Raw genomic sequence first — 144,179 nt, forward strand, 5'->3', positions numbered from 1 at the left:
ACAACCAGAATGCTCCTTAGAATCAAGGATGGACATGTTGTCAGGAAGGATCAGTTGCTGGAGAAAGACATCATGCCTGGCAGAGTACAGGGTCAGCGGAAAGAGGAAGACCCTCAAGGAGGTGGATTGACACAGTGGCTGCAACAATAAGCTCAAGCATAACAAGGATTGTAAGGGTGGCTCAGGACAGGGCAGTGTTTCGTTCTGTTGTGCATAGGGTCGCTATGAATTGGAACCAACGGGACGGCACCTAACAACAACAACTCAGGCTCCCTGTCCTGTGCTGCCTGGTATCTATCTAAAAACTATTGTTTTATAAACTTTGTTCAGTTTTTTAGTTGTTTCTGATCTCTTTTACTCTATCTTGGCCAACGTTGAAAGTCCGTACTTAATTTTAAAAAATCTTTTACTTGATTTAGGAATACAGATTTTATAAACTGTATTAGAATTAAGTTCATAAAACATCCCTGATGAAACGATTAATTTTTGTACAAATTAGAGTGAGTTACTAAAATTGGTTTATAACCAGCTTTGTGTCCTCACTCTATTTTTATAAAAATACTCTCTTTTGTATGTGATTAAGCTTTTTTTTCTCGTGGTTTAAATTCTCTAAATGTCCTACACTGGTTCTATGAATCAAGTATTGATCTCCAGAGTTTTTTTAAAAGTTACAGAATATAAGATGGGGTTTACTAAATGAGATTTAATAATTACGGCTTTCCAGCTCATGCTGCAAAGTCAGAATGATTAAACTGTTAGGCTGTCATTTATGCCTAATCTGTTTTCCATTTCCCAGAATAGCCAGCAGGTAACATGGACTTATTCCTTCACTTTATAAAAGGGAGAAAGTCGTAGAAATTTCTTCCACCTTTCAATCTTATGGAGAAGGAATATTTTCTCCTTAACAGTGAGGCCTCTTTTTCTCTTAGCTTTGAATACACAGTCCTCCACACATACATACTTTATACTTGTCCTCACTGAAGCTAACCTGACACTGAAAAATATGGCCTATAATTATCTATGTGGGCTGAGTTCAAATGCTTTGGACGTATATGCCACTTGGGCAGTCACTTTATTCCTCTGAGTCTAATTTCTCATCTGTAAACTGGGAATAATACTAATACCGCTTGTACATGGAGCGCATGGGGTGTTTCACCATCTACATGGGACCAGATAGTTATAGTAGCATAACTTGTAAAATGATTCTCAGTGGCCTTGGTTGTGAGGATTACATGGGATAATGAAAAGTGCTCAGAGCAGTGCTGGCACTTAATAACGCAGTACCGTCGAGTCGATTTCGACTCATAGCGACCCTATAAGACAAAGTAGAACTGCCCCAATAAATGCTAGCTGCTACTAGGGATACAGTACACAATGCAAAAAGTGGCAAAAGATGACAGTCTTTGTAAACCATGTTAACAAGTTTGGAATTCACCCCAAGTCTTCCCTCAGTATCCACAGAGGATTGGTTCCAGGTCTCCCAGGATACCCAAATCCTCAGATGCTCAAGTCCCTTATATAAAATGCCATATTTGCATATATAACCTACACGCATCCTTCCGTATACCTTAAATCCTCTCTAGATTACTTATAATACCTAATGCAATGTAAATGCCACGCAAACAGTCATTGTGCTGCAATTTTTAGGGAAGAGGCCAGGAGGTGAGCAATGCTCAAACAGTGAGTGCTGGAAAGAGACCGAGGCTCTGTTAAATGGCCGAGGCCTACAGCAGGGCGTGCCTACACATCCTTCATTTTGAGTGGATTCAGCATAGAGCTCAGCGCATGACAAATTCAAGTTTTGCTTTTGGAAATTTCTTTTTCCTGAGTATTTTTGATCTGCAATTGGTTGAATCCATGGATATGGAACCTGCAGATACGGAGGGACAACTGTAATCAGATTTTAGTTTAAGAAAGGTTTCTCTGGCTGCGGAAAGGAAAGGAGAAAGGTTAAATAAGGCTGATTGAGGTTAAGTAACTGTTGCCGTAGTTTAGAAGAGATTATGGTGGCCTGAACAAATGTGGAAGCGATGGAAACGGAAAGCATACAGACTGAACCCAAGCAGGAGGTTAAAAAAAAAAAAAAAAACCGCGAACTTATCGCCTCTTTTATTTAGCCACCTTCCTTAATTCATTCACTATAAACTTATAGTTTGTCCTCTAATCATATTTTTCTATAATCAAGAGGGAAGAGGGGGCTTTTTTTGTTTCTACAATTTCAGTATTTGGTGAACAAACTCAATGGTCATTCTAAGTATATCCTGTCTCATCTTTCCAGACCAAAGAGCAAATGTTTTCAGTCTATACTCAATGCAATTCTCTGTATCTCCATGATCATTCTAGCTTTCCCTGAAAACTCAACAATGTAATTTTTTTTTCTTGAGGTAAACAAGCCAGAATTAAGAAAAAATAAATAAATAAGTCCAGCTATTTACAACCATGTTTAATACAAGGGTAAATTTGTTGTTACTGTTTGTACTGTTTGTGCTTCTTTTTTTTCCTATCTGGATATTTGGAGCCAGAGAGGTGCCATGGGGTAGGGTGTTGAATGGTGGCTGTAAATATATGCCCATGTGCTAATCTCCAGAATCTGTGAATATTATCATTTAGGGTAAAAGATGTGATTAAGTTAGGGACCTTGAGGAGTTTACCCTGGATAACGTGGGTCCTAAATACTATCATACATATCCTTCTAAGAGAAAACCGGAGGGGGTTTTGAGACACACACACAGAAGCAGATATAAAGAGGGAGGCAGAGGTGGGAGGGATGCAACCACAAGCCAAGGAACACTAGGGAGCTGGATAGTCACAAGAAGCTGGAAAAGGCTAAGGAACAGGTTCTTCCCTAGAGCCTCCAGAGGGAGTGTGGCCTGCTGACGTCTTGATTTTGGCTCAGTGAAAATGACTTCAGACTTCTGGCTTCCAGAACTGAGGCAATAAATTTGTCATTTTAAGCCACCAAGTTTGTGGTGGTAATTTGTTACAGCAACTACAGAAACTAACACACACGGGTAGGAATAAAGTCTTCCGTCAAGTCTAATGTTCTACAAGTAGACCATACTAAACCTGTTTTGTTTTGTAATGCGATGTAGGGCAGCTCATTCTCTAAGACTAACTTCTCTTTCAGAACACGCTATTTTACATTTACCTATATAAAGCATTTTTTTTTGCTTTGATAGCTATTTGTTCAGAATATACTCTTATGAGAAAATACTGGAATTGTGATCTGGTTCTTCCAACAACCTGTTCTATAAATAATTTTCAAGACTGGATAAATGTTTATTTCAGAAAAATCTTAAGTACGAGAGTATTTGCCTATCTAATATTAGCTTTGGAGCCCTGGTGGCATAGTGGTTGAGAGCTCAGCTGCTAACCAAAAGGTAAGCAGTTCAAATCCACCAGCCACTCCTTGGATATCCTATGGGGCAGTTCTACTCTGTCCTACAGAGTCGCTGTGAGTTGAAATTGATTCGACGCCACCTAACAACCACCACCGTAACATCAGCTCTAACTTTAACACCGTGTTTATTTACTTTTGCCTAGGTATCATTCAAGGCATGTTCTACTAGAATGTAAGCTACACGAAAGCAGGGACTCTGAATATTGCTGTTTCCAACATCTACAATAGTGCCTGGTATGGTTAAAAAATATTTTTTGAACCAATGTGCTATACATCTATCCGTTCCTCTCTGTGATTTTCAAACTTTTTTAATAGCAGAACACTTTTGCTGAAAGAATACTTAAATAGAAACCACTATGTAAAAGTAGATCTGCTCTACAAAGGATTAGAGTCTGGAGCCCTGTTGGCCTGTGACATATTACATATTTTAATATTGTAGCACATTATAACATTCATCGGGGGGGGAGGGGGACCCTAAATTTGGAATTCAGAAAACACTACTCCTATAGTCCTTTTGGAAATATGAAATTTGTATGGGTAAAAAGCCATTCAGTTTGGAAGGTTTGGGGGCTTTTGTTTGTTAAATTAGTAAAAGCAGAATACCACAGTAACAGAATTAACAGTATCTAATTTAGGGAATTTTTTAAGAATACAATAGGAACGAAGGTTATTAAGGAAGCTGTATTCAAAATCTGTTTCCAGGCCTATCAACTAAGTAGTGGGAGGCAAAAACTAGCAGCTTTGGAGTCTGGCAGGTAGATGAGTTCAAATACTGGACTGCTACTTAATCACTGTATAACCATGAATGAATTACCTAACCTCACCTATAAAATGCTGATAATTCTAGTATCTATTTAAAAGATTGTGAGGATTAAATAATTACTGTGCATGAGGTAAGTTACACCGTAAATACTCAATAATAGTAGTTATTAAGACTAGATGTCAAAAGTTCTCTGATGACCTACTTTCCAACTTCCCTACGGTCTTAGTGTTTAAATTGCTCTTTTGTATTAAGGTCTTCACTTTAGTCTATTACACTGGCAGCGGAGCACATAGAAAAACAGCAGATTTAGAGGCTGACAACTTAGTTTTGAGCAATTTCCTTATTTTAAAGTGTACATGAAACTAGTTTGTATTTTCTCTACATGTCAGAATTGGCGTGGTCAAATAAGAGAATAAATGCTGCATGGATGTTAATTGTTACTTGTCCTTTGCCACCTTCTCAGCCCCAATGCAAGTCACATTTCCAATTCACGACTGGGTGTGCTTTATGAGGACTCATTTTCTTTTCCACAATCCATTTATAAATCTGCCTGTGGAACTAGGCCTCATTCTATCCACTGGGTTTATTCTAGAAATTTTAATCTTAATTATTCTTTTACATTTCAACTAGCTATTTTTAGTCACACAGATTAGCCACTGCAACTGAAAGGTGGTTTTATATCTTAAAAAATACAGAATGTAGAACAGGATGAAGAATGTAGCACAGAATACACAAAAGTAGTTATCCAAATTGGAAGCCTATTCTTTCGAGACAGGGAATTCTCTTAAATATAAGGATTACTAAAACATCCAATCACTGATTACACTGAGATTTAATCCCACTCTCTTGATCTCGTCCAGAGTCATGGCTTTAATCCATGAAGATGACGATTCTCCTTCAAACTCCAGGCTTTCGCATGCAACTGTCTATTCGACATCTCTCGTTGGATGTCTAACGGGTATCTCAAACTAACAGTCAAAAACTGAGCTTCTGGTCTTCCCCCAAACCCACTCCTCCCACAGTGTTCTCCAACTTTGGCCCGTTGTTCAGGCCAAATACCTTAGTCATCCTTAAATCTTCTCTTTCTTGTGTACCTCACATCTATTCAGTGAGCAAATTTTAGCTGGCCAACCTTTTAAATATAAACAGAATCTAACCACTTCTACCAGCCTTGCCACTACTCTCATCTCTTACTTGGATTATTGCAATTAGGTGTCTAATTTGGCTCCCCATCTGCTCTATTCCCAACACAAAAGCCAGAGTGATCCTGTTTAGATCACACCACTCTGCTCAAAATTCCTTTCTTGAGTAAAAGCCAGTCATTAAAACCACCTACCAGCCCTCCACAATCTGGCTCCCCATTACTCTCCAACCTCATCTTCTAGTGCTCCTTCCCTCCTTCACTCTGCTCCAGCCACTGCTGCTCCTTTAACGTACCTCAGGATCTCCGTGCTTGGCTTGTCTGCCTGGAATTCTTCCACCCCAACTTCCAGTCTCTGATCAAATATCACCACCTCTACGAGGCCATCCTACTTAGAATTGCAAAATCCACATCAACCTGGCACTGCTTTTCCCTCTTCCTCACTTTTCTCCTTAATTGTTAAATACAGTTTATAGTTTCCTTGTTTATTTAGTTTTTCTCCCTTAACAGGATTATTAAGCTCCATGAAGGTAGGGATGTTTTCCACAGTCATACCACCTAAAACAGTCCCGGGCATAGCAGGCATTCAATAAAAAATTGTGGAAAAAAAAGGAATTAAAAAAGTTGCCACTCCCCATTCCCATCCCCTCTTTTACTGAATGATTTTAATTAATGTCACACAGAAGTTCCTGAAGTGAAAATAAAAGCACAAGACCACTACACGTGAGTTTGTCAACATGTAATGCCCTGGGTTTATTTTGTGAGAATTCTATCACAATATTTCCAGGTGGGATTAAAAACCTTAAGGATAATGTATGCCATTGGACTGGGCATTCAGACTTCGGTACTGACAAAGCACTAGTAGTAGTCTGTAAAGTACCATTCTCTTCACAGAAGAGAGGTCAAATATTTCCAAAGGAAGGCACCCGATATTTGTGGTTCTGGCCTTGCAGCCTTCTGGAGAATCTTAAAAGGAAAAAAGCTGGCTGGCTGTTTTTAGAAACTGGAATGATGATACACGTACAGCAATTACTGCATTCTTCTCCCTTAATATCCTTTTTGTAAGAACAAGTAAAGAATGAAGTCTTTTAAACAATTCGACAATAAAAAAAGTACAATTTTTTTTTTCTTTGTGCTAAAAAAAGGGCAAGACAACATAAACTCCAGTTGTAAGGACTCCATTTGCATACTTGATTTAACACTTTTTGGTGTGGAAGGAAATGGGACTACTGGGCTGTTTGTAGAGCAGCAACGTAACATTAGTGCTTTAAGTACCAGAAACCACCCACTGTTCTGTGGGCAAGTGGGGATGGGAGGATTCAAGAGACTTCATTTTTACCTTGTTACTTGTCCTAATGAGAGTGGACCAGGAAGATCCCCATTTAACAGTACATTCCCCATTTTTTTTAACTGATGCCTTTTTTTTTTTTTTTTTTTGTAAAATTCTGTATGTATGTCACCATTTTTTTTTTTTTTTTTTTTTCACATGATACACAGAAAACTCAGGGACCCAGAGGGGAACCAAGTTATGTTATACCATTTACAAAATACCAAGGAGTCCACGGCTACCTAACACATTTACTACAGCACAGGAACCAATGAAGGTACAGTGTACAAAAAACTGTAAACACGGCACAATAAATAGATAAAACAGCAGGTTCCGCACCATGCACATGATGACACTTCATCTCTATACAATCTCACATCTCACACTCTTTGTTGCAATTTATTTCCCTCCCACCCCCCACCCCCAAGTGCAAAGCATCACAAATGAACATTTCTGTATTCAAGTAACATATATACAAGGGTATTACAAATATGCAGTACTGTACAGATAATTGCTGTATTCTTAATTTACAGATGTTGATTTTTTCCTATTAACAGTAAGAAAAGAAAAATCGAAGCATGAGAGATGAGCATTGCTGTCAAGTCCCCACAGCTGCCACGGAAACGCATGTGCTGCATTCCATCATCCCTTGCATTCAAATGCTACTGACGCACAGCACCTGATCAAGTCCCCAGGCCGCAGCTCGCCCGCCCCGAGGGAGCTACGTCACCTCCATCGCTACTGTGTTGTCTGCTATGTTGTTCAGTGCTGGCTTTTCCGATTCATGATTTTCCCTGTCGAAATAAAGTTCAATTAGTTATCTGAAACACACAAATTTAAGGGACTAAGACTATCTTTCCAATAAAAAGCATAATTAATTTTAATAACAGGAATAAATTTGCATGTTTTGGGAGTAAGGTCCCAAGTAAAGAAACATGAACCTTTATAGTATATTATCAGGAGTACACAACCAGAAATCAGGCTTGTATCTGATATAAATTCCACAGTCAACTACATTACCAACAAAACTCTGGTAGCACTTACGCAGCCTTGACGTTAAAAACAAAGAATTACCAAGTTTTCCTCCCTGTATTAAATTTATAAGAATTTTTAAAAAGAAACAAATGTGACCGAGGTTCATGTCAGAACTTCAAATCAGGGTTCATTAAGTGGGGCTGAGCAGGACAGCTACTGGAACTAGTAGTACACAGAAGACTAGAGTTTTTGTTGTGCTATCACCTAGATTGCTGAGTGTCCTTGGAGAAGTCAGTTAACTTCCCTGGATCTCAGTTTCCTCATCTTTAAAACAAAGGAACTAAAATAAGTGATTTCTAAAGTCCCATCCACTGCTAGTGTTCCATGGCTATACAATTTTATCACAATGAAAATTGTGCTACTCTACAGCTACCACCTGCTGCTACAAACCCTGCTCCTCCCTCTGGGTCACTTCTGGCTGCAGAACTCTAAGTCTCAGTCTCTCATTCAAGGTGCTCCATGGGCTGGCCTCCTCCTGTCACTCCAACTTCAACTGTAACCTTCCAAACCTCTAGACAAACGATGTTCCTCGTTAATCTCTGAATACACTTATATTTTCCCAACTTTCTATTTTTACTTAGTCTACTCCACCTGCCTGAAATGCCCTCTTTCCTTCTCTTCTCTGTCCAACCAAACCCAACCTCCGATTGAATCTGATCTCATTTTGATGGACACTCCCAGAATATACCTGGTGTGAAAAGATTTCTCCTTTTACTGAAATTACAGTCATCATCTATACAATTAACAAACATATGATGCTTTGTGATACCTTCAGAATGGTTTTCAGCTACGCAGAGTTAACATTATTTAACTTCCCACACCTTTATGCTTATCTTCTAACTGAAGTGAAAACTCGTCTTTCTCTTTTTATTTCTCCCATAGCACCTTGCAAACAGCAGGATTTTAATTATCATTAATATTTAAAACAATATAGAACCTGAACAAACATTCTATATGGTTTACTGAGACCCAAGAAGACAAGTTAGCATAGAAAATCACGGTCTAATTAAAAGTTCAACTGGCAGGAGTACTGTAAGCCTTTATAGTAATTTACATTATTAAGAGCAACTTAGCATACTAGGCATGATTCTATCAATTCTAACTCCCTACACTGTAAGCTGTGAAGGAAATTATACATAAAAGAAATACTCTGAAGAGAGCTCCTAGCTTAAAGGCTGAAAATCAAAGGTGGAAGAAAAATGAAAGCATTATAAGCTATTATTGTATTAAGAAATGGATAGCCAAAACATGTAAGCAAATATTTTACTGTATCATCTGGTTCAAATTCTCAACTAACACTGAATTATAATATCCATCTGTTTAGTTCTTGAATAAATAAGGAATCAATTCTCATTTATACTTCTTTAAATGGATAAAAGGGGAAAAAATGGAAAACACAAAGAATTGGCTAAGAGCAATGTCAGAGAATTTAAGTTAGATCTCTGCATTTTCAAACATTTTATCCTTAAAATAACTACTCACCTTGGGACTGAATCTACAGAGGATGACGATGGAACCTTGGAAACTTGACAGTTTGCTGCGGCAGCCAGCTTTAAGGCAGATGATGGAACAGCACTTAAAGTCCTAGGTATATGTCGTGCATTCAGGGGGGCAATAGAGTTTACAGTGGCAACTGATGAAGGTACAGTTAATCGAATGTTGTTCCCAATCAGAACCTGAGTTGTTGCAGCATTGGCAGCAGTTACTTGATGACTCAGTGCACTGTGGGAACTTGAAGTCTGTGTTATATTTGAAGGCTGTAACAAAGTCGAACCTACTGTTGATGGACTTGTATGTACAAGTGCTGTTGGTGTAGTACTACTGAGGTGTAAGCCCTTGTACACTCCTGGAGAGACAAAGGAAGAAATATCTAAGCAATGTGCAACTTTGCTGTTTGTATTACAGATATGCTATAAATACAATCGAAACAATTTAAGGATCCTTCTCCTTACCTGAGGCTGGAAGGACACCGTTCACCCCAATTCCAAGCACCACATCATCCTTCATCCTGAATCCCATCAGTTGCTCTGATGTCACCAAAGCAGAAGCAGCAAATTGAGCGCTAGCAGAATCCAAAGTCTTGGAAACAAAACCCTAAAAACAAAACGCAAAACAAATCTAATCAGGACCACTTAGTCTCAGTTAATATTAAAGCTACACGGGTATACGAAATCAATTTACATCTGAAACACAGTGGCCAATCACTAAAATCTCTACAGCTCTTTAGGCAGTCAGATATTTGAGGAACAGTAAGTGACTTTATGGAGCGCTGGTGGTGCAGTGGTTAAGAGCCTGGCTGCCAACCAAAAGGTCGGCAGTTCAAATTCACCGGTCGCTCCTTGCAAACTCTGCAAGGCAGCTCTACTCCATTCTATAGGATCTTTATGAGTGAGAACCAACTCAACAACAAGTGACTTTATAGCACAAGGGTTGTGACTTTACAACACAAGGATTATAAACTCTGATCTTCATTATGACAATATATAACATGTACATGTCAATTACCAAATAAATCTATCATGTAGAAACTGCCAACCTCTAATACAAAGTGTTGGACAAAAACTATGTTGGTAAAATATTTCAGTGTTTTGCAAACATGCATAATAATAAATATATAGATTTTTTTTCACCGTATATATATATACACATACAACCAAAAGCACCATTGGGGTAATAAAGTAGTTATCTTTTCAGAAATGGAAGTAATAAGAAATATCATAACTTGGCCTAGAATTTGAGAGGCCCCTTGAATTTTTTAAAATTAATTTTTGCTGTAAGATGCTTAGACTCAAACCTCAGTCTTTAAGCCATAAATATGTTTAAATGGCAAACATTTATCATGCTTGAGGTTTACAGGTGATTTTTCTTTTATGAGTAAAAAAAGGTTATTTTCGCATTATAATAATAAAAAAATCAATAATAATGAAAATACCCAAGATTATGACCCGGGTAGGTACATTAACGAACTTCTGATCAAATGGGGTCTCTACCTCATTTAACTACGCTTTTAAGTTTTACTTTCTAAAGTAGGGAGCAGAGTCAACAGCTTCCATACTCACCTGAAATGTTCTTTCTAAACCCTGTATAGAGTGGCTATGATGTAGATTCAGGCGAAAGCCACTTTTCTGCTGGTTAGATGCAAGGTTCTATGACAACAGTTGATAATTAGAGATGAACTCTGGTGGGAAACAATGAGGGATAATCATAAGACAGACAAATCCCTCACCTGTGAAGTGTTGGTGGAGGAATTACTATTTGCTTGCTGTTGATGAATTTGTGCAAGCTGCTGTTTCTGCATTAGTGCCAGCTGCTGTTGATGTTGCTGGTATTGTTCGGCTGTAAATGCTGAACATAAAACGAGGAAAAACACTTTTATAAAAATGCATAGATATCAAATACATCTTACAATACCAAAACACATTTTAGCATTAAAAAGATTTGCTCTGAATTAAAGCACTTGACAATGGCTCATAACCTGCTAAAGATCATTCCCAAATTTCGGCATTTCTACTACCACATTTTAGAAGAGTGGCTTGAGTTTAAAAGAAAAAGAAAAATAAGCTTCCTAGTTAACCACACAGCAAGGAGAACTGCTCACGCCTGAGTTTCAACACCACTATAAAGCTGTGACACTTGTGTGAGACAGTGTAGACAGGTAACACCAGCCTTTTTTAATCCACAGGTCTGGAATTCAACTTTAGACTGTGCTGGAGAACAAATCTGATAATTGCCATTTAGTCTGCATTTTATCCATATTATTGTCCCAATGCATTCAGATGATCCCTAACACTTCTGTGTATAAATAGCAACTGTTGTACATATTTAAAAATTTTAGTCATTACAAAAATTTTCCTTATATTATGAAAGATAGGTTGTTGGTTTATTATCCTTTTTTTTTTTTTTTTTAAGAACCCATCCTTTAACAGGAAGGAAAGAGGCTCCAAATGTTAAGGTTAATTACTAATTTTCCCCACCCAATTAACCCACCTGGAAAAAATCCAGTCAATAAGAACGGAGTTGTTTATGTTGATTTACTGTACAGAATGATGACTGAGGAAAGACACTGTGTTATGCTACTTATGTTTGTCTATGGAGAGCTCAGTTCTAAAAAAAACAAACAAAAAAATGTTCATTTATTACCCTCCAAAAAGGTGTGTGCAGTTTTTAAAAAGGAAACCTTTGTTTTTTGCCAATTAAAAAAAGGTGGGGGGGAAGCACATACAATCACAATACATCTGACTTAAGGGCTTCCTTAAGAAGCCTATAATGTCTGGCTAAGAATTATTTTAAAACAAAAAAGGGGTAATTCATGCATCCCTGGGTACCAGGGAATCTATAAGTCATACAAATTTCCTCAATCTAAAGTTTAATGTTTTCAAAATACTGTCATCTTATTCGTTGCTACTATTGTTAATTGCATTTTGATAAATTCGTTAAAAATATCATTTCATTAAGTTTTACACTTTTCATTCCTAACTAATGAAGAATCTTTCTCTGTCCCCCAGGATATTGCTACTGCCTAAGTACAACTAGAAAATGTTTAGGTATAAATCCTAACATATTTTGAGTGGATCAGAAAACTATGAAATAATGTAGAAGTAAATCTTAGAAGTTATTAGTGTCTACATAGGCTGTTACACTTGAGCTGAACTCAACTCTTGAGCAACAAAGGCAAAAAAAGTGATTTCTCACTGGAAAAATTCTGATTTTCTCTTTTTTTAATATTACAAACACGTTCAGTTGGTATCTGTATTTTGATGATTTTCTTTCCCTATTACGTTTGTGGTTCTCAAATCTTAAATCTCCAGGGAATACGTCTATTGATAAGAAGCTGATCCCTAAATACCGTCATAGAAGTAACTTTCTGTTCAACGTGAATATTTCCATATCACAGAAATGTGATCTATCAAAACGTCAAGACTCTACAAAAACTAATGGTACCCTGAAAAATGTTCATTATTTAAAACAATGCTTACTCTTAGGTTTAAAAAAAAAAAAGTAAAAAAAATTGTTTAAACCTGAGAATTCCTAATTTATTAGATATTATTGCCAGATAATTAGATATTATTAGGTACTACTGAGGTTTACTCTTAAATAACATTAATTTGAGTGAGTTGCCTAAGTCTTGAATTGCCTAGTAGCATCTCCTAGATCCTCAGTAAATTTTTTTTAAAAACACATCCTTTTATCTAGAAAAACAATAACTTAGCATTTCCTGAAGACATATATACATGCAAAACAATTTACATGAATAAAAGTATCCCTTTATAGAACTTTGCTGATATTTGCGTACATTTTAATTTAAAATTTAGTGATAAAAAACTGGAAATCAATTTGAATAAAGGTTCCAAATATTTTTGCCCTAGTTAAATCAGTATCTTAATCCTGAGTTTCTGAGGGTTCTGTGAATCTCACTTTTTAACAACTGTTAATTTCTTCCTAACATAGATTTAAGCCTGTTAGTTAGCTATCTCTATACTCCATAGTCTAGTCAGGAAATTTTCTCTGGAGCATTTTTGGTAAATGATCAAGAAGAAACACACAGGACAACTTAGAAGCTCAAAGTGATGGTAATAAAAACCTCAGGCCCAGGAGCCAGGAGACTCTTTTAGTCCTCAGCTCCAGCGTAACTAGCTGAGTATTTAAACTTTGGGGGTTCAGTATCTAAATATGAAAGAGATTAAATTAGGTGATCACTAAGGTTTTTTTCAGCTATAAAATGTAAGATTTTGTAATTCCAGCGAATAAAATTCCAACCCAACAAAGAGGCTGTGTGAATAATCGAAAAGCTTGGGCAAAAGTAAGCTAGTAAATGTGGGCAAATATAAGCTGAATTGAGTTTTAATTATTATATATACAGAAAACTGAGATCTCAGATCAAGATGCTGTTAAAACTCAGAAGTCTAGCCAAATGCTAAATAATGGAAATAAAACAAAGATGGCCAAACCTTTCTAAATCTCTAGGAACGGACTGAAGTAGCAAGGTAGAAGGTTTTAGGTTATGAGTCTATCTTGAGATATGGTGTGGTAGTCAAGTCTGCGATTCACACAAAGACGGGCAAGATGGTTATTTTGACAGATGACCAAATCCGGAACCAAAGTCGTTTCACAGAACCAAACATTTTTAGATCAGGATGAACTCTTGGTGATTTTCTCTTATAATAACCTCCTTCTAGAGACAAAGAAACTTTGGTCTGAGGTCACAAAAGTATTTAGTAGTGTAAGGAAAAAAGCCCCCAGAAACAAATGATATTTTAAATTTAAGAAGAAATAAAAATTTAAGGTTTAATATTTACAAGAAATATTCAAAGTTTTAATTTATGACTCAAGTGCTTAAGAATAAATCTCATATACAGAGCACCTGACAAACAAGAATCTACGTAGGGAGAATGGTCACGTGAGGAACATGATTAAAAGCTCAGCATTTTTCAATTAGAACTGGACGAGGGAAGAAGGAAGCATAACAGGATTTCAAGTATCTGAAGGACACTGATGTTGAAAAGCAAGAAAACGTACTCAGTATGCTTCCCAGGGCAAAATGCGAACGTGCAGGTTTAAAGAGCCGGCTCTGGGTGGAATGTAAGGACCAACTGTCTAACCAAGTTTTCCAACCGCAGAAGAACCTGATCTGGAAAGTTGTGGAATTTGCCCTTAATAAAAATGTTTAGCAACAATGGACTCCAACATTAACAATGATCGTGAAGATGACACAGGACCAGGAAATATTTTGTTCTGTTGTACGGAAGGTTTCTATGAGTCAGAGGCAGCTCAGTGGCAACAAACGATTTTAGACAGGGGTCAAAAACTATGTTTGGTAGCTTCTAACCAATTCTTCTGGGTAGGAATTTAGATGAAATAACCCAAAACTTTATGAGTCCACTTCTTATCCCGGGAAACCATGGTGCACCAGTACCGGGTCAGGCTGCTGCACTGTGAGCAGCACTCACTCCTATAGCCTGAGAAGATCAACTGACACGATCAAAGGAGTGGGGGCGGGGGCAGGTGGGACAAGAGCTTAGGAAAAAAAATGATTTGAAAATACAGGTTGGGAAGATGGACTGTAAACTACCAAAATATATACTTTGTAAAACACACAAACCCCACCAAAAAAAAAAAAGGCCCAAACCCAAAACAGTTATTTTAAAAGACACTCCTGAATCAGAAATTTCTTTGAGCAGTACACAGGCAAAACATTTTTTAATACAGGAAAAAGTAACTTTAAAGAAATATATAATGAAATGATTTGTCAGATACTTATTAAAGTATGATCTATGCAGGAAGCTTGAATTGATAGGTTTGAGGTTCATAAGTAATCTGAAAACCAAAGTTTACTGTAACTCATTTGGTGGCAAAACCTGTGCAGACCTCAACTCCCTGGGTGGCAAATCACTGGAACATGAGATCATCTGTAGTTTATTTATCCCACTTGGCATGGATATTCCTGCATGTCACTGCACAATTGAAGAACTATTCATGTATTTTACTAGGTGTCACCCCAGACTCTGCTGGGGATATTATGTGATAAACCTACTTTCTATTAAAGTTAAAAAGGAATTCTGAATTTTGATGCACATCAAGGATTAAAGTCCTGCAGATTTACAAAATCTAATGATTAAAATATTCAGTGCTTATCTCTGGATTTTCTTTTCCACAGTAAGACTCAAATTTTATGTTGCAGACTAAGTAAACTGGATTAAATTAAGTAAGCTACTGCTATTGAGACTCAGCACCGTATCATTCTAGCTATGTATCTCCTATTCGCTTCTGAAAATAAACCGAGTCTATAGTGCAGATACGTGAGTTGAGAAAAATGACCTCGAATGTTGATGAGGACCCCTGGTGGTGTAGTGGTTAAGAGCTCAGCTGCTAACCCAAAGGTCAACAGTTCAAATCCACCAGCCGCTCCCTGGAAACCCTATGGGGCAGTTCTACTCTGTCCTATAGGGTCGCTATGAGTCGGAATAGACTCCACGGTAATGGGTTAATGTTGATGAAGTTTCACTGGGAACTAGAAATTCAGATCTTAAATATATAACTGTGGTTTTAAAATCACTGTTCCACTGCTTCCAGTCTTTCTGAATTATATACCAGAGTCCTAATTATTAAAATAGATATTCTAATATCAGATATTCCTCAAACTCAAACACATGGAAATACTTAGTCACTCATAAAACTAAGTTTTTGAAAGCGGTTTTATGGATAACACTAGAAAAGTGTATTTGGAAACTGTCCAGATCGTATATCAACTAAAGATTATTAAAAACACATGATTTCTCCTTGAATACTAAAACTTAGTCCTAGAATTTCTGAATACACATAAGTCTTCCCCACTTCCTCCACACTGTGTTATTCTGCTGTAAAGTACCCAGAAGACGAGGCACTCTAACATCTGACTACCCCTTCAGCCATTCAACCATGCAAGACTGGCCAAGACTGGGAAGCAAGCAAAAAGCTGCTGAGCAGTTGAAACAGAAGCTACAAAAGTTGATGTGCTAAATGAATGGACCCCTCATGCTCTCATTTAGAACATTCTATTTATAAGTGAGAGTAAACAGGCCCTTTTAGATGATTATTTAGAAAAGGGAAAAACAGACCAGAGGGCATCACTATGTCATACCGTTAAGTATAAATATCAGTATTTATCACAATGATCAAATAATCCAAACTGGTCTAAATTATAAAAATTATAACCCACATATTTGGCTTAAGCAGCAGGGAAGTATATCTACTGGACTTGTATCTGACACAATGGTTAAGTTCTAAAGTCAGCATGGTCAAAATTAAACCTTGAATATTCCTTTAGAGAGACCCATCTCTTTCAATAAGCCCAACACAGCCAGTTTTCCTACAGGCCATCAGACTAAATCAAATTTTCTTTGGTTGAGTACCAGATGCAGTGGTTGGGTTTGTACTTGTGGGCCATGCTGTAGAGGAAAAAATTTATCTTTAAAACTACAATTATACTGAGCCAGGTGAGGTGCTTACACTATTAATGAAGTGGTAACAGAGGGAGTGGCACTGAGGGAGGGAACAGTAGATTCACTGCTCCCATTTCAGACCCATTGGAGAGAATACGTTCTTTTAATGGAATGGTATTTAGAATCTTGTATACCATTTAAACTGCTAAATTTTTCTTTTTTTCCCCAGGGGGTATAGTTAAATTCACTTAAGCTGAATGCACATACGATACGACTCTACTGTAATATACTTTATGAAGCGTATAGAGGTTAAGTTTTAGGCTTCTGGAATATTCACAAATATGAAGGAATAAATAAAGTGCTACCACATTAATAGCCTATAGGTATTTACTCACTATGTAAACAGGAAGATCCAGCAAAATTTAGGGAAATTTATTGAGAGCTAAAAATGGAAACAATTAAGAGCAAAGGAAAAAGATTTTTTTGACAAACCTATTTTAGTTTTATCACATATATAAAGGAAGGAAATGATTAAAAAGAAATACTAATACAAGGTTTCTAAAGTTTTTTTTTTTTTTTTTTCCCAGCAAAATTTTTTGTAAAGTAACACTGCTCAATGTCCATCTTTTAATGTTCTTTGGCAAACGGGAAGGAATTTTCAAATTTTTACAATATTGATGCTTACTTAAGTAGTATAGCAAAACAATTTAAATAGAAAAGAACATTTTAAGATCCTAAGTTTGGTAATACATTTCAAAATTTCCCTATTTTAAGGGGTGAAGGAAATGGAACACGCCTATTTTGTACGATGTCTCAAAGAATTTTATACAGCTTAAAAAGGAACACATTTTCCAAGTTTACATTTCAAAATCTCTACACTCACACTGTATGTAAGCCTTCATATTGAAAAGTTCTTCTTCCCGATTTTTAAGACTAAAAATGCATAACCAGGCTCTTTGTGACATAAACTCTAAAATTTAACAGGATTATAAACAATCTGCCAGACCTTGAGAGCAGTGGCCAAATATCTGTTCTAAGCAGAATAACTTCAATTGACTTCTGATTGCTGAAGTGTGATTATATTTCTTATGAGCTGAAACATTTGCATTTCATAGACATATTATTTTTTAACCATGAAATAAATCAGTTTATACAACATTTCTTGAAGTTCTTTAAGAATAAAGCAACTGTTCATATTTATGAGAAGGTTTCAACGTAACCCTACCAGTGACTAGAGGTACAAAATAAATGTAGTCCTTTCAAAATCTATATTTAAATCACTTCAACAAAAATCTGTAGTAACAATTTTTACAGTGAATTTCTGTTTCAAATAACACAGGTTTATTTAGCTTTAAAATAGGAAGCTAAGATTATATGAATATTTTAAATGGATAGCATTTATTTTAGACATTTCACAATGTAGCCACAATGGTAAAGTAGGTATCTGAAAATGTTTCCAAAAATATTAAAATAACATTTAACTTAAATATTCTTTTCTGAAAAATTAGTTTCTTATAATTTACTCTGAATTACTGCCTCAGCAGATAAGGCTATGCCCATCTACCACCTTTCTGATTTCTACTTTTAAGCAGACCAGGTAAAAGACTAAAGACGTGTCTAAGCATAAAACAGTAAAAACTTAGGGCCTCTTGTTTCTCATATTATTTGAAAATATAATTGATAAATCTTGTCATTCACGGAGTGCGTCCAGGACAAACGTCATACATTTGACCATAAACCCCCTTTTGAATACACATACACTCAAAACCCCTATAGTGACACGATTCAAATAAATATTTAGACCTAGGTTTTTCTTCTTTTCTGTTTCAAGGCTGGGGGGGGGGGGGCGGGGAACTACTCTTAGTGATAAATGTGACAGGCCACAAAAGGTGACATTTGTATAGAAATGTACACAGTAACAAACGTACCAAAGTGTGCTGAACCACTGCTACTTTTACTCTGCGTAGAGGTACTGCATGTCTGGGTCCCAAGTCGTGCTGCTCCTGTTCGATTTACACTCCTATGTAATTTCCTACAGGAGAGTTCATCACTGTCACTGTCATGTAAAGATGGTGTCCGAGGCCTAAAATGCCGCCACCTACATGACTTGATATTGACTAGTATCTGACTGAGGTCTTTAGAGAAAGATGTGTCCGAGGTATTTGTTTCTGAGGTATTGGCAAACTGATTGACTGGAGAATGTTGTGGAGAAGAAAGCATTTCCAAATCCAGATGGCGAAACATACTGTCATAGTCTGAATGAGCTCTGTCCAGTAAGACCCTATTAAAGACAGGCAAGAAATGTACATTTAAAATAGTTATTCAAAGATTATGTAAGAAAGGTTTTTCTTTCTCTCCATCTCCTCTCCAAAACCAACCCATACTGAATATTTAAAAACTATAAAGTTGCCTATTTCAATATTTGGCTCTACAGGCTAAAATGTCAATTTCTGATACAGGTTCTTCCTTTTGCTTTATAATGATCCTATTAAATTAAGGTAACCCAATACCAGTCACCTTAAAGAACAAGGTACACTGTTCATTTTATAACAGGAAGAGTCTTTCAAAAGCTCTATGTTGATCTGCCAATAAGTTACTGATATTACATGAGAGTATTCTTTCCCAAATGTGTTTTAACTAAAGATTTTTACTTCCATTACAAAGCACCAAAACAAACACTTAAAAAAAAAAATGTTGCTGACACACTTGTTCTCTATTTAAGCAGGTTTCACTTTTTTTGGTGGGGGCGGGGGGGGGGGAAGAGTGGGAAGAGAAGAAAAGCAGTAAAAACGTATGTGATCTTTGAGGTATTTTATATCATTAAAATTATCTATAGACAAAATATTAGCGATCCACTATGCTAGGGGATATACATAACGTGTATAAATTACTCTATCTCAAAATTCTAACACTAATTAACACTAATAGAATAAAACACAGCCAATGTAGAGAATTGTCCCTGCTACTGATGCCAACATGATAATAGAAGAAAAAGGGCTAAATGATATTAGTGCCCAAATAATCCTAATATTTCAGTGATGAAAAATTGCAATTATGAATTAAAAACAAAAGCAGCATATCTAAGCTTTTAATTTATTCCACATTAGACATTTAATAGCATTCCTCTCTTTGATTCTACGTGCTCTGCAATTCCTCCCATCTCCCCATACAAACAACTTCTCACATAAAAAGGCACATAGACTAGGAAGGACTTCTATCAGGTCTACACACAGGAAGAAGGGCAACTACGTTTTGACAAACTGGGGTGTCAAGACCAGGTGATGCTTGGACCCTGAAGGCTTCTCATTGACAAGTTAATAGCTCAGTATACTGGGCTGTCTATTTCACATGACACTTCTTGGCCTATTTAATTCTTTTTTCAATTTCTCCCAGGACTCCTAAAACAGCTTTTTGCAGTTTAACTTAATACAATTTGTTCAATCATGATTTATACTTATCTTTACCTACTACATTTGCTCAGAATTCTACCCTTTGATAATTTATCTGAGGTTTTCAATCTTAAACAGAAAAGCAGATCCATTAGGGTCCAATAGAGTTATGCATTAAAAGCTGTGGTTGTATAAGAACCAGGTGGCAAAGTGGCAAAAATATTTCAGCCAACGTATCAGTTAAGAACAGAAAATGGAAACTAAATGAGCTGTTTAGAAAGATGACTTCAACTGAAACTTCAGATATGATTATCCTACTCTCTAAGATATCCCTACACAAAATAAAGGCAGAAAGAGCTTACCTTCCACCGCGCCCAACCCGTCTCCGTGCAAATCCAATACACCTCTGGGGTACAGTGAGGGTAGTTAAGCAGTATCTATATCGCACATCCCCTAGTCCTCCATCTTCAGGACTAGTCCAAGGCCAGTTGCCAGTTTGGTCTAAGTGAGGCTTTAAAAAAAAAAATCTAAATTATCTCATTTTGTCAGTTAAAGGTAGTTTGTTACTTACAGAGGGAACCTGAAACTTACAGCATAGTACTGACAGCCTGCTTTCCTACGGAAAGCAAAGGGACCATCAGGATCATTCTCTTCCTCAGCTTCTGAAGAGCCAGACAAAACCTGTAAATAAGATAAATGAAGTGGGTCAAAACATGTGATTTACTATATCCCATCTTTACAGTCAGAGAACAATGCCTATATTTCACCTGGGACAGAGGTTCTTCATCCGAGCTGGGAAAGTCATACTGGTTTAAATCTTTAGCATTGAAGACTGGCAGTGCAGCAGGACTCGTCTGTTGAGGAGTAGCAGCAGCAGACGATGGTAAGACTTTGGGCTTCTTTTCATATTTACGTTTCGGTCGGATAAGATCAGCTTTATCTTGCTATAATAAAGTCATGAATTAAAGAAACACGAGAAACCACATTCAATAAACCTGCAGTTTTGGGGGGAGGGTTTAAAAAGAAGTTTATTGCTATAACTAAAGGCATTCATATTCCTAAGAGACCCAAAGACTCTCATATTTGGCCTTTCCATATTGTAACATCTTAGAGAGGCTGTCTTCTGTGAATGCACAAATATGTTCCCACAATCTAAACATAATCCCATAAACTATTTTGTTTCAATTAAAGTACAACAAGGGAACCGAAGTTCTCCAGTTTATTAAATCCTGTAACTGCAATAGGTATTTACTGCTGGTTGCTCTGTCTGCTGGAAACCCTGGTGGTGTAGTGGTTAAGTGCTACGGCTGCTAACCAAAGAGGTCGGCAGATCAAATCCGCCAGGAGCTCCTTGGAAACTCTATGGGGCAGTTCTACTCTGTCCTACAGGGTCACTATGGGTCGGAATCGGCTCAACAGCTGTGAGTGTGGTTGTGGTACTCTGTCTGCTTCTTAATTTTCTATAAAAATTCTAATATAGAATTTAAAAAAAAAAAAAAAAGGAGAGTTTAGTCCTTACTCTCCAGAAATAACAAACCAGTATGGGGAAATACGAATGGGGAAATACCAATGAAAATGATTTTACATATACACAAACTATAAATAACTGTCAACACAGTGAAAAACAAAGCCTTAATGCCAAGGAGTTATAAAAATAGAGTGACAAGGATTTGCTAACTGAACAATGAAAGCCTTCCAGAGCAGGCTTTTATATTGAGTAGTTTTAGAGGATAAAGACAAGAAATCATTAAATATGGGAAGCACAATAATAAAATACAGAGATGCAAGGGTGAATGAGTTGATGGAACAAAAACTATGTTAGACGCGTGTGCGGCTGATCACAACAAAGGCTAGGAGAAGCATGAAATTGGTATGTAGGAAACAGGCAAGCGAGACCAGAGACAATTTGCTGGGAAGGAAAGGATCATGGCAAACACCATAGTTATGTAAATATGCTAAATATTTATATCAAATTTTATGTAGTTTATGGCATTATGCTTTTTTTATTATCAATGGTCAGCTAGGACAGTAATTTAAGGCTGCATTATTACCTACTAATTTTCTTGTAACTCAAAATCTTATTCAATGAAGTCTGGGACTCAGTTACTTAAACTACAATCAAAATTACCAAGATAACTGAACAACCCCATTAAAGACTTTGTTTTAATTTGGAGGAACTCAAAGTAAAGCACTTTCAAGTATGATACCACAATTTCTGGAATGTATAGAAGAAACTACAGAACAGGACAATTAAGAGTTTAGTATTTTTTTTATCAAAATATAAAGGCTGAGGGATAGGACTGAAATAATTTAAAAGTCACATAGGGTGCAGACAGGAGACCACAGACTTAAATATGAAGTAGGAAAAACCCCAGTAAATTTTAAAGGCATACTTAAAAACCAAACCCATTGCCGTCGAGTCGATTCTGACTCACAGCAACCCTATAGGACAGAGTAGAACCGCCCCAGAGTTTCCAAGGAGTGCCTGGTAGATTTGAACTGCTGACTTTTTGGTTAACAGCAGTAGCACTTAACCACTACGCTACCAAAGGCATACTTATGACTAATAAGTTATAAACATGGAACACAAAAACTACATAAATTTAAATGTGTTAATGGATGATATATCTCTATAGGTTAAAAAAAAAAAAAAAAAGCAATATTTTGGAGCATAATTCCAACTTTCTGCATTGTCTAGGGAATACTGCCTTAATTCTCCGTAATGGATTTTTTTTTTTTTAAAAACAAAAGCGTCCATGTTTCCTCACAAAATGTTCCCTGGCTTTACTCTAAATGACAGGAACATCAGGCTGGGGAAATCATTACTATAACTGGTATAGCAATTTGTACATTTGGGTTTGAAGGTTCGTGTCATCACATTAAAACAAATGACAGGACCACGACATTAAACAACATAGGAGAAATAACAGAGACCGATGGCAAAACGACCCAACTCCTTACATTGAACTGGTATGGGGAATTTTTAAGTTTCATGATAAAAACTTTATATGAAAAATATATTACTCTTTCTCCAGATGCACATTTTCCAGAAAGTGCTACTGAATTTGTTGCCCTCTCTTATTTCCCTCAGTTTTCCTTAACTCATTTTATTTCCCTTCGCTGATTTTATTCTTCACAAATTGCTAAGTATTTGGTTAAGTATTAACCTGCCAAGTTATTTTCCACTTCTAAATCATTATCTACATCATAAAATATTAGAGAGAGACATCTTAATTTCCTCTTATACTGCCTTCTTCCACTCCAACACTGGTGTGTCCACAAAACACAGCTCATCATATATCAGGAGGGATTTCATATCCCTGCCCCCAAGTTTCCATATTTTGTCTGAATTATTTCAACACTTCATAATCTTACAACTAAGAAGATATTCCTTTTATTAGGTGCAGTAATAATATCCTCCCTTCATAAGATAAGCAAAGAACAGGACCAAAACAAAATTTTAATTACTGCTTTTTTTCATAATGTGCTACGATTAAAATTTTTGCAGCATATTTTTGGTTAAAGTTTACGTGTGTTTTCCTTTTTCACTCTCACTTTAATGAGAAAGTATCATCCAATACGACTTCCATCAAATACAACTATCACAGAAGTTTGGGTCACCTTATTAACTTTAAACTCCTTCACATCCAATGCTTCCTGATGTCTAAATTGATTGCTATTAGTAATAGGAATGATGGGAATGGCATAAGTAGGTTTCACTGGCTGTCTCTGTGCCATAACCTCAGACACAATCTCTCCATTGTAGTCACCCAAATTATACCTGAAATTATAAAAAAGAAAGTTTTACAAAGTTAGTTTGGTAAGTACTTATGATTATTAATAACAGACTAACTGTAAACACTGGTTAATCTTAAAGATAAAATTACACCTAGATCTTGACTATTTGTTGAATGCTGATTAAAATTAAAAACTATATAATTCTGTTTGCTTCTTCCTTCTACTTTTTGGTTTATGTCTTTATCTTAACACCACAAATAGATGACTGTGACAAAAAACAAAGGTTTGAATTTTAACTTAGCAATTTTGGTTAAAGACTTGGTGGGGTAGTTGAAACTAACATCTAAAATGGTACTAAGGAACTTTTTGTTAATATAAATTGCCTGTGCTATAAAACTAATCTTTCTGAAAGGAATTACAAGAAATTTAACAGTAGTTTTCTTATGAATAGACATTAGGGAATAGGGCAGTGAGGCTTCCGTCCAGCTTTCACCGTGTATCACAATGAATGGTTATTTGAATGGTAAGACTAAAGGCCTTCCCACAACCATTTCGTTACACTTCTCTATTAGAAAAAGGCAGTTATGTTTAAAAAAAAAAAAAAAAGATCAGTTATTATCAAGTGAATAAAACAAAAACCTTAGAATTGACAAATGTTCTTTCCCTTCACCCTCACAACACTGCACACAACTCAAATAAGGGCAAAAAAGATAAGATTCAAGATGAAAATACCTGGTATATCTTAATTTTACCGAACAGTCACTTTTAAAGAAAATAAGAGGAACACATGTAAATTATACAAAGCACAGCATCACGTCACACGTATAAGCAGTCTCTAACTCTTATTAAAAGAAGCTATTCCTGGAGTACAGATAATTGCTTAGGAGATAACTCAATGTACAAAATGTTAATGGACCGTACTTCCCAATGCTATTAAAACGTACTTTACCTCTTCTCCATAATTTCCAGTGTCAAGTGCAAGAGCTCCCTCTTACTCTTTTCTCTTCTCTTTATCATTTCTAGAATAGTAACAGCCCGACTTAGATCTCGACGCAACTTAAGCATTTTTTCATAAGAGGCTTCATCATTTTTGCGATTCTGCAAATACGAAGTTGCTTGTTTAGTGTCATTAAGCTTTTCCAACTAGTGGTATTCTGAGCATAGTTACTGCTATACCTTAAGGCTGACTTATTTTAAAGTAATATAACTGTATAGGAAGTTGTATTTAAACAAATTAGTCTTCAGGTATTAAGAAGTCTTAACTGTAAACAATTTCTCCTACATTAAAGAGAACAGCATTAACCCCCAAATTCACTTACTTTTCGAGTCTGCATTTTTTCAGTGCGTCTTCTAAAAGCTACATAAGGATCATTTGTGCTGGAACCATCACGCTTCTCTTGTTTTACTGATGGGATAAGAGATGGTCCTCGACAGTTTTTTCTCTTTTTAATCCAGTATTCATAAACTTCTCTAATTAATTCATCATCTTCTTTTAGCAGCAGCTTGGCTTCCTGCAGACTGACTGGCTAAATGTAAAATCATTATGTCATTTTCACATAATACATACATAAGCTTCAAAAGATCGTATTTCTAAATTGAAATGACAATCAAAATAACCGTATAAACAACAGCAAGCTTATGTGAAGTATCTTATACGTGTCAGTCACTGAGCTGAGTGTTTCATATATATTGTCTTCACAACAATCTTATCATGTTTATCATCTTTATTTTACAGATAGGGAAACTGAGGGATATAAAAGTTTAAATATGTTGCTCAAGATTATACAAGTTAGTACTTGGCAGAAAGGATCTGAACTCATGCTTGTCAACTCCAGAGCCTGCTTGCTTAACCCTTTCCCAACATGCTGTTTCCATATAGTTATATTTATATAAATACATGTATACACACATGTTATGTATACAATGAAGCTGTACCTGCTGACCACTGCCTTTTTCTAGGCGATCAATCATCTCTTCAAACTGCAATGGGCAGATGTCCATTTTCTTTTTCAGTTTATTCACAAACACTTCATCTTCAGAATCCAAATCATAATCAGGCTGTTCAGCATCCAAACTAAAAGCTGACAGAAGGAACCATAAGCAATCATTCACCATGTGAATTCACTGACAAAAACAGATGTCTGAATAAAAGCAAGACCTAGATTTTCTAAAGAAATAAGTTTTTTTTTTTTTTTTTTGGTTTTCAGAATCACAAATAATCTGAGTTTACAGATAGGTTTTCCACATTTAGACTTTAAGAAAGGAGACAGCCCTTCACCAGTGGTGTAGTTGTTAAGTGCTCAGCTGCTAACTGAAAGGCTAGTGGTTTCGAGGGGAGCCACTCGAGGGGAGAAAGATGTGACGTGCTGCTTCTGCAAAGATTACAGCCTTGGAAACCTACAGGCAGTTCGACTCTGTCCTGTAGGGTAACTAACTCAGAACAGACTTGATGCAATGGGTTTGGGTTTATATTAACACAGATAAGTGTGATGAAAGACAACAGATGTTATGCTCCTGCTGCCCATTCCCAAAAGCAAAAAAACTAGACGACCATTATAGATTATTAAATGTACTGGGCTGAACCACATTTCTGTAGTTCAAAAGTGATCAAATATCAGCAATTACGCATGTTTTGATATAAAATAAAATGAGAAGGTCTTTAAATAAGACTGCTTCCAGAATACTTCTAGTTTATGGATTATCTGACTACTTTACCAAAAAAGTGATATTTAAAGCTGAAGTGTCAGAAGCCATTGTTAATAACAGTAACAGCTACCACTCTGTGAGGACATTCCTGCCACAGAAACTTATTCATCCATGAGAACCACTGTCATGTGATAGAAACGAAAGGTATTTCTTAGATTTGTCAGATTAGGGGAACAAAGGCAAGAACCACCGTTCTATACCAAATACCATTCAATTACATATCAAAATTACACTAGATTGGTATTAATATGAGAAGAAATGTTATTAAATAGCTTGATATCAAAATTTGTCCCCTCTCTCTTAATTTCTTCTATCTACTAGCTTCCAATCACTTTAAAGTCAAAATCCTTAGAGTGGAATAAGGCCCTTTTGAACCTAGTCAACCCAGTCTAATCAATAATGTATGATCCAGCAATATTGAATTTCATATAGTTTATGCAGCATGCTATTTCACGACTTCAGGCCTTTACATTAGCTATTTTTTGTCTGCTCACATAACAAATGCTTGATTAATTTTTCTAAAATCCATCCTGACAGCAATTCTTCTGGAATCCTTTGACTACTCCCCACCAAATAAATGGTTCCTAATGAATTCTATATTTTTCAGATGCTATGAACCCTTTCCACCACTTGTCTGTCAGTTCATCTTACTGTGGTGGCTTGCATGTTGCTGTGATGCTGGAAGCTATGCCACCAGTATTTCAAATACCAGCAGGGTGATCCATGGTGGAGAGGTTTCTAGACTGAGGAAGACTAGGAAGAAGGGCCTGGCAATCTACTTCTTAAAAAAACTTGTCAATGAAAACCTTATAGACAGCTGTGGAACACTGTCTGATATAGTGCCAGGAGATGAGACCCTCAGGTTGGAAGGCACTCAAAATACAACTGGGGAAGAGCTGCTTCATCGAAGTAGAGAAGACCATAATGACATAGGCAGAGTGATGCTTTTGGAACCGTCATCTGCTGATGTGGCATGACTCAAAACGAGAAGAAACGGCTATAAACATCCGTTACAATTAGGAAGGTGGAATGTACAAAGTATGAATCAAGGAAAACCATAAGCTGTCAAAAATGAAATGGAATGCTTTAAGATCGATATCCTAGGCATCAGTGAGCTGAAATGGACTGGTATGGGTCATTCTGAATTGGACAGTCATATGGTCTGCTAGGCCAGGAATGACAAATTGAAGAGGAACGGTGTCAAATTTGTTGTCAAGAAGAACAACTCAAGACCTATCCTGAAGTACAACACTGTCAGGAACAGGATAATATCTATATGCCCACAAGGAAGACCAGTTAATATGACTATTATTCAAATTTATGCACCAAGCATTAATGATGCCAAAGATGAAGAAATTGAAGATTTTTACCAACTTCTGCAGTCTGATATTGATCAAACATGCATTCAAGATGCATTGATAATCACTGGGGATTGGGATGCAAAAGCTAGAAACAGAAGAAGGATCAGCAGTTGGAAAATATGGCCTTGGTGCTGGAAACTACACCAGAGAAAGCATGAACGGATTCTGCAAGACCAACAGCTTCTTCGTTGCAAATGCCTTTTTTCAGCAACATGAACAGAGGCTATACACATGGACCTCTGCAGATGGAATACACAGGAATCAAATTGACTACATCTGCAGACAGAGACAATGAAAAAGCTCACTATCATCAGTGGCAACAAGGCCAGGGCCAACTGCAGAACTGACCATCAATTGCTCATATGCAAGTTCAAGTTGAAGCTGAAGAAAATTAAAACAAATCCATGAGAGTCAAAGTACGACCTTGGGCATATCCCACCTGAATTTAGAGACCACCTCAAGAATAGATTTGATGTACTAAACACTAATGACCAAAGACCAGATGAGCTCTGGGGTGACATCAAGGACACCATACACGAAGAAAGCAAGAGCTTGTTAAAAAGACAGAAAGAAAGAAGAGACCAAAACAGATGTTAGAAGAGGCTCTGAGACTTGATCTCGAACACAGCGTAGCTAAAGTGAAAGGAAGAACTGATGAAACAAAAAAGCTGAATGGGAGATTTCAAAGGGCGTCTTGAGAAGACAAAAGTATAATGAAATGTGCAAAAGCCTGGAGTTAGAAAACCAAAAGAGAAGAACATGCTTGGCATTTCTCAAGCTGAAAGAACTGAACAATAAATTCAAGCATCAAATTGCAATACGGAAGGGCTGAAGGATTCTGTGGGCAAAATGTGGAACTATGCAGGAAGCATCTAGGAAGATAGAAGGAATACACATAGTTACTATACCAAAAAGAATTGGTTGATGTTCAACCATCTCAGGAGGTAACATACGATCAAGAATTGATGGTACTTAGGGAAGAAGTCTAAGCTGCACTGAAGGCAATGACAAAAAAAAAAAAAGCTCTAAGAATTGATGGAATATCAATTGTGATACTTAAACAAATGGATGCAAGGCTGGAAGTGTTCACTCGTCTGTGTCAAGATATTTGGAAGACTAAACTGAAAGAGTAACAAATGGTGCTGGCATAACTGGATATCCATCTGCAAAAAAATGAAACACGACCCATACGCCACACCATGCACAAAAACTAACTCAAAATGGATCAAAGACCTAAATATAAAACAATAGAGATCATGGAAGAAAATATAGGGACAATGCTGGGGGCCCTAAAACATGACATAAACAGAACACAAAACATTACTAACAATGCGCAAACACCAGAAGAGAAACTAGATGACTGGGCACTCCTAAAAATCCAACACTTATGCCCACCCGAAGACTTCACCAAAAGAGTAAAAAGACAACTACAGGCTGGGGAGAAAAATTCTGGCTATGACATATCCAATCAGCATCTAATCTCTAAAATCTGCAAGATACTGCAAAACCTCAACAACAATAAAAACAAATAACTCAATTAAAAAATGGGCACAGAATATGGAAAGTCACTTCACCAAAGAAGACATTCAGGTAGCTAACAGATCCATGAGGAAATGCTCACAATCATTAGCCATTAGAGAAATGCAAATCAGAACTACAATGAGATTCCATCTCACTCCAACAAGGCTGGCATTAATCCAAAAAACACAAAATAATAAATGTTGCAGAGGTTGTGGAGAGACTGAACACTACTGGTGGGAATGTAAAATGGTAATAATCACTTTGGAAATCAATTTGGCACTTCCTTAGAAAGCTAAAAACAGAAGTACCATATGATTCAGCAATCCCACTCCTTGGAATATAGCCTAGAGAAATAAGAGCCGTCACATGAATAGATATATGTGCACCCCATGTTCACTGTAGCACCGTTCACAACAGCAAAAAGACGGAAACAACCTAGGTGTCCATCAACAGATGAACAGATAAACAAATTATGGTATATTCACACAATGGAATACTACGCAACAATAAAGAACAAGGATGAATCTGTGAAACATCTCAACGAGGATAAATGAGGAAGGCTTATACTGAATGAAATTAGTCGCAAAAGGACAAACATTGTATGAGACCATTATTATAAGAACTCAAGAAAAGGTTTAAACACAGAAGAAAACACTCTATGACAGTTATGAGGGTGAGGAGTATTCACTAAGTAGATAAAAAAAGTAGTAGTAGACAAGAATTATCTTAGGTGAAGGGAAGGACAACACACAATACAGGGGAGGTCAGCACAACTAGACTAAACCAAATGCTAATAAGAAGTTTCCTGAATACAACCAAACACTTCGAGGGACAGAGTAGCAGGGGTGGGAGTCTGGGGACCATGGTTTCAGGTGACATCTAGGTCAAATGGCATAACAAAGTTTATTAAGAAAATGTTCCGCATCCCACTTTGGTGAGTGGTGTCTGGGGTCTTAAGAGCTAGCAAGTGGCCATCTAAGACACAGCAATTGGTCCCAAACCACCTGGAGCAAATGAGAATGAGGAACACCAAAGACACAAGGAAAATATACGCCCAAGAGACAGAAAGGGCCACATAAACCAGACTCCCTTAGCCTGAGACCAGAAGAACTAGTTGGTGCCTGGCTACCACCAATGACTGCCCCGACAGGGAACACAACAGAGAGCCCTGATGGAGCAGGAGAAAAGTGGGGTACAGAACCCCAATTCCAGTAAAAAGACCAGACTTAATGGTCTGAGACTGGAGGGACCCCAGAAGACATGGCCCCTGGACTCTCTGTTAGCCTGAAACTAAAACCATTCCCGAAGCCAACTCTTCAAAGACTGGACTGGACTGTAAGATATAAAATGATACTTGTTAAGAGGGTGCTTCTTAGCTCAAGTAGATACATGAGACTAAATGGGCAGCTCCTGTCTGGAGGCGAGATGAGAAGGAACGAAGGGGCAGGAGCTGATTGAATGGACACGGGAAATACAGGGTGCAAAGAAGGAGTGTGCTGTCACATTACAGGGAAAGCAACGAGGGTCACATAACAATGTGTATAAAAATTTTTATATGAGAAACTAACTTGAACTATAAACTCACTTACAGAACAATTAAAAGAAAAAAAAAAAGATATTTGGGAGACAGCTACCTGGCCAATCGACTAGAAGAGATCCATATTTGTGCACATTCCAAAGAAACTTGATTCAATGGAATGCAGAAATTATTGAACAATATTATTAATATCACGCACAAGTAAAATGTTGCTGAAGACCATTCAAAAGTGGTTGCAGCAGTATATCAATAGGGAACTGCCAGAAATTCAAGCCGAATTTTGAAGAGGACATGGAATGAGGGATAATCATCACTGATATCAGATGGGTCTTGGCTGAAAGCAGAGAACACCAGGAAGATGTTTACCTGTGTTTTACTGATTATGCAAAAGCACTTGATGGTGTGGATCATAACAAATTATGGATAACACTGTGAAGAATGGGAATTCTTCATAAGGAACCTGTACATAGACCAAGAGGCAGCCGTTTGAACAGAACAAGGGGATACTTTGTAGTTTAAAATCAGGTGTGTGTCAGGGTTGTATCCTTTCACCATGCTTATTCAATCTGTATGCTGAGCAAATAATCTGAGAACCTGATTATATGAAGAAGAATGTCGCATCAGGATTGGAGGAAAGCTCATTAACAACCTGTGATATGCAGAAGACACAACTTTGCTGAACGTGAAGAGGACTTGAAGTACTTACTGATGAAGATCAAAGACTACAGCCTTCAGGATGGATTACACCTCAGCATAAAGAAAACAAAAACCCTCATTACTCGACCAACAAGCAATATCATGACAAAGGGAGAAACACTGAAGTTGTCAAGGATTTCATTTTAATTGGATCCATATCCAATGCTCATGGAAGTAGCAGCCAAGAAACGAAAAGACGTATTGAATCAGGCAAATCTTTAGCAAAAGACCTCTTTAAAGTGTTACAAAGCAAAGATGCCACTTTGAGGACTAAGGTGCGAATGACCTAAGCTGTGGTTATTTTCAATTGCCTCACAGGCATGTGAAAGCTGGACAACGAATAAGGAAGACTGAAGGATAGATGCCTTTGAATTACGGTGCTGGGAAAGAATACTGAATATACCATGAACTGCTAGAAGTATGAACAAATACATGTTGGAAGTTCAGCCAGAATACTCCTTAGAAGCAAGGATGGCGAGAATTGGTCTCACATGCAAGGATGGCGAGAATTGGTCTCACATACTTTGCACGTCACCAGGAGGGTCCAGTTCTTGGGAAAAACTGTCATGCTTGGTAAAGAGAAGGGTCATCAAAAAAGAGGAAGACCTTCAATGAGATGAACTGACACAGTGGCTGTAAACTGGGCTCGACCACAGCACTGATTGTAAGGATGGTGCAGGAATGGACAGTGTCTTGCTCTGTTGTACAGAGGGTCGCTATGAGTTCAGATTCCACTTGATGGCACCCGTCAACAACATGAACCCTTTCCCAGGAAAGATGGACTGTCCATATAAACATTCTGCATAAACTACAGGCAATTCAAACATGGACCCTAAAGGCTTATGTCGCCAAGGATAAAAATTTCTGTTGTATATCACTCCTTTCTTTACACTATTTCTGTACATACTTTAGAATCTGCTTGCTAAAACATCAATGCCCTCTGTTAGAATGTGACTGGCCTCAAGTGTGGGCATTGTGTCTTCTTATTTATCTTTATACCTCTAGTGCAGAGATGGCAAACATGTTTAATCTTGTAGGACAACTCTGGTAGTGACTACTTACAGTGCTCTGTTGAAAAGCATTCTGATGTTGCATCTACTCAGAGGGAAAAAATTAAGGAAACCTCTTCCCGTAACAGCCATCCATTAGTGATATCTGTGATAGATACACGAGGAGACCATCTACCTGCCAAACACCTGCCATCCCTCCCCCCTCAAGCTTAACACAGTATCTGGCAGAGATATCCAAATAAGTATTTGCAGAAACGAACGTACTATTTTACCAAATGTCTTAAAAATGGAATGTTTTATTTTCCATTCATATGTATATCAGTTCTATGACATTCATAATTAAAATAAAGGAATATTCCTACCACTTAATAAAAATCTCTAGATGTCAACATCCCTGCGCTCATGTTACTTGCAACCATAGGCCCTCCACTGACCTTCCATGACCTAATTCTGTTATTGTTATGTAGACAGGGCTTTTGGAGACCTCAGAGTAGATGAAAACTGACTGCTGTATTAAGATTTTTTTTTTTTTTAAATACCTAACCAAAATAATCCGGGCCTGTGATGTCCGGTATGTGAACCAGTAGCCACATGCAGCTAATTTAGATTAATTCAAATTAAATAAAATTTAAAATTCAGTTCCTCAGTCACACTAGCCACATTTCAAGTGCTAAATAGCCACGCCAGGCTTTTTTGTACTGTACCAGACAGCACAAATGATAGACCATTTCCATATTACTGTATTAAAGGGTGCCAATCTAGATAATTCAGAAAGCCAAACTGATAGGGACTGACTGGCAATGCTCTGCTGCCTTCTTACAAGTGTAATTTATATATTTTTAGGATTTTATTTATGTATTATTTTGGTGTCCCTCCACTATCAATTTTGTTTTTTTCCTTTAGATAAAATCACATGCCAAATCACAATTACAAAGCTTAGTTATTCATAAAAATGAGAGAAGCTCCCCTAACAGAGTCCAGACTGCAAGGGAAGACTCCTACCATGTGAATCAGAGAGCTCAGTGTTCTTCCCAGAAAAGTTATCAAGTGTCTGAGGGTTAGTTTCCTCTGGCCTCTGCAAAGATTTTTTTTTTTTTTAAGTTCATGCAAAAAAATCTAAAATTCTAAATATGAGGAGAGCCAAATCTTGTTCAGATATAAAAGACAGTAACCCTTGAGAAAAGCTAACATGTTAAGAATCTACTTCAGGATTTCATTTGACCAAGTTCCAAAAAAGGCTGTTAGTCATTGGTAGGCACATTCTAAGGAACCCGCCAGGTCTGTAATAATAACATTCAGGGCCAATGACCCTAACACAATTTACTTTCAGACAAACCTGCAGCTTCCAACTGAACAACTCAGCCAGAGCTGGTAAAGATGTTAACAGGTTTATCATGGTATTACAAATGGGAGTCTCTTTTGGGTCATGTTATTGAATATGTTCAAAGCAGAAAGCAAGGTCTAAAGGAAAGCAGGCAAATGGGTCATCTCCCCTAAGTAAATTCTGCCAATTAAAATAAGACCTAGCCAACCAGTAATTATTAAATATAGGGATCATAGAAGCCAGCTCCTTTTAAAATATTCTGACAGGGAAAAATCCAGATACATGTGTAGTCAAACAAAATACAGTATAAAATGTTATATACAGATATAGACAAAAGTGTAATATAAAATAAATCTAAGTGAAAAGAACACAATAGTACATGTAACTAGATTATCTTAAAGGTAATACAGAGTGGTACAAACCATAACACTTGCCCTTGTACTCAGGGTCTGCCCTCGTACTCAGGGTCTAGTAATAGAGGTGAAACACATATATAAATGTGTATGTAACAAGTACCACATTACGGCTCAAACTAAGTGTGCATGTCCGTAACTTTATACAGCATTTTAAAAATAAATGAAGCGAATAGTGAAAGGATATTTGGGACCACATATATGGTCCAATGCATTAACTGTGGCTGGGACGCAGAGTACAATCCTCGATCAAAAGGAAGGAACCACGTGAAGCTGAAGAGGAACGCCTCACAACAGGAATGGCAAAAAGGTTTCAACTCAAGCACTAACTCTAAACGACTGGCAATATCTATTTGAGAAGCTGCTGAAATAAATTCTGAGCACCAGAATAGACTGCTATAATAGATTAGTGATGTCTACCATGGGGTAGTATTTGACATCCTTACCGAAGACCTTAGAAGACAAAAACGTATCAGTGGCTGGCTAGGTCATGAAATTCTCCAACCTCTTTATATTTAAGTCACTTCTAGAATGTACATAGGGACAGCAAATGGGAAATCCCAGGTGTGAAAGGCAAATGTTCTTTGTAGATAAAGTTCTGTAGTGGATGCCATAGAAAGTAGTAAGACAGAGAACAGATTAGTGGTTTCCAGGGTTATGGATGGAGGATGGGATGGGTGTAGCTATAAAGGAGTAATAAAGTCTTGTGGTGATGGTACGTACAGTTGAGTATCTTGACTGTGGTGGCTAACAACCTTGTGATAAAACTGCATAGAGCTAAACACACACACAAGAACTTGCAAATAATTAGTGAAATGTGAATAAACTCTAAAGATTGCACCAATGTCAATTTCTTGGTTTTGATATCGTACTACAGTTGTGTAAGAGGTTAACACTGGAGGAGCCTGAGGGGAGCGTACGTGGGACTTCTCTGTATATTTCTTTGCAATCTTTTGTGAATCGGGAATTATTTTTTTAAAAATAGGTTAAAAAATTCAATGCTAACAGACACTAATTTAGCAGCACTGTCTTTGTTAATATTCCAAATGTATACATGTTTTCAACCGCTGCTGGAAAATCAGAAACAAACGAACGCTCAAACCCATTGCCATTGAATTGATTTCAACTCACAGCGAACCTACAACACAGAGTAGAACTGTCCCAGAGCATTTCCAAGGAACGGCTGGTGGATTCAAATTGCTGACCTTTTGGTTAACAGCTGAACTCTTAACCACTATGCCACCAGGGCTCCTGCTGGAAAGATACCTCAGATTTGTAGTGAATAAATTTCCACCCCTCCAAGTAAGTTACAATTCTGCTGCCATTTTATTTAATTATAATGTTGAACTACTTGTTTCAATGAATTACTATTATTTATTATTATTATTTGATTACAATGTCAGCAAACTCAATTCAATATAGTACCTTTTGACTTTTCTTACAATCTGATTCACCCATTACTAGTAAAGTGTGTTTTGTGAATTCTTATAATCAGTAAGTAGTCCATGTGTAAAGCACACATTCAATTTTTTTCTGAGAGGAATGACAGTGTAAACTGATTACTGTAATTTTACCATAATCTTGCTTTAACCTAAAAGCACACAGCCTGTGACTATGGAATAGATGTGGTCTAGCTTATATACTTTTCAGATCCACACTGACATGATTTTTCAGAACTACTTTTTGGATTCTATTATCTATAAAATTTGTTTAGAATGTTTATGTCTGTGTCTTATATATAATTAAACACATGAGTGGGAAAATCTGCACATGCCACTTAATTGGTTCACTTAAAAGTAAATAAGAGAATTATTCTAAAAGAAATTAATAAGGTTATATGCAAGTTAAAGATAAAAAAAGTCACAAATCAGAATATCACAATGGTAATACAGTAAGGATAAGGCCTAATATGAATACTAAGTCTACTTTTTCTTTCTAAAATCTTTAAGAAATAATAAAGTAAGTATTTGGAATCCAGGACTGATAAATGTGGATCATATGTTAAGAGAGTTCAATGTGAGTTTAAAAAGAGACTTAGAACCAGTTTCCTAGTGTCCTTAGAAAGACCAATAAAAATGAATAGGTTTACATCACCCTGAAAAATTTTAGACAGTTCCCTAGAGAAATCTCTTGATCATAAAGGTCAACAAGAGAACAATCAAGGCTGTATAAATTTTATCTTACCAATCTTTGAAATATTTGTTTCAAAGTTGTCAACTACTTGGAAATTGGCGAATGAAATGAATAGATTATCTAAATTCTACAAGTTCTCAGCTATTCACCAAATGTGAGAGTGATCAAAAGATTATTTCTAATAAGAAACTATCACTATCAACAGAAGTTCCCAATTGGAACATTAAAATTTTAAAAATTAGCAACATTCTCCTAGTAGGAACACAGTTTTTTTAGAGTTGGCAACCTATGGGCTATGTACCAAATCTGTCCTGTCATCTGTTTTTGTCAATAAAGTTTTACTGGAACACAGCCATGCCGTTTATATACTGTGTATGGCTGCGTTCACATCACAATAGCAGAACTCAACAGCTGTAACAGAGACTTAATTAACTGCAAAGCCTAAAATATTTACTATCTGACCCTTTACAGAAAAAGTCTGCTGACCCCCGATATGAAGAAATTCTTTAGGACTATTACTATATTACTACTTCTGAACAGAAAAACAAAAACCCACCATTTCTTCATCTGAGACGTAGCGTTTAGCCTACTTGTCTAGCGCACCATGAAGATCCTATGCGGGGATTCAACTGAAAATCTAGGATGATAAATGCTATCTTTTTTGCCAGACAAAAATCTCAAACAAGTATTTTAAAAGTTGAAAAAAAAGGGGGGGGGGCCTTCATAACTCTCAAGCTGGTCAATGAAATAGGTACTGAAAATAGCCATGAAAAGAGAAAAATCTGTCAAGAGTTTTATGTAAGACAATAAACACAGAAACATAGTCATTAAATCAGTAATTACTTACGCTGTATGTGAATGAGCTGCTTTGGCATCTTAAATTCCCCAGGATATATAGATTCATAGTAAGCAATGTTACTTTCTGCCTCTGGAACTGGTATAACCATATTATCCCTCTTCTCGCCATACACCTGCTGTGCTGAAATAGCCCGCTGAAGATGATGCTCCTAAAAGGGGGGGAAACAGGTAACTTCGTATAATAAAGAGAAAGAAACACAACATCCAGACTTATAAAGAAGTTTTTTGTTTACCTGTTTATTAAATAGAGTGATTTTAGTAGGTCTTGAAATGATGCTAACAACACAGCCAGGTGTAAAACATTTTAAGTAGATAGAAGATTTTGTTAGAAATACTGAATATTTACTCAACTTAAGAAAAGGTACACACCAAAATTGACAAATTATATTGCACAGAGATTCAAAAAAGTTGACTAAAGCTGTTAAAGTTCACATTTTATAAATGAGATTCCAAGAAAGAGGGTTAAAACATTTGCACTTACTGTATGAAAAGGTCATTCAGACTATGGATAGAAAATATTTTATTCTATTCATACAGTGCTTTGTAAGTTTAGAACTAATATGATCTTTCCAAAGAAGGGTAAATATTATCTCCATTTGTACTTCAACCTCACAGATTCAAACTCTGGTCTTTTGTTTCAAGTAACGGCCTTTCTCACGAATTTCCGGAACCCTTTCTGAACAGTACTACAATACTCAGGCGGCCTGGATTGGGACGCAACTCCAACCCAGTGATGTGACTTCTGGCATGATGCTTCACTCTTCTAAATCTGTTCCCTCCACTGAGGGAAAAACAGAATCTGCCTTGTAGAATTGGCCAGAGAGTTAAGATAAATGTTTAGTATAATGCCTGGCAGGTACTCAAAATTAACTTCGGTTTAGGCACCACCCTGGAAGGTTTCACCAGTTTGTGATACCACCAGTTCCCACCCAGCCTTAGCAACACTGTATTTTGATACACAGTTTACCAAACTTAAGCTAATTTTAAAAATATATATATAAATTCACGACTTAAAAAAAAAAAACAGTATGAAAATGAAAAAGTTCCAGTCCTCACAGGTAGCCTGTTAAAATGTATATATTTTTCCAAAAATTTTCATATGTAAACATATACACAAGTTTTTATGTGATTCACAGATAGGAGACAACGTGCAGCGCTTCACTCCTAGCTTTGGTTCACTTGATATATCCTGGAGATCTTTCCATAATGTTACTTCTACTAAACTCTAATAGCTGCATTGTATTTCACAACAGAGATTTTACAGATACTAACTGATAGGGGAAAAAAACTTGGAAGCCTAAAAGCCTAGCCCCTTCTCAAATGCTGCAAAAACCACCCTCACACTGTGTACGTACACAGACGTCTCTATATACTTGTGAAAATATCTGTAGGACAGCTACAAACGGAAGTGCTCAAAGGCTGAAGAAGAGAATGCAACAACATATATTCCCATCATTTCTGGGGTTACCTTCTCAACGTAATCTTTTGAATTTTAAAATCTTCACCCACCTTGTTATTTTAAGGTGAATTTTTTACACAATGAAGATTAAGTTTTCTTCCTCCCAAATGCTGCTGCTTTCTTGTTCATTTTCCAAAGTGTTTTTTTTTTCTCATTAATGTTTAAGTACTTGGATTATTTCCTTTTTAACATTAAAGAAATTGACCTCTTGTAATAAATTTTATAAATATTTTCTGCAGCTTAAAAAAAACACTATTTTACAGCATTTCTTTTTCAATGCAGGAAAATCCTATTAGCCAAATTTATCAATCCTTCCCTTCATGGTTCTGTTATGCTTAACACAGGTATGGAGACCCTGGTGGCGTAGTGGTTAAGTGCTACGGCTGCAAACCAAATGGTCAGCGGTTCGAATGTGCCAGGCGCTCCTCGGAAACCCTATGGTGTAGTTCTACTCTGTCCTATAGGGTCGCTATGAGTCAGAATTGACTTGACGGCACTGGGTTTGGATTTTTGGTAACACAGGTATAAATTGTATAGTCACAACTACAATACGTTAAAAAAAAAAAAACCTTCTTTTTTAAAACTCAATTTGATCTTTGATTCTAAGCCCTCGGGCTGCCTAATGGCTCCTGGGAGCTGGTAGAAACTAAGCGTGTGTATGCGGAGAGGGGGAAACATGGGGAAGGGAAAGAATGGAATGACTGACGGCTAGCTGAATTCTTTCATACATACGTATACCCTGTTGTCATATCCACTGGCCCTTAATGTTCACTTACACAGGGGGCTTTTTTAAGTCTCCCCTTCAGAATACCCTCCAACCTCAACAGACCTACCCCTCTCTATCCCCAAGGCATATTACTCCTAGTTTGCATTTAGTTCCCAGCTCAGAGCCCTTAATCTATCATTTTTATGTATGGCTGAACACGTGAGAGTAATGGTTTATCTTTCTATATCCTCTTGCAAATCTGTCCTGTGTCACACTTAGTGATGCCTCTATCCTATAGGGTCGCTATGAGTTGAAATCGACTCGACGGCACTGGGTGGCACTGGGTTGGAACACATCATTCAAGAATTTGTTAATTAGTTTTGTTCTACTAGTTCTGTCACCTGGTCTAAATGAGAGGTGGTTATTGATGTGAAAAGAACATGCCAACATCTGAGATTATTAGTCTGACAAAAAAAGAATACTTCATTTATTACGCCATCACTCCCTCAAGATGATGGGGAAAAAAAAATCACTTTTGTTTTTTCCTACTCTTAGTTTTTTTATTATAGTTTTAACATCTGAAATTTACTTTTGGGGTACATTTGACAAATGACAAGCCACCTGTCCTAAAGCCATGTATAAAATTATTCGCCCCCACAATGATTAAAAATGCCCCCTTTATTCTATAGTAAAATTCTCTCTGCACTCGGACGTAATTCCATGCTTTTCTTTTTTTCCTGTGCCAGTATTTAATGTGCTTTAAACCGGTTATTATGAAGGCAATTCTCCCTTCATAATAATTCTTTTTCAGAATTTTCCAGCTATCGTTTATTTTTCTAAATTAAGTATAATGAAAATTAATTTTACAGCTGTGAAACAGACCCCTAAGGAGTTTTTATTTTTATAGGCAATATATCAGAAGTACAGTGGTTAAGACCATGAAATTTGTAATTGAGAGTGCCCTGGACCTGAATATTGGTTGGCTCACAATTTACAAGCTTTATGACTTGGGACAAGTTATTTATTCTCTCTCAGCAATAGTTTTATTATCTATAAATGGGCACTATATATCTCCCATATGAGATTGGTATTAAGATAAAATGCCTAGGACGTATTAAAAAAACAAAAAAAGAAACCTGTTGCCATCGAGTTGCTTCCAATTCATAGCGACCCTACAGGACAGAGTAGAACTGCCCCATATGATTTCCTCGGAGCGGCTGGTGGATTCCAACTGCTGACCTTTTGGTTAGCAGCTGAGCTCTGAACCACTGCGCCACCAGGGCTCCTGGGACATATTAAGTACCCAATATACAGTAGCCAGTGTGTACCTTTGATATTAGAGAAGGTGAAGAGTTTTCCACATGCTTAATTACCTTTATATTCTTTCGTGTGACCTTATTTTATATCCATTTTTTCAAAAGTATGAAATCAAATTTTTGTTTATCAATTTTATACTGAATACTGCTTTAAAACAATCTTATTTGTTGTTTTTGTTGGACAAAATATTTCAATTTCCTCATAGCTTCAACAGTCAAAAAAATTATCTCCCCCGAATACACAAGCACCTACTTTTACCATATTTATTCAATCTCCATGCTGAGCAAATAACCTTGAAAAGCTGGACTATATGAAGAAGAATGGTGCATCAGGATTGGAGGAAGGCTCATTAACAACCTGCAATAGGCAGATGACTTGACCTTGCTTGCTGAAAGTGGAGAGGACTTAAAGCACTTACTGAAAATTAAAGACCACTGCCTTCAATACAGGGTACAACTCAACATGAAGAAAACAAAAATCCTCACAAGTGGACCAACAAGCAACATCATGAGAAATGGAGAAAATATTGAAGTTGTCAAGGATTTTATTAACTTGGACCCACAATCAACACCCATGGACGCAGTTGTCAAGAAATCAAAAAGACTTATTACAGCGGGCAAATCTGCTGCAAAAGACCTCCTTGAAGTGTTAAAAAGCAAACATGTCACTTTGAGGACTAAGCTGCATCTGACCCAAGCCATGGTATTCTCAACTGCCTCACATGAAGGTGAAAGCTGGACAATGAATAAGGAAGACCGAGGAAGAACTTATGCATTTGAGTTATGGTGTTGGAGAGTATTGAGTATACAACGGACTGTCAGAAGAATGAACAAATCTGTCTTAGAAGAAGTACAGCCAGAATGCTACTTAGAAGCAAGGATGGTGCGACGACTTCTCATGTACTTTGGACATGTTATCAGGAGGGACCAGTCTCTGGAGAATGACATCATGCTTGGTGAAGTAGAGGGCCAGTGAAAAGACAGAAGCCCCTCAATGAGATGGATTGACACAGTGGCTGCAAAATGGGCTCAAACATGACTGTGAGGATGGTGCAGGAGTGGGCAATATTTTGTTCTGTTGTACACAGGATAGCTATGAGTTGGAACCAACTCAATGGCACCTAACAACAACAAAGGGGTGAAGTAGGAGCCCTAGTGGCTCAGCAGTTAAAGCACTGAGCTGCTAACCGAAAGGTTGATGGTTCGAACCTACCAGCGGCTCTGTGAAAGATGTGGCAGTCCGCTTCTGTAAAGATCATAGGCTTGGAAACCCTATGGGGCAGTTCTACTCTGTATTACAGAGTTGCCGTGAGTTGGAATTGACTTGGCGGCAATGGCTTTGGTTTGGAGGGATGAAGTATCATGATGTGTGCAACATACTTCCAATCGGTATGTAACTTCAATAGAAAATACAGGATTTAGAGAAGAAAATATTGCAAAATAATAATTGCTGAATCTAGATTTGGTATACGGATGTTCATTGTACTATTTCCATTTTTCTGTAAGTCTGAAAATTTTTATAATAAAAAATTGGATAAAGAATAAATACTAAGTGCTCAAGATGTATCTCATACACAGCAAATAAGGTTAGTTCTTCAAAGTCTTAAAAAAATCATTCTTCAACAACTAGGATAACTATACCCTTAGAGTGTTCCTATCTACTTCCTCCCCATGTATGTACAAGGACCCTTTGACAGGAAGGAGACCAAACAGAGAAGGCCACTGTGACTGGAGCACAGTGAGGGGAAGACTGATGCATCTGCAGAGGGGATTAACAACAGATCATGCAGAATCCTATGGGTCATGTTAGACTTGTCCTTTTTCTAAGAGCAATAGTGGGTGTGTAGGAAATGGACCATATTCTATAAATTGGAGTGTGTGTAACCATTAAATGATTGAGAATGATATTTAACAATACAGAAAAGCCATCAATTTTTTTACTAAGTAAAAAAGTCTGAAAACTGTATGTTCAGGATACTTGTGTTTAATTTTTGTAAAAGAAAAAGACACAATTGAGCGTCCCTATACATAAAAAGGAAGCCTAGTGGTGCAGTAGTTTAGAGCTCAGCCTGCTAACCAAAAGGTCGGCAGTTGGAATCTACCAACTGGTCCCCTGCAACCCTATGAGGCAGTTCTACTCTGTCCTATAGGGTTGCTGTGAGTCAGAATCGACTTGATTGCAATGGATTTTTGGTTTGGTTTACATAAAAAAGTCAAACACACACACACACATATATAACTTTAGAACAGCAATCCTTCTCCCTGTACTTCTTCACCCCTTCCCTGCTTTACTTCTTCATAGCACTTACCACCATATGATATGCCCTATAGTTCGGGTGGGTATAGTTTATTATTGCCTCCTCCTTACATCCTACCCCCCTAACCCACAGTCTAAGCATCCAAGGGCAGAATTTTTTTTTTTTCCTATTTTGTTCACTGCTATATTCCTACCCTAAAACAGAGCTGGGCACAAAGCATGGTGTTCAAATATTTGTTGAATGAATATGTATATATTTGTGTATGCATACTTATACATAGAAGTTTCAAAGTATATACACCAAAAGTTAACAAGACTAAAACTCTGGATGGTACAATTTTGAAACTCTCTCTGTACTTTCTTTTCTAAAATGTACTTATATTTTTTAACAAAAAATTCAGCACATTTCACTAAGTAATTAGCTAAAACAGTATTTTCTAAAAGACAATCATTTATTTGGTTCAGTAAACCTTTTTCTACTTAAGTCAGTTTAGTTCAAGAGTAAAACATTCATTATACTTGTATAAAATATTTTTAAAATCCCAAACTATATGTACCTATTTCCATGAAGTAACATTAAATAAGTGAAAACGAGGTTTTTACTTTGAGTAGGAAGAAGACACAGAATGATAAAGCCGAGCTACATAGGAAATAAATTAGAATGAGTCAACTATTCCATAAAAATTTACTAAATGCTCTGAATTAATGCTTAAGACGATGCAACTGTCAATTACACTTATATAAAAAGTGTTCACAAGTCCCCTGAAGACAGGGTCTACTAATGACATTTTGAAGAAATCCACTTGCAGCATCAAGTAGTGATGAGCGTTCCCAGACTGTGTTCACTGGAATCCTAATTTCAAATTGCTATCAATGGGTAGAACAACAAAGAGTTCAATAAAACAAATACATAAAGAACAGAGCCTGCTGGGTTCTAAGCTTAGGTTTTCTTATTTCTGGGCTTCTGAGAGCCTTTAACATATTCATGTAAAGTGTGGCTCTGCACAAGGGAGGATAAGGCTATTCCAAGCCTAGGACCACAGAATCCCTTTTTCAGGGACTATCTATAAATAGCTCACGAAGAATTCTTGCAACCCGGTTTGGAAAATGGTGGTACAGAACATCTGGGTTTAAGTTTGTTTATTAATTATTTTGGTCCACTTTTACTGAGTGCCAGCTACGTGCCTGGCACTGGGAACAGAACGGTAAATAAAACAGACAGGGTCTCTGACACCGTGGAGCTTTACAGTCCGATGGGGGGAGGGAGGGAGCAGACACTAACAAAATAGTCCTAAAAATGAAGTGAAAGTGTGATAAGTGCAATAAAGGAAAAGTACAATGTGCTACGGGAAATAGCAAAGAGATTTCAGGGACTGTAACACTCACTAATGAAGGAAGTGATATTTAAGCTAAAATCTGCAAGAATAGTTGTTACATGGAAGACTATTTTAAGAACAGGGACTAGCTAGCTATGTTTGAAGACCTCTTACTAGCTTTACGACACTGGGTGGGTAAAGCTTCCTTATATTATACATAAGAATATAGATTTCCTTGGATGCAATTTCAGGGTTAGTCATTATTAACACCAAGAACAATTAAATTTTCCATAAAATAACAGAGGTATAAATTCTCAAATCAGCCTGTTCTTACAGGGAACAAAGTAAATAAAATGAAATAATCTAAAGAATTCTTAAATAGTCAATCTTACAGCAAATGAAATCAGATGAACTATAATTTATGACTAAGCAAATAACTTTACAAAAAGCCTCTGTTTACTATAAATATTAACTATAGATATACACGTTTTCCATACACAACCATACGAACAAAAGAGGTGGCTCAGGAAAGCCTAAAGGATGATCTTTAGAAAGTGCAGAGGCACACTTCCACGGCTCCTGGAACCCTGTCTCACAGTGCTGCGTTCCACAAGTATTCACTTCTGTCACTTCCGTCTGCCTAGTGTGACGCACAAGCACAGGCTTTAGAGGCGGATACCCAAGCAGAATCTTAGCTTCATCACCTGACACTCAAATTCAGAAAGCTACCCTATCTATTTTTATTATTTGTATAACATATACTTTTTTTCTTACCCATCTTTCCCCCTCTTCTCTCCAAAAGGAAATGCTTTTTCTTTTACTCTTGTTACTTTTGCTTACTCCATAAAATTTTTTTGTTGCTTTTTCAGGTTGATTTTTACATTCTCTTTGTTAAAAACATTGGTAATAAATGCAAAAGGGTTAACTGGCTCTAAACAAGACATAGCACTAATATTTGAGAAGTCAGAAAATACCATTTTTATTGATTAAACAAGAGTGACATTAGCTCTCTGTAGAGAAAATCTATTTGAAGGAACAGTATGTAAAAGTGTCATAAACACCTGTCCAACGATGAACACGAATAGGTTTTAAATTTGTTCTATGACTTTACTCACATAGATGGATACCTCTATTGATATTTCCATTCCCCCCATCCATCATGGGAAATATCCACTTGTTCTTCAAAGCCTACTTTAAAATTGTGTTTTTTCTGCTTCCCCTAAGTAGAATGACTTCCTGAATTGTGTTCTACAGTACCACATTCTATACTTAGGACGTGGTGCTGTAATGACTCGTTTACATTTGATCTCCCCACTGTGCACTCCAGAAAATTAGAGACCACGTCTAATTTACCTTTGTATCTTTTCGTTCAAAAGATGTATTATTCTCTTGTAGTATTTGGGACTGTAAATCACTTTAAGGACAAGGACTAAATAAGATTATTTTTGTAACCTACTCAGCATCTAGAACAATATTTTATGATATCCATGTCCCTAAACAAAGATTAAATTATATTCACTTATCCATTATATTTTTAAGCAAATAATGATCCTAACATTTAGCCATAACAACAATTAAGACCACATTTATAGCCTTTTGGATTCTGAATTAAAAACAGTTTTACAAGGCAGCAATAATGGTTAAAATTCCTTCTGGGGAAATAAGTGATAACTAATTCTGTAAAAAGCTACTGAAGAAGTTTAAACTATGGTTATTTATGCTAGACTCTGCTGCTACTTGAACAAAAGGGCTGGGCAGGGTCACTTTCCTATTTTCCAATGGCATTTCTAAGAATTAAATTATTAATGCCTATTCAGGAACAATGCTCCAGCAAGTATTCCCTAGTTTTTCTGCATCCAAACACCCAAATCTTACCAGGTTCATTATAACAGCCTTCTAACTGGTTTCTCTGCTTCTACCTTTGTCTATTCTTCACAGAATACTCTTTTTAAAACAAAAGCCAGATCATGCCACCCTTCTATTCCCATCTTGCTCAGAATAAATGTCAAAGCCCTTATTATTGCTTTCAAGGCCCAACACGATTTGTATTCCCCTTTCCTCATTACCTCTCTGGCATCATTTACGATTCTCCTCCCACACACTGTGCTCTAGTCGTACAAGATTGCTTGCTCTCTGTCAAACTTGTAAGGAATAGCTTCTCCCTCATCTCCTTTAAGTCTTCATTCTGAAGTCACCTTCCCAGGCAGACCTTTCCTTACCAGCTCTCCTACTACATACCTACCAAACCCACTGCCTTAGCATCAATTCTGACCCATAGCGGCCCCGTAGGACAGAGCAGAACTCCCCCAGAGAGTTTCCAAGGCTGTAATCATTATGGAAGCAGACTGCCACACCTTTCTCCTGCGGAGCTGCTGGTGGGTTCAAACTGCTATTCTTTTGGTTAGCAGCAGAGCACTTTAACCACTGTGCCACCACGACTGGCCGCCAACACCAAATAATGGGGAGGTTGTGGGAATAACTAGAATTCTCATACAACGTTAATGAGAAAAAAGTCTAACTGATTCTTTTTTCTGTTTTTACACTGAGGGGAAGCCATGTAATATTTAACCATTTTAAAGTTTACAGCTCATTGGCATTTAGCACACTCACAATGCAACTATAACCTCTGCCCAGTTCCAAATCAGTTTCCTCACCTCAGTAGGCAATCCAGTAAACACTAAAAGCAGTCACTTCCCACTCCCCTCCAGCGCCTGGCAACCACCAATCTGCATTCCTGTCTATGGATTTACCTCTTCTGGATATTTCATATAAACAGAATACAATATGCTGAATAATAATCCAGTGTATATATACACTACATACATACACCACAATTTGTTTATCCATCCTTCTGTTGATGGACATTTGGGCTGTTTATTTGGCCACTGTGAATACTGCTGTGATGAACATGCACGCACATGCATTTGTCTGAGTACCCGTTTTCGTTTAAGCATTTGTTGCTAACCAAAAGGTCAGCGGTTCGAACCCACCAGCTGCTCCCTGGAAAGCCTACGGGGCAGTTCTGTCCTGTAGGGTTGTATGCATGGGAACCACCCTGACAGCAGTGTGTTTTGGGGATTTTAACTAGGGATGGAATTGCTGGATCATGTGATATTTCTAAGTTTAACACTCTGAGGAGTTGCTAAACTGCTCTGCCAGCAGCTGAACCACCAGCAACGTACAAGGGCTTCAATTTCTCCAAACCTTACTAACACTTGTGGCTTTGAGGTCTGGCAAATTCTTATAAAACTAAACATACATATCCTATATGGCCCAGCAATTTCATTCTTAGTATTTACCTAAGAGGAATGAAAACATAACCCCATAAAAATACCTGAATAAGAATGTTTATACAGCTTTATTATTAACAGCCCAAAACCAGAAACCACCCAAATCTCCATCAAAAGGGGAACAGATGAACAAACCGGCACAGGCGCACAGGGGTTTACTACTGAAAATTAAAAGGCACAAACTACTTATTCACACAACATAGCTAAATAACTGCAAAAACATTATGCTGTGTAAAAACGGTTTTAGACGAAAAGAATACATACTTGTTGACTCTATTTATGTGAAGTTTTAAAACAGGTCAAACTAATCTATGGTGGGAAAAAAGTGAAAACAGGAGCTGCCTCTGGGCAGGGACTGATAGGTGAGCAGCGTGAAGGAATTTTCTGGGATGATGGTGTTAGCATCATCCTTCATGCTGCTCCCCTATCATCTGATGGGGTGGCTGGGTTGCACAAGTATACGAATTCATCAAAAATAAAGTTAATACATACTTAATAAAGGTGAATTTCATTGTATACGAATTTTATCTCAAAAGAAAAACAGCAAACACTGAGCTCTAATTAATGATACACATACTGGAATATTTAGGGAGAAATGTACTGATATCTGCAATTTACTCGGAAACGCATCAAAAGAATCAGATGAATTGATGAATAGAGAGATAGAAAGAAGTGTGATAAAATAAGTACCGTAATATGTTAATGGTAGAATATATCTGGTGAGTATATGGGTGGTCGCCGTAAAATTTTTGAGTTTGCTGTACATTTGAAAATTTTCTTAGAATGTCATGAAAAAGGAAACCCTGGTGGCGTAGCGGTTAAGTGCTACAGCTGCTAACCAAAGGGTCGGCAGTTCAAATCCACGAGGCGCTCCTCGGAAACTCTATGGGGCAGTTCTACTCTGTCCTATAGGGTTGCTATGAGTCGGGATCGACTCAATGGCACTGGGTTTGGTTTTTTTTCTTTTTGTCATGAAAAAACTGAACCTCTCCTCCTCACTTCAGAATACTCTAATTCCCATACCCTGTTTTATTTCTCTCTATAGTTCTTCCCCCAGGCGTCTGTCAGTCTGTTGTACTGTGGGGGCTTGCGTGTTGCTTTGGTGCTGGAAGCTAAGCCACTGGTATTCGAATACCAGCAGGGTCACCCACGGCGGACAGGTTTCACCTGAACTTTCAGACTAAGAAAAACTAGGAAGAAGGACACGGTGGTCTATTTCTGAAAAGAATTAGTCAGTGAAAACCTTATGAATAGCGGTGGAAAATAAGGAAGACTTGAAGCACTTACTGATGAAGATCAAAACCACAGCCTTCAGTACGGATTACAACTCAACATAAAGAAAATGAAAATCCTCACCAGTGGACCAATAAACAACATCATGATAAATGGAGAAAAGATCGAAGTTGTCAAGGATTTCATTTTACTTGGATCCACAATCAATACTCATGTAAGCAGCAGTCTAGAAATCAAAAGACACATTAAATTGGGCAAATCTGCTGCAAAAGACCTCTTTAAAGTGTTAAAAACCAAAGATGTCACCTTGAAGACTAAGTCTCCTGACCCAAGCCATGGTATTTTCAATCGCCTCATATGCATGCAAAAGCTGGACAACGAATAAGGAAGACTGAAGAATTGATGCCTTTGAACTGGGGTGTTGGCAAAGAATACTGAATATACCATGGACTGCCAAAAAAACAAACAAATCTGTCTTGGAAGAAGTACAACCAGAATGCTCCTCAGAAGCAAGGATGGCAAGACTACGTCTCACATACTTCAGACACGTTATCAGGAGTGATCAGTCCCTGGAGAAGGACACCATGCTTGGCAAAGCAGAGGGTCAGCAAAAAAAAAAAAAAAAGGAAGACCCTCAAAGAGACGGACTGACACAGTGGTTGCAACAATGAGCTCAAGCATTAACAACAATTGTGTGGATGGCGCAGGACCAAGCAGTGTTTCGTTCTGTTGTACACGGAGGCCCTTGAGCCGACTCAATTGCACCCAACAACTACAGTACTTACCACTTTATAAGCTATATGATTTACTAGTGTTTTATTATTGTCTATCTCCTTTTAGCAAACTATAAGATCCACAAAGGTCGCAATTTGCTTTTTGCTTTGATTCACCCCGGGGTCTAAAATCCTGTTTAACACTCGCGAGTACACAATACATATCAAGTGAATAAATGATCAGTGAACTGTACCAGTTGCTTAAGGTCCACAAACTGCTATGCTTTGGAAAAGACTTAAAAAAACAAAGATTAAATTTCATAAAATCAAAGGAAAAAGTTTAAGCTTGTACACATATTGCTTTGCTATTTAAAGTACTCAGGTGACTAGTTAAAAATAGTTCAGGAAGGATACCAAAACTTAAATCCGTTGCTGTCATATCAATTCCGACTCATAGCGACCCTACAGAGGTAATATTTAGCAAGAAAAATGGCAATTTGATATAATTTTTCACAAGAAATAAATGGTAAAAGGTCCTAAGACTATTACTTTTATTTTGAGAGTGTAAAACAATAATTCTCTGCTAAGTTCTTGTTAAAAGAGTCCAGTCCTGTTATTTCTCTTCAGAGTGAAGTATTTCCAAATTTTCTATCTTACTAACAAACTAATGAAGGCTTAATGTATAGTTGCTAAGTAGTATAGTCAAAAGCAGCTCTAGGCAAGAAAATGTTTCGTTTTGATCCTTGCCTTCTCATGTCCCTTATTTGTATCCCTTAAGACTTAGAAGAGGCTCACAGAGCTCTTATTTTTGGTTATCTTTATGCTGATGATTTCTATACCCCCTTTTTAACTGTATCTCTAAGAGCTGGTCTTATTTCGAACTGTCACTTTAACTGAAGCAGTCAAATAAAACACAAACGATGTTTTTTCTCGTTTTTGGTGGTAAATCGTCCTAAAGCAGCGGCACTGAATAAACTAAACATCTAACTTGTCTAAAATTAAATGTGTTTATATACTCCAGTAAAACAAAAGCTATACGTATCAAGGCTTAGTCCTTAGCCCTTGTATATACTCACCTTTGCAATTTCATCTATCATGACTTCAACTACCATGTGTAGGCTGATGACATGATTCTAAATCTTAATTTCTAGCCCAGAACTCTGCTGAACTCCAGATACATATATAAACACCTCTTACTATATGCTCTGCAGATATCGCTCAGAAAACATAACCATTCCTCATCCGTGAACACTACACATGTTCCCTCTCCTGTATTAACTATTTTAAAGAACTGTACCATCGCCTATCCAGTAACCCAAGCCAGAAGTCTTGCATTTTCCAGTCCCCTCCAGCTTCCTCCTCTATTTCCAAATCAGGTACCAGACCAGATCCTATAGATTCCTCATTCTTTTTAGATCTAGAAATAATTCAGTGTTTTTTCACATTGGGTATATGGCATGAACTGGTCTTACCTCATATCACATTACTCTCCAATCCCCTTCTACTGTTACTGCCAGAGGTCGTTCTAAAAGTCTGATCATACCACTCTGGTACGTAATCCTTGGCTCTCTATTGCCTTCATGATGAAATTCAAACTTGTTGGCATGGCAGACGTGGCCCTTAACAATCTAAAGCTCTAGGTAATTCTTCCAGCCCAACACCTTCCTACTCTCTACCCTGAATTTCACACTGTAGCCACAGTGAGTATTTGGAACTTTCTATATGTGATGTTCCCCAGCTTCTAAGTCCTTCTACACCCCTTCCCATTCTTTACGATTCTAGGAGGTTATCTATCCTTCTTTTAGGAAGTCTTCCCCAAATGCTCACCCCCTGCCCCGATGCGTCAGCTTATCTTTTTAATGTATTGTAACACTCAACTATAGAGCAGGAACAGCATCTTCACTGTGTCAATAGTTCTGGCGGGATATCACGTACACAAAAAAGATATTAAAAACTATTTGCTGAATGAATGAATGAGTTTATGCTATGCTATACTATGCATCGTCAAAGAAAACAGGAGAGAGAATTATGGGCTGAAATAGAGAGGGATTCTGGGAGAAGCTAGGGTCGGATTGGAACAAGGAAGGAAAATAAGATGTTTAGAAAAAGAAAAGGGAGACGATGTGAAAAAGTACGTAGTTTAAAATATCCTTTATACATTTATGCATGAGACTAACAAGAGCAACACCATTTTAGAGTCAGAAATAAGCACGATGAATATGGAAAAAAGAGCCAAACCTGAGAAGGCAGAGAAAGGTTGGCGATTACAGAGTTGAATAAATATGGTGGCTGGAAAGCCTTGACTATAAGCTTGAGAGCTGGTACTAGGTCACATAAGTTTACCAGCTGGATATCATAAAACAATGCTTCAGGAAGATCAGCATCAACGGTATTTACAGAGTTGAGAGTGGGGTGGGAAAGGCACAACCTGGGACTGACAGACTATGTATGTCAGAGGGAAAGGAAACAGGTGCTACCACAGTTTATTTTTTGAGAAAAGGAGAACAGGGCAATCAAGAAAATGGAGACACTATTTGTTAAGATCAGAATTTTGACAGAGTGGGAGAAACAGTATTTCTTACGTGGCGGTACGGGGATACGAAGAGGGTAAGGTTAAGAGGAGGAAAGGAAGAAATGCTCTATTTGGGTTTAAGCAATGATCGGTTTGAGTTAGACCCATAAGCATTGTCTTTCTGTGTCTTTTCTTTGAGTGGATATCTAGGAAGTAAAGGGAGAAGAATCAATTAATTGTACTCGACTGAGCGAAGCTGTTGTGAAGTCAGCAGAAACCACATGGCACAGCAGAGAGTGTAGGTAGAAGGCAGAAGGCTCTCCAAAACACTGGCTCCCAGCATGACACGACCCACCCGATGCCACTGCAGTACCTGCTATTGCATCAGATAGCTGAGTCTGAATCACACTTTTACACTTCTTTTGTTTTTTGGTTTTTAAGCCTCTCACTTCAGGAGATTCAGGTTCAGGAGATAAAAGAAATTTACTTTTTAAAAGCTTCTCAAATAATTATGTGAACAACCAGGGTGGAGTACAACTAGTGTAAGAGTATCAGATGGTCAAGGACAGAACCACTGGGGACCCTAGACAGTTAGAGAAAAGAAAAGAAAAGGTCCAGTCTGAGAGAACTGAGATCAACAAGGAAGGTGCTGTCTCAAAGTTAGATGTTTTTCTTCCTTCTTAGGATTGGTCAACTATATCAAAATAAGCGCAATTAAAACCTGGAGAAAGTGGTGAAGCTTACTGGTGGATGCAACTACTACAGACGGTAAGCTAGGCTGCACGGACTTTCACTGATGCCGTAAGAGTACTTGCTTAAAGACTTTACTTCACATCCTGACCGATTAGACTTTATATAACATTATCGCAACGGTAGGGTCCCTGGATGGTGCAAACAGATAATGCGCTTGGCTGCAAATCGAAATGTTGGAGGACGAGTCCCCCCACAGGCACCTCAGGAGAAAGGCCTGGTGATCTCCTTCTGAAAAACCAGTCACTGAAAACCCTGTGGACCAGAGTTTTACTGTGACACACACGGCGGCACCATGAGTCGAAGCTGACTCAGTGGCAACTGATTTATCACAATGGTAACACAGAAAACAAGTAGAGGTCATTTTAAAAATGTATTTTCATAAAGATTCAATTGACATCTTCATGAAGCTGAAAAATGAGCAAGTCAGAACTCAGAAAAAATTTCCTGAGAAGAATTCCACATTCCCCTAATATACCAGCCTCATACATGCCAGCAGGGACATGGCAAGACAGGGAAGGAAGAAAGAAAGACTACGAACAAGTTCAGGAACGCTTCTTTTTTTAAAAAAGGCATTCATCTTGGATAAAATATTAACCTACCTGGAAGAAAGGACTTCATGAAATCCTTTTCAGTTCTGAGTTACGGCCTTAGGCTTTATTAACATGCCCATTATTCATCTTCTCAGAACTAAAATAATAGCTAACGTGCACTGAGCATTACATTTAAGGCCCGAGCTTCACATTTGTTTCATTAAATGCTCAGAACAACCTTAGAAGGTAGCAACTATTACCTCCATTTCACAGACCAGTAAGCTTGTCCAGGTTTATTCAGTTAGCCGCATTCACACAGCATGTACTCTTTAACACCTTCATTACACTGACTTCTCAAAAGGATGTAGATGCCCCCAAAAAACAAAGAACCAAACCCGTTGCCATCCAGTCGATTCTGACTCATAGCGACCCTATACAGACTGTTTATTAGTTGCGAGAGAAAAACAGTAACTATACTGTGGAGATCCTGGAGCACATGCTGACTGGGTGGTCTAATTAAAATTAACATCTCCAGTGAGAGGCAGATGAATGTGCGCCCCCAGATGTGATGCCCTGAGAATGACACAATATTCTTCATGTGATATTCTAGCCGGGAATGCAAAACTTGACTCCAACCACAAGGCGACATCAGACAAACTCATAATGGGATCATGTATTGTATTCTTCAAAAATGTCTACATCGTAAAAGATAAAGGCTAAAGAAATGATGAAAGGAGACTAAAGAAACATGGCAATTAAATGCAGTAATTGATTTTAGATACGATCTTGTGCTGGGTCATTTTTGGGTCAAACCACAAAAATAGAATACAAACAGTAGATATTTACAAATGTTGAATTTGCTAATGTTTACAAGTGGACTGTGATTATGTAAGACAATATCCTCATGCTTAAGAAATACCCATTGGAATATTGAGGCAAAAGGCCATGATGGATGTAACTTACACTCAAATGGTTTAGAAAAAAACATGCATGTGTCCATATGTGACAAGCAAGAAAACAAAAAGCAAATGGGGCAAAATGTTAATAACAGGTGTATCTGGGTAAACAGTATATGATATTCTGTGTACTACTCTTATTCTTGCAAGTATAAGTTTAAAATTATTTTCAAGTAAGTTTTTTTTTTTTTTCCTAAGCTACAAGTGAGAGTAAATTAAAAACAGAAAAAAAGGATGCAGACCCTTTAGATGTAAGAGGAGGAGATGCAAGTACTTCTTACAGAACTGCTGTCAAGGAAATGTATAATTGCCCAAGTCAGTGAAGGACTCTGACCCTTGTAATTTCTTTATATGTAAGAGTGAATATGGACAAAACTAGACAGTCTCAGAACACTGTTTTCTGAAAAGTAGTTCCAGGGATATTATCAGCTGTTATGTGAGGAGTTCTGTGATTAAATTAAAATAAAATTCTAATGTTAAGTTGTGGTATGCAAACACCATTCTGTTCTAAAATAACAAACTATCAATTTTTGGAAACGTAATCTTGTGATCCCTTTTACTGTTCAACTCATACTGAGGTATTTCTCACTAAGTTTATTTTTTTACAACAGCTGTATTTTTACGATAAAACTCCCTTTTATAGATAATGATATAGATCTGAGGTGGACAAACTACAGTCTGGGGGCCAAATATGGCCTACCACCTGTTTTTGCAATAGTTTTATTGGAACATAATCACCCTCATTTGTTTACAGACTGTCTATGGCTGTTTTTGCCCTACAATGGCATTACTGAGTAGTTGTGACAGAAACAATACAGGCTGCAAAGTCAAAATTATTTACTAATCTGTTTACAGAAAAAGTGTGCCAACCTTAATACAGATAGAGCTATTCATACTCTGTCTAATTTTTGAGATTCAGCAGTCTAGCTGTGATGAGATGAAGTCCGCTCTACTGTTTACATGTGGAAAATGACAGAGAAGTTGTTTACCGAGCACAATTTTCATCACAATGCTCACAGCCTGTACTAGGTACTCAGTCCTCACTCTCATGATACATCAGATGCCCATTCTACAGGGAAAGTGCAGCTCCGTAAGATTAAATCACTTTCCCGGAGTGGCGGAAGTAGGATTTGGATTGAGGTCTGACTCCAGAACCCCACAGTCTTTCTACTGTAGCTTAATTCCTCCTTTTTGTCTTCTTTTGCTTTCCCCATCTACGGTTGAGATCTGGTTGGTACACAGCGGAAGACTCAGAATACTAAGAGAGAAGCAGAAAGGATCTTAAACAGCTGAAGAGATGAGCAGTGGCACCATGGCTACAAGACCACTGGGAAGCAGCCAGTCAATATAGAGAACTACCAGATTTCCTGACTTCACCTACAGGATTCTTTTTAGAGTACTTCTACTACATAAAGCCTAGCTGCCTGGTTAATGCCAAGATACAACTGTATCTAATCTTCATGCCAATACTATAAAGGCATCTACAGTATTTTATAAAGTACTATTAAAAAATGAGAAAACCGGGGCCCAGAATGGTTAGATTAATTTGACCAGCAGATTTCCTAACTTCACCTAGATGATTTGCTTTACAGCGTTTCTAACAGGTTAGAGCTCCTAAGGCTCAACTGCCAGTAACGCCCTGGCATTCTGTACATGAAGAATGGAACGAGGAAGATAAGTCATGAGAGAGCCAAGGCCGGGTACGTATGCTCTCTGTGTAGCCGCTAATGTCATCATCCCTCCTGTACATAAACCCGGAAAACCCGCTGCCATCGAGTCGATTCCGGCTCATAACGACCCTACAGGACAGAGTAGAACAGCCCCCCAGAGTTTCCAAGCACTGCCTGATGGATTCGAACTGCCGACCTTTCGGTTAGCAGATGTAGCTCTTAAGCACTACGCCACCACACGTACACAGGTTTACAATAAAAGGTAACGTACATTTTTCTATAGTTAGTATTGTTTTAGGAGCCCTGGTTGCACAATGGTTAAAGTGCTCAGCTGCTAACCGAAAGGTCAGTAGTTTGAACCCACCGGCCGCTCTGAAGGAGGAAGATGTGGCAGCATGCCTCTGTAAACATTTACGGCCTTCGAAACCCTATGGGGCAGTCCTACTTTGTCCTACTGGCTCGCTGTCAGTCAGAATCAATTCAACAGCAACGGGTTTTTTGTTTAGTGTTATCTTGTGGAATGTATATAAAAATAGAAAAACATTAACCATTTTTTACTCATTCCCCTGAATTTATAACACTTTGCTTATATCTCTCACATGGTTATTTACCACAGGAGAAACAAAATAATATAAGCTTTCTTTTCCCAGAACATAATCAGAAATAAGAGTTTTCCTTTAAGAAGGGAACAGACTTTTACAGGGACTGGCTTAGCCCCAGAAGTCCTTCATTTAGTTAGTGACTATTATGTATCTTCCTTAAAGACAGAGAATACTAAATTACTTCATTCCCCAAGAGATACAGGACCTATGGTGATGACCTGAACAGACTGAAACAAAGTCTCAAATTAGACATCTGACCATGCCCTGTTCTTCCCTGGAAAATAACAGATGTAGCTATTGTGTTTTCCTGCTGGTCAATGCAGCAATCAGAGCTTTCTTGTTGGTACACTGTTTTAATTGCATATTGTTTTATCCATCTGAAATACAAACCTTGAGGGTTTGTATGAGTGCTAAAATTTTGTGTATGTTTAAGATAACCATGGAAAACACTACAACATGACTCGTATAATAAGGATAGCTCATACATTGTAGTTATTATTCACTTCAGACAACTAAAAAAATCTTACAGAATCTTCTCCCTTTTCTTAACATGAAGTCCCTTGCTTTCACCAAAATTATAAAACAATATACAATTTCTGATATTTGACACAGAAGTTGTCTATCTTCCCTCTGTAGTGGTTAAGAAATAGAGATCTGACAGGCACAATATTTTGTTGCTTAATTATTTATCTGTTTCCCTAATTTATTCAAAACTTACCCTACCTATTTTTAAAGTAGCTAACAGTGGTAGATGAAAATAAACCATATTTCATAATTTCAAAATTATTTAATACTATTTGGTGTCAAATTCTTTACTGATTCACTGTAAAGTGTATGGTGGATGCAAAGTTTCGGACTTTAATAGAATATGCTTTATCAGTAGGAAGATATACACTATATTCCTTTTGATAAAGTAGGTATTGACTTTGATATATTAAGATATACTATTTAACAGCACATACATTGATGTCAGAAATCATGATTGGAATCTCAATTCTGCCATTTAGTAATTGTGACTTAACTTGTCTAAACCTGTTTCCATATTAGTAAAATCTGGTAAAGGATAAAATGAGATTAAAAAAAAAAAAAAAAAGGATGTAAACCTCTTAGCACCATGCCTGGCATACACTTAGCTTTTTGTAATAAAATCAATTTAACCTCTGTGAGTGTTAAGTTTCCTTTTTGGTAAAGGAAAGAAAATGCTACTTTTCCCTCTAATGTTTCTATAAATTAAGGAAGATGAATAAGCCTAGAAAAAAAAAAAAATTTTTTTAGGAGGGTTCAAATCATGGGTATGACCAGCATACTCACTGTGAAAACATGTGAATGGATTAAAGAGCCCCAGAGCAGGGAACCAATTAAAATTCTGACACCCAGTAAATGCTTTCGGTTGAACAAAAATGCTCAGAGGAAAAAAAAAAAAAAAAAAAAAGACTAAGGATTTAGCTCTTCCTCCAGTAAGTTTCGGCATTTAGGAAACAGACATCTGGTAAAAGGACTCTGAGAACAGGCTATTGGCACACTGAGCTGAATAGAAATAAACACATTAGAAGCCTATAAAGTCGTGCTGCCAACAAACAAAACTCAAGAGCCAGATTAGAAATCTGCCTGATTAAAAGAACCCGTAGGTCTCTATCCTACAGGCAGGAAGCAAGCTGTAAAGCTCTTTAGCCCCCAAACCCACTGCCGCTGAGTTGATTTTGACTCACTGCAACCCTATAGGACAGAGGAGAACTGCCCCATAGGGTTTCCAAGGCCATAATCTTTATGGAAGCAGAGGGCTGCAGCTAGTGGGTTTCCACTATGGGTCTGAACCACCGACCTTTCAGTTAGCAGCAGAGTTTAATCACTATGCCACCAGGGCTCCTTCTTTAGCCTCCAAAGGGGGCATATTCTCCAATGCCTACTTTAGATATGGCTAAATAAGATGGTGGAAAAGGAAGAATCTCCCAGATATCAATATGAAGTGCTACAAAAACAATGGACTGTGAGCCCCTCCAGTGGAGGACACTCAGTGCCTAATCATTTTTTCCCATGTCCAGGCAAAAGGGCACTTGTAAAGTCAGCCCATCAAGATTTTTGAATTGTTATGGATCAAGGACTGCTGCATTTCTCTCAGTCTTCTGCTAGACAAATTGGAGCGTTTATTGTAGTTATTCTATCCCTGTTCTACCACTGTATATTGGATGTGTGCGCAGTTACCATTTTTTTCACTTCATTCAAGAGAACCACATCCATACCTGATGTTGAGACTAATGTGCATTACCTGGAAATCCTAAGGCTTCAAGCTTGATGCTGTAATTAGATGAAGCTTTGGGGCTGGCTTCACTGCAGAGGATATGAGTATATTTTGCTTTCAAGTAGGAAAGCGATCCAAACCTTTGGTTAACCGGAACGGCAGATCTGTCACTGCGCTGTTTGCCAAATATTCTTCCTCTCTGCCTTCTGGTTATACAGTAAGATTGCACCTCCTGGTGCCCTTCAAGTTAGGCGGAGCCATCTCACCTATTCTGGCCAATGTGCTGTGAGCCAAAGTGACATGTAAGTTCTGGGCCGGCGCAGATTAACAGCTAATGTAAGATACAAGATTTTCCAGAGTTCGCTCTCCTCCGCCACAGAGTCCAGCAACGTTCAGGATAGAGACCGCTGTCAGCCTAGACCCTGGCCTGAAGGCATGTAGAATGGAACTTTCAAATCAACCTAATGGACAACGCGGCATTAGAAAGAAAGAAATCTTTGTTATAAAGTCACTAAAACTTAGGAATCGTCTATTTACAGGACAACCTTGCCTATTCTGGCTAATAAATGGAGGGAAACCGTTAACTCACTGAACTTTCAAGTCAGAGGCAAACTTATAAATCGGCTAGTTCAAGTCCCTTCTACAAACGATAATGAGGTCTAGCGGTCAAATGACTTGTCTAATCACACAGTAACCGCATGGTAATCTGATGGAATCATCATTATCCTTATGTAATTATAAATTACACTGGGAGCCATGCTTCTAATCCCTAAGCATAGTTCTGAGAATGAACTAGACACATATGAATAAACAATAGGTCAACCCAGTCATTTATTCAAAAAATAGTTGAGGCATTAAACTCCAATCCTAAAGGTACCTGGAGCTTGGAGTCATGTGGGAAAGGTTAATAAAATAACCACATAAATGAAACAGAATTTAACAAAAGCAATTGCTATGAAAGATATGGTATCAGGAGAGCCTGTAACAGACCTGTCGGGGTGGCACGGGGCGGGGAGGCGGGGGTGTGATATCTAAGGAAGTAACCTCGAAGCTGAGATCTGAAGGATCAGTGGGAGATTACTAAACCAAGCAGTATGGGAATAATGTTTCAAAATGTAGGAATAAACATGAAAAATGACCCTAGCTAGAGAGAACATGAAGCTTTTGCAGAACTGAAAGACAGGGGCCAGATTATGTAAGGCCTGGTATGTAAGCCATCTGAAGAGCAGTGGGAGGTCTTTAAGCAGGAGAGTAACATGATGAGATCTCAAGTTTTCCAACGATCATTTTGGTTACAGTAAGAATACTGGGGAGTCCTGGTGGCAAAGCGATTAAGAGCTCAGGCTGCTAACCAAAAGATCAGCAGTTCGAATCCACAAGCCACACCTTGGAAACCGTACGTGGCTGTTCTACTCTGTCCTATGGAGTCACTGTGAGTCAGAATCGACTTGATGGCACACAACAACGAGAATACTGGGGAAGACTACAACTTGTTTTGGGAAGACTAGTTAGGAAGCTACTGAAATTTAAGGAAGAGATGGTAGTGCCTTGAATTAGGGAGGTAACAATGGAGACAGTAACAAATGAAATATTTAGGAAATAATATTGGCAAGGCTTGATGACAGAATGCCTATGCTATTTAAACACTGGCATTTCTACTCAGGGTATGTTTTAACTCTTAGTAGCCTATCTAAACTTTCATACTAGTTCTCTTTATTTTTCCACTGTGATTCATAGTAAACCTGAACACACTAAACTGAAAGGTCAGCATAACACTGATTTGTTTTGGCTAACAAAAAACTCAGAATTTATATCATAAAGATGCCTTTCCATTACGCCCCAGTAATCCTTTTAGAAGACACACGTATGTTAGGAATTAGTGGTCATCTTGTTCTACGCATTTCATTTAGTAGATAAACCATTAGATTTTATTGTTATCTCCTAACCAATAAGGTAAGCTCTTAATGAAAACTTTCTGGATCCGAACTTTACAGGTTCCAGATGCTTCACTCACACTTAGATTTATTTCAGAAAGGATTTAAGGTAGCTGGACCCAAAAATACCCACCACCACCCACCGCCATCGAGTCGATTTCGACTCACAGGGACCCTATAGGACAGAGTAAAACTGCCCCACAGGGTTTCCAAGACTGTAAATCTTCATGGAAGCAGCCTGCTACATCTTCCTCCCAAGGAGCAGCTGGTGGGTTAGTTATTACCTAATTTCATACTAGTCATACAAAATATTAGGCATCCTTAAGAGGTGTTTTAGATATGAAGCAGAATTAAGGGTCAATTAAGAAATTTTATATGAAAAATTCCACTCCTAACAAAATAAAGACCAGGAAAAATTGTTAATCCTGTATATTTCCAAGCATATATTTCTTTATTCTGTCCCATCTTCAACACAAAACAAAGACGAACAGAGCAAAAATGTTTGTTCCATCACTACAATAGTTAGAAGGCATTTCTGAAGTCATGTACATTTTATAAAACTAGAGCAAAAAAGACGAGACAAATGATGAAATAAAACTCAACAGATGTTTATAAACTGCATATAGAAAAATAAAATACAAAGGAATCAAGCAATACATTTTTATGGAAGTTGATTCTACAATACTTCCTGGTATACAGAAGAAAAAAAAAAAGATTGCAATTTTATTTCACTAGAGTTCCATTACAAAGGAAGAATCCACGAGAGGAAAAAGTCATAAAGAATTCTCACATATGGTATCAAGATGCTACTATCGTAGATTAAAAAGAAACTTCAAGGCAGTAATAAAGAGCAAGGTAATTGCAACCACAATCTTAGTTTTCAAAAAAAAAAAAAAAAGATTTCGAATCAGAGAAAATGACTTGTAAAAATTTTAAATTAGAATCAATGACTTTAATTTTACAGGATATATTTTACTTACATTTGCTTCAAATGAAAAAAAAAATGACACGGCTTTCAGGAGCTTCATAGTAAAAGTTGTCTTAACATAATTTTATTAGACTCAAAGTGGTAACATATAAACTACTCAAAGTAAAAACAAGTATTTCTGATCCTTACAACCAAGACCTAAAAAGACCACCTCTTACTGTATTTTATTTACCATATGAATCAGAAGCCCTCTGAAGGAAAAGACGTGTTTCTGGACTCCATTCTACTTAGCACTGTACTCTGGCTTAAATTTTGGACTTCATTAGACTATCTCATGCCGTTCCCAATCTTACAAAAACGCACAAAAACCATAGCTTCAATGCTACTTTATTAGCTTTACTCCAAAAGCTCCAAGGCAAGAAAACACAAAACAGGTATCTGATTACCATTTTACAAAAGAAATAATCAAGTGCCTAAATTTTTTCACAACTATTTAAACATTAGTTCAAGAAACACTTGTGACAGAAGAATATTATGTCTTTAAGATACAGGACAGCACTGTTTTTGCTTTCAAAGGGCTTGTGGTGTAGTAAAGAAAACAATCATATAAATTGTTTTAGTTCTAAAAGTTCAGGCGCTGTAACAGAGTTTGGGAAGGGTAAGCCAAGAAAGGTTATATAAGAGCTGACAGAAAATGGGTTTGTTTAATGGGCCTGGGGAAGACAAAGACTTCTGGGATAAAGAGGTGGCAGTATAAGCAAAGGCAGGGGTGTGAAGCGGCATGATTCATGAGAATATTAAATACAATAAGTAGTTCAGTTCACTGGGGAGAGGGCCTGTGGCAGCCAGCCTCCAGGACGGCCCCTGGTGATCCCTGCCTCTTGATATTTACACCAACGGGTAATCCCTTCTCACACTGTACCAGGCTTGGTTTGTGTAACTAACAGCATATGGCAGATGTGATGGTATGTCATTTCCAAGATTAGGTTATATGAGACTGCACTTCTGTCTTGGGCACTCTTTTTGACTCGCTTGTGTGTGCTTTTATTCTTGGATCCCTTGTTAGGACACTCAGGTAGTCGATGGAGAGGCTAATGTGATACGGAATGAAGGACTTAGGCCAACAAGGAGAGTGAGATTGGAACTCCAGCCGAGATGACTGCAACACTCAACAATACCTTTTCTGCAAACCTGAAGCCAGAACCACTCAGTAAAGCTCTTCACAGTTCCTGATCCTCAGAAACCGTGAGATCTTCACTGTTCTAAGCTGCTAAATTTTGGATATAGTTACACAGCCCTAGGTAACTAAAATATATGTTGCTACTGAGAGTTCCCACTGCCATAACAAAAGCCTAAAATGTTGGGATGGTTCTGGAACCAGATCATGGGCTTTTAAGAGAGTATGAGCCAAAATCTAACATGCCTTGAAGAAGCTGTGAATAAAAGCCTCATGGTGTTTGATGAGGCTACAGGTGAGGGCAGGAGAGTGAGCTAAATGTTATCAGAAACTGCAGGGAGGGGTTTTCTGGTTATTTGAAGGGGCGAGAAGTTTAAAAACACTGTTACCTTCATAGAAAATTTACCTAATGAACTGGGTGGTTTAGCTAAGGAGATCTTCAAACAGAGATCTCAAAGTGCCCCTCACTTCTTCTTGTTATATATATATAGTAAAAAAAAAAGGAAGAAATGAACTAAATGAAGTACATAAAAATGAGCCAGACCTTGGTGGTTTGAAAATTCTTAGCCTCTCCAGATAGCAAATGATGCTAAAATTTAGAAATGGCTTCTGAGCAAAGATCAAATCTAGGGCACTGCTAGAAAAATGCGGTCCAAAAACTAAGCTGAGGGAGTTACTATAAAGTCTTTTAAGACCTCAGAAAGATCAAAGATGGTGCCTCAGAGTATTCTGTCAGTCAGACAAAAGGCTTACTAGAAAGATGGATGCATTTCATGGATCCTCTCAAAAGGGCTTTTAGGAAGCTTAAGGCTGTTTGTTTCTTCGCAGAAGTTCAAAGTAGTAAAAGGCTTATCTCAAAGAGACTTGTGGGTATGGCTTCTGACTAATACAGTGGACTCAAAAAAATGCACAAAACACCCACAAAGTTCTTAAAAGAATTATATATGTAGAAACACTGCCAGCTTGAACTAAAGGGACAGAGACAACATTAAATTATGCCTTCAGATCCCCCCCCCCCCAACGTCTGGCAGGAAGCAAGCTAAGAAAACTACTCAGCTGCAAACATCAGCTACCTTTCATGAAAAGAGTGAATCACAGAACAGAACCAAACGCCTACAGGGCCGAGTCGAGAGTCTCTGGTGAATTATGCCCAGGAATCAAGACCAAAAGAGGGAACTTTCAACATTACCTGACTGGGTTTCAGAATTGCTGTGGACAAAGACTCCCTTTGTGCCTGCCATTCCCCACCCCCTTTTGAAGAGGAATATCTTATTGCAGTTATTCTATGCCTGACATATTGTATGTTGCGTGTGTGGAGAGGCAGATCATGTCTCTCCAGTTTTACAGGTCAAGAAGAATTGTACTTGAAAAACTGTACTTAAGGAACTACATCCGAGAAGCCTCAATGTACCTGGATCTGATTTAGGTGAGATACCGGACTCTGAATTCATACTCAAAAGGGATAAGATTCTTGCAGGACTTGGGAGGGGTGAGTATATTTTGCACATGGGAAGGATATGCAGGCCAGGAAAACTGTAGTAGCCAGTCCTCAATGATCTCTGCCTTTTGATATTTACACCCTTATATAGTCCCCTCCTATATTTTACCAGGGTTGACCCAGGTGGCCAAAATAGCACATGTCAGAAGTGATGGTATGTTATTTCTGAAATTAGGTCATACAAGACTGTGGCTGTCATCTTGAGTGTTCTCTTGTTCGTAATCTTTCAGATCACTTGCTCTGGGGGAAGCCAACTGCCATGTTGTGAGAACACAAAGATAGTCAATGGAGAAACCCACATGATGAGGAACAGAGGTCCTCAGCCAACAGCCAATGAAGAACTGAGGTTTGCTAACGACCATGTGAGCAAACTTTGAAGTGGATTGTCTAGACCCAGTCAAGCCTTGAAATGACTGCAGCCCCAGAAAAGTTTTACTGCAACTTCATGAAAGACCCTGAGCCAGTGGCATCCAGCTAAGCTGCTACCACTAAGAAATTGTGTGAGATAATTACTGTTTGTTGTTTTAGGCTGCTAAATTTTGGAGTTATTTGTTATTATGCAGCAAAAAATAAGTAATATGGGTTTTGCAGAGGGGAAAGAAAAAAGATTGGAAATGGAGACACAGGCCAGATTATGCAAGGGTCTGGTACACCCATTAAGGGATTTTTGTATTTTATTCTATCAGAAAAAGAAGCAATTTAAGGATTTTAGATGTCAAAGTAGCAATTGGACTCACATTTTAGAAAGATCACCCTGAAAAATTTGAGGGGGCTCCAACTCTGAAAGCTAGAAGCAGAGAGATCAATTGAGAAGCAATTAGAAATCTTTCTCAGTAAGAGGGCATCACAACCTTTTTATAGGAATTCTTAGATTCGAATGCATTGATTTAAGGAGCAGCTTTGAGAATTAAAAAAAAAAAAATCACTAAAACGTGCAGAACCTGTTAAAAAGTGCAGAACATTTTTTAAAGCTAAAAAATTCTTCAAAAACCTGTTTTATATAGCCTAAGCATCCCCTGAGAAACCAAACATGTATTTAACAATTTGATCAAGTTGACTTCCTTGTCTACTTAAAGTAAAGCCACGTTTTTTGATGCCTTGCTTATTATCGTATATCATAAATACAACAGGAAATATAAGAAACCCAATATCCATTATTGATACACTCTGTCATCTAGTGCTGTTGTAACAGAAATACCACAAGTGGATAGTTTTAGCAAAGAAAAATTTATTCTCTCACAGTTTAGGAGGCTAGAAGTCCAAATTCAGGGTGCCGGCTCCGGGAAAGGTTTTCTCTGTCTCCCTCTGACAAGGTCCTTGTCATCAATCCTCCCCTGGTCTAGGAGCTTCTCAGCGCAAAAATCTCAGGTCCAAAGGATGAGCTGCGCTCCCAGTGTGGCTTTCTTGGTAGTATGAGGTCCCCCTGTCTCTCTGCTTGCTTCTCTCTTTTGTATCTCAAAAGAGGTTGGCTTAAATTGTAGATTAATCTTGTAGATTGAGTCTATGTAATTGCTGCTAATCCCATCTCATTAACTTCATCGAGACGGGATTTACAACACATAGGAAAATCACATCAGATGACAAAACTGGTGGACAATCACACAATACTGGGAATCATGACCTAGCCAAGATGACACGTTTTTGGGGGACACAATTCAATCCATGATATTTCACCCTTGGCCCCCTGAAATTCATGTGTAAAAAACGTATTGACCCCATAATATCAGAGCAATAGCAAAAGTCTAATTCAACTCCAAAATCCAAAAAATTTCTCTTCATCTGTGAAACCCAGAATACAAGTTATCTGCTTCCAAAGTACAATGGTGGAACAGGCACAAACTAGACATTTCCATTACAAACGGGAGAAATTGGAGGGAAAGAAGGCATAGCAGGCACCAAACAAATCGGCAGCACACGTTACATTAGCCCTCAAGACTTGAAAGTAATTCTCTGTTCTCTGAGACCATTTACATAATAGCCCTGCCCTCCAGACTCTAGGTATTGGCCATACTCTCCAGATTCTGAGTGGAAGCCCCCTTGGCCCTGGGCTTCAGCTCTGCCCTCCAGGCCCACTGGGACAGCAACTCTGCTCCCTCGGCTTTAGGCGCACCATTCTCCTAGTCCATCTGAGTTGTGACTCCACCCTTAGAAACACCCGAGGCCATGGCTCCACCCTTTGAAAACCCAGACATAGTGGCCATAACCTTTGAGACTGAGGCAGCTCTGCTTCCTGTGTTCCTTGGCCTCTCTGCCCAAGTCTGCCACACTCAGCAAGTGTTCCAAAGCTCTGTAGTTCCACTAATAAATGCCTATAGGCACCCTACTCTGCCAGTAAACTTTGGCCAGAAGGCACTCAGCTCTCTTGCTCCATGGGTTGGCAGGCCTAGCTCCACCAATAAGTACCTGGAGGCACCCCACTCTCCGCCAGGAAGCCTCCTGTGCAGAGGCACTCAGCGCTCTCACTCCGTGGGTTGGCATCAGTGCCATCTAGCGCTGGTCTCTCGGTTCTGCTGCTGCTGCCGCCGCTTCTCTGCCACTTCTCACCATCTACACAATCTCCAGTGTAACAGCTCTCCTCATCTCTTTCTGAATCCTCTATCCATCAGTTTCAAAACTGTTTCCATATTTTAGGTACCTGTTAGAGCAGCACCTCACTCCCAGTACCAAACTCTGTCTCAGTCATCTAGTGCTGCGAGAACAGAAATAGAAGAAGTGGAAGGTTTTAACAAAGAAAAATTTATTCTCTCACAGTTTAGGAGGCTACAAGTCTGATTCAGGGTGCCAGCTCCAGTGGAAGGCTCTCTCTCTGTCGACTCCAGTGGAAGGTCTTTGTCATCAATCTTCCCCTGGTCTAGGAGCGTCTCAGCAGAAACCTCAGGTCCAAAGGATGAGCTCTGCTCCTGGTGTGGCTTTCTTGGCAGTAGGAGGTCCCCCTGTCTCTCTGCTCATTTCTCTCTCTTATGTTTCCAAAGAGATTGGCTTAAAATGTAGATTAATCTTGTAGATTGAGTCTATGTAATTGCTGCTAATCCCATCTCATTAACATCATGGAGATAGCATTTATAACACACAGGAAAATCACATCAGATGACAAAACAGTGGACAATCACACAACACTGGGAATCATGACCTAGCCAAGCTGACATGCGTTTGGGGGGATACAATTCAATCCATGACACGCTCCATAAAAAAATTACTTGTTATGATGAAAATATGTTGCAAACTGTTCAATCTACCTAAAACGCACACACACGCGTTTTAAGAACTAAGAATGAAACTAAAATATAAAGAAAGATCTGAGCACTTACTATATATAATGCAGGATGCTGCCTACACGTTACACAGGATCTCATTTAATTCTTAATCACATGTGAAGAGACATGGGTAAGTGGTACAACCAGAACTTTAATTAAAACCTAACTTCACAGCTCATGTCTTGAACCCAGTAGAGGTAGCTGTTCTCAACCCTATCAGACCCAATGCTCCCTCTTTTCATATGCCTTCACTATTATAGTTAAGCACATTTTTCAAATAATCAATCCAAAGACTTAACTGTAGAACAAAGAAGAAATAAAAGGAAAGCAATTTGTGACACAGATATTTCAGTGTATAACTGCTTGGGTCTGTCTACCCATGAAGACAGAATGAAGTCATCACAGATGCACATATGTCTGTAGAGAATCACTGTGAATCCAACAGCTAAGAAAGCAGACACGATACAGCTGAGTAGTACTGTCAACTCAGTACCACAAATGGTGCTTGATGGACTGATTCCCAAAATGGTCAACAGCTCCTAAAAAAAGTTCTGCACCAAATAAAGTACAATATCCCCACAGTTTATACAGAAGTTGCATTCCTGAGAAATTTAGTATAATCAAAACTACAAAAAATACTTTACTTGTAAGGCTGAATTAAGTCCTAGACTCAGATTATTAGAAACAGAAATTTTCACCTACAGGAACATTCTAAGGGATAGTCAAAAGTCACATGGACAATTCTTTGTTTTGCGAGATTATCTTTTGCATGGTGAGATTTATATCATTCCTAGGCCCCTCTCATTAAATGTCAGTAGCCTCCTCCAGTTGTTGTGACAATCAAAACAAAACAAAAAAACAAAAAAACCAAACCAAACCCAGTGCCACTGAGTTGATTCCGACTCATGGCAACCCTATAGGACAGAGTAGAACTGCCCCACAGAGTTTCCGAAGGAGCGCCTGGCAAATTGGAACTGCCGATCCTTTGGTCAGCAGCCGTAGCACGTAACCACTACACCACCAGGGTTTCTGACAATCAAAAGCACCCCCAAAATTTCCAGAATGTCCTCAGGGTAGGGGCACAGTACAGCTCCTGTTGAGAACCACTGCAGGAGGGAGAGGTCTCAGATATTCAATAATGACCCTTAAGAGGTCCATTTACTGGGTCATGAAAGTTTACAAAAATCTTTTTTTATAAAAATATTTACACAACTTTGCAGGCGGAGTGATAGATATTCCTTAGCCTTCATCTAGCCACCAGTCTCTATCTAGGAGGGGCTGCCCTTCCTTCAGGCTATCACACCATCACTAGCTGCAGGAATGCACCCATGGAGTAATTCAAAATATCCAGGAGGAAGGGATTTTGAACTGTTCGTTCATCTGAGATCAGCTGGATAAATCCCATCACTCTTCCTATCCATTACCAACAGAGTCCAAGGCTTAACAGCATCACCCTGGCTCTTACCACCATTCTGCTCTCAGTATGTCCTAATCTGACCCAATCTTCTACCTTTCCCCATCTCCCCAAACCCTGACATTTTGTTCTCTGGAATAAAGATGTATCCATAAGCCCTTCTCTATATTCTCAAATTCTTTCTTTCAATGTTCCCTTCACCATCTTGCCATAAATAAAGCCAAGCAGTATCTTTCAGAAACAGTACTACCTGCAGCCATTTCGAGCAGCTGTTTATCTTTCCATACCCACATACTTATACATGGGGTCACTGTTCACCCTCCTTGCTTGCCACTGCCAGTCCTATACTGTTTCTTCTTTGTTGTTCTTTCAAAAAACACAACTTCTCGAAAGTTCCTACCATCACTCTTCCTGTAACTGTCATACACATTCAGTTGCTCTCAGCCACAGAGCTCACTGACTTTCTCCCCACTACTACACTTCTGACGTCAGTAATGACAATATCTATACGGACTATACACACCCACGCTGATCTTTTCCTCTATTCCATCTCAGTCACCACTCCTGTTAAACCCCAGATCTTGCCTTCACTAAGTGTGCCACCTCCAAAATCTAACACAATAATCTACCTCGCATTTTTAATTTCCTCATTTCTCTCTTCTTCCTTTGTATTTGTTGGGACAACCTCAACCCTAGATGGTGATGATGTTGTGTGCTGTCGAGTGATTCCAACTCACAGAGACCCCATGCGACCAGAGGAGTACTGCCCCATAGAATTTCTTGCCTTTAATCTTTGTGAAGCAGATCATAAGATTTTTCTCCCTCAGAGCCACTGGGTTGGTTTGAATGGTCAACCTTTCGGTTAGCAGCTGAGCACTTAACCACCAGAGCTCCTCCTAGATAAGCCATACTATCTACCTACTTTGTGCTTGAACTTGACTAATGTTACTGCATTCAACTGCCCAAGTGAGCCTCCTGGTCTCATTTTAAATAAACACAAGCACTGGACCTTCACCAAATCCAGTAATCTTAATACATTTCTCTAGTACGTTAGCTTTCCCATACATACCTTCGTTCCTGAAGGTTGGTCCCTCCCGCCTCATTCTCAGGTGATGACTTCACCTCACACTTCATAAAGAAAATAGAATCATAGGATAAAACTACATCATCTTCCCATCACCAATACAACCAAATGACCTGCATCTTTTCTCATCCTTCCTTACTTTTCAAATGGAAAAAGTATTCTTGCTCTAATTAGTAACCAAACTACCCACTTGTGCTCACGATCCCATTCCCTCTCCCGCTAAGGCCTTAGCATTTAAAAAATCATTTGTTCTTCCTGCATCAATTTCATCCTTTTTCAATATTATTTTAAGTAGTATACTAGCTCTAGTAACTTTTATGATAGAATTCGTAGAAAAAAATGTTAAAACAGCTATTACCTGGGTAATTTCTAGGTCTGCTTCTGTTGATCCCCCCCCCCCACCCCGTTACAGGCTCAAACAGCAAAGATTGTGAGGATGGCACAGGCCCGGGTGGTGTTCTGTTGTTGTTACAGAGCTGCTATGAGCTGGAACTGACTCCATGGCACCTTAACAACAACAAGTTATGGGTCATATTTTCCAGCTTCTTTGTGCATGCTGGTAATTTTTGATTTGATGCTAAATACCATTTGAGCTTTATACTGTCGGTTCTTTTAGTATTCCTTTAAGTATTTTGGGGCTTTGTTCTGAGACACATCTAAGTAACTAAAATTAGTTTGATCCTTTTGAGGCTAGATTCTAATCTTTGTTAAGGTGAGTCCAGAACAGTCTTTAGCCCCACTACTGAAGCATTAACTTTTCTGAGAGCTCTACCTGAAGCCCTATATCTCCCCATTCTTGGCTAGTGGGGGTACAATATTCCTGGTCCTTTGTAAGGTCCCAGAACTGTTTCTCCTACTTCATTCCAGTTGCTTCTTCACCAGCCTTGGTAGTTTCTCACATACATTCTCACATCGATGTTCAGCTAGAGACTCAAGGAGACCTCTCTGGAGCTCTGGTACTCTGCCCTGAGCTCTACCACTCTGGCCTCCCCAAACTGTTAGCTCAGTCTCTTCAACTGAATGAGGCTGCCAGGGTCTGTTTGGGATTCCTCCCTTCCTGTGTTGCAGCCTGGAAACTCTCTCTAGGCAGTAAACTAGGGCTATCATAGGGCTCACTTTTGTTTATTTCCCTCATCTGTTTATCTGCTGAAATTCACCAATTCTCATTTTTAAAAGAAATTATTTGTTGATCCCATAGCCCCCTCAAGCTACTGCCGTTTTTTCTTCTTCCCTTCATGGCAGAGCTACTCCAAAGAGTTTCTATCCTTGTTATGTCTCCGTTTTACATCATTCATTATTTTTTCTACTGCAACTGGACTTTCCTTGCCATTACTATACCGAAACAGGCCAATGGCATATATCTAATCAATATCTAACCAAATTAAAGTCATTTTTCCTTACTCAACTCGTCTTCTCAGTGCACATGGTTAAGCAATTTCCCTCCCTCTCCTTCCCAACCTAATAGCTCCTCCTCTCCCTGAGCCCCAGGACACAGCTTTAAATACCACCTACATGCCATAGCCATCCAGTTTTATGGTACGAGCCCATTAGTTCCAGTGATACATTTTCATCACATACCCAATTAAATCTGAAGAAGAGGCATTTTGAACTGAGTCAGTCCAACCTTTCCATTCCCCCCCCCCAATTTTCTCTACTCCAGTAAATGGCCCAAACAACTGTCTATCCAACTGTTCAAGCTAAAAACCGGGGCTTATCCTTGATTTTTTCCCCCTATCCAGTACATTTAAACCATTAGCAAGTTCCGCTGGTGCTACATTCAAAATGTACCTCAAATCCATCCATTTCTCTCCGTCTCTACTATCAACCACTCTAGTTAAAGACACCATTCACCTCTCACTCCTGCTCCATACAACCCATTCTCCACATGGTAGCCAAAATAATTCTGAAAAAATCTAAGTCACATCATGTAACTCCCTTGCCTGAAACTCTCCAATGGTTTACTTCATTTCAATGACCTGGATCTCCTGACTACCTTTTGAGTCCTCATCTCGTACAACTCAATCCCTTGTTCGCTTTGTTCTAGTCATACTGGCCTTGTTTCTGTTAGTACCTCCAGCCCTCTGCACCTGTAGGTTCCTCTGCCTGGAATACTCTTTACCCAGATCTTCACAGGGCTCGCTCATGCCCTTCATTTAAGTTTCAGGTCAAATGTTCTCTTCTCTGAGAGGTCTTCCTTGACCATCTATCCAAAGAAAACTCTATCCTCCTCCTTCCACTTGAAATACTCTTACCTTGTTCCACTGCCCCATAAAAGTCATGTTATTAATTTTATTTTCCTGTCTCCTCCCTTTAGAATCCAGTCATTCAACTAAACAAATACCAAACACTTACTAGGTGCCAGGAACTACTTCAGGTGCTGAAGACACATGAGTGAACAAAGCAGACAAAAACTCCTACCCTCCCAGTGCCTACATTCTAGAATGTAAGATCCACGAAAAAAAGAACTCTGTCTTGTTTACTGCTGTATCCACAGCACCTCTAACAATCCCTGGCTCACAGCAAATGTACAAATATTTCCTGTAAAAATGAAAAAAACTGATTTATCTATATTTCCCAGTCTTTGTATGATGTACCCCTATCAAAAATCTCTACTTGGTTATCTGAACGATGACTGAATTCTTACTTCAGACTTTACATGTTCTGTTCTACCTTTGGCCTCTATACATATTTGTAACCATTACTACACAATTTTGGCTCTAATCTCAAATTCTCATAATAATAAAAGCATTCTCTGACTACTACACCCATCTCATAGCCTTAAGTTCTCTAGAATTTGGCCCATTTTGAGCCTTGCAGGACTAAACTGCAAATTATCCAGGCACTCTTACTTCTGCATAAACTATGTTTGCATAATACGCAAACCGAGTCATTCACTAATTCAAGATTTAATGCCTCAGAAACATGAAATACATTTGGAAACAGTATTTAAACATACTGGTAACACAATATACTCATTACAGTAGGGAAATAAACTTAGGCCTATCTCTTCATTTTAAGGAACCCTCGTGATGCAGTGGTTAAGAACTCGGCTGCTAATCAAAAGGTCAGCACTTCGAATACACCAGCTGCTTGTGGAAACCCCATGGGGCAGTTCTACTCTGACCTACAGGGTTGCTATGAGTTGGAATGGACTCGGTGCCAACAGGCTTAGTTTTTCTTTTTGGTTTTGGTAGCACAACGGTTAAGCGCACAGCTGCTAACTGAAAGGTTGGTGGTTTGAACCCAACAGCCTCTCCACAAGAGAAAAATGTGGCAGTCTACTCCTGTAAAGATTATAGCCTGGAAAACCCTATGGAACAGTTCTACTGTCACATGGAGTCACCATGAGTAGAAATAGACTCAAAAGCACCCAACAACAGCCTCTTCATTTTACGGTTAAGAAAACCTGGATGTGGGTGCACATACACGCACACATGCGCGCACACACACACAGTGTCAGAAGATGGATTAGGACTTAGGTCTACTAACTCCTAGTTTGATGCTTTTCCCAATTAATAATTGCCTAAACTTAAAGACACCATTTTCCACAACTATATCCGGCAGCTCTTCAAGAATAGAAAACACCCCAAATACAAAGGAGTATATGAAATAAGTAATTTTGAGCACCAACAAATAAACAAGGCCGTTCTAAACGTTCAATTAGTGTTTGCAAATAATTAAATACACTTGTATGGCGTTTCTACAAACACTACCTTACTCCTTAGAGCTATACTTTAAGGAAGAAGTGCGTTACTACTATTTAACACACAAAGAGAGTAGGTGCATTCCAGGGGGCTGAGCGGCTTCTTAAAGTCCACAAAGCCAAGGTACATTTTCTCAGAGAAAACACAACCGCTATTTGTGATTCCAAATTATCAGAACAATTCATCCCAATATACAAAAAGATTTGAACCTATATTAAATCATCCACAACACATTTTAAATCTCAGGTTATCTCTGCCACTGGGTTCACTCTAAAGCCACTTCCTATTTTCTGTTCAGCTACCTAGTACTTGCTTCACCGAGGGAAAGTCAACCGAAATTTGCTTTAAGAATATGTCTCAAAGTTCAGCAACCTATGTTACAACGCATATCCAAAGCTAATAAACTTTAAAAACAACCGCCATTACAGTGAATAACTGAGGAAGGGCTCTATCTTTTAAAGAACTGATTACATCCCTGTTCCTCAATGCAACAACTCATATCTGTCAACGCAGATTTATTCAGTACAATCGTTTTCATTTTTAATCCATTACAGTGGGGCTGGTGAATGAAATTCACTTCACGTACTTAAAGGTGCGAAGTTCCCTTTCCACTATGTTTGAAATACTGTGATAGCACAAAATCATTACCTATAATCAGTCTTTGAAGACTGTCACAATTTATAAATGTGCTGAAAACACAGACTTCAAGTAACTAAGTGAAAGCAGTTCTAGCAAACTGTTTAAAACATTTTAATTACTTAATTGCTTTCTCACTGATTTCTCCTATAATTTGAGATTTATTTTTACAGAAAAGTTATGTCACACTTTAAGAAGTGTACTTTTAAGAATATATTCTAGTTCTTCCTGTGGCTTCTCTTCCAAGAAGTAGAATACTATACCATCATTTCACGTTATCGTTCCTTTTAAAATGCCACCCTCTGCTTTGAAATTACTGGGTTGTTTTTTTTTTTTTTGCCAGTGATTTTTTTAAAAATAATATTTATTGTGCTTTAAGTGAAAGTTTACAAATCCAGTCAGTCTCTCACACAAAAACCCATATACACCTTGCTACACACTTCCAATTACTCTCCCCCTAATGAGACAGCCCGCTCCCTCCCTCCACTTTTCCTGTTCATTTTGCCAGCGTCTAACCCCTTCCACCCTCTTATCTCCCCTCCAGGCAGGAGATGCCAACACAGTCTCAAGTGTCCACCTGATCCAAGAAGCTCCCTCCTCACCAGCATCCCTCTCCAACCCATCGTCCAGTCCAACCCATGTCTGAAGAGTTGGCCTTGGGAATGGTTCCTGTCCTGGGGCAACAGAAGGTCTGGGGGCCATGACCACTGGGGTCCTTCTAGTCTCAGTCAGGCCACTAAGTCTGGCCTTATGAGAATTTGGGGTCTGCATCCCACCGATCTCCTACTCCCTCAGGGATTCTCTGTTGTGTTCCCTGTCAGGGCAGTCATGGGTTGTAGCCAGGCACCATCTAGTTCTTCTGGTCTCAGGATGATGTAGTCTTTGGTTCATGTGGCCCCTTCTGTCTCTTGGGCTCATAATTGCCTTGTGTCCTTGGTGTTCTTCGTTCTCCTTTGATCTAGGCGGGTTGAGACCAATTGATGCATCTTAGATGGCTGCTTGCTAGCGTTTAAGACCCCAGACGTCACCCTTCAAAGTGGGATGAGGAATGTTTTCTTAATAGATTTTATTATGCCAATTGACTTAGATGTCCCCTGAAACCATGGTCCCCAGACCTCTGCCCCTGCTACGCTGGCCTTCGAAGCAGTTTATTCAGGAAACTTCTTTGCTTTTGGTTTAGTCCAATTGTGCTGACCTCCCCTGTATTGTGTGCTGTCTTTCCCTTCATCTAAAGTAGTTCTTATCTATTATCTAATTAGTGAATACCCCTCTCCCACCCCCCCTCCTTCCCTCCTCATAACCACGAACGAATGTTTTCTTCTCAATTTAATCTATTTCTTAAGTTCTTATAATAGTGATCTTATACAGTGAAATTACTGTTTTAACCAACTTCTGTTAATAATTAAATGCCCTTAACTTTTCTGGAAAATTGAGTCACAAATGTAGCCAGAATCTATACCTTTATATATACAAACTAAACTCTTGCCATTACTGATAATCACTTAAAAACAGGGTCTTATATGTACGGCTTCTATATGTTACTTTATCACTGCTGCTGTTGTTGCCATCAAATCAATTGACTCCTGGCAACCCCATGTGTGTAAAGTAGAATTGCTCCACAGGTTTTCAAGGCTGTGACCCTCAGAAACAGATTGCCAGGCCTGTCTTCCAAGATGCCTCTGAGCAGGTTTGAACTGCCAACCTTTTGGCTAGTAGAGGAGCCATTTGCCCCACCCAGGAATTTTTACCATTACTACTACTAAATACTATGATATAAAACAAAACAAAAAACCCCACTGCTGTCGAGTCGATATAGTAGAAGGCAAAATATAAAACTAAAACCCAGTCCATTTTTAATAAAATACTAAGTGTTGGTTTATATTTAATCCTATTCACAAATTCACGAACCTTTAAGCATGGCTTTTTACCCTTTGTTTACAAAATGTAAGCTACCCCTTTTTAACTTTAACATTGTTGCTAATTACAAAGCACATGCTTCCTAAACATTAGATACACAAGACCTTTTGCTTTTATTATTTTGTCATTTTATAAGAAAATGGGGTCTAAGTTAATGGTACTAACCAAAAAAATTTAAATATCAAACTGAGTATCAAATATAAAACTAAATATCACTAAAAGTTAACACTAACTCTTTAGACAACTAGGCACTTAAGTTTTCACGATTCCTTTTGTAGTTAGTTCTCACTCTCTTCCCAGGCTGCTTACATCCTTTTTCAGTTATCCTCCTACTTAAAACAAAACAAAACCCACTGCCATCAAGTTGATTCCAACTAACAGGAACACTACAGGACAGAGCAGAACTGCCCCCATAGGATTTCCAAGGCTGTAATCTCTACAGACGCAGACTGCTGCATCTTTCTCCTGAAGAGTGGCTGGTAGGTTCGAACCACTGACCTTTCAGTTAGTAGCCAAGTGCTTAACCACTGTGCCACCAAGGCTCCTTGCCTCCTACTATTAAGTCTATTTAATAACTGTCATACTGAGACAAGGAGCTCTGGTGGCGCAGTGGTTAGGAGCTTGGCTGTTAACCAAAAGGTCAGCAGTTCAAATCCACCAGGCGTTCTGCAGGAGAAAGATGCGGCAGTCTGCTTCCATAATGCCTACAGCTTTGGAAATCCTATGGGGCAGTTCTACTCTGTCCGATAGGGTCGCTATGAGCCGGAATTGACTCGACAGCAATGGGTTTGGATTTTCGGTTTATAGTAAGATAAAACCAAAATGACTCATTGTGAAATTTCTAGGACAGTAGATCACAGCCCTCAGCTTTCTGCCCTGCCCTGGCCCGTTACAATGGCTTTGAGAAGCTGACGACAAATACGAATGTTCTCCCTAGAAAAATACCATCACCAAATTTTATATGCATATTGTGGAAATTCATCAACACTCAGAACCATTTTCATGTATTCCACAGCAGCTCAACTTGGAAACTACTATTCTAAAATATCTTGGGCACAGTAGAAAGCTGAAATTGGATTTTATTACTGCTTCTTAATTCTTTGATTTTATCTCAATTGTTTCCTATTTAACGCAAAAATCTCAAATCCTCTCCATTCGTTCTAAGCCAAACTGTCTGTAAAAACTAAACTTTGCTTCTACTGTAATCAAGAGTTCACGTATTTCCCTTCACTTTAAAGACAGTGGACAGAATGGAGAAACCTAGACTGATTTTCATAGCTTCAGACAGAACGGCTCAAAATTTTGGTTTGCAAAACTGTAAAGGGGGTGGGATTCTCGGATTTCTTTTTAAAAAATGATAAACTTTTAAACTTATCATTTAAAATGATTGAGTCTTATTTCGCAAAATAGCAAAACTAGAGATTCTTTTATTAGAAGTTTTGAAAATATCAGTACTTAAACTGTTTCTTCTCTTTTCAGAATACGTACCCACCACTGCTGTTGAGTCGATTCCAACTCATAGCGACCCTAGAGGACAGAGTAGAACCGGCCCATAGTTTCCAAGAAGCGCCTGGTGAATTTGAACTGCTGACCTTTTGGTTAGCAGCCGTAGCACTTAAACCACTATGCCAGGGTTTTCCAGGATATGTACAGTATTTCCAATTTAATTAGACGTTCTCAATGTCTGATTAAAACCCAAACAAAAAACACCTGGCCACTTTACAAATGGTCCTTACCTTGGCCTTGGTAACACTGTAATACTGGGCCAGAAGAGAAGGATGCAGGTCTAAGACAGAAATGGTAGCAGGCTATTCTGTCTGGTGTTGGGCCGAAGGACTCATTTATCTCATATTTGGAATTGAGAGTCTACCGCTTTCCTATGCCTTGTTAAACCAAGGTGTTGGATTACGATGGTTAGACCTAAAGTCTCAGAGGTGGCTCTGTCGGATGCTATCAATGTGAGAGCATCTTAATTACATCGAATAGCCTACCCAAACCAATCCAGGTAACAGTAGAAGGTTAAATCTCCAACTCTTATAAATGGAGCCACACACCCTAGACATCCCAATGAAAAGTCAAAACTTCTAAGGGAGCCAGGAAGCTCCAACTTGCTAATTATCACTTTAAAACTGACTTTTTCAGAATGTCTATCCTAAAGTGTGAAGTATCCATAAAGAACTGTAACAACATAAAATTCCAACTTTAACAAGTCTAAATCAATGTTAACAAAAGCACTTGAAAGTATTCATATTTTTTATAAGTTACCCTTTCAATTAAATGTGATGTTGTGCCACTGAACTTCAACTTACTATGAGGCAATATCTTCTCCCCCTACCCTCTCCTATCCTCATCTGGGTCTAATTTGTTTAAATTTTTGTCTTTTTTTTTTTTTTACGCAAAAAGTGACTCGTTTATCTCATATGCAGAATTTAGAGTCTATTGCTTCCCTATGCCTTGAAAATGACTTCTATAATTCAGCAAATACAAAGCTTCCATCATTTGTTATTTTTGACTTAGCAAGTTACAACACATTACATTCCACAATTCAGACTTCTAATCCCTAACTCCTACGATATAGAGTTGTTTTCCAATCCTACAACAGTAATTAAAAAATAACTGGCAAATGACTAAGCTTCTAAAGTTGAGTAACATTGTTTACCTCCAAATTAATTGGGCGGGGGGAGAGTGGAGTAAGGGACTGCTACTTAAAGCCATTCTTTAAAATTAAGAAACATATCTAACTAGGCCAGTTTGTTCAGCTTATACTAGTATTAAAATGGGTTACATGGAAGTACATTAATACTGTTATTTTTTCAGTGCTAAAACCTAGATTTCTATCAAATTTACCACAGAAACAAAATATGTTAACAATTACTAAGCATATTTCCATGACAATGTTGCAGATACACTGTGATCATGAAATGCTTTATTAATGAGGTGGTATATAATAAACTGTCTTAATCTAAATCTGCCCCATCTTTCATGACCAACGTAGGATTATATACTTTTTCTAAGTTAGATATTAAATTCAGGTTCTAGGTCACTGGAACCTAGTAAACAGAATAACTAATGTGTCAGTCCAATGGCAGAAGTCTGTCTTAACCCCTCGTCCCTCTTCTTTATAATACAAAATCCTTCAGCAAACTGAAATGTTTGTCTTTCTAAGGTTAACTCAGAATTCAATTATCTTTGTTTATGCCTAGCGTACACTTTCAATATTGTATAACATGCTATTTTCAATACCGTGTTATGATCTACATGGCCGACTACTACTAGCATGAACCACGGGATTGTACAACAGCTTGTTTACCTGGTACTTTTCACATTCTTCTATTAAGTTCAGTATCTATTCTTCAGGTCTCTGCTTCATTTTCTACTTTGAGGAGGCAGCTCTTCTCCAGTCGTTATCTGAGTGCTTTCCAACCTAAGTGGCTCATCTTCCGGCACTGTATCAATGTTCCACTGCTATTCATAAGGCTTTTACTGGCCAGTTTTTTTTAGATCGCCAGGTCCTTCTTCCTAGTCTGTCTTACTCTGGAAGCTCAGCTGAAACCTGTCCACCACTGGTGACTCTGCTGGTATTCAAAATACCAGTGACATAGCTTCCAGCATCACAGTAACATGCAAGCCACCACAATATGACAAACTGGACCGATAAGCAACATCATGCTAAGTGGAAAAATATTGAAGTTGGCATGGATTTGCTTTTACTTGGATCCACAACTGATGCCCACAGAAGCAGCAGTCAAACAATCAAACGATGTATCACATTGGGCAAATCTGCTGCAAAAGACCTCTTTCAAGCGTTAAAAAGCAAAGATGTTACTTTGAGGACTAAGGTGTGCCTGAACCAAGCCATTGTATTTTCACTCGCCTTATATGCAAGCAAAAGCTGGACAATGAATAAGAAAGATAAACGACTGATGCATCTGAATTCTGATGATGAAGAGGAGTGACTATACCATGGACTGCCAGGAGAATGAGTAAATCTGTCTTGGAAGAAGTACAGCCAGAATGCTCCTTAGAATCGAGGATGGCAACACTTGGTCTCATGTACTTTGGACACGTTATCAGGAGAGATCGATTAGTCTCCGGAGAAGGACACCATTCTCGGTAGAGGGTGAGTGAAAAAGAGGAAAATCCTCAATGAGATGGGCTGACACAGTGGCTGCAACAATGGGTTCAAACATGCCAACAACTGTGAGGATGGCGCAGAACCAGGCAGTGTTTGTTATACATTCTGTCACTATAGGTCGGAACCAACTTGACGGCATCTAACAACAACGTGCTTCTCTGGTCATACAGCTTCAGTTGGATGTAAAGTGGAACAAATTCTAAACAGATGATGAAAAGGATAGTGTTATGGAAAAAATGTCTTGTTGTTGCAGTTATGTGCCGTTGAGTCGGTTCCGACTCACAGAGGCCCTATATGACACAGAGTAGAACTGTCCGTAGGGTTTCCAAGAAGCAGTTGGTGGATCTGAACTGCTGCCCTTTTAGTTAACAACCAAGCTCTTAATCACTACACCACCAGGGAATGATATCTAGTGCACTATAAAATGTGGAAATTATTTCAGTGAGCAAAAATTACCTGTAAATTTAAGAAGCACTGATGCTTCAGTTAAACTTGGCTCTGATTTTAGATTGTAGCTCTTGGGACTGCTCAAAGTATTCCCAGAAACAAAACTAAACTTCTAAAGTGTACTGTAGTGCTACCCAGCTTTAATCAAGGGTCTGCCCTTGGCTGCAAAACAAAAACTAGAAATTAATTTCAAAGACCATGTAACACCAACACCCCATCTTGAAAATATTATCTGTAAAACTTAGAAACAAAAAACCAAGACAAGATTCTGCAGTCACAAGTACTTTAATTTTTAAAAACAAATCACTTATTTAAAAATAAACAAATGGCACCATTCTACTCTAAAGTTGATACAAGCCAAAAAAAAAAAAAAAAAGAGGTACTGTCTCATAGATAAGGTGCTGAAAGTCAGTACTGCACTAGACAATCTCAACTACTACATACACTTAGCGCTTAGCTTATCTTTAAAGTTAGATTTAAGACACTACCCAAAAGTAACATTTAACTGCCACAACTATTTTACTTTAAAAGGTTAAACAACCCAAATGGTTTAAACAGTTTTATTTTCAAAAACATTACAGAGCATAATTACTACATTTAAAATTCTTACAGTACCAAATGAAAGCATTACAATTTTCCACAACAAATTTGCAGCAGACAAATCCGCGACTCCTTGACTTCCTTGAACTGTCAATACACTGCGCCCTGTTTAAATGGCTGAAAACCAAGGTATGCAATTCCTTAGGATTAGAAGTCATCAAGTTACACTGTCAAGGATCTGGGGGAAATGAGAGGGACATTCTATTATCCTTGCGTCTGAACTCAACTTCCATAACACGGTAAAGCCACATATATGGCAAAATGTCTATTAGCTGTAAACAGTCATTTAAATACTGAAACCCACCCACTTCAGACATTTCAATCGCCTTATGTTAAGACGTCTGTGAACAAAGTGATTTAATTTTCAGCTCAGTTATGGATGAGAAATGACCCTCTTTCGAAATCCACATCTATGACATTTACTTTAAATCGGGTCTTTTCTCCCCTTAGGCTGAGACCAGAACGCAGGCAAACTTACATGTTACAGAAAAAATAACAAAGTTACAGCCTTTCGAAGAGCCACGTACCCCAAGCAAATCGGCAACATACTCTGAAAGATCAAAGAAAAAGTCAGGGGGAGCAGTTTATCACCCCTCCGACTAACTGGTACTGGAGAGGGACGGATGCGAAAGTCCCAGAAAGGGAATACTGCAAGTCGGTCAAACCTCCCAGGAAAGTAAGTCGTCGCGGCCGATGTGCAATACCCGCGACAGACCGACCTGCTGTCAACAGCACCGGCACTTCCGAGGCCCCCGCTGGCGGACGCGCGGCCTGAGCCCCACGAGCGCTGAAGGCACCAAACGCCCCGCGGTGGCAGGCCCTGCGCGCCCCGGCGGCGGCAGCGGCGCGAGGCCGAGGCGACCCCAGAGCGCCACCCAGCGGCCCGCCAAGAGGCCTGCAGGCAGGTCCTGCCCGGCTCCCAGCTCGCCGCACCCCACCGCCACCCAACCCGTTCCCCTCTCCGGATGCGAAGGGCCCAACCCAAGAACTAAAGACCACAAAATGGCTGCCGGCAGCTTCGTCACGTGACCCCTTTGTGCCTTTCGGGTCCCCCGGACTCCGCGGGACCTGGGTACGAGTGGCCAGTGTCGGCGGCTAGCCTTAGAGGAGGCCCTAGCGGGCCGCGGCGGCCGGGGGTCGAGGCCGGGGGAGGCGGGGTAAGGGCCCGGCCGGCGACTGAGTGTCGGCGGGGAGGAGAAGATGGCGGCCATTTTGTGTGATTATGGTGCTCCGTCGCCGCCGCAGGCAGCAGAGGGAGCGGGGCCTGGCGGTGGGTCGGACAGGGGAGTTAACACGTACCGACTCCTCTTCCTTCTCCATTCCGGTGGGCATCTGCGGCACGGCCCGGTTTATCGAGGCGTATTCGTGCAGGTCGGGCAGATCCTCACAGCGGAAAACCGGCAGCGGCTTCGAGGCGTCTAGCGCCCGCGCCCGAAACGACAGTTTACTCATCTCAGGCGCAGCAGATACCTCTCCGCTCTGGGGAAACGGCCCCGGCCAGCGGGATCATGGAGAACCGGGGGTTCGGTCCCCACTCGCCTACCGCTGCCGGGGACTTGAGGGGCGGAGCGCAGAGCCCGCCGTCCGGGCACTAACAGCAGCCGGGAGGGTGGGAGTCTGTGCCGCTCCGCTCCTCTCTCTCTCGCTCTCTTCAATACGCCATGGCCAACATGGCGGACATTAAAACTCCACTGTGCGCTCTTCAGCCAACCCCAGCCATTCCCCACACTGCATCGCGCAGCGGCGCGGGCACGCGGGGGGGGGCGCGGGCTCGAGACCGGGCGCCGGCACGGAGCGCGCGTCCCGCCAACCCCCGGCTCCCGCCGGCCTCGCTCCCCGCGCTCGCTGCTCGCGGCCCCCGCCCTCCGCGGCCCGGGAGGCGGACAGGGCCGCCGCGCGCCGGGACAGCCGGACGTCGGGACGCTCAGGTGTCCGAGCCGACTTCTCGCTGCTCAGCCCCCTTTCGCGCACACGCTGTCTCGCGCCCGCGCCCTCCTATCGCTGCTTCCTGAGGGGTGAAGGTGCGGAAAACCGGTGTCCGCCCGCTCCCCGGCTTTTCGAAGGGCAACGGGGAGAGAAATGCGTGTGGCTGTTTTTGCCCTGCTCCCTCCGGGGCTGCGCCCGCGCGGGGTCCGGGGGCTCGGGCACCTGTCATCGCAGCAGCCCGGGCGCTTTCCCCGACGACGGCCGGCGCGAGGGCTGGGCGATGCCCAGGGCTATGCCCAAGCCACTTTCGGTGGGGCTTGAAAGGCGTTTCAGAAGTGATGCGCACCGATGCTAAGCTGGGTGGGTGAATGCATATCTTAATTATCCCAGCCTTTTATGTCTTTAAAACAAAAATGCACACGAAATTAGGAGCAAAAAGTTACTTTGGATGAACGTGTACTAGCAATTATTTTTACGTCTAATGAAACTTTGGGTTATATTATTTGATAGGCTCCCCATAAAATCATTGGTCAGTTTCCCACCCACTGGGCTCATAAAAACGGTAAGCATCCTACACTTGTCCCAAGTGGGTTTTTTTTCTTTTTTTTAATCCTGCATATTAACTTTTTTGTCGTAATTAGAGCAAACGGAATGGTTATTGGACACTAATCTCCAGGAAAAATTTTAAGCGAGATCTTCAAACTTTTCAAGTCTATATAGGGAGCCTTGGTGGTGCAGTGGTTAAAGCGCTCGGCTGCGAACCTGACCGTCAAGGCTTGGAACCCACCAGCTGCTCTGCAGGAGAAAGATGTGGCAGTCTGCTTCCCCAAAGATTTACAGCCTTGGAAACCCTATAGGGCAGTTGTACTCTGTCCTAATAGGGTTGCTATGAGTGTGAAATCGATTCGACGGCAGTGGACTTTTGCGTATTCTTTATATTCAGCTCCCAGTTTTCTGTGCCGAAAGATAATGCTGCTTCAACATAGCCATGGGCTCACACTTATTCTTATCATTTGTTCTCTGAAAAAGTTTATAAAATCGAATCATATAAAGACTTGTAGTGTTTCTGCCCTGTCCCCCCCCCCCCAAATAGGAATAACTGAATTATTAGAAGAAATGTAGATGGCTGTGATAGATGGCTGACATTTGGTTTTTATTACACCACATGGCAAAAACCAGTATCCAGAGACCTCTTTCCAGTGGAATGTTGTTAAAATCAAAAAAGATTGCTGGGGTGGATTTGATACGTTTGGCAACAAAGTTTCAAGTGTTAGCCAAAATACAAAAGTGTTTTTTTAAATCTGCTTTTCCCCTGGAGGCCACATAGTAAAAATAATCAGTGTTCTTAAATGCTGGGTTGGAATGAACTGTTATTAGCTTAGGGCACATAGGCACACTGCTATTTTCCAGGTTGCTTTAGCTACACTCCATGAAGTGGGGAGAAGACAAGGAGAGACATAGATTGCAGTTCTCCAAAATTATTCTAAAATTACAATAGTAACAACTCACCCTGTGAGGCAGGACTTTCACCTGCATTTCTTAAACCAAGACTGCATTCACTCAGTGAGTATTTAGGGAGCGCTTACTGCCTCCCAAGTATGCTGCTGATTGCTTGGCACTCACAGGGCTCCAGTAAGAGCCTGCACAGTGGGGGAGAAAGACCTGTGAATGACAATTGCCACACTATGTGGTAAATGTTATGAGGAAAGCCGAGGCCATCATGGGAACAGGCTGCAGTGGCACCCAAATCATGGGGAGTGGCTCCAATGAAAGCATTCAGGGAAGGCTTTTGGAGAAGATAATATCTGAGAAAAATTTTAGGATAAGTATGCGTTAACCTTGCCAAAAAAGAAAAAATGAGGAGAAGAAAGGTATCTTAGGCAAGGGAAGCAGCATCTGTAAAGGCTCAGGGTCACAAGAGCATGTCAAAGTCTGGGAACCTCAAGAATTGCCACCAGCACTGGGAATGGAATGTTGTTGTGTGCAGTCCAGTCGGTTCCCGCCTCATAGAGACTGTATAGGACAGAGCAGAACTGCCCGCAGAGGGTTTCCAAGATGCGAGGTTTAACGACTCAGAAAATACTGGCTGAAATTAGTATAATATTCCTCTCCAGCTTAAAATCCTAATAGTAGAAGTCACAATTGGAAGACTTTATAGAACAAAATAGGATCTTAAGTCATGAGCAAGCCAAGGAAATGAATAATTTCTTTTACTTTCATTAAAATAATTATCTAAGTTCCTTATTCTCTAGAAAGTCTAGATTTGCCCTGCACAAAGGTTCAGAGATACGCTTACAATTTCAGCTGCCTTTTTTTCTCCTTTTTTTCTCCTTGCAGATAATACACCTGCTAAGAGATACCTGTTTTTGTATCGGTTCTCCATCCAGTTTCTCAATGCCCTGGATTTTTAACTCCCAGATTCTACTGGGTTCCCAAGGAGACAAAGGCTGGAGTCCCAAGGACCTCATGAGTTCAGTTCACTTCCCTCTCTCCTAAGGAAGAGGAGTGCAGCAATGAAGGCCCAGGTTTAATTTTCTTCAGCTTCCTTTATCCTGGGACTCCCTGGGTAGTGCAAACAGTTAAGCAAGCACTGGACTAACAGAAAGGTTGGTAATTCGAACCCACCCAGAGTGCCTCAAAAGAAAGGCCTGTCCATCTGCTTCTGAAAAATCACAGCCTTGAAAACCCTACAGAATGTAGTTCTACTCTGCACACATGGGATCACCATGAGTCCAAATCAACTCGACAACAAAGGGTTTAGTTGAGTTTTTTGTTTGTTTGTTTCCTGTATCCCACGGAACAATTTCTTACACTTGAACTTTCTTTTCTATTCCTAACCTGTAAGTTACCTTTTTCTAAATGTACCAAACAAAAGTGATGTGAAATTCTAAACATTGCAAAAAGAAAAAAGTATATTACTGCAAAACTGAACTAATATTTCCTCAAAGGGAAACTCTTGTTTGGTTGGGAAGGGATCTGCAGTATTTAAAAATAGCTTTATTTCATGCCACAAATATTTATTGAATAACTAAGCAACACACAGTGCTATCGTTTCGGAAATACAAATAAGATACTAGTAAAGAGATACCTAGATAACCAAATGCAGTGCTGTAGGGGTTCAGAAAAGGGAGCTGTTGGTTCCAGCTGGGTTCATTAGACTTCACAGACAAGGTGACATACGATTTGGTTTTGAAGGATGGCAGCTGGACATGGGAATGAAGTGGTAGAAGAAAGGGTATTCGTGGGAGGAAGAAACTGTATGAACAAGAGAGTGGGAGGAGGCAACTGCCAGGTAGGTTTGAGGATGTGAAGGTTTACTCTGGCCAGCATTCAGTGGGTGACAAGGACAACTCTCCAGGTATGAGGTAAAACTGCTAAGAAGTTGGGTGGAGGGAATATGAGTAGACAGTAAAGAAACGTAAGTTTTTATGGTGATAATAATTACTTATAATAGCCTCACCCTTGAAATGTGATTTGTTTCAAATACCAAATTTCTGTTAAAAAAAAAAAAAAAAACTTACAATGTGTCAAATGCAAGTACGCTGCTGCTGTATATAATAAACCTAAAATATGGCTCTAAATATTAATTTATGCCCAGTAGGTTATATCCATCCCCTAAATCCTATTATTTTTTCTTTGAAAATGGTTCTAGGATTTGACTCTACGTATTTCCATGCCCACTGTCTTAAACACAGACCATGCTCTCATCACTTCACACCTAGAAACAACCTCCAATCCAATTCCTATTTCATTCATTCATTCCTTCAATAAACCTTTCTTAAAGTGTTTGTTTGTAGGCAACTATGACTAGTGGTAACCAGTAGTGACTGGTAGAGGCTGTGGGTTCTGGGGATATGAGCAAACACACTGTGCCCTTGGGGTTTTACAGCAGAATGCCTGCCACCAAATCCGGGTACCAAAATTTCTACTTCCACTCTGTATCCTCCTTTCTCAAGTCATAGACGTATAATTTCTCTTTGTTTTGCTCATTAAATAAAATGTAAAATCCTTTGGTGTGGTTGTTAAGGCCTCACATAATTTTGCCTCACTCTCCCAAACTTTCTCCCAAACCGACATCTTTGTCATTATTGTCCCAGACAGTCCCTTCGCTTTGACCTGGTAAGTCTCATCACTGTCTTCAAAATTCATCGAGTCTCTTCTTGCCTCCAGGTTTTTATTCATTTCTTTCTCCCTATCCTCCCCCTCTCTCTTCAGATTGCAGTCTACTTCTAGCTACCAAAATCCTGCTCCGCAGGAATGTTTTCAGGATTAAATGATATAACCCAGGTTCTAATGGATTCAATTGTGTTTCCCAAAAAGGTATATTGAAGTCCTAACCCATGGTACCTGTGAATATGACCTTGTTAGGAAATAGTCTTCGAAGATGTTATCAGTTACGCTAACATGAGGTCATACTGGGGTAAAGTGGGTCCTAATCCAATCTGGGTGGTGTTCTTGTAAAAGAGGAGAAGGAACACATAGAGACACACACAGAGGGAAGACAGCCATATGACAATGGAGGCAGAAATCAGAGTAATATAGCTGTAAGCCAAGGACTGCAAGAAAAGAGGAGAGAGGCATGGAACAGATTCTTCCTCAGAGCCCTCAGAAGCAATTAATCAACATGACTGATACCTTGATTTTAAACTCCTAGCCTCCAGAACTGTAAGCCAATAAGTTATAGTAAATACTCAATAAACCGGACCAAACCCCATGGCCGCTGAGTTGATTCCGAATCATAGCAACCCCACAGGACAGAGTAGAACTGCCGCATAGAGTTTCCAAGGAGTGGCTGGTGGATTCAAACTGCCAACGTTTTAGTTGGCAGCCATAGCAGTTAACTACTACATCATCAGGGGTTCCAAACACTCAACAGATATAATGTTATACTTCAAAATCCAATTCATGTATCACCTCATCCATGAAACTTTCTTTGACTAATCAACCTCTCTGGGCCCTAATTTCCTAATACAAAGAATGAGGGAGCTGTTAGGTAAACTCAAAACAATACTCTCAAGCCTACACCTGTCTTCTCATCTCTAAAGTCCTATTACACTTTCAATTAGTAAAAATAATAACTACCATCTATTGCATACTTGAAGGAGCCCTGGTGGCCCCATGGTTAAGTGCTTGGCTGCCAACCAAAGGGTTGGCAGTTCAAACCTACCAGCCGCTCCACGGGAGAGAAGCCCTGGCGCTCTGCTTCTGTACAGATTACAGCCTAGGAAACCCCTTTGAGGCAGTTCTACTCTGTCTCACAGAGTGGCTAGGAGTCAGAATCGACTGGACGGCATACAACAACAACATTACAGACTTAGACTATGTGCCAGGCAATTTGGAAGCGCCCTACATGCATTATCTCAAATTATCTTCATGATGGTCCTATGAGGTGTGTCCTGTTGGGCTTAGAAAATTACATGACCTGCCTATGGTCACAATGCTACTAAGAGGCAATGTTGAAATTCAAATCCCTGGCTGTCTGATCCCAGGGTGAAGCCACAGAAGATAGACTGAAGTACGGCATGAACCAGAAGTGAGGAAAATGAGATATCGAGGCTTGGCAATGAAAAGGAGGAGAGAGACAAAGACGTAGTTAGGAGGCAAGGGTTTTATTGTTTTTGAAGATGGGAGAAACATGGACACCTTTGTGTGCTAACAGGAGAGGCTCATGAGTATATTAGCCTTAGTGACATCTTCCAATGAGGCAAGAAGGAAAGTGGGAAAGAATGGATGATGTAAAGAAGTCATATTCTCTTCGATGGAACAATATGGTAAAAAAAAAAAAATTCCTAGTACCCTTTTTGGTAACAGGAGTCCAAATTCTTCATTTCCTCAAGCATTCAACAAATATTTATTGAATGTCTACTAATGGCTAGGCCAAGTGGTTTCGGCTGGAGAAAGAATGATAAGCAAGACTAATGTGATCCTCAGTCTCACTGAGTTAATAGCAAAGTTATATTGCATTTGTATTTAATTGGGAAAATGTGAAATTCATTTCCTTAAAACGTGTATTCACAATTATCTCTTAACATTAAAAAGTGGTGTGGTGCTATACGTGAAATGATTTGCAAAAGTACTAAATACTGAATTTATATGCTTGTAATTGAAGTAATAATCATTTTTTCCTCAACTTTCTGCTTTTATTTTCCTTATAAGCTTTATAAAGAAATGGCAGCAAATAATTCTTCCAGAATAACATGTAGGAAAATAAAAACTAGAAGTCCTTTCTGATGTGCTTTTTCTTTCATTTAGGAAACGCTGGAAAATAAATATTACAATTGCATTGCAATATTCTTAAGAGTGCCACAGAAATGTGAACTACTGATTTCTCTAAAGAGTTGATTTATGCATAGAATTCTGTACATGGTGGTTAAGCACTGTGTTTGACATGCAGCTACCACCCATCTGTCAGTAGGGGCTTGCATCTTGCTATATTGCTGACCAGGTTCCAGCACAGCTTCCAGACTAAAATGGATTACAAAAAAAGCCTGTTGATTTACTTCCAAAACACAGCCAGTGAAAACCGTAGGGATCACAAGGGTCTGCTCGAGAACCAGTCATAGGGACGACCAGGCAGCATTTCGCTCCATTGTACATGGGGTCACCATGAGTCGGGGGCCAACTGGACAGCAGCTAACAAGATAAACAAAAAAAAAACAGACCCAGTGCCGTCGAGTCAATTCCGACTCATAGCCACCCTATAGGACAGAGTAGAACTGCCCCACAGAGTTTCCAAGGAGTGCCCAGCGGGTTCAAACTGCCGACCCCTTGGTTAGCACCCATAGCACTTAACTACTATGCCACCAGGGTTTCCGGCAACAACATGTTGATATCAAATAAAGGCATTCAGAGGATATCCAGCTATCCAGTCCATTCCTGGGGGCCCGGTGGTGCACTAGTTAAAGTGTTTGGCTGCTAACCAAGATGTCGGCGGTGCGGATCCACCAGCCACTCCTTGGAAACCCTATGGGGGCAGTTCTACTGTATTCTATACAGTCACTATGAGTCAGAAGCAACTCAACGGCAACGAACTTTGCGTTTAGTCCATTCCTACCTTAAAAGAATAAGGGGAAAATTATCAATCCTCGTGAACTGTAGCAGGATGGACTTAGTTACTTCGGTTTAATTTTATTACTAACATGAACTTAAACAAGTGAACAAAGGAATAAACAATGCACGATTCTGAATGGAACTCTTATAAAGATGAATCCAAGTTTTTAAAAATCTACAGAATGTTTCCAACAGTATAAGGATTAAAAAAAAAAAAAGAATGCAATACATTTTATTTTGTAACGTAAAATCCTAAGGACTACTCTGAGCATAGCAAAGATTTCACCAAAATTTAGAACCCTCCCCCCCAAAAAAGGGGGATGGGTAAGTTTGACCACATTTAGAACGTGCCTGCCTTAATTCCTAGGTGCTATATCTGCTCTTGTCCTCACCAGGCTGGCAGGCAGCTGTGGAGTCCTCAGCGGCAACATTTTAATGAAGACACTACCAAGCACAGTTGCAGGAGAAGTGGTTTGAGGCAAAAATAGGAAATCATTCTGACTTGAGCAATAACAGTTTAGTGCTTAACAGAGGAACTATTAGTCTTTTCCATACCATACTTTCCACCAATTTGCCAGAAGAATAAAAATCTGTTTAGGAAAAAAAAAAAAAGGGAAAAGCATTTGGTAATATTTAACTTGATTATGTTAAATCACTCTTGACCCATTGAGATACTGTAGCCCAGGTGCTAGTCCAGGGTTGTTAACGGGAAAGAGGATAAAAACAAGACAGAAAGAAAAGATACCAGCCTTTAGGTGACTTACAGTTGAATAGACAGAACACAAATATATTACTTGAGCATTAATTTTAGTAAAGAACACATACAAATCACTATGTTATAAATGATATATGAGGACTTGGGTGATGAAACTTGGAGGAACAAGAGAAGAATTCTTAATGAAGTAGAAACGTATATTGGAAGACTTAAGTCAAATTTTTTAGTGGGTAGTAGACACAGATTCAAAGGGAAGAGGACATTCTAGCAAAAAGGAATATTGTGAGTTGTAGTTGCTATTGCTTCTATGACTTGAATAAAGAAATTATTTTTATTTACCTTCTGAAACTGTGGTTACAGAATTATCTTGCTTTCAATCTAATAAATGAATAATAGTGAAATAAAATGTTTTACTTTCACTATGTTTATTCTTAATGACACTTTGAGTAACATTGTGTCAATTGCGTAAACACTCTGAATCCAATTTCTCCTGTCTTCCTTGTTGGGGAAGGGAAAGTGGATAATTGCAGATACGGGGAGTGAGATTATAGGTGTGAAGAATGATTCATGGAGCGAGAGGAAAAGAACACTGAGAATGGAGCCCTGATGAACTACAACATCTAGGAGATGAGCAGAAGAAGAAGAGCCAGGCAGGAAAAGAGCCAGAGAAGGAGAGAGGGGAAGTCAGGAGAGAAACCAAGTGAGGTCAGCCTTTCAAGGAGGGAGGTGATCAATGAGGGGGGCCAAAAAGAATGAGGAAGTCACTGGAGATCCTATCAAACACGCCTTCTATAGGATACTGTGGGCAGAGAATCGACTGGTGAGTTGAGACGGGAATTGTAGGAGTCATAGACTGAGTAGAGCCTGAAGCACGTTAATTAATCATTTAATCATCAGGTCACACCCAGGTAAAAATTTGAAGTAATTTCCCAGTGGCCTCCTCTGATATTTTCCAAGGTACTTGCTCATGGAAGTGAGACCCCTTTGAGGCCAAAAGTAATTTAGCTCCATGACATAGCCAGGGACAGAGAGTAGCTAACATCAGCACCTCCAACATCCAGCAAAGAAAACATTCCATGATTTCATGAGTCTTTACAACATCCTGGTAACAGGAGGAAGTAAAACACATTTTCTACTTCTAAAGTTGCAGAAACTAGTAAACAAAAGACCTGACTTGTCTAAGTGAATTACTGGCAAGGGTATAAGCCACATCCAGATCTGAAGACTACTTCTGAATTAGATTTCCCAAATGCTAAACTCATAAGCCCAAAAGCAAAACAAACAAAAGAACACTGCTACACTGTGGTAGTGCCTATATTTGGATGCGACTACGTTTTTTTGGTTTTAATTGATTTATTCCTAATAACATTAACATTTTGGTGTGCTTTCTTTTCCTTCCAGTCTTTTCTGGTTTTGTTACTTTTAGGTATTGCTTTTCATCTGCTTGTTTTACAATATTGGAATAATACTGTATATTCTGTTTTATGGCTCTCACTTCTCAATTAATATCCTAACTTGAGAATGTTCCCACCTCATTAAATATCCTTATAAGAACATTTTTGGTAGAGATACTTATTTTATGAATGTACCATCATTTATTTGTTACCCTCTTACTTTCTGTTCTGTTCCATAATATGTAAGATTGCTATGAGTTGGAGCTGACTCGATAGTATCTAATAATGACAATTTTTCTTTATGATAAACAATACTTATAATCTTAATAGAACATTTAAAATAAACATTGGGCTTAAATTTTTATGGCTTAAAGTATAGGACAAATATCTGCTGTCTTTTGAATAATGATAGTGCCAAGTCTACACAAATGAAAGTTGATAATTTTACCGATCAATCTGAGTAGATGGAAAAAAAAAATCTAGTCTGAAAAATGAGCATTTCTCCCAAGGTATTAGTTATTTTCTAAGTACTTTCCACAAAACAGTAATACTACTTGTTTTGTTCTAAGAACTATGTAGTCTCATAAATTAGAGAAAAAAAAGTGCCCGTTGTATTTTTCTCTTTAAGAATCACAATGTATAGGTTCAGAGAAGTCGTGCAGAAAAGAAACCCATTTTCTAATGTTTGACACAGTATTTCTCGAATTTATCTGGCCACGGAACCCCTTTTCCATGTACACAGTCAATTATTACCTCAGCTGTACCTGAGCATACATCGAGAAATCCCAGTGTAGGCAATTCAAGGTAACAGTCGTTTCTTTAATCCATTTAATTACTTTAAGAAATATATGAACTTTTAAAAAAGTACAAAGATCTTATAAATGTAAAGTATCACTTTTTATTGCCACTTAAGATTTTTATCCCACTAAAAACAGGGCAAAATAAGACATTTAAATATAAAACTGAACAGAATTCTAACAGGTATTAGAATCGAGCAGATTTCCACACTATGGCAATATAGGCAGTCCCTGGATTATGGGTGAGTTCCACTCCTAAATCTGTCTTTAAATCAAATTTGTATGTACATTGGGACAGTTAGGTACCGTTTGTATCTAATGTTGATCCTAGTATACAGTGTACCCTTCTACACATAAACAACATTAAAGAAACACTCCAGATACACTAAAACATCTTTAACATAATAATACGGCAATAATAATCCGCTCGTCACAAAGCAGCCCCTGTTATTAAGCCATTGTAAGTACCTCAAATTTTTAATATAATAGGCTTTACGGGTTGATAACCACGGGTTGGTGACCACGGGTTGGTGACCACAGGTTGGTGACCACGGGACTGCCTGTATACCAAAACCAAACCCACTGTCGAGGTCGAGTCTGTTCCAACTCACAGCGACCCCATAGGACAGAGTAGAACTTCCCCATAGGGTTCCCAAGGACGTAAATCTTTATGGAAGCACTGTCATATCTTTCCCCTGGAGTGGCTGGTGGGCGTGAACTACCAACCATTTGGTTAGCAGCAGAGCACTTAATCACTGTGTCACCAGGGCATTTAATTAATTAAAAATGTTTGATCACATTTTCTTTCCTCAAATTTCTCCATAGATCATTTTACTTTTCTGAGCTTTATTTTTTGCATCTGAGTATGATACATAACATTGTCTTAAAAGGCCTCAAAACCCTTAGGAAAAACAAACAAACAAAAGAAACCCATTGCTGTTGAGTCAATTCTGACTAACAGCGACCCCATAGGGTTTCCAAAACTGTAAATCCTTACAGGCCGCCACATCTTTCTCCCGAGGAGCCCCTGGTGGATAGAACTGCTGATCACTTTAACCACTGCACCACCAGGGCTCCTTCTTAGGAAAAGAAGAAACTAAAAAAATCTTCAAATGAAACCAAAGACCTACAATATAAAACTAATTTATATCTTTTTGTTTTATTTTCATTTAGTCGTTTGGCACCCTTCACATGTTTAGATTACAAGGACCCCTGTAGCATCTTTTCCCCTGGGCAGGAATACCACATGATTCATCAGGAGGCTGCCAGTGACTGCTCAATCTCCAAATCTGGTCAAGCAAGCTCTCCAGGAGGTCAGCCCTTCTCTGCTCAAGTTGCTACTGTTTCCCTCAGGGTGAGTGCCTTGTGTAAAAACAAGTGAAATATAAGTAGCAGCTTGCCTTCGAAGTAGCAACATCTTGTAGTGAGATGTAGCCTGACGTGCTCCAAGGAACACTGGCTTCCATGTTTGAAAACCTGGATTCTACTCTAGTATCTACTACTTACCAGCACTATGGGAGTCTCTGGGTGGTGCAAACAGTAAAGCACTCAGCTACTAACCTAAAGGTTGGCAGTGTGAACTCCCCCAGAGGCACGGTGGAAGAAAGGCCTGGCAATCCGCTTCCGAAATGGCCAGAGTCAGAATTGACTTGTTGGCAACTGGTACCGGCAATCTGACCCAATAAAATGACTTAACCCTAAGTCTTAAGTATTTCATATGTCTAGTCTAAAGAACACTTGTTCTCCTCCCTCTTAGGCTATTATGAAGAACGAATGAGATAATATGATGAAAACTTTTTGAAAGTTGATTTTATTGGTTAGGAACTAGCATACATAAATCCCTCCAAAATAATACATTGGAACAGAGTTCTCACTTTGTACTTTACATGTATTACACCATTTAATCTCTACAAACTCTTACAAAATAGCTCCAATGTAAGATTTCAATAAGTATTGGATACTGTTGTTATTTTTTCACAAAAACAAAACAAAAACCGAACACTTTTCTTAAGATTAAGGAATCATTTCCAGTCAATGGTGGAAAGTAGCCCTCAAGTAGGCTGAATTGGGGTCTTAAATAATTTCATTTTAACACAAACCCTAAACTGGGCTTATACTGACCAATACTTTTCCTTGAACAAAAACATTCAGAACCCAAGTCTTACAAAGAAATAAATGCTATCCTGATATAAAAGTGTTCTTTCTTGAATAATTTTTCAAATGGTAACCCTTCCTCTCCCACTAACGAAGATGTTAATGAGCACTCACACACACACACATACATACTTATTTCTTCACATTGGACTTGTAGGGCACTCTTGTGTATCTCTCTAGCATCTCATTACTCCCTTACCCTCCTTTCCATTTAACAGAACTTTCTTTGCCTTGATTTTATGGAATTGTTCCATAATATATGCTTTTTCAAATAAACTAAACTTTCACAGTCTACTTGAAAAGCAATGGCTCTTCAACAACTAATTTTGAATTGTACTCTCTAGAATTGCCTTTCTTAAAATTCCCTCTTTTCTTACTTTTCAGTGAGAATAAAAAGCAAAACAAACATTTAAATATATCGAAAAGAATCTAATTTTATAATTGTATTGCCTCCATCATGTGGGCTTTCGAGACTATTATGAACAAGCAAAAAACCTTTTAAACCCTGTCGTATTTTTAAATTGCATCATGAATTAATTAAAAATAGTCTATGTGAGGCTACCTCACTTGTATAAAATAATTATTCACGAGCATTTCGTTTTAAAAGAGGTAGATTTTAATCCTCGCTCTGCCATCAGCTAGACATATGATCTTCATCTTAATCTCCCTATGCCTCGGTCTCTTCAACTTTGAAAAGAACTGAGACTTGATCCTTCCCAAGCCTGAAATTTTATGAGTATCTTGCTTTTCTATTGTTGCTGCTGGCTGTATGTTGAGTCAATTCTGACTCATATCGACCTCATGTGACCAAGTGAAACTGTCTCATAGGGCTTTCTAGGCTGAAATCATTATAGGAGGAGACCTCTAGGTCTTTCTCCCATGGAGATATTGGGTGAGTCTGAATTGCCAACCTTTCAGTTAGCAGCAGAGCACTTAACTGCTGTGGCATCAGGGCTTCTCGCCTTTCTATAATTAGCAGAAACAATGGGGGTGCATAATTTTTTTTAATGTCAAGTGATGAGACAAGATAATTTATTTTGAGATAAGTATGCCTTTAATATTTCCTGACTGTACATTTAATATAGTACAGAAAGCCCTTAAGATGAGCATAAGAGCAAACGAAGTCTTGGAAGACATGCCTTACAGAGACTGTTTTCCATGAGTGAGTCAAAAAGGCTATGCTTTATTAGTTAGTAATTAATTAACAACGCTTGACACTTAAGCAAAAGTTTCGCACAAGATGCTTGGAGGAAGTAGCTTTGCCTTAAGGGTGGTTAAATGTGATCTGAGGAAACCATGTGGCTCAAAAGTACATTATTAAAACTGGAAAATAAAGATCTGGAATGACTGTGAAATGAAAGACGCAAACTCCAAAATAAAGGCTGAAGCAAAATGATCAAAATAATTAAGTCTGGTAATTAAAGTCTCCAACTGGTCTGATGCTCCTACAGGAAAAGGCCAGGAGATTTCCATGTAATAAATTAGGAAAATAGTTAGCATAATAGTATTGTCTTGGTATGAAAAAAATACTTTAAAAAACTAAGACAGTAACAACAGTAACGATTTGACCAGTTGTAGAAAATATGATGACAATACGGAAAGAGGACATTAAATCTTATATCAAGACTTAGATTGTTTCATATAGTTCACCAAATTTTCCTGATCTTGTTTTATTTATTGGGCCCCATTTTTGTGCAAGCGTTGTATTATGAACCACAGGAGATAAAGGGGTGAAAGAAGATGTAGTCGTTGCCCTTAAAGGGCTGTAAAGACAAACGCAGTACATGCACAAAGCACACCCTGTTTTGAAAGGCAACGTTTAAAATAACTTGGTATCTTCATACTCTCAGATTTATAAAAGGATTAAAATCAAATATCAGGAAATGCTTCATAAATTTACTTTAAAAATTAATTGAATTTCAGTTTTTATAATAATTAAGAACTAATTTTCAATAAAACTAGCATACACAAAAAATTTATTTATCGATTCAGATTTTCATGAATGAAAACTGGAAATCAATATTTAATAATTATGGAATAATCAGACCTTCAATTTGTTTGGCCATTTAAAGTGACAAGTATGAAGTATTATATTAATGCATGAAAATAAGCATATAAGATAGGGATGAGTGAGGAAATAAAAAAGGACAAGCCACGCAGTGATCACGATCTCATAAACATATACGATGGACATTGAGAGAATCATGAAGGAACAAAGAGAGAGAGAGAAGTTTTTTCCTGAAGAATGCAGTGTATAAAGCAGTTTGATACTCCCTCTGCTACACACTGGAAAGAGAGATTTCTGGAGGGTGTAATGTAGCATTCACAATATTCACAATGGCAAATTCTAGAGCCCCCCCCAATAAATCTATACAGAAACTTGCAATTTTCCACTACTGATATCACCAATCATCCACCTTTTTAAAAATGTTAGTAAAAAGTGAATTTCACCAGAAAAATCTGATTAAATTTAGTGCAGATAGCTTTGGATTTCAGGGATAAAGGAAAAAAAATTCATTCAAAAGTCCAACAGTTTCATAATCATAAAAAAACCTGAAATTAAAAATTCCATATTTTGGTGTGCAAAATAGAATGTATATCTTCAATTTAAAATGTTATTTAACTAAAATTTTTATTTTCAATAATTTTCCCAGTATTTCACTTGTTCCTCTGTAAGGTTGCTATGAGTCAGAATTGACTCAGTGGCAATGGGTTTAACATTGTGCAGCTGAACAAGTGAACTTAAAGTGGAATCTTAAAAGGTCATAGAAAGATGTGTATTTCAATTGAAATCCACAGGTTTACATCAAACACTGAGTTCTACTCATTTGAAAGGAAATAATAAGTAGAGAACTGTCTATTTCTATGCCCTCAAATAAATGACAATGCATTCTGCCATTGTTGTTAGGTGTCATCGAGTTATTTTAAACTATTTTAAATGTTAGCTGCTGTTATTTTTCTTTTCTCTTCGGGTTTCCATCCAGTTTTGGGAAAAGAATACTGTTATTATTAATATAAGTAACGTCATAAATGTAAGCTCTTAATTGTCAAGAAATGTTTAAAAAGTTGAATCAATTCTTTTAACTTTTAGATGCCCTCATGCTGCCCCCTGCTGCTCAATGTCCACACTTACTACAAATTGTCCCCAGTTTTCAACCTTTCCTACTTCTCATAAAAACTTACCAGGCTGGAAATCCATACTGTTGGGGCTTTCCTCTAACAGGGTAATGGATAAGCAGCTAGGAGCATAAGAGGGAGGTCGTTTCCTCCTACTTATCCCATCACCATTTTCTGGCCAGTTAACAGAAGCATTTAAACTAGTGTGCTGTGGACTCTGGATTCCACAGTTGAGGATTTCAAACCCTCCTGGTGCTGATCTGTGCTGGTTCCAAGCTACCTCTATGGGCCTATGGACCTTAGTTTCTAGCCCCCACATCATAGCCGACTCTGTACCCACACTGGACTTCTCCCTGATGTTTCCAAACACCATGCTATTTTCTCTCCTCCTTGTCTGTGCTCCTGCTGCTTTCTTTACCTGGAATGTCTTCTCTCAATCTCTACAGGTTGAAAATCTAACTATCATTCAAGGCTCTGATCAAAACACTCTTCTCAGTGAAGCTCATCGCAATTCCCAAATGCTTCTTTTTTTCTGTTCTCTCTTTAATTCTTTAATACTATAAAACCAAACCAAAACCATACTCACTGCCGTCGAGTCGATTCGGACTCATAGCAACCCTATAGGACAGAGTAAACGGCCCCACAGAGTTTCTGAGGAGCACCTGGTGGATTCGAACTGGTGACCTTTTGGTTAGCAGCTACAGCATTCAACCAGTAGGGTTTGTAAAATGCTACGAAAAGATAATTTATTTTGAGATATGTACTTTCTATGGAAACGATGCCTTTAATATTTCCCGACTGTACATTAATATAGTACAGAAAGCCCTTAAGATGAGCATAAGAGCAAATAAAGTCTTGGAAGACACGCCTTAGAGAGACTGTTTTCAATGAGTGAGTCAAAGGGGCTATGCTTTATTAGTTAGTAATTAATTAACAACACTTGACACTTAAGCAAAAGGTTCTTACAGGATGCTTGCAGGAAGTAGCTTTGCCTTACAAAAACAAACAAACCCACTGCTGTGGAGTCATTCTGACTCACAGCGACCCTATAGGACAGAGTGGAACCGCCCCATAGAGTTTCCAAGGAGCAGCTGGGGTATTCGATTTGTGGACCTTTTGGTTAGCAAACATAGCTCTTAACAACTACATTACTAGGGTTTCCAGTTTTGCCTTAAGTGTGGTCATATGTGATCTGAGAAAACCATGTAGCTTACAAGCACATTATTAAAACTGGAAAATAAGAATTACTATGCAATGAAAGATGAGAACTTCAAAATAAGCCTGCAGCAGAAATGATAAAAATAACTAAGTCTAGTAATTAAAGATCACCAAATAGTCTGATATTCTCACCGGAAGAAGGCCAAGAAATTTCTACATAATACATTAAAATAATTAGCATAATAGTATCGTCTACGCATTGAAAAACACTTAAAACAACAACAAACCAGACTGTAAACTCCTTGAGGAAAAGGACCATTACTCATTTTTATTTACCTTAAGAGGTTCAGCACAGTGATTTGTTGTTGTTTTTTTTAATGTAGTAGAAGCTCAATAAACATTTCCTTAATGAGTAAAAAGCAGAAAACAAAAACACCTTAACTCTCAGAAAGGCTATCTGACTCACTGACTTTTAAGAGTGCAGGAGAGAGAATGATCTATCCCAGAAAGACCCTCTAATACTAAAATATCCATACACCTGAATGGGGTGAGGTTTTCAATTCCCATCATACTGTGTAAGGTCCACTTTGATCTCTGAAACAGGCTTGTCTATGAAAAAATCAATTTGGAGCACATATGGAGTGCCTAGGACATATTGGGTACTATTCTGGGCACTTAAAAACATTATCTCATTGTATTCTCACAACAGCTGGATGAGATAGCTAATACGTTGTTTCCTAGAAAAACAAAGTGAGGATCTGGGCAGTTCAGCAACTGGCTCAAGGTTATATAGGTAGTAAATCCAAAGCTAGGAACTCAAAGCATGTGTACTTAGTGTTCTCACAATGTTTTCAGTAAAAATGGGTATGGTTAGGCCTCTGGCTAGCTACTCTGGAATTTAAAAACCTTGCCAATAAAATAACCTTGGAAATGTGCTCACATAGTCAGAAAAAGCCATGAAAGAGACTCAGCATTCCATCAAGTATGTGTAATATTCTGTAAGAGTTGATCATCCTATAAGAGAGAATGTGAAAGAATGTGGGATTCTGCAAAGTTCAAAGATCTCTAGATCTAGAAATAAAAGACAGGTACATGTTCTCAAAGATTAAAAAAAAAAAAAAAATACAAACTCCAAGTCAAATATTAAGTCAATTGATGTAGTCACTTGGGTGGAGATTATAGATGTTAACCTGATTTGAAAATAGGTGAAGATATGATTCACATCTTGGAGAAGTAAAAAACAAAAAACATTGCCTTTGGGTCATTTTCAACCACACAGCGACCCTATAGGATGAGGTAGGATTGCCACATAGGGTTCCTAAAGCTGTCATCTTTATGGAAGCAGACTGCCACACCTTTCTTCCCTGAAGTGGCTGGTGGGTTCAAACCACCAGCCTTTTGGTTAGCAGCCGAGTACTTAACCATTGCACCATCAGGGCTCCTTCAAAGGGAAGGAGGCCTCATGAATACCTTTTTTTTTTTTTTTTTAATACAGTGACGATAAATAAGGCTCAGCATGTCCCACAGACATCTCAGACAGGATCCAGTCGTATTCCAACCAAAACTGCTTGCTTATCAGGAAACCTCAACAGAGATGGCAGACCAAAAAATTCACTCGGGAAGACAACACCCAAAATTATTTCACAGGGCATAACTGTTTCCTTAGCAAGTATCTTTTAACTTGCGAAAGATTTAGAATAAACACAGAAATGTTTTTTAATATTTTGTGTTAATCCACCTGTGCATATTTGGTAGTATTAAGTAACTATACTGTTGGAACATGGAGTTAAGAGGTCAGCCTATTAGACTTACAATTTTAAGTAGAACTCCTAAGTTTATACGTTAGTATTGAAACATTTAAGAGAACTTGAGAATCACCATATTTAGAAGTTAAATTCATTAGATTTGTATGGCTAACTTAAGTTCTTGAAAATGTTTACTAAGTACCAAAGAGGGAAATGGTATGTAGTAAATTTATAAATGTGGTTTAAAACATTGGGAGGTTTTTAACTAAGGTTATAATTGAGATCAAGTATTTAAAAGATGAAGTATTGTCTCTAAAAGTTGTGAGACTCATATATATATGATTTGTAAACAGCTTTTAGATATGTCATTTTAACAAATTTTATACTATTTTTTAATAAACACATTAAATTTGAGTAGTCTTTCAACGCACACAACTCATTGTTGAGGGCATCAAAAAAAAAAAAAAAAAAAAACGACTGAAGAGGCGTGTGATACAACAGATTCCTTTTACATGGCCTTTCTAGCCATGGTCTTGTAACTCCCACCAAATGATTAGCTGGGACTATGTGGACAAGGTTCTTGTAGCCTACCATGGGAAATGGGAATAGCTTGCTAATAATGCGAATTTAAAGTGCATGTCATCCCTGTGGGGGTGGGACCATGCAAATAATGTTTATGGGACCCTAATGAGGGGATTGGTCAGTTTCGCCATGCTGCTAGGCTTAAAATGAACCATGCCAGAGGTGGACAACAGAGGAAGAGACAGAAGCGGAGCAGGTCCTTTGGGCTTGGGATCCCTGTGCTGAGACCCTCCTAGACCCAGGAGACAGAAAGAGACCTGGAACACCAGAGACAGCGAGACGGCGAGAAGCGGTAGCAGAAACGGCGGCAGCAAAACCAGGAAACTGGCAGGAGATGGCGAGGTGAGCTTCCTGGCCCATGGGCCCACAGAGCAAGAAAGATGAGTGCCTTCCAGCCCAAGGGTTACTGGTGGAGTGGGGTGCCTCCGCATACTTATGGGCAGAGCTAAAGAGCTTTATAACACACACCTGAGCAGGGCAGAGGCCGAGAGCCAGAGAGAGGCCTGCTTGCAGGCACGGCTGAGAAGAGGGTGTCCAGATCGAAGAACTGTATCCTGAATTGTAACCTGTTACTTCCCTAATAAACCCCATAACTGTGGTATGGTCTGTGAGTTCTGTGTGACCATTACAACAAATTATTGAACCCAGCAGAGAAGTAGAGAGAGTGCCACGGGAGGTTGGTATCAGAATTGTAAAAAGGTTAGAGGGTGGAGGTATGTTTGACCTCCCCCTCAAAGGAATCAGTCTTGGGCTGTTGATCTTGATTCTCCTTCCCCCTTGTGAAGTTTGGTCAGATGCCTCTGCCCTGCCATTTTTACAAGGTGCTGTAGGGCTGCTTTTCTTCCAGCTAAAGCTGGTGTTTGCTAGGCAGTCTTCACCCAGGAAAACTGGCTCGACTGTCCAGTTATTTTTATATTTGGATCTCCCTCACTTCCTGGGGGATGGATCATAACTTTTGAAAGATGAGGATGAGATAGCAGCAGTAGCCTACTGAAGCCCTCAGACTTTTGGTTTAGTGGCTTCTTCAATATCCATTAATCTGTTTGTATAATTTAGCAATTCTCATCCCTAGCTGCATATTGGAATCCCATGGACAGCTTTTAGAAAACACCTACACCTAGATTCTACCCTAGAACAATTAAATTGGAATCTCTGGGAGTGGGACCATACATTTTCTTTTTTTAAGTTTCTGGGTGATTCTAAAGTACAGGCAGAGTTGAGTGCCACTGGTGCAACGGTCTGAGCCTCTCATGGTCTGAAGGACCCAGGGGCATTCTTGATGAGCACTGGTCAGTTAAAACTTTCTGTAATGAAGGAAATGTTCCGTAAATGTACTCTCCAATATGGAAGCCACTAGCCATGTAAGGCTATACCAAAAACAAACAAACAAACCTGTTGCCATTGAGTCAATTCTGACTGATAGTGACCCTATAGGACAGGGTAGAACTGCCCCATACAGTTTCTAAGGAGCACCTGGTGGATACAAACTGCTGACCTTTTGGTTAGCAGCTGTAGCTCTTAACCACTACGCCACCAGGGTTTCCATGTATGGCTATGGAGCACTTGGAATGTGGTTAGTGTGACCCGGGAATTGCATTTTTAATTTTAATTAAACCAAATTTAAATTAAGTGGTCAAGTAAGACTAGTGACTACTGTATTGGATAGCACAGTTCTGGCAGCATTAGGTCACTTAAAGTGATCTGAGTCTATCACTAAATGGGTCATGAATGACTCTTTTTGATACTGAACCTCACTGGTCCCAAATTTGCAGAACTTGCCTCTTCAGGGTCCTTCATACCAGCTTCTTGACTAGACTTTCAGTGACACAGAAGTGTATTTTGAAACATATTGGCTTCTAGGAATGGTAAACCAAAAAAGCCAAACCCGCTGTTGTCAAGTCTATTCGAACTCACAGTGACCTTATAGGACAGTAGAAAAGGCCCATAAGAGTTTCCAAGGAGTGCCTGGTGGATTCGAACTGCCGACCTTTTGGTTAGCAGCTGTAGCTCTTAACCACTATGCCACCAGGGTTTCCTCTAGGAATAGTAAGGGCATATAATTTGCTGATCTTTTTTTTTTTCTCTTTAATGTTGGCAATTTGCCTCTTGGACTTTATACTTTAATGAAAAATGAGCAAAGACCTTCAGAACTAAAACTTTCCTAAGTATCAAAGCTTAAATACGGAACAGTGAAGCAATTACTCTTGGAAAAGGTCCTCTTCACTTCGTGGCACTTTATAATGTTTCTCAACTGGAGTTTGTGGCCTCTGTATGGAGGGTGGAGAGTTTCCAGTGGATTGGGCCTGAGCTACGGAGCTAAATATAGGTCACTGGCACGGCTGCCACCCTTTCCCAGTCGCACTGAAACCGTGTCTTATGAATGAATGTGGGACATTAGTAGTTGGTGGGACAAAACTTGAGAAAAACCAGCAAAATGCCCCAGACACAGAGGGCATTTTCAGATGTAACTTGCTAGTGAGCAAAACTAAGTTCTACTGTTTTTCTACCTTGAAAAACAATTTATAAATTATGGATTCCTATTTTTTTTAAAAGAGTTAAAAATACACACTCATGAATTTTTGGCAAATAAATTTCAAATATGATATCAATGCTAGGTGTAAGAACAGCCCTCCTTCATATCTTGGCTTAATTCTCACTTTTTCAATGAGGCTACCATGACCACCAAGGAGTCCTGGTGGTGCAAAAGATAAGCCTTCAGCAGCTAACTCAAAGGTTGTTGGTTCGAACCCACCCAGCAGCTCTGTGGAAGAAAGACCTGGTGATCTGCTTCCATAAGATTACAGCAAAGAAAACCCTATGGGACCATTCCGCTCTGTCACATGAGGTCACTATGCGTCAGAATCTACTTGATGACACCCTACAATGACACCCTGTCCACCCTATTTATCACTGCAACATGTATGTATTTATATATTTATGCATTTGAATTAACTAAATGGAACCCATTTGAAGTTTTTGATCTATACTTCAAAGCCAAAATATTAGTTTTTGCAGGTGCGCTCTGATTCTCTAAAACAATGGTTCTCAGAAGGTGGCCCCTGGATCAGCAGCCTCAGGGGCGCCTGGGAGCTTGTTAGAAGTGCAAATTCTCAGGCTCCCCCCCAGACCTACTGAACCAGAAACCCTAAGGGTAGGCCCAGCAATCTAGGTTTTAATTCAGCATCCAGGTCATTCTGATGCCCACTGACGTTTGAGATCCACTGATCTAGAATACAGTGAGCCCCCCAAAGTGTCCCAGAGGGAAAAACTTCTATATATCCCAAATATGGTAAAGACCGAAACATTTTAGCACATAAAATTGGCCTTACAAATTGTTAAATGGAACCCAATATTCTATTTGGACCTAATGTTATGACTTGGGAGTTTACCTACTTCAACAAGGCCTTACTGAATCTTTAGTCTTCGATCTTTTTTTTCCTGTAAAAATTCTACTTCTGAAAGAATTTCATGAGATGTCCCTGAAGAAATGAGATGCAGTACAAGCAGATTCAATATATAAAAAAATTTGGATACGTACAACTGATAAATCAGGAGGGTAATTACTTATTTTATGAAAACATTACTGTATTTATAAAATAATTCACAAAAGTATAAATTTAAACAGTAGTCATGGGCTTAACCATTTAGGCCAGTCACAGACTCCTAGTGTTACCATACAGTACATTTAAGATATGTCATAATGTATAAATTCTACAGATGACAAATTTACAAATATCTAATGTGGCAACATAGAAGAGTAGTTAAATACACAGGCACTGATTTCAGACTGCCCAGGTTCGAATTCCAGCCTTTTTATTAACTACTGTGTAACCTGGAGTAAATCTTAGGTATGCAAACCTCTCTAAGCCTCAATTTCCTTGTCTGTAAAATGGAGATAATAATTGCCCTATTTTTTAGGTTTATTGTAAGGATTAAGGAGATAACAAGGTGGCATTTAGTGTACAGGCTGGAACATAGGAAACGCTAATCAATTATTTCTTTTTTATTAGCCACACCTGTGACCAGTCTAAGGCGGCCTGGTGGCACAGATGTTAAGTGCTTGGCTACTAACCGAAAAGGTCAGTGGTTCAAACGTTATCAGCCACTCCTCGGGAGAATGATGTGGTAGCCTGCTTCCATAAAGATTTACAGCCCTAGAAACCTTATGGGGCAGCTCTACTCTGTTTTATACGGTCACTATGAGTCGGAGGAAACCCTGGTGGCATAGTGGTTAAGCGCCACGGCTGCTAACCAAGAGATCAGCAGTTCGAATCCGCCAGGCGCTCCTTGGAAACTCTATGGGACGGTTCTACTCCATCCTATAGGGTCACTATGAGTCGGAATTGGCTCAAAGGCAGTGGGTTTGGGTTTTTTTGGTTGATGAGTTGGAATGGACTTGATTGCAGTGGGTTTGGTTTTTTTGGTGACCTGCCTGGTCTCTAGGAAACAGACATTAATGTTTCATCACTCAAAAATGTTTATACAAAGCAGGTAAAGTTTATACAAGGCAAATAAGAGCTAGCCATATTGAGCACTAGAAACACAGCAACTGTTTCCCCTTCCATTTCTTACCCAGACCAGTCAAGGTAATTTCAACCTCTTTGTCAGTGATTGGCTTAGGCATAAGAATGTTCTACAAACCCGGCCAATGAGCTGTAAGGAACAATGTACTCTAGGGCTTCTGGGAAAGGGTTTCTTCCCTTATAAAAAGATGCATAAGAGAAGAGAAACTCTCTTCCCTTCCTGCCTTTGTAAATTGTAATATCAGATGTGATGCTCAGAGCTGCAGCCATCTTGTGTCTACGAGGAAAGATACTGCTAACACTATGGTAATAAAAAACGATAGACCCTATCATTGTTGAACTATTGAACCAAACTTTGAGCTGACTTGTCTCCTGATTACTAATTTAGGTAAAATAATAAATGTTCTAATTGTTTCTGACACTATCAGTTGAGTTCTGTGTTATCATGAAGGCAAGCTACGTGATGTCTTGGCCTACTCAGTATGGAGAAACCGGCTCTGTGGAAAATAATTTGGTTACTTGATTCCTAAAGTTATCTTGAGCCACATATCTTTATTGAATATTTCCATCTCCTCCAACTCATCTGTATAGAAATTACATCAATCTTACTTTCCTGCTCTATACCCAATGTGTTCATCTAACCACCAGCTAAATGTCTAAGTATATCATCTTTATGTATAAAAATATTTTTTATTTAAAATTTCTGTTATGCATATGTGCATATATATACCATTATAAATTATTCTGAAAAATTTTTAAATAAAAACAACTATTTAAACTCTAATATAATCCTTCAACAGTTCAATTTTATTTCCCCACTTCATCTTCACAATTTATATTTATATTGACATTTATTTCATGATAATGTGAGAAAAATAGGACAAAATGATACTCTGTAAGCTTTAAGTTTTCTTCAAATGGACCTCACAAGGATATGCCCCAAATTACTACTACCAGAATGCTCCTCTTAGTCTCTCTTCTCAAGCAAAATAAGTTCATGTTTTATTTTTCACTTTGAAATACTAATACACTTTAGGTAACCATCTATTTATGTAGAATTCATTAGGGCTATATCTAAAATATGAGTACCCTACTCTCTCAGTGTGTGACTATTTGGTGCCCAAATAATGGTTCTTCAACGGAAAGACTTGGTCAAATCCTATATAAAAAGATTTAATTAAAATTTTTGTACTCTAGAAATATAATTCCACTTTCTTTCCCAAATGAGAACCTGGTAAATCTAAGACCTTAGGTTTAAAGCCTCTTTTAGAACTTTGAGGAATCCTGGTGGCACAGTGATTAAAGCACTCGGCAGCTAACTGAAACGTTGGTGATTTGAACCCACCAGCCACTCCACAGGAGAAAGATGTGGTAGTCTGCTCCCATAAAGACTTACATCCTAGGAAACACTATGAAGCAGTTCTACTCTGTCTATAGAGTTGCTATGAGTTGGAATTGACTTGATGGCAATGGGATTTTTTGGTTTAGAACTTGAAACCATATTGGACTATAAACTCCATGAGGGCAGGGATCCTTGCCTGCTTTCTTAATATCACATCCAACTATCTTAGCATAATGGGCATAATAGGTGTGTGTGGGGGAGGGTGGAACAAACAACCCCCTGAAATAAAAATACTTGCCAAACAAATGAAGCATAAAACATACCTTTCATCTTTTTCATAAAGAAATCATTATCTTTACTTCACTTTCCCTTTAGGTCATCCATTTGAGAATTATTTTGAAAAGAAACAACAAAGTCATGACACAAACACCTATTTTGTGTATTATTCTCCCCCCCCTCTTTGGAGCCCTGGTGTGTGGTGGTTAAGCATTTGGCTGCTAACCAAAAGGTCAGCAGTTTGAATCTACCAGCCACTCCTTGGAAACTCTATGGGGCGATCTACTCATAGGGTCACTATGAATTGGAATCCAACTTGACTGCAATGGGTGTGATTTGGTTTTGGTTCTCTTCCTTTGCAAAATCATGCTGAGTACAGTAGTGTATCTGCATAGTTTTATGGAAAGTAAATGATATGTCCAAGACATAGCAGGGGTATGCATGCATGAGAAATGGATGGAATTAGAACATATGTGGTTTCAAATCTGTATTGGACATGGTTACCTAAAGGAAAAAAAAAATAGCTCTTTTTCCTCTTTTTAAGAAAGTTCACAATACAGGATGAAAGGAAAAGGGGAGCCTAAGATGGAAATGGGGAATGGGCAGGCACATTGTGGGGAATGGAACCAGTGTCAAGGAAAACTTTGCATACAAACTATCAAATGGACAACTAATTTGCTATGTAAGCTTTCCCTTAATGTACAATTAAAAATAAATACATAAATAAATCATCTGATCTCTGGGAGGAAAAAAAAAAAGAAAGTTCATTCCAAGATATACTAGGTTGGTCCTTGCTATTTTATGTTAGGTCACCTTAGTGATTCTGAAAATTTTGTTTCTTCCTTTTGTTACCTCTTCTTTCCTGACGGGTTTGGCTAACCTGATAATTTCCTCAATCTTTTGCAATACAAATGAATACAAATTAATAAATTAGGAAATTATATTGGTTCATTGTAATAGGTTTTAATATAATTCTCAGTTTATTTCTGTTAAGGACCAAGATTTATATTTTCAAGTTCATTTATCTGAGGTGAATTACTTAATATTTGATTTGCAGATTCTCCATGTCTTTGGCATCATTTTATTTTCTTTCTGCAACCTGTTTTTTGGCCATTTCATTACTTATTAACCCCTCCCTCTGGGAGAAGGATGGGCAGAGCAGGGTGCGGGGGGGGGGGGGGGGTGACATTTTAATATAGTCAATTGTGCTACTTGTTAATATCTCTGATAAAGTGGTGTGCAGGAAAGAAATAACTGTAATTATTGAGTGAAATGACATTTTAGGATTAAAAATGTGTTAATTGTTCATGAACTAGCAACTGTTACCATGGAAAACTGAGTTAGTTCTCCATACACAGCTTTTAATAAACAAAGGGTTTTTGTTTTCCCCATGATAGAAAGCATAATTTATTATAACAATTCTAATTATAATCACACCAAACTCATGAACTAAGTGTCTATAAAAATGTTATCAATTAAAAAAAGAATTAATTTCCAAAGAATCAAGAGCCAAAATGCCCAAGGTGGATTTAAAAATGGAGAATTATGTAAAATAGTTGATTTGCTCTTGCTTCATAGATTTAGATCTCCTTACTTATGTAGTGATGTAAGTTACACATAGAAGAACATCTTTAATGTAAATATTTATAGATGATTTTACAAAGTGAAGGTTAAGTGTGATGGTTACTTCATAATCAATGATGTAATAGCCAGTGATGTAGGAGAACAAAGAGCATGGCACAGCTACAGAGAGACTTCAGAGCATCAGTTTGTTTGTTTAAATGGCAACTATATCATATAAATATTTATAATTTTCACATATTAATAAAACAGAAAATATCACCATTCTGAATAGCAGAAAAACTCAACAAAAAAAATGTTGGAAAGTATATATTCTTCGGTAGATTAACTTCAGAGAACTAAACTCTCCAGCATAACCACGGGGTTAGATAATATATTTCCACCTGCAGTATTTCATTCTATAAATAATCTATAATGTCAAAAACCAGTCTTGATATGGGCATTTAAATTTTACAAACAGATAAAATGTTACAGCAAGCATTTTCACATTTTTATAGTCTAGCATTAAAAAAACATAAGCCTAATACATAATTATTTTTGAAGTTCAAGGAAAGGGCCCAGTAAAGACAGATTACAGGAAAACAAAAATCAGAATACTGCTCCTAGTCAGTTTTACATGTTCTTTTGCCTCAAAAATTTAAATGATTAAATACTGAAATGAGCCATTTATGCATTTCAAAGGAAACAAAACCTCTTATTAATAACTCCTGAAAATTTCAAACTCTCAAGACATAACGTACTAAATTACAGGAAAGGTGGTCTAGGATATGATTTCAATTATTTTTATTTTATTTGGCAAAACAGTATGTTTTAAAGTACAATTACTCCCACTTTCTTTCTGAATGAAGGATATACTTACTATCTTTATGAACAACTGAAATATTTACAGAGGCCAGTAAAACCTATGTCATACCCTAATACATTTTTGTTCTTGGTAGGCTTTGGGCCTAAATTCCATATTCTTTAATCAGAGAACTCTCAATAAGAAGAAAGATTGAAAAGATCTAATCCTGCACTTAGATATGTGAACATTAATATTTTGAAAGTCAGAAGCAGTAGCACACATATTCTTATGATCTCAGTCCAAAATACTCGCTTTTCAAAAAACAAGGAAATACATGAATTCAATTGAAATGAAATCAACAATGTAGGCATTGCTATGCTTCAAACTACTAGAAAATTCTCAGGAGAAACTTAGAATAGTTATTTAAGAAATCCCTAGGATCAAAATGAAATTCAACTTTTACAATGTTCTGTGAACTAAAACTCAACAATTTTGTTAAAATTGAGAAGACGTATCACACGTGTGATTTTGCAACATAAGGAAAATATTGTTGAAGAAGGAGAGTGTAAACCAAAAGCTCATTATTGGAGAATTCTGATCTAGAGATAATAAACGAGTTCAGATAAAACAAAACTGCAAACTGCATGCCTGTCGCTGATATTCCTTGGACTGGTTGTGATGACATGTCTGTTCTCATCCACAGTTCATGGTTCACAGAAAACATTTAGATAATACAACTGAATAATTCCCCCTGACCAAATTCAACTTTGTTTGAGGAAATAAAAGGATAAGATAATAGATCAAATCTTGCCCCACCTTTTTTTTTTTTCCTCCTTTTTTCTTTTAGTGAAACTGACATAAATTGTTAAGGAGCACTACAGCGCCACCAACACAGATCAATGCAAAACAAAAAAGATCTCCCACCGTGTGCAAAAAGAAAAAAAAAAAAATCAGAAAAATGCCCCAAATTACAAAATGTCTCCCAAATGTACCTTTTTGGAGAAAATCAAGATAGATCTGTAAAGGCTATATAATGAAAAGCTTCAAAGAAATAATACCACAGAATACAAGTTTAGATCCGGTCAGCAAATAAAAGATTCACTATTTAGTAACAGCCATAACTTAATATAAACCCGGTTATGTCAGTCTCCACCTTCTTTATACCAAGGGTAGCTTTTCTGTAGTTTGTATCCAAGTGATCCATCATGAGTACCACAATAGGCCTTTTTAAAAATTTTTTAAACTACATCTATAGTTTGCTGATGATTTAGTCCTGGACAAATCAGGTAATACATAATTTTTATAAAGAAGATCTGCACGTATTTGGCATTACCAACATTGCTGGCACAAAACAAGTCCATCTTGAAATATCTGAGTTCCCTTGTAGTTCACAGTAATTAAAGTATAATTTATATTATAAATATTTAGCTTTAGCAATGAAAAAAAAACTATTTTTTTTTCTTTTGGTAAAAATTAACCAGACTAGATTAGGTGGAATGTGCAGAGATCAAAGCTAAAGAAAAATACAAAGATTGGTTTTTGTTAGAGGAAACACAATGAAAATCCTTTTCATCCGGTGGCTCATTCAAAGACTTAATGACATAAATGTTTGAAATTACAAACTTACCATTACTGTAGGCGGCGGAGACGCCAGCTCGTGAGAAATAATTGTAACGATATAGGCTGGATACTTGGGTCCCTAGAAACAACAGCCTCCATGCAGCATATGGATCTTCAAACATCTTTAAAATATTTGGTAAATAAAAAGTAAGACTTTCTTCCATGATCGGTAGCTGAATGGGGTGGCTTCCCCCAGGATCTGTGGCCGTTTGGGAAGAATTGGAGAAATATCCACAGAAGATTAAAAGCGGAGGAGGCAGCCGCAGCCAGAAGACTCTGGGGTTAACAACTTTGCAATGGCAAACAGGCGTGTTCTGATTGGATAGGAGGGCAGTGTCCCTCCAGTCTGCACTACCCCGCTCCCCCCGCCTCCTGCAGCTCGGAAAAAAATGCAGTGTGTGTGCCATTTTACACTGGGCTTTTAAAAGCACAGCCACCCGAATGACAAAAGTCTAGGCTCGCTATTAAGTGACACTGCAAAACAATAGCGCTCACGACTGCCTTTTAGCTCAGCTGAGAAAAATGCCCTTTTAACGTCTTGAGGAACATTCGTTTCTTGCAGATGGGTTTTAACAGAAAATAATGCTTTTCTTAAGTAAGTTGTTTATCACTTAAAAATCATCAGTGTGTATCTGGTTACAGATATGGCCGTTTAGAAGCTACTTCCATCAAAATATTTTCGGTTAGACTTGTTAAGGTGCCTAAAGAAAGCAATCATCCTTGAACAAAATTCATGATTCCTTTAGCTCGGAGACCTTTGATTCTTTGGGAAAAAAAAAAAAAATTCGTTAGCCATAATGACTGCCATTTGTGTGGAAAATTTAAAACAATGATTTTAGTGGTTATATTAAAAACAATAGACATACTTTTTTTTTTCTCCTTAAAAATTTGTGTTTCAAAAACCCCGACTGGCTGACAGAATTCTACCACTATGCCTTACAAACAAAATGGCTGTGGTACTGAGTTTTTTTGGATCCTCCCACTGTACCTCCTCCTGGCCTCCAGGAAGTGGTAAAAATCCAAAATAAATACAGTACAGTACTAAAAGTACATTGTCAAGTCTGAGCTCAGGGGAAACCTTTGGTAAATGGGGCTCAGAAATGTGCTGGTTTTTATTAGTTTTTTAAAAAATTGTTTTGAAAAGAACATCAATCACTAGAGATTTACTTGACTGTAATTTGAACTTCCTGCTTTACATATTTATAAGGTCTCTCACCTATCTTGGCAGGCTTTCAAATTAACTGGGCTGGGAAACCTGATGCTCTGTCTCTAGGTGTGAGCTGAGTCAGGTATTCCGTGGTTGCAACTGGGCTTTTAAATAAAGATGAAGTTTAAAATTAAAAAAAAAAAGCTAAATGAATGCAACACTGTGATTGTAAATTTAAAGTCACAAAAGTCAGCAAATATAGTAATGTGTCAAATACTGCATATATGTGTTAATTGGACACATTCAGTATTAAATTCTTTGCCAGTTAAATTTCTAATGAGGCAAGAATAGACCAGGGTTTAAAGGACATAGAAAGGGGTGGGAAATTGCCTTCCTCCATATACACACTTTGTCTCTCTCTCTCTCACACACACACACACACATTTATATATATACATATACACACACAATTTTATTTTCTATAGTTTAGAATATTTGGTATACTTTGCATAATAAGCATATTTCTAATTATATATTTTCCTATGCGAGAATTTTCTTTGACGTTTTTCCACCATATTCGTGATATACATACATAGATGAAAAAAGGTGTTTTTTGGGTTTTTTTTGTGTATATTTATATATATATATACACACACACATACATACATGTATACAGTTTTTTCGTAAAGATAAAACAGTGGAATGTGTTGGGAAAACTATCTCATGAAAGAAATAGGATAAGTAATTCTTATGCCATTTACTCAAATAGCTCTTGAGGGCTTGGAATGTGCCAGGCACAATGCTTGGTGCTGCATGTCCATTAGTGAACAGAGGAATCCTTTCATCCCTGGTGAAGCGCATAGTCTAGTGGGGAGGCGGATAAACAAAAAGCAAACAAATATAGATAATGGCAAATGAGAAGCGCTACTAAAGAAATAAACAGGGTGCAGTGTTAGAGAATAGCAGGGAAGGAAACATGCAGGTAAGGTGTTAGGAAAGTGGCCTCTAAACAGGTGATGTTTAAGCTAAACTTGCGGGGTGAGAAGCTGACCAATGTAAAAAGTAACTGAGATGTAGCTGACTAGGAAGAGGTTAAAACGTGTGCTAAGGCCCTGAGGCAGAAGGGAGCTTGGTGTATTCCAGGAACAGAAACGAGGCCAATGTAGCCACAGCTTTTTGAGAGAAAGGGAAAATGGCTTCAGAGGAGGTCAGCAATGTAGCCAGGAGTTAGTTATATCCTGAAGAGACTATCAACTCGTGGAGAGGACTTTGAACTTTATTCAAAATGCAATAAGAACAAACAATTCAATAGAAAAAAATTGGGCAAAATATATAATCATGTAATTCCTAGAGGAAGAAATCTAAATGGCCAATAAACATGAAAACATGTAGTCAGATGAAAGGGGGAAAAAAGCATCACAGAGATTTCATATTTTACCCATTAAATTGGCAAAAATGAAAGAGAATAACATCCAATGTTAGTAAGGAAGCTGGAAACTGACACTATTATATATTGTTGGTATAAGTATAAACTGCTGTAACCTTTTGTTGGGATATAATCTAACAGTGTCTATTGAAATTGTAACTACTTATATTCTGCGATCTAGTGATATCACTTTTAAGATTAAAAAAACCAAAAAAACCACCAAACCCACTGCCGTCGAGTCGACTCCGACTCATAGCGACCCTATAGGACGGAGTAGAACTGCCCCATAGAGTTTCCCAGGAGCACCTGGCGGATTCGAACTGCCGACCTTGTGGTTAGCAGCCGTAGCCTTAACCACTACACCACCAGGGTTTCCACTTTTAAGATTACATACAGAAACAGACATGTAAGAATAAGTATAAAAGGATGTTTATTCAAGTATTGTTCGTGATGACGCTAGCAACAACTTGAATGTTCATTAGCAGGGAACACTAGTACATAGATTAGGATACATCCACACTTGTCATTTATGTAGCTCCTTTAATATCAGGTACCTCTATGTGTTAGACCTGGAGCAGTGTCCATGATATGTTACTAAGTGAAAAAAGCAAGCTGCAGAATAATATCTACAGTATAATACAATTTTGTAAAAAACTTAAGAATCCCCATTTCTCTCCCTTCCTTATTAGTAAGGAATAGTTTTAACTACAAGTGACAAAATAGTCAAAATAATACTGACTTAAAGAAGGCAGGTATTGATTTCTTCCTCACATTAAAGTCTGAGAAGACAGCCCAGGGCAGGTGAAGTGCTTCGTGATGCCAGGGATTCATTGCTCATGGTCCGACGTGGCAACATTCATGTCCAGGCTTCTGGAGAGAGGAAGTGTTGAAGAAGAGTGCAGAAGGTACATGCTGACTCTTGTGGAGGTCTTCAGAGGCCTGCCACGTGATATATCCATTCATATCCCACGGGGCAGAAACTAGCCTCGTGGCCACACTTAGCTGCAAGGTGGAAGGGGAGGTAGGAAATCGGATCATTTTCTGGGAGTTTGGCCTGCCCTAACTTGGATAACGTGCATATATATTTATTTGTGTCTGTAAGCTAGGCAGCCTTGCTGCACAACTACAGGGAGCACCATTGAATGGAGTTGTGTAATTGCAGTCTGCAGTAAGGCTGTAAACCAAAACCGAAACCACTGCTGTCAAGTCGACTCTGACTCAAGATGACCCCATATGTTACGGAGTAGAACTGCTTCACAGGGCTCACTCGGCTTACTCTTTACGTAAGAAGATCACCAGGCCTTTCTTCTGTGGAGCTGCTGGGTGGGTTCGAACCACCAGCCTTTATGTTAACAGAGGCTCCATTTAAGTGAGCACTAAGGAAATTGAGGAAGAATACATACATACCAGACGTTCAACATTGGCTAATTAAATAGGGTAGGATTGGAGACAGAGGATAATTTTCATTATACACTAGTTGTTTTATATATGTTACTTTTTTTTTTCAACAGTTTAATTAAAGTATAATTTACACACCATAAAACTCGCCCATTGTGAGGGTACAATTCAGTGATTTCAGTAAATTTGTACAGTTGTGCAACCATCACCATAATCCTCTTTGGCAACATTTTCATCACCCTAAAATGTTCCCTTGTGCCTGTTTTTGGTTAATCCTGTTCCCACCCCAAGTTCTAGGTAACCATTGATCTTCTTTCTGGGCATTTTATACCTGTTGCTTTCATAATTTAAAAAATCAAATAAAGTTCAACAGTACAGTTGGGGACTCTGCAGGAATTTATAATGCTAGAAAGGTTACATGATCTCATTTAGGTTTTAAGAAGAATTCTCTCACTGCTACATAGAGAAAAATGGGAAGAGGGGCAAGCTTATAAAGGAGCATGGCAGTAATGAGGCTATTCCAGTACTTGAGGTGAGAGAAAAAAGGTGGCTTGGACCTGGTTAGTGGCAATGAAGACGGAGCGATGTGAACTAATTATGGACATTTGGCAGGGTTTACCGGTGAATTGAATAAGAGGCTGACGGAAAGGGAGGAATCAAAGATAATACTCAGGTTTCTGACTTGAAAACTAATGATAGTAGTGGTGTCATTTACCAAGTCCAGGAGATGAGTGGGTTTAGATGGAAAAAATCAGAAGTTTCCGTTTGGATATGTTAAGTTCAAGATACCTGAGTGACGTCCAAGTAGAGATGTCAGGTAGGTAAATGCATCTGGAGGCAGTGGAGACAAAAACTATCAGCAAACAAATGCACAGAGAATCATGGGAATGGATGAGAGCACTTAGCAAGAAAGTCTAGAGACAGAAAAGGGCCACACCTGGAATCCTTAGACTCCATTTAGAGGAAGACTCTGTAAAGGAAACTGAAAGGATTGTACTATCCATTGTAAGCTGAGTGGCATTTCCTAGAAAGGTCATTCACCAGAGCAGTTTTTGACCCTTAGTGCGGCAGAGACTTCCTGTTGACTAACCAATACATCTATTCTCTTTTTCTTTTCTTACTAATAAAACACTGGTTTTATTTTGGATGGCAAGATGCCTAGTTACAAAATATATTACATTCAAGTTTTTCTTGCAGTTGGGAGTGATGAGATGTAAGCGGGAGTCATTCGGTAGAGCTTCCAAGAAAGCATTGAAAGGGGGTGACTCAGGTGGCAGCACCTTTTAATCCTTTCCCTTTGCCCTTCTTCCTGCTTGGGGTGTGGTCATCTACCCTGGGAGGGGTCAGGAACTAAATTGTGACAGGGAAGAGGAGAGCTCAGGGCTGAGGCTAGCCAAACAGAAAGAAGAAAGATAGGTTTCATGGAGCCTCCATACCAGCTCTTGATGGTCTACCTCCGTACTTTTTCTAACAAGAGAGGAAAAGAAAACCAGTACTTTATTCAAACCACTAGTTTTTTTTGGTCTTTTTCTTGTAGCTAACTGCAATTTCTAATTAGCATGAGTAATCTATTTTCTCTGTTAAAAATACAGCTAATATTTAATTGCCGTGTTATACAAGACTGAGAAAGGGGAACAAGGAGACCTTAGGGAATGCAAGAAATCTGCATCTTAACCTGGGATACAGGTTCCTGTGTGTGTATATATATATTTATAAATAAATGAAAGTATATATATCTAGATATAATATGCATATATGTGAAATATGTACATATATATCACATACATAAATTATTGAGGCGTATATTAAGATTAGGAGTCCTGGTGGTACAACAGGTGGTAAGTGCTTAGCTGCTAACCAAAAGGTTGGTGATTCAAGCCTACCCAATGGCTTCAAGGGAGAAAGACCTGGCAATCTGTTCCTGTAAAGATTACAGCCTGGGAAACCCTATAAGGCAGTTCCACTCTGTCACATGGGGTTGATTTGAGTCAGAATCAACTTGATGGCAAACAACAGCAAAAATATCAAGATTAGCATACTGTATGCATTTTGTTGCATGTATGTTATATCTTGGTGCAGTAGTTCAGCGTTCAGCTGCTAACCAAAAGTTCAGCAGTTCAAATTCACCAGCCACTCTTTGGAAACCCAATGGGGCAGTTCTACTCTATCCTATATGGTTGCTACAAGTCAGAATCGACTCAATGGCAAAGGGTTTGGTTTTGGTTTATGTTATGTCTTAATTAAAGAAAGCAATTTTCATATGAATGCATCTGTCAGTTTGTCATACTGTGAGGGCTAGCATGTTACTGTGATGCTGGAAGATATGCCACTGGTATTCAAACACCAGCAGGGTCACCCATCACAGACAGGTCTCAGCTGAGCTCCCAGACTAAAACAGACTAGGAAGAAGGACCCAGAGGTCTACATCTGAAAGGAATTAGCTGGTGAGAACCTTATGAATGGCAGCAGAACATTGTCTGATATGGTGCTGGAAGATGAGTCCCTCAGGTTGGAAGGCACTCAAAAGATGACTGGGGAAGAACTGCCTCCTCGAAGTAGAGTCAACCTTAATGGCATGGATGGAGTCAAGCTTTTGGAACCTTCATTTGGTGGTGTGGCATGACTCAAAATGAGAAGAAACAGCTGCAAACATCCACTAATAATCAGAACCTGGAACATACAAAGTATGAATCTAGAAAAATTGGAAATTTTCAAAAATGAAATGGAACGCATAAACATCGATATCCTAGGCATTAGTGAGCTGAAATGGACTGGTATTGGCCGTTCTGAATCAGACAATCATATAGTTTACTATGCTGGGAATGACACCTTAAAGAGGAATGGTGTTGCATTCATTGTCAAAAAGAACATTTCAAGATCTATCCTGAAGTACAACGCTGTCAGTGATAGGATAATATCCATATTCCTACAAGGAAGACTAATTGATATGAATATTATTCGAATTTATGCACCAACCACTAAGGCCAAAGATGAAGAAACTGGAGATTTTTACCAACTTCTGCAGTCTGAAATTGATCAGAAATGCAATCAGGATGCACTGGTAATTACTGATAATTGGAATTCGAAATTTGGAGAAAAAGAAAGATCTGTAGTTGGAAAATATGGCCTTGGTGATAGAAGCCATGCAGGAGATTGCATGACAGAATTTTACAAGACCAATAACTTCTTCATTGCAAATACCTTTTTACACCAACATAAATGGTGATTATACTCATGTATCTCGTCAGATGGAACATGCAGGAATCAAATCGACATCTGTGGATAGAGATGATGGAAAAGTTCAATATCATCAGTCAGAACAAGGCCAGGGGGTGACTGTGGATCAGACTATCAATTATTCATATGCAAGTTCAAGTTGAAACTGAAGAAAATCAGAAGAAGTCCAGGAAAGCCAAAGTACCACCTTGAGTATATCCTACCAGAATTTAGAGGCCATCTCAAGAATAGATTTGAGGCATTAAACACTAATGACCGAAGACCAGACAAGTTGCAGAATGACATCAAGGACATAATACATGAAGAAACCAAGAGGTCATTGAAAAGACAGGAAAGAAAGAAAAGACCTAAATGGATGTCAGAAGAGACTCTGAAACTTGCTCTTGAATGTTGAGCAGCTAAAGCGAAAGGAAAAAATAATGAAGTAAAAGAACTGAAGAGAAGATTTCAAAGGTCAGCTGGAGAAGACAAAGTAAAGAATTATGATGACATGTGCAAAGATCTGGAGATAGAAAGCCAAAAGGGGAGAACTCGCTCAGCATTTCTCACGCTGAAAGAACTGAAGAAAAAATTCAAGCCTCAAGTTGCAATACTGAAGAATTCTATGGGGAAAATATTAAACGGGGCAGGAAGCATCAAAAGAAGGTGGAGGGAATTCACAGAGTAACTATACCAAAAAGAACTGGTCAGTTTTAACCATTTCAAGAGGTAACATATGATCAGGAACAGATGGTACTGAAGGAAGAAGTCCAAGCTGCACTGAAGGCATTGGTGAAAAACAAGGCTCTGGGAATGGATAGAATACCGATTGAGATGTTTCAACAAACAGATGCACTGGAAGTGCTCGCTCATCTATGCCAAGTAATTTGGAAGACAGCTACCTGGCCAACTGACTGGAAGAGATCCATGTTTACGCCTATTTCCAAGAAAAGTAATCCAACCGAATGTGGAAATTATCAAACAATGTCATTAATATCACATGCAAGCAAAATTTTGCTGAAGATCATTCAAAAGAGGCTGCAGCAGTATATTGACAGGGAACTGCCAGAAATTCAAGGCAGATTTAGAAGAGGATGTAGAATGAGGGATATCACTGCTGATGTCAGATGGATCCTCACTGAAAGCAAAGAATACCAGAAAGATGTTTATTTGTCTCTTATTGACTATGCAAAGGCATTCGACTCTGTGGATCATAACCAATTATGGATAACATTGGGAGAATGGGAATTCCAGAATGCTTAATTGTGCTCATGAGGAATCTGTACATGGATCAAGAGCCAGTTGTTCAAACAGAACAAGGGGATAGTGCATGGTTTAAAGTCAAGAAAGGTGTGCATCAAGGTCGTATCCTTTCACCATATCTATTCAATCTGTATGCTGAGCAAATATTGTGAGAACATGAACTATATGAAGAAGAATGGGGCATCAGGATTGGAGGAAGACTCATTAATGACCTGTGTTATGCAGATAACACAACCTTGCTTGCTGAAAGAGGACTTGAAGCACTTACTAATGAAGATTAAAGACCATAGCCTTCAGTATGGATTGCACCTCAACATAAAGAAAACAAAAGTCTTCACAACTGGACCAATAAGCAACATCATGATAAATGGAGAAACGATTGAGGTTGTCAAGGATTTCATTTTACTTGTATCTACAATCAACGCCCACGGAAGTAGCAGTCAAGAAATTAAAAGACGCATTGCATTGGACAAATCTGCTGCAGAAGACCCCTTTAAAGCCTTGAAAAGTAAAGATATTACCTTGAGGACTAAGGTGTGCCTGACCCAAGCCATGATGTTTTCAATCACCTCATATGCATGCAAAAGTTGCGTGATGAATAAGGAAGGCCGAAGAATCGATGCCCTTAAATTGTGGTGTTGGCGAAGTATACTGAATTTACCATGGACTGCCAAAAGAATGAACAAGCCTGTCTTGGAAGAAGTGCAGCCAGAATGCTCCTTAGAAGCAAGGATGGCGAGCTATGTCTCACATACTTTGGACATATTATCAGGAGGGATCAGTGCCTGGAGAAAGACATCATGCTTGGCAAAATAGAGCATCAGTGAAAGAGAGGAAAACCCTCAACAAGATGGACTGACAGTGGCTGCAACAACGGGCTCAAGCATAGCAACAATTGTGAGGATGGCGCAGGGCTGGGCTGTGTTTTGTTCTGTTGTGCTTAGGGTCGCTATGAGTCGAAAATGACTCGACGGCACCTAACAACAACAACAACATTTTCTTATGTCACAGAGAGTAAATGTGATTGGATAATTTGAATACGGCCATTGTAAAAGAACTGGACAGATAAAGCTTTTTTTTCTTTTTTAAATCGTTAATTTCTCCATTTTAAGTGCTCCTATTTTTTTATTATGGATTTTTTAATTTTAATTTATTTATTTTTATTATGGATAGTGTCTGATACAACTATCCATTTCTCTCACAAGAAATAGTGCTTTTATATTGATGTGTGTTTTCCTGTGGTCATATTGCTGATACGCAGTGTTCTAGAGCTGTCCATTCCATCAGTATTCACTCTCTCTGTGTTGTTTTTTATATTCTTATTTGATAGCTACAAGCATACTTCAGCAGCAGCTGCCATCTCACTTCATTTTATGAACCCTAAGTCCTTGGGTGACCTCAGTTGTCACTTAAATTTCCCAACCCCATATGACTGATCAGAATTCTAGGTTCTATGGTAACTGACCTACTGTGGACCTAATGGACATGAAATTGTTAAACAGCTCCCTGTCCCCCCACCCCCGCAAGCTGGGTATTTCTTGTATGATGATACATGAAGTATCTTAATTAAAGCACCACAAGAGGGAATTTTTCATCCAGTGTTAAAACAAACAAAAAAACAGGATAACAGGACTACATCGAGGCCCCTTCCTTCCCCCTTGCCACCTGCAGGAAAATGCTGAGAAAACTTACACATTTGATAGGTACCATACTACTTAAAATTTCAGCACTGCGTAGGTTTATGAGGTAGCAAAAGAGGAACTGGAGTAGATAAGGGATAGAAATATAATTGGTAAAGATTGTCACTTAAAATATGAACCTGAATAATTACAGTAAGACAGACTGAGAATTTTCTGCAAGAGATTATTAAAGCTTCCATACAAAGAAGACCATCTACTGTAATGGAGCAGGAACCATTATTGGAACAGAAGGAGAGTTACTCAGCAAATAAATCAGGCTTAGGATGATAAAGGAAGAGGAGTTTCATAGGATCAAATCATAAATAATTTCCCTAGCTGTATCTAGCTAAGGGGTTTTATAATTCCTTTGTGTACGGGGTAGAAGGGTTTGATGTTAATAATAGAATCTACACAGCTGGTTTATTGTATTCTTAATATTTAGTCAGTTTTTATTAAAAAGTCCTACTGTCTTTATACTGTACTGCATCAAGAGAACACTTCTGGCATTATTATAAGCTAGATTGTGAGACTGAGTAGACTTCAACCAACAGTTGCAATCAAAATTCTGGTGCTACAAAGAAGCAGCACCCATTACAGGGATTGGTTTTCCAAGGCTTATTCCTGTCTGGCTCAGTTAATGACTTCCAGGGCCACACACTTGTGATCTTTATTTTGCCAATAAGAGTAACCAGTGAAAAAGAGGCAGTTCTTGCAAAACCAGGTTGCCAGTGTGGTGATTCACTCAAGCTTTTTGGCCATAGAAAGAAGATTGATTGATTGATCGATGTATAACCAATGGGCTATTAGCCAAGGTCAAATCTTACTGGTTTCTTATTGAAAACAGTTAGTATGGCCTAAGTGACCTTTACTTTTTTGCATGCATTATTCTCATCTATTGTATTCATTTTTTACCAGGTGGTATAGGTAATATAAACTCCTTGGGAACCATTTGGAAAATGTGGAAATGTGTAATAAAGAGTGTAGTTGCCATTTGTGGTCCCACTTTTCTGAATCTCTTTCCAATATCTTTCCTTGCACTTCTTTCTGTGTTGGCAAACTTTCAGAATAAATGTTGCCAAGTCAGTGTTCCCTGTTATATAAACAAACAAGTCTGTATAATAGTAACCACAAAAATAACTCGGACAGGAGTGACTACCTAATTAACACAACTGCACCCTACTTTGATAAAGGGCAGAGATTTTGCAAGAGGCGTTAAAAAGCTGTCTCCCCTCTGTAGTTCTAAATTATTTGTAAAATCACAGATAACACAATACAAATTACTTTAAAATAAAAAAAACCAGATTGCTTATTTGCTTCCCAACAATTTACCCAGATCGTCTGAGCTGAATGAACGGGGTTAGAAGGGGGCAAATATTAAATAGAGGTGTAACTTTGGAGCCTGGAACACTCAGAAAACAGGGAAAGATAGCCAATGGGTGAAAATGAAAATATAGAATTCCTGGGAAATGAGGGAGGAGAAGTATAAGGGGAGAGATGGAGTATCAAATAATACAGGATGGTGCTATAGACAGAGTGACCAGATAATTTATCCTAAAACCCAGGACACTTTCAAGAGTGAAAATGGGCATTATCAATAATTGTGCTAGGACATCAGGCTGGATTATTCAGGGCAAATCAGAAAATATGATTACTTTAAATAAAATTTTTAAAAATCCTATAGCTCTGGTGGCAGCCATATGTTTGTATCTTTACCATGTATGTGATAAATTCTTGATATTACCATCCTTAATTTTCGATTTGTCCTTATTTACTTCCTATCACTTTTCACTGGTCAAAGGAAATGCCAGTAGGGCACTATTTGTCTTCATCAAGGTTCTTTAAAGAGATTGCTTATCTAGGAGTTAGTGTAAAATGTTGATGAGGTCAAGATCAGATTTCTGTCATCATAAGAGAGATTTAGAGTCACTCTATTTTAGGGCCTGGACTCACTTTCAGAGCCGTTAGTAGAGATCTGTGCTATTCTATTGGCTTTTTATTTTAAGAGAATTTTCAGCCAGAAGTTGACTGGCTGGACTACTTCTCGGCCTCTCTGTAGTGACAGTTAACAATATATTCACTGTCATCATGGAAGTTTTGAAATGTAATTTTTACTACCAGATATCTAAAGCTGTTTGTATTTTCAAGTCATTTTGCTGTGTCCATTGTAGATATTAGGAAAATCAACGCAATCCTTTATTGTGACCTGACCCTATGAATGCCAGTAAATTTCCATTAGTTCCTTAAAGCAGCCCAAGCCAGGTTTGGCCCTCTCTGCATGTGCAGAAGGGCCAGCTGTTACCATTAGTTGACCTCAACAGGGGACACAGCAACAAGTGGAATGAATCAGAAGAAAAATCATAATCTGGACTCCATTCCAAAGCAAGAGGTCTGACAAGAACCACGTCACCTCCTGTTTCCTGGCCGCCATAATTCCTGAAAAGTCTTCCCTACATATTCCTCCTAGAATTTTCCCTGCCCAGTATGCCTGTGTGGCCACCATCTTGCTGCCCAAATCACGTATAAGCCCTGCTTCCCCATAGCTCGGGGAGTCAGGCCTGAGGAACTTCCTCCTGGCTCCTTGCTCTTTGCATTGCAATAAAGTCACTTTTTCTTTCTGAATGGCTGGTGTCCAGATTACTGGCAGGTGTGAATGCGCTGTACAGGATTCACCTTCTAGGGTTCAGCAACACTGTTTGCTAACCGCGGTTTGAGGGGTTTTTACTTTACAATAGGAAACAACACGGAATTCTTTTATATTTAAGCCAATCCTCAATGAGTGCTTCTTAGCGAGCTTTCACTCTGGCAAGTTAAGGTGCGTGGTGCTGAACTAACTGTTCACTGAGAGCTGTCATCCTTTAGGCTTGGGACTCTGAGCTGAATGTGATGCTGTACACATTTTTGCCTTTATCAGAATCCCTACAAAAGAGTCCTATTTGAGCCAGTCCCTGGGTAGTACACGTAGTTAATTTGCTCAGCCTCTAATTGAAAGGTTGGAGGTTCCGTCCCACACAGAGGTGCCTTGGAAGAAAGGCCTGGTGACCTACTTCTAAAAAATCAGCTGTCGAAAACTACACGGAGGCACTGTTCTATTCAGACACACATTGTGTCACAACGAGTTAGAATCAACTCCATAGCAACTGATTGGTTTTGGTTTGGGCTAGCTTGTGGCACTCAGTACCATCAGAAGAGATTTATTGTAGCCAAATCTCTCTCTATGGTTACTCTCTTCCTTCAGTGATCTATATCAGAACAGGACACAGACTAACTGGACCTCCCACTTCAAGATACCCCCCCAAAGAGCCCTGGGTACATAGTAGGAAAGGGTGAGAAACTTGGAGGAATACAGACTATACTTCTAGGCTTTCTGCTCTTACTAGCAAGGAAGGGGTGCTCCGACGTTTCCTCTCTGGCAACAGAGCAAACATGGAATTCCAGAGAGGCCCTCTGGTTACTTGCTTTTTCAGTAATACTGTGTGGTGAGATTTTTCAACGTAGAACTTGTGGACATACTGTCTGGTGCCTGTGAGCTTTCTGCGAGAACTTTTAAACTGTGTACTTTCATTTTAATAATAGTGAAAAGAAATAATATAAGCATATTCTGGATCACCCAGATGGCCTTCCTATAACCAAGTATTATCCTGCGATTTTAGTCTTCTGCTTGCGTGTGTGTTTATAATTGAGTTAGTACCAAGCAATTCTGCTTTAATACGGGAGCTAGTGAGAAAAGATCTAAAGCTGACTTAACATGTAAATGATGCAGTTACGTTAAGTGAAGGCCAAGTAGTATCACAACATGCTTCACAACAAATGGTTTACAGTAATTTGAATGAGAAAAAGTGACTGGGCAATTGTCACAGGGAACGTGGCAGTAAACCTGGCCTTAATTATCAGTATCAAATTCGTTCTACAACTGGTAGTGAAGGAAACAATATCATCTGTCTGGCACATAAAACTAAGGCTTTTAATTTAAAATTTATTGGTTGTATTTCTCGGTTTACATTCAATCTATGTTTTTTTATAGTTACATAAGCACTATAAGTATAAGGAGTTTATACCTGCTTACGTGTTCGCACAGGGATAGTTAAAGAGCGTGGACTCTGAACAAATTTCCCTTGCACTGCCACCCACTGGCTGAGTGACTTTCGGAATGTTACTCAACTTCTTTGTGCCTCAACTTCTTCATCTGAATGGGAGTAATAATAGTACTCACCTAGTGAGGAGTAAGAGGCTATAGTAGCGTGGTGGTTAAGAGGTTGGCTGTTAAACAAATGATCAGCAGTGCCAATCTACCAGCCTCTCCTCGGAAACCCTATGGGGTAGTTCTACCCTATTCTATAGGGTTGCTATGAGTTGGACTTGACAATAGGTTTTTTTTTTTTCAGTGAGGAGTAATGGAAACTTGGTGGTGCAGTGGTTAAAGTGCTTGGCTGCTAACCAAAAAGGTCTGCTTTTGACCTCACCAGCCACTTGGTGGGAGAGAGATGTGGCAGTCTGCTTTCACAAAAATTTAAAGCCTTGGAAACCCAACAGGGCAGATCTACTCTGTCCTATAGGGTCCCTATGAATCAGAATCAACTGGGTTGGTGAGGAGTAAGGAGTCCCTGGGTTGCACAAATGGCTAAGCGCTCAGCTACTCTGGGGGATGCAAGTGGTTTGCAATTGCCTGCTAATCCAAAGGTTGGCAGTTTGAATTTACCCAGTGGCATTGCAGAAGGCCTGGCAATCCTCTTCCGTAAAGATTACAGCCAGGAAAATCCTATGGAGCAGTTTTATTCTATAACACATGATTTGGTTTAGTGATGAAAAATGAATACATGCAAAGTGTTAAAATAGTGCCTGGGAATGCTAGGTATTCTAATAATGAAAATGATTTAATTCATTAGTTTCAGTGAAGGTCCAACAGTGTGATTGGGTAAATTAAGGTGTATAAGATAATAAGTAATATTTACATAGCATATCAAGTTTATGAAATATTTTTTCATATAACTTTTTCAATATTAATCCTCAACATTGACCCTAAAAGCTAGATATTATTTTTCTTGTTTTAAAGATGAGGGGACTAAAGCTTGGATAGTTGAAGTCATATGCCCTGATAAAGTTATGTGTGCCATAAATGTCTGATTTTATTTTTTCAAATATTTTGTAACTTAACATTTTCTTGTTTTCACTTGAGTTGCTAGGAAGCCCAGAGCTAATTTTGTACTTTAGTACACATTAGTGCTTGTGTAGGACTCATTGGTCTGGATATCTACATTATATTTCCTCTTCTGGTCTTGATTTTTCTATTCTTTATATTTTTCCTTGATTCTGAAATTTTATGTATGCTATTTTATTGTTTGGAATTTTTATAATCTGCTTCGTATGTTTTATGGAAAAATTGGAGCCATAAATAAATTGGCTGATTCATGGTCACAAAGCTAGTAGATCCAGATCTTGAACCGAGTTATTTTGGCTTCACGAGGAGGTGGTTTCTTGAGCGCCTTAGTTTGTGTTCCTGTGCATTACCTCATGCAATCCACACATCAGTGGCTGTGGAATAGGTCAGTCAGTGCTGTCCTCCTCATTCCAGATGAAGAAATGGAAGCTTATAAAAGTTATCACACTTTCCCAAGGTAAATAAGTGTTATACTAATTTCTGACCCTGCAAATAGTCCTTAAACAAAATTATGAGCTTCCTGTCATAAATCCTGCCTTGTTGTTAAAGGTTTAGGACTAGATCTTTAGGTCCCCCTCTTTGCTCCTGCCCTCAACCATGTGGGCTTGGCCAAAAGCAAAAATTGCCATTCCAACTATCTGTCACATAAATAAGATATTTACTATTTTTAACTAAAAAAATAGTTGCTACAGTAGAAATACCAAAAATATCAAACAAAAATGGTTTTCAACTTGCAATGCCCTTAGTAGACTCTCAGGGTTTCCTAGAACACAGCATCATTTTTGTCACTGTTATATACTTGACCAAGATCCAGCATCTGCCTTCTAGAAAGAGCCAAAAAAGGGGACTCAGAGAATGAGTACTCAGTGAGGTGGCATGCAAATATGTGTTGGCTGATCCTGGCCAACTCATCAGTTTCTTATTTGGGTAACTTTCACAGTTTTTATGAGATTTGAAGACTGTGACTCAGATTGGCCCCTGTCCACATATTCACTGGCTATTCCAAACCTGGGTTATAATTGCTCCTTCAATTGCCAGCCAGAAAGGAAGATGTTTAAATCAGCTACTGGCTGGATTAAGGCAGAGCAGAAAGTCTGGAATTCCAGCCTAGGCTGATGTTGTAAGGAGGCACAGAGAATTATCTGTTCAGTAACACCAAGAGACTAAAATAAATGGCTGGGATGTCAATTCCTTCCGACTTCTTTTTATACCAGCTTTATAGTGTTTTTCCCCCATGCATCTGTCAGTTTGTCATACTGTGTGGGCTTACATGTTCCTGTAATGCTGGAAGCTATGCCACCAGTATTCAAATACCGGCAGGGTCACCCATGGCAGACAGGTTTCAGCTGAGCTTCCAAACTAAGACAGACTAGGAAGACGGACCCGGATGGAGGTCTACTTCTGAAAAGAATTAGCAGGTGAAAACCTTATGAATAGCAGCATAACATTGTCTGATGTAGTGCCAGAAGATGGGCCCCTCAGGTTGGAAGGCATTCAAAACACAACTGGGGAAGAGCTGCCTCTTCAAGACAGAGTCAACCTTAGTGACATGGATGGAGTCAAGCTTTTGGAACCTTCATTTGCTGATGTGGCACGACTCAAAATGGGAAGAAAGAACTGCAAACATCCATTAATAATCAAAATGTGGAATGTTATGAAGTATGAATCTAGGAAAATTGGAAATTGTCAAAAATGAAATGGGTTGCATAAACATTGATATCGTAGGCATTAGTAAGCTGAAATGGAATGGTATGGGCCATTTTGAATCAGACTATGCTGGGAATGACAAGCTGGAGAGGAATGGTGTTACATTCATCTTCAAAAAGAACATTTCAAGATCTATCCTGAAGTACAAGGCTGTCAGTGATAGGATCATACCCATATACCTACAAGAAAGACCAGTTAATATGACTATTATTCCAATTTACACAGCAATCACTAAGGCCAAAGATGAAGAAATTGAAGTTTTTTCCAGCCTCTGCAGCCTGAAATTGATCAAACATGCAATCAAGATGCATTGATAATTACTGGTGATTGAAATGTGAAAGTTGGAGAAAAAGAAGAAGGATCGGTAGTTGGAAAACATGGCAGTGGTGATAGAAACCATGCAGGAGATGGCATGATAGAATTTTGCAAGACCAATGACTTTTTCATTACAAATACCTTTTTTCACCAACGTAAATGGCAACTATACATGTGAACCTTGCCAGATGGAATACACAGGAATCAAATTGATTACATCTGTGGAAAGAGATGATGGAAAAGCTCAATATCATCAGTCAGAACAAGGCCAGGGGCCGACCGTGGAACAGACCATCAATTGCTCATATGCAAGTTCAAAATGAAACTGAAGAACATTAAAACAAATCCATGAGAGCCAAAATACGAAGTTGAGTGTATCCCACCTGAATTTAGAGAACATCTCAAGAATAGATTTGACACATTGAGCACTAATGAACGAAGGCCAGATGAGTTGTGAAATGACATCAAGGATATCGTACATGAAGAAAGCAAGAGATCATTAAAAAGACAGGAAAGAAAGAAAAGATCAAAATGGATGTCAGAAAAGACTCTGAAGCTTGCAGATGACAAAACCTTGCTTGCTGAAAGTGAAGAGGATGCAAAGCACTTACTGATGAAGATCAAAGACCACAGCCTTCAGTATGGATTACACCTCAACATAAAGAGAACAAAAATCCTCACAACTGGACCAACAAGCAACATCACGATAAACCGAGAAAAGATTGAAGTTGTCAAGGGTTTCATTTTACTTGGATTCATAACCAACACCCATAGCAGCAGTCGTCAAGAAATCAAAAGATGCATTGCATTGGGCAAATTTGCTGCAAAAGATCTCTTTAAAGTGTTGAAAAGCAAAAGATGTTACCTTGAAGACCAAGGTGAGCCTGACCCAAGCCATGGTGTTTTCAATCACCTCATATGCATGTGAAAGCTGGATGATGAATACGAAGACCGAAGAAGAATTGACGGCTTTGAATTGCTGTGTTGGTGAAGTATATTGAATATACTACGGACTGCCAGAAGAAAGAACAAATCTGTCTTGGAGGAAGTACAGCTAGAATGATCCTTGGAAACAAGGATGGCGAGACTGCATCTCATGTACTTTGGACATGTTATCGGGAGGGATCAGTCCCTAAAGAAGGACATCATGCTTGGTGAAGCAGAGGGCCAGCAAAAAAAGAAAGACCCTCAACAAGAAGGATTGACACAGCGGTTGCAACAATGGGCTCAAGCATAACAATGATTGTGAGGATGGCGCAGGACCGGGCAGTGTTTCATTCTGTTGTGCATGTTCTCTCTGTCACTATGAGTCTGAACTGATTCGTCGGCACCTAACAACAAAATAGTGTTTTTCAAACAGTGATGTTTCTCGAACTTCAGTAATTGATTATCACAATTTTTTTTTGGTTATATCCTTATATTACTTTTCTATTATTTACTTAAGATTTTCTTCAGGTTAGTGATAGCTTTACTTAAATTATTTTAAAGAGATATTTTATATTGCTATCATAAATAGAAGAATATTTTCCATATTAATAAAAAGCAATCATAAAACAAAATTGATGACAACAAAGAAATGTCATTAAATTCTTTCTGGACATAGGGAATGAGAATTGGGAAGCCTGCAGTATATTTTTAACAGTTACATAAACTATTGCAATAACTATAGAACTGTTTGCAAACAATGTAACTTTTCCATGCCATAATTTCTCTCATTTGAATAAAGAGTTTGAAAATATATACCATATTCATCACAGGCCATTATGTGTGGGGAAAAATGGAGAGATTTCCTGTGTAAATCGCAGGAAGTAACTGGAGACTCCACGGCATTAGATTACGGAGTGAAGGAGCTAGTAGTAGCTAGAAACTACAAACAAGGAGAATCAGCAACGTGATACAGCGTTGAAATCAGAGCTCCAAGTTTGAAATATTTTTCTCCTTTGTAACAAGTTTGGTGAACCCTACTTGGAAATGTCGAGTAGTAAGAAAGTTAAAGAAAAGCAAAAAGCATAGTAAACTCTTACAATGTTGTTGAATGCCATGGAATCTACTCATAGTGACCCCATGTGACAGAGTAGAACCGCCCATTGAGTCTTCTTGGCTGTAATCTTTGTGGGTTCGAATTGCCAGAAGCTGAGCAATTAATTGTTGCATCATCAGAGTTCCTCAAGCTCTTTCAGTAAAGGACTTAAAAGCTGTTAAGTGAGGAGGAAAAATCACAACAATGGAGAGATTAAGAGTGAGAGAGAAATTCCCACTGGTAAAAATCACAAGTCCTGATTCCTAAGCAAAATCTTGCTTCTGATGATCATTCCAGATCTATTCACTGGCTTTGGAAACACACATGCCGCAGACCCTGAAGGGTTCTTTTGCTTTATAGGTTTATAAGACATCACATGAGCTGCTTAGGTGGCAGCTACACTTGTGGATATTACTGGCTCCTGGGTGAACAAAGGGAGGTCCAGCAGAAGCCTCTTAGGAGAATTACACAGTCATGGAAAAATTCTAAAGATTATTATTCAGAAAAGGTGAATTAAATTATCTATAGGGATTATTTTAGGAGAGCCCTGGTTAAAACGGCAATGGGGATGAACATCAAACACATCCTTTCAGTGGTTCAGCTGCCAAGAATGAAAGAGTATAACTTGGCTTGGGATGAGACAGGTTGTAATTTATTTTGGAAGAAATATATGAAGAAAGGAGCCCTGGTGGCACAGTGGTTAAGAGCTTGGCTGCTAACCAAAAGGTTGGCAGTTCAAATCTACCAGCCACTCCTTGGAAACCCTATGGGGACGTTCTACTCTGTCCCGTAGGGTCACTATGAGTTGGAATTGACTTGACGGCAACGGTTTTTTTTATACGGAGAAAAATAAGAATTGCTGGTTAGATATTGTAGCCATTCTATTACTGGGGCCAAGAATAAGGAATGTTTACAAATAATTATGAAATGCAAAAGGCTGGAAAGATGACATAGTAGCAATGAAAAAGTGATAGAAATGTTCTCTTCCGCTGAACAAGATTTGGGATGTAAATATGTGTGATGATAGTAGTGTGGTAAGAATAAGTAGAACAAACTATCAACTTTGAACTCTGTATTACAGAGAAATACTGCTCTAAATGCATTCAGCAGTCACATACTTCCAGTAAGTGTGGGTCTCACAGACAGCTAAGTGTATGTCACTTTAGGATGAAATTGCTTCATAGAAAGCCAATCGGGAGTTCAATGACTTTTACAAGATTAACATTTTTTGAATCCTGTGGAAAAATGAAGGGATAAAGACATAAATTTCAATTCTTTCTGTTCTCCAAAGCAACAAAAAGATGATTTTCCCAACCAACAAAGGCCCAGTAGCTTTAAATATGGTTTTAGGGTTGCATCATTTTGAAGAGGCAGAGAATATTTTGGGGTGTGGGGTTTTCAAAAATATCTGCTTCTAAGGCCTAAAACATGGGATAAGAGCTCAGCAATTCTAGATGATTGAATTCAATCTTAAATTTAAAAAAAATTTAAAGAGGGTGATTGATCCAATCTGCTGTAAGCTGAACTTTCCTGCCTTCTGGAGTTGTTTACATGTCATGATTGAACTTCACCGCCCCCTCAGGAGGAGGTGTCTCCAGACCTTGAAGGTGCCTGAATGTCGAGTAGGTTCTCAGTCACATATTAGTAAGTTCGATTCAGGGAGAGTCAGCTTTCTCAAAAAAAAAATAACCATAAGCATGGAAGCCCCTCACCTTCGCAAAGTCCCCTAGCCAGAGTTAGTCTTTTGAGGAATCTTTTGAGGTAGCCAGCGTGATTTTAGATGTATTTGATATGGGTTAAGTTTAGTCAAGGTAAGCTGGGATTGGGATAGAGGAGAAGACCACTGCCATAGGGGACATACAGATTTCTGCCCCCTCCTGAGTATGTTAGAAAGTGGCCTATGAATAGTCTTTTGTCCCTGAGAATTTCTGGATATCCTTGAGGTTCAATGGTGTTATCTACTCCGGAGTTCTTAGAGGCACATGTATTTTACTGAATTTTATATACATACTAAAACAATACAAATCATATAAGTGTAGAGCTTGATGAAATTTAGCAAAGTGAATAGTACTCAGATCAAGAGACAGAATCATATTAGAATTCTAGAAACTCCATTATGGCTTCTTCTACTTATTCCCCCACAAATAACCACTATCTTGGCTTCTAAAAACACAGACTGGTTTAGTCTCTGTTTGAACTTTACATGAATAGAATAACACAATGTAGACTGTCGTGTTTGGCTTCCTTTACTCATATTATGTTTGTGAAATTCATTCCTGTTGTGCAGTTGTAATTTGCTCATTGACGTATAATGTTCTGTTGTTTTCACATACCACCATTTATTTATCTATTCCACTGTTGATAGACAGTTGGGCATCATTTTGGTCCCTTGCTGGACAGATCTGGCCCAGAAATTTGGCTTCTGGATTTTAAAGGAGCATTCTAAAGGTTGGCTTGGATGTGAATCTGTTGGGAAATTTTAGAACCACCTATACAAGAGGCTTATATGAAAGATAAGTTGCCATTTTATCTAAAGAGGTATTCAAATTGGCATCAGAATTTGCTAAGATTTCTCTGTATTCATGAGTTATTGAAATTCTGAGGATGTATTCCAAGCATAACCAAACATTCATACTCCACACATGTCTAGAAGTTAATTTTCTGCCTTTTTTAAAAATGAGGTTATATGTGTCCCAGAAGACCAATGTTTTAAATTGCAGGGCCCATCATACATCATCACTATCCGGAAAAAGTCAGAATTTATCAATATTTTTCAGGCCTGATAATTTCTTATAGTATATTCTTGTCTTCATATTTAGTGCCCAAGAGCCTGAGCTTTTGGCTTTTGGGAGAAAATGTTCCTTTTTGATGTGATACAGGATCAGGTAAAATGGTGCAGACAGACTCCCCACAGTGATGAGTTATTCATTCATTAATCCAGTAAATATTTTTTAAATAATATTTTATTGTGTTTTTGGTGAAAGTTTATACAGCAAATTAGGTTCCCATTTAACAATTTCTGCACATTTTGTTCAGTGACATTGATTACATTTTACACTGTTTCAACTTTCTCATTATTTCCATTCCGGTCGTTCTGTTTCCACTAATCTAGTTTCCCTGCCCTCTAGCCTTCTCATCTTTCCTTTAAAGTGTTGACCATTTGGTCTCATATAGATGATTTTTTAAAGGAGCACAGTACTCATGGGTGATTTGTTCATTTTATGAGCCAATCTGTTGTTTAGCTAAAAGAAGACCTCATGGAATAGTTTTGGTTCAAGGTTTAAAGAGCATCTCCGGGCGGTAGTCTCAGGGAGTTCTTCAACTGGTCCAGTGAGTCTGGACTTCTAAAGTTTGAGTTCTGTTCCACATTTTGCTCCCACTCTGTCAGGACCAATCTATTGTGTCCTGATCAGACAGTTGGTAGTGGTAGCTGGGCATCATCTAGTTCTTCTGGTCTCAGGGTAGATGAGGTTGTTTGAGTAGACTAATTAGTCCTGTGGACTAGTTAATTTTCTTAATCCAGTAAATATTTATTGAATACCTACTGTGTGCCAGGCAATGTTCTACATGTTGGGAATGTAATAATGAAAAACAAAAACAGAGTCTCCGCTCTCATGGAATTTTTTTTCCAAAGTGACATTCCAATAGAAAGCATTCTTAGTATCCTTGGTGATGGAGAAGTGAGATGTGCTGTGTGCAAAGTTGTTCACTACAGAGGAAGTGTATCAAATTTCATGAAGAGCCCACAGCCTTTGAGAGAAGGAAGAGACCAAGAGCTCAAACTCTTTCTTTAAAAAACTTAAAGTTAAAAAGACCTGAACCAGGTTTGTGTGTGGGAAATCAAGGCCCACTTTCAGGGAAACGTAATAGGGTTCCTCAAATAAAGTTGCCTTGAATAGAGATTCTAAGTTTGTATTCAGGTGTCTTAGGCTGGGTTTGGTAAAGAAGCAAAACCAGTAAAACTTATAAAATATATACATACATACATATATATCAAGGAAAGGAAATGACTCATGTGGTTGTAAAGGCTGCAACATCCCAAGACCATGGGTTAGGATAGAGGCTTCTCCTGATTCACATAGCTGCAAGGGCTGGTGAACCCAAGGCTGACAGGTCAGAAAGCAGGGCTGTTGCTCACAGGCTGTGAAGATTGATGAATCCCAAGATTGGCAAGCAAGACCACAGGTAAGCTGATAGCTCAAGGCCCAAGAACAAGGGGTCAGATGAACAGAAGCCAGTTCCAGGATCTAGAACAAGCAAAAGCCCTCGAGCCCTGCCAGAATGTCCGCCCACACTCAGTGAATGCCACACACCCAAGGAAACTTCCCTTCAACTGATTGGTTACTCACAGCAGATCCCATGATAGGGGTGACCATGTATCAGATCTCAACAGGAAATTGACCACTACATCACAGAACTGCCAAAACACTGAGAATCATGACCTAGCCAAGTTGACACACAATCTTAACCACCCCACCAGGGATCAAGGTAAAAGACTCCATAGGAAAGGGCTGGTTTCAGCACTGTGTGGGGGCTCCTTGAACCCAGCTATTATGGCATACTGGTTGATCATGGATGATCATGTGAGTGTGAATTGGAAGAAATATAACTGCAGGGCCCAAATGAGGGACATCAGTATGGCACTGGCACCAATACTCTCAACTGTAATCACAGTGTCTATAGATAGTCCTCTGCAGAACTCTATAAGACTGTTATTGAACAGAAGCTTTGAGTTACTACAAGAAACTCAGATAGTTAAATGCTTATCAGATTCTGCATTTTTTTTTCCTATTTGTCATTTGAAAGCATGATTAAACTATCCCATTTGAGCAAGTTCCTTGGTGTTTCGAACAATCTGTAGGAGAGAAGCCTTAAAATGGAGTTATTGGCAGGCTTCCTTTCCTCCCATTAGACTACCCTTTCCATCCATTCTCCTCCCTTTGGGAGGTAGGAGCTATTAAAAACAACAACAACAGCAAAAAACCTCTTGCCATTGAGTTGATTCTGATTCATAGCAACCCTGTAGGACAGAGTAGAACTGCCCCACAGAGTTCCCAAGGAGCACCTGGTGGGTTCGAACTGCTGACTTTTTGGTTAGCAGCCATAGCACTTAGCCACTATACCACCAGGGTTTCCAGGAGTTATACAGGTGGTAATCCTTGGAGGCTGAAGAGGTTATTGGTCTGATAGATAGATCAATTACATACAGGAAGACTGAACAAATAAATAACCATGTTGATGATAAAAAGTGGGAGTCAATCTTTTCAGTGTTACAGAAAGAATTTACAAATATGGAAGCACAGAGGCTAGTGAGAACCCTGAGGCCCTGAGGTGCTGGACTGGAATAGAAAGTACTGGTACATAGACCAATGGATTTTAAATACATATACACAGGTAGATATAGGGATATAGATGTTTACACACATATAAATAAGTATTTCCTAGATTTGTTCTCTGAGAAGCAATGAGAACCCAGTAGAAATAAGCGTACCAAGTGCCCAGATCTTGAATTCCAAACGCTGGTGTCCACTAAAAGGACCCAGTACTTGTTGGAAATGGTTGGCTCCAGGTTTGAGGCAGAGAAAGTACAAGATGATTCTGGATCACCTGTTGCTCAATAAGAAAGTTTTCAAAAAATCATGCAGAGTAGTTAAAAGGACATAGAAGTGAGCTTGAAGAGATGGCCAAATCTGGATCAATGTGAACATCAAAATAAATAATGATATAATGGATCACAATTTATTAAATAAATAGGAAACCACAATTCCATACAGATATAAATAAATGGAGGAGAAGGGAAACCCCTTCCTTACAGTAGAATACCAATTAATATATACCCAAAACCAAACCAAACCCACTGTCATCGAGTCTATTCCGACTCATAGTGACCATATAGTGACCCTATAGGACAGAGTAGAACTGCCCGATAGAGTTTCCAAGGAGCTGCTGGCAGATTTGAACTGCCGACTTCTTGGTTCGCAGCTGTAGCACTTAACCACTACGCCACCAGGGTTTCCAATTAATGTATGCAACAGGAAAGACGGAAATAAGAAATCACCATTTAACTACTATCGTTTGTTGTTGTTACTTGCTGTCCAGTCAGCTCCTACTCACGGTGATCTTATGTAATAACGGAAAGGAATGTTGGCCGTTTCTAAGCCATCTTCATGATCGTTGGTATGTTTGAGTCCATTGTGGCTATGGTGTCACTCTACCTCATTAAGGGTTACCCTCATTTTGGCTGGTCCTCTACTTTACCAAACATGGTGTTCACTTTTAACTATTGGTCTTTCCTGATAATGTGTCCAATGTCGTTATTGTCATTGAGTCAGTCCTGACTAATAGAGACTCTGTGTGTACAGAGTAGAATGGTTCCATTGGGTTTTCAAGGCTGTGACCCTTTGGAAGCAGATCACCAGGTCTTTCTTCCAAGGCACCTCTGGGCGGGTTTGAACTGCCAACCTTTCGGCTAGTAGTCAAGTCATTGACCATTTGTGCCACCCAGGGAGTCCTTGACGTGTCCAAAGTGGAGCCCTGGTGACACAGTGGTTAACCATTCAGATGCTAACTTAAAGGTTGGTGGTTCGAATCTGCCAGCCCCTCTGTGGGAGAAAGATGTGGCAGCTTGCTTTCTTAAGGCTCACAGCCTTGAAAATCCTACGGGGCAGTTCTACTCTGTCTATAGGGTCTGTATGAGTTGGAATTGACTCAATGTCAGTGGGTTTTTAGGTCTGGTCATGAGTTAATCTTGAACAGATCCAGACTGAGGGACATCCTACAGAATGAAAGACCAAAAACCAAACCAAAACCCACTGCCATCGAGTCGATTCTAACTCATACTCTTTAAAACCGTCAAGATCATGAAAGACAAACAAAGGCTAAGCAACTGGTTCCAGATTGAAGTAGACTGAAGAGTTTTGACAACAAAATGCAATGTCTGATCCTGGAAAAGAAAAGAGAGACATTGTTGGGATAGTTGGTGAAATTTGATTTAGATGGTTCTGTTTATTAGGGTCTTCCTCCAATCCTGATGCCCCATTCGTTTTTCTTCATATAGTCCAGCTTCTCATATTATTCGCTCAGCATACAGATTGAATAGGTATGGTGAAAGAGTAAAACCCTGATGCACAGTTTTCCTGACTTTAAACCAATCGGTACCCCCTTGTTCTGTCCGAACAACTGCATCTTGAACTATGTAAAGGTTCCTCATGAGCACAATTAAGTGTTTTGGAATTCCCATTCTCCCCAATATTATCCATAATTTGTTATGATCCACACAGTCGAATGCCTTTGCATAGTCAATAAAACACAGTTAAACATTCGTTCTGGTATTCTCTGCTTTCAGCCAGGATCCGTCTGACATCAGCAATGATATCCCTGGTTCCACGTCCTCTTCTGAAACAGGCCTGAATCTCTGGCAGTTCCCTGTCAATATACTGCTGCAGCCATTTTTGAATGATCTTCAGCAAGATTTTGCTTGTGTGTGATATTAATGATATTGGTCTATAATTTCCACATTTGGTTGGATCACCTTTCTTGGGAATAGGCATAAATATGGATCTCTTCCAGTCAGTTGGCCAGGAAGCTGTCTTCCATATTTCTTGGCATAGATGAGTGAGCACCTCCAGCGGTGCATCTGTTTGTTGAAACATCTCAATTGATATCCCATCGATTCCTGGAGCCTTGTTTTTCACCAATGCCTTCAGAGCAGCTAGGACTTCTTCCTTCAGTACCATTGGTTCCTGATCATATGCCACCTCTCGAAGTGGTTGAACATTGACTAATTCTTTTTGGTATAATGACTCTGTGTATTCCTTCCATCTTCTTTTCTTGCTTCCTGCATCGTTTAATATTTTCCCCATAGAATCCTTCACTATCGCAGCTCGAGGCTTGAATTTTTTCTTCAGTTCTTTCAGCTTGAGAAACGCCAAGGTGTTCTTCCCTTTTGGTTTTCCATCTCCAGCTCTTTGCACATGTCATTATAATACTTTGTCTTCTCGAGACACCCTTTGAAATCGTCTGTTCAGTTCTTTTACTTCATCAATTTTTCCTTTCACTTTAGCTGCTTGGCATTCGAGAGCAAATTTCAGAGTCTCCTCTGACATCCATCTTGGTCTTTTCTTTCCTTCCTGTGTTTTCAATGACCTTTTGCTTTCTTCATGTTTGATGTCCTTGATGTCATTCCACAACTCGTCTGGTCTTCAGTCACTAGAGTTCAATGCATCAAATCTATTCTTCAGATGGTCTGTAAATTCAGGTGGGATGTACTCAAGTATTTTGGCTCTCGTGGACTTGCTCTGATTTTCTTCAGTTTCAGCTTGAACTTGCATATGAGCAGTTGATGCTCTGTTTCACAGTCGGCCCCTGGCCTTGTTCTGACTGATGATATTGAGCTTTTCCATTGCCTCTTTTCACAGATGTAGTCAATTTGATTTCTGTGTGTTCCATCTGGCAAGGTCCATGTGTATAGTCACCGTTTATGTTGGTGAAAGAAGGTATTTGCAATGAAAAAGTCATTGATCTTTCACAATTCTATCATTCGATCTCCTGGAATTGTTTCTATCACCAAGGCCATATTTTCCAACTGTTGATCCTTCTTCTTTGTTTCCAACTTTTACATTCCAATCACCAGTAATTATCAAAGCCTCTTTGTTTTTTTTTTTTTTCTTGATTGCATGTTCGATCAATTTCAGACTGCAGCAGCTGATAAAAATCTTCTATTTCTTCTTCTTCGGTTCTAGTGGTTGGTGTGCAAATTTGAATAATAGTCGTATTAACTGGTCTTCCTTGTAGGTGTATGGATATTATCCTATCACTGACAGCGTTGTACTTCAGGATAGATCTTGAAACGTTCTTTTTGACCATGAATGCAATACCATTCCTCTTCAAGTTGTCATTCCCAGCACAGTAGACTATATGATTGTCTGATTCAAAATGGCCAATACCAATCCATTTCAGCTCACCAGTGCCTAGGATATCGATGTTCATACGTTGCATTTCATTTTTGATGATTTCCAATTTTCCTAGATTCATACTTAATACATTCCAGGTTCTGATTATTAATAGGTGTTTGCAGCTGTTTCTTCTCATTTTGAGTTGTGCCACATCAGTGAATGAAGGTTCCAAAAGCTTTACTCCATCCACGTCGTTAAGGCTGACTCTACTTTGAGGAGGCAGCTCTTCCCCAGTCATCTTTTCAGTGCCTTCCAACCTGGGGGGCTCATCTTCCAGCACTATATCAGACAATGTTCCACTGCTATTCATAAGGTTTTCACTGGCTAATGCTTTTCAGAAGTAGACTGCCGGGTCCTTCTTCCTAGTCTGTCTTAGTCTGGAAGCTCAGCTGAAGCCTGCCTCCATGGGTGACCCTGCTGGTATCTGAATACCGGTGGCATAGCATCCAGCATCACAGCAACACGGAAGCCCCCACAGTATGACCAACTGACAGACATGTGGGGGTTGTGCAGATGACACAACCTTGCTTGCTGAAAGTGAAGAGGGCTTGGAGCACTTACTAATGAAGATCAAAGACCACAGCCTTCAGTATAGATTGCACCTCAACATAAAGAAAAGAAAAATCCTCACAACTGGACCAATGAGCAACATCATGATAAATGGAGAAAAGATTGAAGTTGTCAAGGATTTCATTTTAATTGGATCAACAATCAACAGCCATGGAAGCACCAGTTAAGAGATCAAGAGATGCATTGCATTGGGTAAATCTGCTGGAAAAGACCTCTTTAAAGTGTTGAAGAGCAAAGATGTCATCTTAAAGACTAGGGTGCGCCTGATCCAAGCCATGGTATTTTCAATTGCATCATATTCATGTGAAAGCTGGACAGTGATTAAGGAAGACTGAAGAAGAATTGACGCCTTTGAATTGTAGTGTTGGTGAAGAATATTGAATATATTATGGACTGCCAAAAGAATGAACAAATCTGTCTTAGAAGAAGTACAACCAAAATGCAACTTGGAAGCAAGGATCATGAGACTGCGTCTTACATACTTTGGACATGTTGTCAGGAGGGATCAGTCCCTGGAGAAGGACATCATGCTTGGCAGAGTACAGGGTCAGCGGAAAAGAGGAAGACCATCAACGACGTGGACTGACACAGTGGCTGCAACAATGAGCTCAAGTATAACAACGATTGTAAGGATGGCACAGGACTGGGCAGTGTTTCGTTTTGTTGTGCATAGGGTTGCTGTGAGTCGGAACTGACTCGGTGGCACCTAACAACAACATTTTTTAGTTTTATGTTACAGTGTGTCTTTATTTTTGGGAAATGCACCCTTAGTATTTTGGGGAGGATAGAGTATCTCGTCTGCAACTTGGTCTCAGATGGTTTAGAGTAAGAAAGGTTATTGTTGTTGTTAGGTGCCATCAAGTAGGCTCCAATTCATAGCATTCTTATGTATAACGGAGCAAAGCCTTGCCCAGTCTTGTGCCATCCTGTGCTATGACTGACCCCATTTTTGGAGCTATTCTGTCAATCCATCTCATTGAGGGTCTTCCTCTTTTTGATGACCCTCTACTTTCCCAAGCATGAGGTATTTCTACAGCAATTGGTCCCTCTTGATGACATGTTCAATGTGAACTAGACAAAGTCTCATCATCTTCACTTCTAAGGAGCATTCTGTCTGTACTTCTTCCAAGATAGATTTTTTTGTTCTTCTGGCAGTTCATGGTATATGTTATGGATTGAATTGTGTCCCCCCAAAATGTGTGTCAATTTGGCTAGTACATGATTCCCAAGATTGTATGGTTGTCCACTATTTTGTCATCTGATATAATTTTCCTATGAGTTGTAAATCCTACCCTATGATGTTAATGAAGTGGGAATAGTGGCAGTTATGTTAATGAGGCAGGACTCTATCTACAAGATTAGGTTGTGTCTTAAGTGAATATCTTTTGAGATATAAAAGAGAGAATCAAACAAAGAAACAGGGGGACCTCATACTACCAAGAGACAAGAGCCAGGAGAGTAGTGCATCCTTTGGACCTGGCAAGCTTGTGCTGAGGAGCACCTCCACCAGGGAACATTGATGACAAAGACTTTCCCCCGGAGCCAGCAGAGAGAGAGAAAGTCTTTGCCTGGAGCTGGCACCCTGAATTCAGACTTCTAGCCTCCTAGACCGTGAAAGAGTAAATTTCTCTTTGTTAAAGCCATCCGTTGGTGGTATTGCTGTTATAGCAGCACTAGATGACTAAGGGAGTATATTTAACATTCTTCACCAGCACCACAATTTGAAAGTGTCAAAAGAGAAGTGGCAGTGGTAAAATATGGAAATGTAAATACATATTTATATAATAATCATATAAAATGATGGTTAAACATAAAGCAATAATGGTTAAATATTGTGTGTGTACACATACATACACACACATATATATATACACATCTATAGAGAGAGGAAACCCTGGTGGCGTAGTGCTTAAGAGCTACGGCTGGTACCCAAGAGGCTGGCAGTTCAAATCTGCCAGGTGCTCTTTGGAAACTCTATGGGGCAGTTCTACTTTGTACTGTATGGTCACTATGAGTCGGAATGGACTGGACAGCAGTGGGTTTGGCTTTTTTTGGATATATATATATAAAAAAATAGGTATATATATATCCATACACACACAAAAAAAAGCCAAACCCATATATAGATAGGTGGAAACCCTGGTGCCATAGTGGTTTAGTGCTACAGCTGCTAACCAAAGGATCGGCTGTTTGAATCTGCCAGGCTCTCCTTGGAAACTCTATGGGGCAGTTCTACTCCGTCCTATAGGGTCGCTATGAGTCGGAATTGACTCAACGGCAGTGGGTGGGATACAGATACGTAGGTAGGTAGGTAGAGAGAGAGGAGATGGTGATAGAGAAACTATGACAAAATGTTGAAAATAGGGAAATCTGAATCCGGATGAAGGCGACAGGGGAGTTATTTGTACCGTTCTTGCAAATTTTCTGTAAATTTGAAATTATTCAAAAAAAATTAATCAGTGCAGTAAAAGCTTATAGTATTTATAAAAAATATGTCTTTTCCAAAGTTGTGTAGTTTTAAAAACAACAACAATGTGAATGTCAGCATTATTTCAAAAAGCATATTAACAGGAGAACAGTTCATGCACAGATGAAGGTACATATTTTGCTTTTTCAGCAAGAGCGGAGGTCTTTCTTCCCTTTGGGCCTGGAGATCCCAGCAGAGATTCCTTCCAGGTGGCAGCCCACAAAAAATGGTGCCCCATTTCCAACATCTTTCATAGAAAAAAAAAATTAAGGGTAATATTATCATTCCCTTTTGACATATGGGTTAGAAGGTAAGATAAGCATTGAGCTATTTTATTCATTAGAAAAGGAGAAGTTATTGGGCTTTGAAGTAAAAAAATCAGGTGAGTAGCATCGAGAGAGACAAAGAATGAGGAAGAATCTTATTTCTTGTTTGTGCCTTGAGATATAGATGATAGATAGATAGATGATAGATAGATAGGTGGTAGATAGATGATAGATAGATAGGTAGGTAGGTAGACAGATAGATAGATAGATTAGACAGATAGA

At 38.8% G+C, this 144,179-nt stretch overlaps 2 protein-coding genes across 5 annotated transcripts; one reads left to right on the forward strand and one right to left on the reverse strand.

Moving 5' to 3' along the window:
• Positions 1-6,028: 6,028 nt before the first annotated feature.
• EPC1 (enhancer of polycomb homolog 1) lies at positions 6,029-112,612 on the reverse strand. Of its 4 annotated transcripts, none has more exons than XM_049881634.1 (15): positions 112,322-112,612; positions 37,260-37,419; positions 25,647-25,792; positions 25,031-25,237; positions 24,661-24,809; positions 23,595-23,754; positions 20,741-20,917; positions 20,565-20,654; positions 20,336-20,484; positions 18,513-18,865; positions 10,893-11,011; positions 10,726-10,812; positions 9,619-9,760; positions 9,149-9,512; positions 6,029-7,425 (listed from the first exon to the last, which is right to left on the reverse strand). In XM_049881634.1, exons 1-15 carry the CDS (start codon positions 112,322-112,324, stop codon positions 7,353-7,355), a joined length of 2,379 nt encoding a protein of 792 aa, XP_049737591.1. In that variant the 5' UTR covers positions 112,325-112,612; the 3' UTR covers positions 6,029-7,352. The 4 variants fall into 4 exon arrangements, with proteins under 4 accessions (XP_049737591.1, XP_049737589.1, XP_049737590.1 ...); XM_049881632.1 differs by lacking the exon at positions 112,322-112,612 and adding an exon at positions 82,850-83,283; XM_049881633.1 differs by lacking the exons at positions 10,726-10,812; positions 112,322-112,612 and adding an exon at positions 82,850-83,279.
• Positions 83,212-87,449, forward strand: LOC126074853 (translation initiation factor IF-2-like). Its single transcript, XM_049881639.1, has 2 exons — positions 83,212-83,836; positions 85,814-87,449. The coding sequence occupies exon 1, from the start codon at positions 83,212-83,214 to the stop codon at positions 83,560-83,562; it is 351 nt and encodes a 116-aa protein (XP_049737596.1). The 3' UTR covers positions 83,563-83,836; positions 85,814-87,449.
• Positions 112,613-144,179: the final 31,567 nt, after the last annotated feature.

This window comes from Elephas maximus, chromosome 4 (assembly GCF_024166365.1).
Source record: "Elephas maximus indicus isolate mEleMax1 chromosome 4, mEleMax1 primary haplotype, whole genome shotgun sequence".
In the NCBI taxonomy this organism is placed as follows: domain Eukaryota; kingdom Metazoa; phylum Chordata; class Mammalia; order Proboscidea; family Elephantidae; genus Elephas; species Elephas maximus.

Bases quoted from the DNA above. Each gene is read 5' to 3' on its own strand.
- EPC1 (XM_049881632.1), bottom strand. From the start codon at position 83,002: ATGAGTAAACTGTCGTTTCGGGCGCGGGCGCTAGACGCCTCGAAGCCG. The intron at 9,761-10,725 runs GTGAGTATGGAA...TTTTGTTTTTAG, and splicing joins GTTTAGAAAGAACATTTCAG to GGTTTTGTTTCCAAGACTTT. The intron at 9,513-9,618 runs GTAAGGAGAAGG...TTGTCTCTCCAG, and splicing joins CGGTGTCCTTCCAGCCTCAG to GAGTGTACAAGGGCTTACAC.
- LOC126074853 (XM_049881639.1), top strand. From the start codon at position 83,212: ATGGCCAACATGGCGGACATTAAAACTCCACTGTGCGCTCTTCAGCCA.